This window comes from Chenopodium album, chromosome 16, assembly GCF_948465745.1.
Source record: "Chenopodium album chromosome 16, dcCheAlbu1.1, whole genome shotgun sequence".
NCBI lineage: Eukaryota > Viridiplantae > Streptophyta > Magnoliopsida > Caryophyllales > Amaranthaceae > Chenopodium > Chenopodium album.
The window spans coordinates 1,705,900-1,850,078 of record NC_137849.1 but is presented as its reverse complement, the minus strand read 5'-3'; the positions used below and the strand labels follow the sequence as shown (position 1 = coordinate 1,850,078).

At 35.7% G+C, this 144,179-nt stretch overlaps 8 protein-coding genes across 8 annotated transcripts; 4 read left to right on the top strand and 4 right to left on the bottom strand.

Annotated features, from left to right (window-relative positions):
* The first annotated feature begins 17,855 nt into the window (after positions 1-17,855).
* Positions 17,856-26,260, top strand: LOC145584620 (putative glycerol-3-phosphate dehydrogenase [NAD(+)] 1, cytosolic). The gene is made up of 5 exons (XM_081641434.1): positions 17,856-19,106; positions 19,375-19,596; positions 24,455-24,702; positions 25,415-25,554; positions 25,807-26,260. Exons 1-5 carry the CDS (start codon positions 18,455-18,457, stop codon positions 25,925-25,927), a joined length of 1,383 nt encoding a protein of 460 aa, XP_081497560.1. The 5' UTR covers positions 17,856-18,454; the 3' UTR covers positions 25,928-26,260.
* A 1,292-nt stretch (positions 26,261-27,552) lies between these two features.
* Positions 27,553-33,029, top strand: LOC145586037 (uncharacterized). The gene is made up of 3 exons (XM_081642750.1): positions 27,553-27,732; positions 29,192-29,485; positions 32,705-33,029. Exons 1-3 carry the CDS (start codon positions 27,608-27,610, stop codon positions 32,769-32,771), a joined length of 486 nt encoding a protein of 161 aa, XP_081498876.1. The 5' UTR covers positions 27,553-27,607; the 3' UTR covers positions 32,772-33,029.
* On the top strand, positions 32,830-49,133 carry LOC145586036 (uncharacterized). The gene is made up of 4 exons (XM_081642749.1): positions 32,830-32,861; positions 40,208-40,317; positions 40,517-41,200; positions 41,287-49,133. Exons 3-4 carry the CDS (start codon positions 41,159-41,161, stop codon positions 42,049-42,051), a joined length of 807 nt encoding a protein of 268 aa, XP_081498875.1. The 5' UTR covers positions 32,830-32,861; positions 40,208-40,317; positions 40,517-41,158; the 3' UTR covers positions 42,052-49,133.
* Positions 49,134-50,368: 1,235 nt separating this feature from the next.
* Positions 50,369-74,899, bottom strand: LOC145586034 (protein TIC236, chloroplastic-like). Its single transcript, XM_081642748.1, has 24 exons — positions 74,741-74,899; positions 72,342-74,645; positions 70,745-70,943; positions 70,568-70,627; positions 69,767-69,871; positions 68,036-68,176; positions 67,681-67,743; positions 66,236-66,466; positions 65,509-65,592; positions 64,014-64,171; positions 61,581-62,082; positions 60,930-61,094; positions 60,765-60,824; positions 59,457-59,579; positions 57,969-58,244; positions 57,257-57,322; positions 56,280-56,411; positions 54,488-55,312; positions 54,088-54,368; positions 53,623-53,888; positions 53,198-53,436; positions 52,929-53,120; positions 50,985-51,257; positions 50,369-50,881 (listed from the first exon to the last, which is right to left on the bottom strand). The coding sequence occupies exons 2-24, from the start codon at positions 74,339-74,341 to the stop codon at positions 50,735-50,737; spliced, it is 6,588 nt and encodes a 2,195-aa protein (XP_081498874.1). The 5' UTR covers positions 74,342-74,645; positions 74,741-74,899; the 3' UTR covers positions 50,369-50,734.
* A 4,102-nt stretch (positions 74,900-79,001) lies between these two features.
* Positions 79,002-83,423, bottom strand: LOC145586032 (uncharacterized). The gene is made up of 3 exons (XM_081642746.1): positions 82,500-83,423; positions 80,473-80,719; positions 79,002-79,659 (listed from the first exon to the last, which is right to left on the bottom strand). Exons 1-3 carry the CDS (start codon positions 82,815-82,817, stop codon positions 79,268-79,270), a joined length of 957 nt encoding a protein of 318 aa, XP_081498872.1. The 5' UTR covers positions 82,818-83,423; the 3' UTR covers positions 79,002-79,267.
* Positions 83,424-103,832: 20,409 nt separating this feature from the next.
* On the top strand, positions 103,833-113,214 carry LOC145586031 (uncharacterized). The gene is made up of 5 exons (XM_081642745.1): positions 103,833-104,041; positions 104,272-106,796; positions 109,113-110,819; positions 111,668-111,923; positions 112,048-113,214. Exons 2-5 carry the CDS (start codon positions 104,349-104,351, stop codon positions 112,629-112,631), a joined length of 4,995 nt encoding a protein of 1,664 aa, XP_081498871.1. The 5' UTR covers positions 103,833-104,041; positions 104,272-104,348; the 3' UTR covers positions 112,632-113,214.
* A 6,577-nt stretch (positions 113,215-119,791) lies between these two features.
* LOC145585982 (F-box protein SKIP23-like) lies at positions 119,792-124,503 on the bottom strand. The gene is made up of 3 exons (XM_081642674.1): positions 124,451-124,503; positions 121,931-122,976; positions 119,792-119,898 (listed from the first exon to the last, which is right to left on the bottom strand). The coding sequence occupies exons 1-3, from the start codon at positions 124,501-124,503 to the stop codon at positions 119,792-119,794; spliced, it is 1,206 nt and encodes a 401-aa protein (XP_081498800.1).
* Positions 124,504-126,728: 2,225 nt separating this feature from the next.
* LOC145585981 (uncharacterized) lies at positions 126,729-128,221 on the bottom strand. The gene is made up of 3 exons (XM_081642673.1): positions 128,206-128,221; positions 127,769-128,021; positions 126,729-127,494 (listed from the first exon to the last, which is right to left on the bottom strand). The coding sequence occupies exons 1-3, from the start codon at positions 128,219-128,221 to the stop codon at positions 126,729-126,731; spliced, it is 1,035 nt and encodes a 344-aa protein (XP_081498799.1).
* Positions 128,222-144,179: the final 15,958 nt, after the last annotated feature.

Genomic DNA, 144,179 nt, shown 5'->3' with positions numbered 1-144,179 from the left:
AAATTATGTAAAAAATGTAAGCAATAAATTAGACCATAAGTTGATATGTTTATGGGAAGACATAGTAATTGTCACTTCTGTGCATGACAATGGCATATTCTGTTTGGTAAACCTTATCCCAATATGCCAACAAGTTTTCCTTTCTCAAAAGAATATATAAAGGAGGAATGTACGATATTCTTCATTATCGGAAAGATACAAATATGGTAACTATTAAACATGATAAACACTTGTTGGAGGGAGCTAGAGGCATATTATTGGTTGTACAATAGAAATTACGCGGACCATTGAAATCAGATTCGATTCAACTCAATTTTGATTAGTGATGAATCATTCAGTTCCAATACTAATCTTTTCAGACAAATCTATACAGGTTAAATCATGAACCTATGAGAAACTCAAGTTTGTCTTCAAAATTATCAAAACAATTATCGATGGTACTTTAAAGGGTTCTAGAAAATTTATCGATCCCTAGGATCAACCCATCGATGATCATCAACATTTTGTCAATTAGCTTATCATGATAAGTTGATTAGCCACATTAGTTTAAGGTCAAGTCAGAACAACTCCAACTGAAGACATGAACTTTTGGATACAATTTTAAGTTTGGGTAATGCAAATATACAATCAAATATGATTCAGTAAAGCCGAGTCTAAAGGAGAACAAACAGAAAAGGGTTCAGAGAAATTAACATGTTTCTAATTCTATGTAATTGGACACTCTTTTAGGCCCAAGAAAAACGAGAGTAAAGCTGCATATGATTGTTACATGTACAGTGCTTTAGCTGCTTGTGCGCTTATCTCTAATTCCTGACATCAATCTGCTTATTCAAGAAGATAGTACAAATAGATCAAAGTAGACTGTTGATCCACTAGCACCTAAGAATAAAACAGTTCATAAAAAATGTGGCAAGTGACCCTACTTTTATTATTTTATGGGGTGTATCTTTCAAGTTTAAATCAAAGAACAAATTCTCTTCACTTGTTAATAAACCATCTATATACTACTACCTCCGTTACATATTATTTGCAACAATTTGACATAAAGTAGAGAGGGAAAATATCTAATCGTTGCAAATAATATGTAACGGAGGTAGTATATTCAATCAAAGTCATCATAATTTCTTCCTTAAACTTCCTGAAATTACATGATTTTGGATAAGAATTAGTGAATCTTAAATTCCATATAAAACTTCATTTAGCATCAAATCACCCTAAATTTTCTTGAACACCCAATTTATGTATCTTTGACATGCCAAGACTTCCAACAACTTAAAACCTACATTTTGTGATCTAAAATAAGTGGATCACATCGGCCTGATTTCTGAAACTTTTGCAGCCCTATGTATGATCAACTCTGGCATTGTATTACTTATACTCTTTCCCATAAACCCCCAATTTGGCCAAGAAATAATCCAAATATCCTCGTAATTGCGAAAATCGTCAATACCTATAGTCACAATCATTTAAGCTCTCATAAGCATCCATATTGTTTTGGGTGTTTTTGTCCCTCGGGAGAGTTACGTCACAAAGACTGGTCCGGCTCGAGTTGTACTGCAAAAACATGGAGACTTCGGGTGGTGGAGTTCCGCCTCCGAAGATCAAGTTAGTAACTTGAAGAGGAGTAAAAAGTGCGGAAATTTAGGTGGGGATCTGCTTGGATTCCAAGCTCAGGTATTCTCTGATGTAAGAGAATAAGGATGTAATAAATGATTGTAGATGTCCCAAAAATAGGGGAATATCTCTCTATTTATAGGGTCGTTGGGAAATGTGCCCCTCCCTAGGTCAGAATGACCTAGGACAAATGGGCTGCGCCGCAAAGGTGCGGATTTTGGGGAACTGGGCCTTTGAAGGCCGCCTTTCAGAGAGAATATCTGTGACCGCCACGTGTCAGCTAGGGATTGATCTAGGGTGACCTGTCAGCCCGTGACACGTGGCACTCCCTCATTGGTCCAGATGTTAAGGGTAAAAATACGCCAAACATTTGCCCCTCATAGGGGTGACGTGGCAGGCCACGTAGCGCCTGTGACACGCGTCCCCCCAGGAGGGGTGAACAGTAAAAACGGCTTGTAATTAATGAGGGGTGTGACGGGGATGCCCCCGTTTCACCCTTCTATAAATAGAGTTTTACCCCTCCTTTTTCTCTCACTATTTTTCTTTGTTTTGACTTTCTAGAGAGAGAAAGAGAGATTTTAGAGAGAGATTCTCTCATTCCGGTTGCGTTCATTTCTTCTCAAGACTTCCGTGTGCTAACCTTGCAACATCCGGTCACCGTCTGTAGCAGTTTTTAGAGTTTCCAGAGTTAAACGCAAGGTAACCGCCTGTACCATTTTTAGCTTTTCTTTTCCAACTTGTATACATTCTTTTTTCCATCTATATACATAGTCTTAAAAATAAAATGAGCTCTCAATCCACACACTCGGCACTGCTTAGGACACTCAGCCGGTCTCCCGGAACGGTTGAGTCTAGAACATGGGGTGCCTTTTCTGGACTGTCGGAACTGCTGTGCTCATCCCCGAATTCCTCCCTCTCCGTGTCTGTGCAGGACACAATGGCTAGAGTCAAACAGACGACCAGAAGGTCTAGGAGCCGGCGCACTATGGAAGTGCCTGCCGACGAGGTTGTTCTGGATGGGGAACATGAGGGTTTGGAGGAGAGCAGCAATTCTGATGAAGAGGCTCCCTCTTCTTCCGGGAGCTCAAGCGTACGAGAGGTAAACGGTGAAGAGGCCGCCTCCTCTAATGGATCCGGGGAAGGATCAGGTTGTACTGAGGCCGCTGAAAGATTGGGAGCCGAGGCTTCTGGCTCCAATCAAGATAATTTCGTGGCTGACTATCAGCAGCCGGCGAAAGTTGATGACAACCCTGACCTGAAGAAAATTAGGATGCTTCCTGGTGACATAGCCCTGCTTAAGAGTGGTTTGGGCTTTCAAAGAAAAGCACCCCTTTGGAAAGGGGTGGGATATTATCGTTCCGCTTGGGGACGCAGTGATGGCCTGGGACGACAAAATAGAAAACGCAAACAATTATTTTGTCTGCTACGAGGCGGTAATAGAAGCCGGCCTTCGGTTCCCCCTCCATACTAGGATTAGGAAAATCCTAAAGGGGTATTGTCTGGGAGTCTGGTAACTCATCCCAAACTCGTGGGTGAACATCTTAAGCTATATTGCCACCTGCGAACTCCAGAACCTTGCTCCCAGTTTCTCTGCCTTTGCTCATATGCACTACTTGAGCAAGGCCCCAGGCGGTCATGGGACATGGTATACTTTTACCACCTTGCCCCACTATTTGATGACCTTGGACAAGGTGTCCAAATGGTCTGGGTGGAAGGACAAATTTTATTTAATCTCCTCACCAACCCTGAGACACAACCGGACACTGCGCCGGTATAATCAGGAACCGGTTCTCCTTGGCAGGAAATGCCCTCTCCCGGCGCTCTCTACTAGGGCCCGGGAGCAAATAATGGAGTCGGGTTTCTTCGAAATCACTACTGAGCCCTTGGGGGATGGGACTCACATCATTGTTCCAAAGAACTGGATCCCCCACCCGGACTAATTCAAAGATGAATGTTTTCTGTCCACATGTGGATTAAGCCCCATGTTTCCCAAGGGTAGATCCACTTGCATCCGGCTTTTCTGTAATTTTTATTTTGTACTTCCAACTTTTTATGATTTTCTCTAACTTTTTATTTTCTTTTTGCAGCCGACGCCTTGAGAATGGTTGACCCAGTTAAGACTCCGGCTAAGTCAGCAGCGCAGCTGCGCAAGGAAAGTGCGCTCTCTGGCTGTTGAGGCTAAGGAGGCCAAGAAAGGCGGGGTAAGGCCACCTGACTTCAGTTTTTTCTTTTAAATTTCTTGCAAACGTTTTTGCCGGGTGATAATATTTGGCTCTTGATTTGCAGGATGCCTCTAAACGCGTTCCACGCTCCGTTTTCAAGCTTTTCAAAAGGCAAGGGGAGGAGCTGGACAAGTCTCTGGCTGCCAAGGCCGCCAAAAAGAATCTTTTCCAGACAACTCCTGCTGCCAATCCGGATCGTCCTACGGCCGGTGGCAAATCCCCTTCTGCCATGAAAATTCTAAGCGAAAGCTCAGAACGCTCGCAGAGGAAAGCGCCGGATGCCTCTACGGCATCGAAGGGTGGCCAGCCACCCAATGTTGCAACCGGTGCTGCAACAATTGGGGAGGAGGATACCTCTAAGCCAAGTACTTCTTTTGGTGCAGATCTGACATCCGACGAGCCGAATCTTCCTGGGTTTGCCAAGCGGATGGTGAGGACCCTCACCTGGTCGGAGAAGAATTCCATACCTGATCCCCAGGTAGTGGACTTTGACCGGATAATGGGCCAACTGGCTGAGGTAAAAAAATTCTTCAACTCAATTCTAATATTTTTTCTTCATTTTTTACCAAGTGTTTCATAATCCGGCTGCCCTTTTCTCAGGTAATGCTGAGGGTGGATGGGCTCCGGGGCCCCTTCAGGCGAAAACAAGAAGAGGTAAATGACGCCAAAAGGAGGGCCCTTGAAAACCTCAACTCTGCTGAATATGCTAATTATATGTGTGATTTAAAGATTAAAGCAGTAGAGTTGGAACAGGAGGAGCTGATCCGGAATTTGACGGCTGCGAATGATGAAGCTACCAGCCGGGCTAATGACCTTGATCAAAAACTGAAGGATGCTAAGGCTGAACTCAAGGCATTAGAATGCTGACAAGGAGAACACGAAGCTCCGGGCAGACGTCACCCGGTTGCGGCTGGAAATTATCAACATGCGGAGTCAGCATGCAGATGAAATTTCCAAGGAGCAGAAGCGGCTGATGGAAGAGAATGAGCGGGACAATGCAGCCCGCCTGAAGATCACTTGGGGTCTCCTCTATTCGGATATAGACTTTGAAGTCTATAAACTTAGGTATGATTACGCCACTGCGATGTATGATGCCCAAGTGTTGGGAGAGGCAGCTCCGCCTCGCTTCAAGGAATAGGCTGCAGAGCTGGGATATGATGTCTCAGATAATGAGGAGGAGCCGGCGGAGGATGAGTAGAATGAAGGCAGCCAGCCTGATAACCAATCAGAAACCCTCCCAACCGATCAGAACCAGCCGGATCAGCAGCCTCCACCTCAGCCTTAGGCCAGCCTCCCCAAATTCAACGGCAGTATGCCAAGTTTCTTTCTTTTCCGGCTTGTAAGCCGAGTATGTTGTATTTTTACCAACTGTGGAGTTGGGTTAACAATCATTTCCTTTATTCTTCACTGGATGTGATTCCAATTAACAGTTATTATGGCCTTAGTGCCATTTTTAATATTTATATGAAATATTCCGACTCAGTCGGTTGTTTATACATGTTTGTGTTTGAATTTTTTCTTTTTTGAATTTCGCATATATACTGCAATTCTTTGATATTTTGCCTAACTTAAAAAAGCATGCGGCAATTTGCATTCCGGCTGTTCTTGCCCCTGGACGACTGTGTGGTCGGTTTCATTTCAATATTGATTGATTGGCTTGAAAACACTTGATACTTGGAAAGTATTAGGTGTTTTAAGGCCAATCAATCACAATGGTGATTGCCCCAAACCAAGTGCACAGCCGGCCATTTAAACGGGTGCTTCGAGCCTCTTTCCCGGGTGGTAATATTCCGTTTGGGATTATTGCATAGCCATTACACAAAACTCTTTTGCCCCGACTGGGAGAGAGTGTGCAATTTTGGAATAAATAATCTAAGTAAGAACTTCAGCCGGTAACCGACTGATGCCTCAGGGCATCCGGTATTCGGAAACTTAATCGTTCTTGTAGACTATTCTGGTCAGACGGCTATGAGTTGACCAATTTGGTCGTTCAATCTTTGTCGTCTGCATAGGTACATAGAGCTGACAAAGAGTCTGCTCTCTACGACGATTGCACCCGGAGGGGTGTCGTCGGACGCCGTTGTCCATGTCGAGACAGGCGATTTTTGTAAATTAAGCAACCATCCGGCCATTGGCCTTTGGTCTTGTTTGAGACCGGTTGTATAGCTACTAAGAGTTTTTATGCTTAGTTTTTTCAATCTAGCCATTGGCCGCGTGTTATTTGATCATTGAATTTAACACTAAATATCGAACTTAGTTGGTTAAGTAAATAAGCTGTCTGGGTATTACCCAAATGGATAAATAATTATAAAAATAACAAAACAATTTTGAAAACAAAGCCTGATTTCTCATTAAGACTCTTTGTTTACAAAAATTTACAATTCTCAAAATAGTACTTTTTTAAGTTATCTACATTTCAAGTTCTAGGTAGGCGACTGCCGTCTGGGGTTTTCAGACGGTAGGTGCCATCCCTGACTTCTTCATAGATCCGGTAGGGGTCTTCCCTATTGGAGGTTAGCTTTCCAAGCTCATTGGCCCTACCGGTTGCCTCCATTTTCCGTAACACAAAGTCGCCAGCTTTCAAAGGGCGCTTGCGTACCTTCTTGTTGTAGGCTCTCGTCATTCTCAAATGGTATATCTCATGACATAGGGCAGCATTGCCCCTGCGTTTCGGGAGGGAGTCCAATGTCAGCCGCATGGCCTCCCAATTTGCCTCTTCATCATAAAGCATGACTCTAAGAGTCGGCTCGTAATGCTCAATGGACAAGACGGCTTCAACACCGTACACCATGAGAAATGGGGTTTCACCGGTTACCCCTTTGGCAGTTGTCCGGATGGCCCATAAGACATGAATCAGTTCTTCTGCCCATAAGTCACCGGCTCTTTCAATTTTCTTTTTTATGCCGTTTGAGATAAGCTTGTTGAAGGCTTTAACTTGGTCGTTTGCTTGGGGTCGGCCGACTGATGCAAAACAATGTGAGATTTCCTGATCTCCCAACCAAGTTTCAAACTGAGGGCCATTTGTCGAACACCATAGACATAGGTACCTCAAATCGGGTGATGATGTTCTTCCAAATGAAAGAGATGACATCCTTTGTCTTGATGTTCTTGACCGGCTCAGCCTCTACCCATTTGGTGAAGTAATCCACAGCCACCAAAATATAACGCTTTCCGCCTTGTGCAGGCGTATAAGGACCCAAGATATCCATGCCCCACTTAGCAAACGGGACTGGGCTGTGGATTGCCGTCAGATCAGTAGCCGGACAGTGTATAAGCTTGCCAAACCTCTGGTATTTGTCACACCTCTTCACCAATTCTTTAGCATCTGTTTCAAGAATAGGCCAAAAATAGTGCCGCCTGGCTCTGACAGCTAGGGACCTGCCGCCTATATGAGAGGCGCAGTATCCCGCATGCAATTCTTCGAGAACTTCTTTACCCTTTTCTGGGGTAACACAATTCAATAGAGGTTTAAGGAAACCCGCCTTGAAGAGCTCTCCATTTCTCATCTCGAAATTTGTTTCTCGTTTCTTCATGGCAGCTGCCTCCTGTGGTGAACCCGGATGCCATCCATCTAGGTAGAGTTTCAGTCCAGGATTCCAATGGGCTCTTCATATATACTTCTTTTTTCCAGAACTTTCCAAAAGACTAACCAAGGCGTATCACAGCAGGCGGAGGATGCCAGTTTGGACAATGCATCCGCTTAGTTGTTATCTGACCTGGGCACTTGACTCAGACGGAATTCTTTAAGTGCCCCAACCTCTTGTTTGACTGCCTGAAGATACTTTATCATAGCCGAATGAGTTGCCTCATATTTTCCCTCATACTGGATTACGACCAACTGTGAATCGGAGTAGGCGTCAATTTTTGTTGCCCCTGCTGCCTTACACATGCGAATTCCGGCTAGCAGGGCTTCGTATTCCGCCTCGTTATTCGAGACCTGGAACTTAAACCGCAGTGCATATTCTAATCTATCCCCCTTAGGGGACTCATATATAATTCCTACACCGCAGCCGTTCTTCGTCGAGCTCCCGTCTACATACACTTTTCAAACCTGATCAATGTTATCCAGTGGTACCGGTCGTGTCATTTCAACAATGAAGTCGGCAAACGCCTGACCCTTCACTGCCTTTCTGGGTTCAAAAGTGATTTCAAGACTTTGCATTTCAATAGCCCATTTCAACATTCTGGTGGATGACTCCGAGGTAGACATTGACCGCTTGAGGGGCTGATCGGTGTAAATTATAACCGGATGTCAGAAAGTACGGCTTCAATTTCTTGAATGCCATATATAGAGCAAGGCCAAATTTTTCAACCATGGGGTACCGGAGTTCAGCATTTTTTAGCACATGGCTAATGAAATAGACCGGGAGCTGGATGCCGTCTCTCTCAGCAAGGAAAACAGCACTGAGGGCATGGTCTGAGACGGCTAGGTACATGTATAACGTCTCTTTGGGCAGAGGGCTAACAAGCCTTGACAAAGAGTGCAAGTGTTCTTTCAGCTTTTGAAAGGCCGCCTCAGCATCATCCCCCCATTCAAATCTGGTCTTCTTCCTAATTGCTTGGAAGGAGTAAAGGCATTTGTCACCTGACCGGCTGAGAAACCTCCCCGGTGCCGCCAGGCAACCGGTTAGTCTCTGTACTTCCTTAACAGTGCGGGGTGACTTCATGTCAATTACCGCCTGTATCTTCTCATGGTTAGCCTCTATCCCCCTTTGATCAATCAAGAATCCGAGAAACTTCCCAAACTCAACACCAAAGATACATTTCTTAGGATTTAACATGACCTTATGCCGCTTGAGTGTGGTGAAGGTTTCTCGGAGATCAGCAAGGTGATCCGCCTGCTGCTTGGATTTGACTATCATGTCATCTATGTACGCCTCCACATTCCTCCCAGTCTGATTAATGAAGACCGTATTAATCATCCGTTGGAATGTAGCCGGAGCATTTTTCAAGCCAAACGGCATCACAGTGTAACAGAATAACCCCTGATCCGTGACGAAGGCTGTCTTCTCTTTTTTTTTTCACAGGGGTATCTGATGGAAGCCGGAATAGGCATCCATAAAAGTCATCAAGGCGTGTCCGGCTGTAGAATCGACCAGATTGTCGATCTTTGGAAGCGGATAACTGTCCTTTGGACATGCCTTGTTGAGGTCTGTGTAATCAACACACATACGCCAGGTACCATTCGGCTTCTTTACAAGCACAACATTCGCCACACAGTCGGGGAAATTACATGGCCGAATGAACCCAGCATCCAGCAGCTTTTTTACTTCGGCAGCTGTCGCCTGACTTCTTTCCTCACCGTGATTTCTTTTCTTTTGCCGGATGGGTTTCTTTTTTGGATTTACGGCGCGTTTTTGGACAGCAAGATCCGGGCTTACGCCTGGTATCTCTTTCACTTCAAAGGCAAAAATGTCTTTGAATTCTTTCAGCAATAGGTGCAGGTTTGCACCCAGCTTAGCATAAGCAGCCGTCCCAACCTTAAAAGTACGCTCTGGACGGCTGTCGTCCAGAGGTATATGAATATGTTCTCCAGCCGGTTAGGGACGGAGCTCATCTGACCGTTCCCCGGTCAGTGATTGCTATTTTTTCTCTTTCTTCACCTCCACCAGCTGAGGAGACGGTGCTTTTCTGTTCTTCCCGGCTGCTGATGGGGCTGGGCCGGTGTCCTTGACATTGTCAAGATCTATTGATTCCTTCCCTTAGCCGTCTAGGACCACTGTGTCTTTGACGACTGAGAGGTAGCACTCTCGGGCTGTCTTTTGGTCCCCATTCAAGGAACCAACAAAGCCATCATCCCTCTCATACTTAATGAGCATGAGAGAAGGGATGATTACAGTCTTGGCTTCGTTGAGGGTTGGACGGCCTACGATGGTGTTATAGGCGGTCAGTTCCTCAACGACCAAGAATTTGACGACCAGGTGTCGTCCTTTTCCTTTTTCACCCAGCCGGATAGGTAACTCGATCCTAACGAATGGGTAAACCATCTCACCCCCAAAACCAACCAAGGGGTGGGTAACCGGTTGCATGCTACTAAGGTTGTATTTCAGCTTTTACAGGCACCGGAGACTGATAATGTCCGACGAGCTGCCGGTGTCAATAAGGATTCGACCAACCAGCTGGTTGGCGACCTTACATTCAATGACGACCGGATCGTCACGCGGACGGCGTACGGTGCCCCTTCCTTCTCAGTGATCAGTACGTCTGGGAAGGAGGAACTACCTACCGCCTGATCATCATCATCATCATTGTCCATCTTTCGAAGATGGCTCTTGGTGCCCCGAATGGTAGGGCCACCGCATGAGAACCCTCCTGTTATGGTGTAGACCGGCTCCTTATCGGTGTCCAAACTACTAGCAGACTGGGGTGTCTTAGAAATGTAGAACTTTAACATCCCCTTGTCAGCCAAACAGTCCAACGCCCGTTGAAGGCTGAAGTAGTTGTTGGTGTCATGGCCAACTTCCTTATGGTATTGGCAGAATTTATTTTTGTTCCTTGATTGAATGTAACTTTTCATTGGATTCGGCTTCTCTAGAGACAACCGGTCCTTGATCTCCATGAGGATGGAGTTGCAGTTCTTGTTAAACTCGTACCTGGGGACGTACGGTTTAAATTCTTTCTTTTTCTTCTGAGATGGCTGGTCAGAATCACTCACCGCCTAGACTTCTTTTCTCTTTTTGCTCTCATCTTTTTTCTTGGCCGGCTGTCTTTTTGCCTGTCAGAATTCTTGGAGTCCGATTGGCTACCAGGCGAGCAGAGGTCGGTTGCTTGAATATAGCTTTCCGCCTCCCTCAGGGCCGCCTGCAAAGTAAAAGCCCCTTTTCTGACAAGGTCGAACTTAAAGGTCGACCCGTTTCTCAGACCCTTAAATAAGTCTGTAAAAGCTACCTCATCAGACAGTCCTTGAATCTGAATTCTGGTCAGATTGAACCGCCTGACTTAGAAGCGCAATCCTTCTCTCTCTCCCTGCTTAATGGTGCTCAAGTCAAGACTTGTTTTCTTCGCAGGTTTGTTCATTAAGAAGTTGGAAGCAAACAAGAAGGCAAGCTTCTTGAAACTATCGATGGAGCTAGCTGGAAGGTTGCCAAACCATTGTTGGGTAATGCCCTTCAATGTAGCCGGAAAGCATCAACACCAAGTGGCATCATCCAACCCCTGTAAATACATGAGGTTGGTGTAAGCAATGAGTTGATCTTCCGGGTTGGAGGTACCATCATAAGTACCCACCAACACATTTTTAACCTTGGCCGGTTGTGCCGCCTCGGTTATTTCCCGAGTGAACGCAGAAGGTTGTTCACCCAGGCGGAGCAGACGAAGCTGTCAGTCCAGGGGCTTGACATTGCTGAATGCCGCCTGACCTCCGAAGAGGGTCGGCTGCATGTAATGAGGAGAATACGGACCGTAGACCATAGTTGGCACATACGGTGCATTCCCAATCATCTGAGGGTTAGAATGGACGGTATTACCACCTGTATGGCTATCATGCAAGGATTGCACATTCCCTGCATATGTATTCTTAAAGCTGTCTGAAAAGCTTGATGTAGAAGTTGACTTAGACAACTGTTGATTCCTCTTGCGAGTGATGATCTCCCGGGCATCAAGAGGTGATTTTTTGTTTCCCACCGGCTGTTCACTCCGCGCGGGTATTGTTGGTGTTCCTCTTAGGCAGAAGAATCTTGGACCAATCAATGGTCCCGGCTGCCTTCTCCTTTGGATGCGGAGTTGGCTGCCTATTTCTGACCGACTTCTCCTTCTCCAGAGGAGTCTTCCTTGTCGACTGACCCCTGCTTGGGCCAGCCCGACTCTTGGTGATCAGATCCTTAATTTCACCCTTGAAACTAGTCATGAATTTCATGAGTTCGTCTCGAGTGACGGGAGCAGATCCACTGGCCGTATGGGTTTCCCCTTTCGGCTCTCCAGGGGGTCGGTTTGTACCCGCTTGACTGGCACCCCGCTACAGAGTGTCTCTGGGCCGGATGCGCTTGGTTATCAGAGAGCCATCAATGGCTATATAAGTTTCGACCTGAGGATCGTCGTCCTCTTGGTCAGTAAAGACTTTCGGTTGGTCTACCGGACGCTCAGGAGGTCACTACTAGAAAAAGGCCCATTTCCGACGGAATTTTTCCGTCGAAAACACCTTGAAATCCGTCGGAAAAGGTGTTTCCGACGGAATTCCGTCGGAAACGGTTGTCGGAAATGCCTTCGTAGGGAATACCACCATTTCCGACGAAAATTCCGTCGGAAACACTTTTCCGACGGAAATTCCGACGGAATTTTCCGTCGAAAGACAATTTCTGGTACCTGCGAATTCCGTCGGAAACTATTTTCGGGAAATTAAAAAAAATACGCCGTGCCACCAAAAAACCCACCTCCAACCACCAAAAAACCCAACATCAGACACCGCCACAACCACCAACCCCACCAACCCCTAACTCGTATCAGCAGTCCAGAACCACCCCACCACCCACAACCACCAGATCTACCACCAAACCCGAAAAAATTAAAAAAAACAAAAAAAAAATTAAAATGAGAACTTAAAACCCAAAAAATTCTTTGAAAACTGAACAAAAAAAAGAAAAATAATATACAAAAAATGAAAACAGACCTACCACCACCACCCACCTAAAACCACCGTCGAAACCCACCTAAACCACCGCCGAAACCCACCGAAATCTACCGCCGAAACCCGAAAAAATTAACAATAAAAGAAGAAAAAAAAATTAAAATCCCAACACCCTAAACCCGAACTTCAACAGCCAAACCCTAACCCAAACCCATACCTAGATCCAAGCACCTTAAACACCCAAACCCTAACCTAGATCTACACCACCGCCACCGACAAGTCCACCACCACCGCAATTCAACCACAATTCACTATAAAATTAAAAAAAAATCTCAAAAAACAAAAATAAGTATGAAAAAAGGTACATACCTTGAATTTCACCCAAAAAACCCCCAAAATTGGCTCGAATTTGGGTTTTAAAGGTCAAATTCGAACCTGAAAACTCTAGATCTAAAGTTTTCAGGGTCGAATTTGACATGAAAAACCATTTATTTCTAAAAATTGGAGAGAAAGGGCGAAATTGGAGGAATTTGTTGTTGATTTTCGTAGTCGATGTTGGTGTTATTGTTGGTGTTGGTGTTGTTGTTGTCGGTGCTGGTGGGTGGTACTGGTGGTGGGAGATAAAGAGGGGAAAGAAGCTAAGAGGATAAAGAAGGGGGAAGGAGAACGAAGAGGAGAAGGTGAACGGGGATGGAGAACGAAGAGGAGCAGAAGAGAAAGAGATGGAGGATGAGAGAGGAGCAGAAGAGAAAGAGAAACTGGAGAAGAGAAGGGGCGGAGGAAGAGAGAGAAAAGGCGGAGGAAGAGAGAGAAAGACGGGCGGAAGAGAGAGAAAATGGAAATGAAATGAGGAGGAGTTTAGGTCTTTAGGGTTTTAAAAAGGGCTGAAATTTTTTATATATATATAATTGTATTCCAACGGAAAATTCCGTCGGAAATTTCCGATGGATTTTAATTCCGTCGGAAATTTAACTTTCCAACGGAAAATTCCGTCGTAAATTTCCGACGGATTTTAATTCCGTCGGAAATTTAACTTTCCGACGGAATTTTCCGTCGGAAAGCATATTTTTTCCGACGGAATTAAAATCCGTTGTAAATTTACGACGGAATAAAAATCCGTCGGAAATTCTGATGTTTCCGACGGAATTTCATGTCCGTCGGAAGCATTCCGTCGGAAATGACCCTTTTTCTAGTAGTGGGTGGTACAAACTCTTGAACCATCCTTGAGGTACTCTCCCCACAGACGGCGCCAAATGTTTTGGGTGTTTTTGTCCCTCGGGAGAGTTATGTCACAAAGACTGGTCCAACTCGAGTTGTACCTGCAAAAACACGGAGATTTCGGGTGGTGGAGCTCCGCCTCCGAAGATCAAGTTAGTAACTTGAAGAGGAGTAAAAAGTGCGAAAATTTAGGTGGGGATCTGCTTGGATTCCAAGCTCAGGTATTCTCTGATGTAAGAGAATAAGGATGTAATAAATGATTGTAGATATCCCCAAAATGGAGGAATATCTCCCTATTTATAGGGTCGTTGGGAAATGTGCCCCTCCCTAGGTTAGAATGACCTAGGACAAATGGGTTGCGCCGCAAAGATGCGGATTTTGAGGAACTGGGCCTTTAAAGACCGCCTTTCAAAGAGAATATCTGGGACTGTCACGTGTCAGCTGGAGATTGATCTGGGGTGACCTGTCAGCCCTTGACACGTGGCACTCCCTCATTGGTCCAGATGTTAAGGGTAAAAATACCCCAAACACATATAATACCATCTCTTCATCTTTAAGCAATTTCATCTCACATTAGCTTAGACAACAACCTCTAGCTTAGACAATTTATATCATACATCGGATGTACCATACATTCAAAGTTAAGGAACATTAATTTATTTACACGCGTTGCACCACGTGCCTGGCTACCTGGCTATAAATGTACAACACTATCATGTACAAACTATCACATACTTTCTCTGTTTCTTTTTACTCTTTCCGTCCCTTTATTACATGCCTATTTCTCATTTTGCACGGAATTAAGAAAGTTAAAGATTCCTTAAAACTAATAATTGGGAGTATAAATATACATATGGAGTTAGAGAGAGATAGAGAGAAAGAAAAAGTGGTTGGGAATTAGGAGAGAGAAAGTATTGACAATTATTGTTAAAGTTCAAAAAAGAAAAAGAAAAAAGGTGACAAATCATCAAAAAGAGAATAATATTGTAAAAAAAGTACAACCTATAAATAGAAACATGCATTTAATTTTGGTCACTCCAAAAAGGAATACAGACATATAATAAAGGGACGGAGGGAGTAGTTGACACGTTTCCTTAGTCACGTTTGCCAATGCACAAATTCAACCATTAATATCTTTAATTACCGATAAACAAAAATTATAAAAAGGTGATATATTGAAAATATATATATTGTGACGAAATCTAATAAGATCTATACTTTTCATTATGTATAAAGCTCAAAACACAGTCAAAAGGGAGTTTATGAATAGTGCTAAAGTCCACCTGACATCATGAAATGTATAAGATTTTCGACAAAACATCACACACAAATACACAAGTCCAAAATCATAATCTAACATAGCATATTAGCATATCAACATGTACTCCAGTATAAAACTTGTACTGAAACATTTTAAACTAGAACGAAATACACTAGGTTTAACAATGATTACTAAATTATAAAATTGGTCATTAATTCTTTCAGCAAATAGTTTATATGCAACATTTACATTGTCAATCATACATTAAGACAAAATAAATAAATAAATAAATAAACATAGCAAATCGCTGTAGAAGAATACGACTGACCTGATAACCCTTTCTTTGAACAAATTGAATGCATTTTCATGAAATTGGCCGCAATTACAATAATTATTATTATTATTATTTTTTTTCTGAAAGAACAATTACAATAATTTTGATATTTTACTAATTTCTTTTCTTTGGGATATAACAGAGGGTCATAGATTAATTGGAAATTTAGAAAATGCGTAGTCCATTTCTTAATTGGAAATTTTCTTCAACGGGTCTTTAAAGTGACTACTCGGCCCATTAAAGGTGTCATGAAGAAAAAGCACCGGTTTGTTTCAATTCGGGCCCATTTTGTTACATATGTAAACTTGTAGTAACTCCACTGAATTTTTTTGAGCATTTCCATCAATTCCATGACTTCATATCATGGATTCATGATCATGAAATTAATACTAAAGATATAAAAATTTACAAAAAGAAAAAAAAAAAAAAAACATTTATTGCATTAATATATTCGGATTTTCATAAATTCTTAAAATAAAAAAAATTAAAGGTTTTACTAATGTGAAAACAACCTCACCTATCAATAATCCGTTTTTTATCATTATTTTTAACAAAGGTAAACTTGGAGAGAGTAAGGGTAACAAATCGTAATATTAATACTCGTAATATATAATTATATATATCAAAGGTCAAACTAATGCATTGACATGTGTGTCAAGTTTGACCATGTCAATTATTTTAGAATAGAGATAATATTTTAGTCAAAGTTCTATATTGGCACATGTGTCCACCATCGAGTCAAAATGGAGCACTTAAATAAAAATGGAGGGAATAATAAATGACAATTGAACATAAAGTATGATAAGCATATATTCCCTCTAATTTTATTTAAATACCCCATTTTAATCGGCACACTTGTCAATGCATTACTTTGACTAATGATATCTTTGACTATCCAGAAGTATAAATTGTAAAAAGTTGATGTTTTAAAACAATGCTTTGAGAAGATTCTAACTTTTACTTATTGATTATATGTAATCTAACATATAATGTACAAACATTGGATAAAGAGATGCATATAAATAGTGTCAAATTCAAATTGATACATTTAAATTGAAATGGAGGGAGGAGTATGTAATAACTTGGGCATTGCCTCTTCATGCTAAATTTTCCTCTTAAGCACAAGCACAATAGCTTCTTCATCATCCAAAGCACAAGCATAGCAGCTTTATTCTTCCTCCATGAACGCCACTAACAATCTTTTTTTTTTCCATGAACACTAGCACAACGGCGACTATGCCACCAAATTTAAAGAATTCCCTAAGAAAAACTATAAAAATTAAGGAAATGATGAACCCAAAATGGTAGGTCTATATTGACGGGCTTTGTGGGGTTTGATTTGATGAAAACCAAGCTTAAAGAAAGCTTCGTGGGGTTCGTTCTTTAACCAAATTGCTCTAAACATAGCTTGAGAAGGTAAGATTGCATCTTTTTCAATGGTTCGTGGTGAGCTCGTGATAAAGGTGGTGGTGGTAGAGGCGGATACATAGACGACCGCCTTTAATGGTTGAAGCTCCAAACTTGATAAATTTTCAATATTATCCCTAAATAACTCACGGAAATGGATTTTTTTTTTTCCTTTTTTTTATAGTAATTATACCTTGATATAAACAATTTTTGTTTATATAGAATACTAGGTTAAGTCCCATGTCATGCACGGTCATAATTAAATTTTACAACAGATAAATAATAAATAATAGTGTTAATTCAACGATAATTTATCCAAAAAAATTATTTGTAACAGAATAACTTGAATTTTAATTAATTTATACCAACACTAAATACGTAAAGGTTATTGAATTGGATTGTATAAATAAATAAATAAATATAGTAATAGAAACTTAGAAGCTAAAAGGTTTTATATGAGAAAATTAAAATATTAGCTTAGGTTAGTACCCATACGCGAACTCATATACATTTGTCCTTAAATTGTTGACACACTTTGATCGACATAATATGAAAATTTAGTTGACTTTATTTTACTTTAGGATAATTAGTAATCAATAATCAACTTTTTAAATATATCTTTATTGAGTAGTAGGGGTTTTTCTTTTTTAAATAATCACATAAATGTTTAGAATGACTAAATAATTTTCCAATATATATTGTGTACGAAGTATACTATAACAAACTTATTTTGTTCTTGTAAATGTTACATATAATTTTAAAATTAATACAAAGTATGCTACCAAAATGATTTTTCTCTTTTAATTAAAATAAATTTTATTATCAAATGATAAAAGTTGGAGAAAAAAAATTAATATTGATAATATTATAATAATTTTAGAAAAGAATATATTTTAATACATTATTTTTAATTAATGTTAGTATTTTTGTAACTAAAAGTTTCCTAGTATATTTAATTGAATATAATTGGATAAAATATGTTGTCAAAATACTAAAAATAAAAGGAAAATAAAGGCGGGAAAATTTTTAACCAGAAAATGACAAGTGTCATTCCTAGTTTCACTTTTAATATAAGTTTATTGATTAACATGTATTTTTCGCCCCAAAACTAATTTAGAATATTCAGAAGAGCATTACTCCATATCATATTACGAGTACATTTTAGTCATTTACAAGTAATAATTACATGTAGTCTGTAGTCATGTACCTTTTTCTTCCCTTTTTGCATTACATGAGAATGATGAGATCACACAATCATAAGCTCAACCACCTCAGCTGAAAACACAGTAATGCTGAGCTCAAATGTCCAACGCCCAAAATCCAGAAACTTCAATTTTTAATCAGTACAACTTCCCAATTTCCCGAGATAAATCTCACATTTCCCATTTTAGAATTTCCCTAATTTCCAATTCATTTCCACATTGATTGATCCCACATCATCACTGACTTCTTCTCAATTTTCGACTTTCGTGCACGCAATCCTCAAATTTTTAATTAGTTTTTTTTGATTTTCAGAAAACCCTCAATTTTACAGTAAATCTCGCAAAATAATCGCATTGTTGATTTTTTCGCCGCGTGGAGGAACCCTCTATTGGTGGGGTTAGATAACCTTTGTAAGTTTTTGGTTGAATTTTTATTAAAAGTAAGATATAGTAGCTCTGTTATTGTTGAAGAAATCTACCTAATTTTATCAAAATGCTGAATTATTAGTGTTTTTATTGATCTGGGTAGTTATAATTATATAAATCTTGAACTGGGTGATCGAAATTTTGTGTTGATTATGCATATTTGAAAAGAATTATATTCATAAAATTGATTGATCTTGTTGGACGATAATGGTGGGAACTACTGAAGTTGAGAATCATTATGGGTATCCGAATGGGTCGGTTAATGGAGTATTAGAGGAGAAATTGGATGAGCTTCGATGTTTTCTAGGTAAAGCAGAGGGTGATCCTTTGAGAATTGTTGGAGTTGGGGCTGGTGCTTGGGGGAGTGTGTTTGTGGCATTGCTGCAAGATAGTTATGGTCAGTTTCGAGACAAGGTTTCGATTAGGATATGGAGGAGACCGGGTAGGGTAGTCGATCGAGCGACTGCTGAACATCTGTTTGAAGTGATTAATTCAAGGGAGGATGTGCTGAGGAGGCTAATTAGGAGGTGTTCATACTTGAAGTATGTAGAAGCTAGGTTAGGGGATCGTACATTGTATGCTGACGAGATTTTGAAAGACGGGTTTTGCTTGAACATGGTTGACACCCCTATTTGTCCTTTGAAAGTTGTAACAAACTTGCAAGAGGCTGTTTGGGATGCTGATGTTGTGATTAATGGTTTGCCATCAACTGAGACTCGGGAGGTTTTTGAAGAGATTAGTCGGTTTTGGAAGGAAAGGATTACTCCACCAGTCATTATTTCTTTGGCAAAGGGTATTGAGGCTGAATTGGAGCCAGTGCCGCGGATTGTGACTCCTACTCAAATGATTCACCGAGCTTGTAAGATATTTTATTTCCCATCACACTCTTATTAGAATTTGGTTATTACTTCATCTTAGTTCATCAGCTGAACAGAACAAATGAACCTATCTAGTTGTAGAATTTCTAATTAGAATATAGAAAATACACTGCCAAGTTTCCTTCAAGCATAATTTTTCTGAGAGCCACCTGTTCAGGTGTCTTTTTGAACATCTGTTAATTGACATCTATCTCAGTTCAAGTTTTTGTTTACCATGATTTCTAAAGTCCCATTTATGATTTATGGCAGCCGGAGTTCCTTTGGAAAACATTCTCTATCTTGGAGGGCCAAATATTGCTGCAGAGATTTATAACAAAGAGTACGCTAATGCCAGAATTTGTGGAGCTGAGAAATGGAGAAAGCCTCTGGCTAAGTTTTTGAGACAGCCACATTTTATTGTGTGGGATAATGGTGACCTTGTCACACATGAAGTTATGGGAGGTTTGAAGAATGTCTATGCCATTGGAGCTGGTAAGTAACATTACTGCTCATCCTTGATGCTTATGATATTAAGTAATTTCGTGCACCATTGGTTTGAGTTACATTGTGATTCTCCGGTAACTGGAGTTAAATATATGTGCTGTCCCAATATGACATAACCCTAATAAGCATACAGTTGATCAAATAGAATTTAGACCGGTAGGGATTAATGCCGATTATGTTTTTGTGGAAGTGAGTATATCAACTTTGGACATATTATTTGTTTTCTTTTAGAAGGCTTCATTTAATTTATAAATTTGGTGTTTTATTTTATTGGTATTTCAATAACAATAACAAAACATTAATCCGGAAAGGTTTAGGGGTCGGCTAAACGCTAATATGAACTGTCATTTGCAACTATCTGTGAAAGCAGGAAAAATCAGTTAATAAAGTAAACAAAGTAGAGCTCAATAGTGAAAGTAGGGCAAGGTAGACTATATAAAACATAAGGAGTTAAAAGAAGGCGGTTGACAAATAAGACTAAAAAAGTTGGGTATGAATATTAAACCTGAAACATATTATAAGTGGAAGAGATCAAATGAAAAGGTTTGAAAAAAGAAATTGAGTACAGTAAATATGACTGAGGTTGAGAAGTTAGTATAATACAAGGATTTACATAAATTAAAAGAAAAAGAAACTAAAAATCAATGTTTATGAAATGTCATGTCATGTCATGTCCTCAGCATATATTCTCTCCTCTCACTCTACCTACCCAATGCCATATTTTCTTTAACCCAGTGAACTCATATTGCTCACAATAACCTACCTCCAAATTTTCGTTGGTCTTCACCCCACACAATCCCATCATTTTTCCACTCTTTAGGGCCTGTTCGATTGAGCTTAATTTCAGTTCAGCTTAGCTCCAAGCACTTCAGTTTAGTTCAGTTCATTTCAGTTCCTAATTTTCTTCTCTCATAAACAATTTATTTCAGCTATATTAAGTTTAGTTTAGTTCAACCCCAATCAGTTCAGTTCGGTTGTTTTCAGTAAACCAAACAAGTCCTTAGATTCCTAAGCGATGCATCACTCAATCTCTATCTTACATGACCAAATTACCTTAGGCAGTGTTTGGGAATCAACATTTCATTTCTTGAAATTGGAATACTAGTATTCAATTCCAAATATACTATTTGGAACACCATATAATTTTATATTCCTGAATTTTTATTTTTCTATGTTGTTTGGTAAGATTATAAAAGTTCAATTCTACAACTTGAATCATTTAACAAAATTTCTTAAAAAAGAGCAAAAATAGAACGCATCTCAAATTTTAATCTCAAACGTAATCATGTTTCCTCAATATAACAAAAACATATGAACATTCCGATCAATTTTTTGGGGAAAGTGATGAACCTAACTTTAGGATCACAAAAACAAAAAAAAAAAAAAAATTTAAAACAAAACCTTAATAACTTTAGAATTTCCTTTTGCATTCAATTGGTGATAGTATCAAATACAATTGAGATTTTATATTTACGTCTACTTTGAGGAATCAATCTGCACCCCTTAAATTCCTCCAATTAGAAGTGCGTCGGTGATGGTGGAAGTGTGGTGGCTTGAATGCGACGGCGGCGGATATTGATGTTGTGGTGGTGGTTGCTAAAACTAATGCCATTGTGGTGGTGGAGTGATGATGGTGGTTATGGAGGAAAGAGATTAATAGAGTAGAATGGGAGATTGAGGAGAGAGAAAGAACATAAATGCAAATACTGTTCTAGAAGAAGAAACCATCAATCCATGAGAGCAGGGGACCTCATGGAATTTCAAATGACTGGTTATTATTTGTCATTTCCAATTAATCTTTTATGAGCTTTTTTTGATTACTTTAAAATTTGAAAAAACTCTATCATTTCAAATTCTTAGCTCTCCAAACAATGGAATTGGCCCAATTCCAGAATTTGAAATGAAATCATATAACCAAATAGAGCATTAATGAATTCTCCCTCATTGTAACCTCTTCTTTTTTCCTAATTACCTTATTCCTTTGCCGATCTTTCCTATTATTACCACACATCTATCGCAGTATAGCATCTTCTCCACATCCTTCTTATGAATGTTACCATGCTTCACAACCCAAGATTCTATATCATATAATAATTTAGGGTTGAATTGTCATAATAATCTTAAGGAGTTCTCCCCTACCACCCTACTTCCAGTTCCGCGCAATAATACCGTCTATGAGATCTCCCCTGCCATCCTACTTCCAATCTTGCTAAACTTCCAGTGATGTCTGTCTCCACAATTTCAACTTGTTTTCCAAGTATTCTTTCATAGTATCAATAAACGCAATATCATCTACAAACATTGTGCATCATGGTATATCATCTTTAATTAAACTCGTCAACTCGTCCATAACTATTATAAAATGGAATCAGTGTAGATCCTTAATGCAATTTTAATTGGGAACAATAATACATATCCTTAATGATGTCTACATATTTCCGTGAAATGACTTTCCTTATTAATGCCCACCTAATTATACCTTATCATAGACCTTTTCTAAATCAATGAAAACCATGTGTAAATCTGTCTTCATATCCCAGTGGTTCTCCAATAGTTTTGTTTCATAAGTTTGGATTGCTTCCAAAGTTAATATTCCTAGCATCTAAGATCTTTACACTCCTCCTTAACCTTTGTTCAATTACTCACTCCCATAATTTCCATAGTATGACTTATTAGTTTGATCACAAATAGTTTGCACAAACTTGGACATTGTCTTTGTTCTTATACAAAGGGACAAAGGTACTTTTCCTCCTTTCTAAAGGTATCTCATTACTTCTCCAAAATCTTGATGAAGAATGTTGTCAGCAATTCGATTCCCCTTTCTCCCATACATCTATAAACCTTGATGGGTTTTCTTTCCTATCTTATTCAACGCCATTTTGACTTCTCCCTTTTAAATTCTCCGAATAAACTTTTGTTTAGCCATATTAATAGAGATACTTATCTCTCCAATTTCTAGTCCTTGATCACTATTGAAAAAGTTATCAAAGTAAGACTTCAATCTATCCTATGTCTCTTTATTATCCAATCAGAACTCTTTGGTCGACATCCTTCACACACATGATCTTCCATTATTCAGTGTCTTCCTATCGCTCATGTGAACAAGTATAAAACTATCTTTTCTTTCGTAACAAGCTTGCATAAAGGTCCCTAGACACCTTGACTCTTGCATCCTATACAACCTTTTGCTTCCATATCGTACACCCTTTTTCATTTTATTTATTTATTTATTTTTATAAAAGAAAGCTAGCTTACATTTTTAGCATTGATATTATGTTTTATTGATTAACTACTATGATTACGACACATGTCTAGCTTCTTTTAGCCAGTTTACATATCAAAAGCTTACATCAAGCTAAGTAAATAGTCATTTAGACACCATTGCACAAAAGAAGCACTTCCTTTGTGGGATTATTCTTCATATGTACAAGCTCTCCATAAAGCAAGCCTTGTAACAGAGCATGATATAGGAGGAACTCTTCTGAACATCTAATAGTTTTTTTTTAAATGGCACTACGATGTAGAATCTCTAGTTAGCTTGACAATTCCTACAGTTTTCAGGAATAGTCATTTGCATGATTGTGTACATGTTTTGGGCTCTTGGGAGTTGGGACACTTTCTTTGTTGTAAATAAATATGAATCCAATCTTAGATGTCAAGTGACACAGCTATCATTCTTTTTCCTTTCTCTTGCAAACATGGAAAAAAAACTCGGTCGCGGTCGCGTTTGCGGTAACGGTCGCGTTGTCGCGGAAACGGCTTGTAACGGTTAAATAGAACGGATCGCGGATTTCGCGGCGTGTATTTTTTCAAAAAAAACACATAAGTAGAATTTTAGCTTGTTTACTTGTTGCCTAATTAAATATACCATATTATGCTAAAGCTATGACAATTACACTTATTAATTTATTTTTTTGAAGCACTTATTAATTTGGTTTTGATTTCTTACTGATTTGGGTTTTTTTTTAAAAAAAGAAAAAGGGTAAAGATGACTACTTAATAAGTAAGTCAGTAACTTACCACAAAGGATAAGTAAAAGGGGTAAAAAAGTGATGGGACACAAATGTTACAATAAAAAGGATTTAAAAAAAGAACCAATAAAAGGGGGAAAAGGGAGACAGCTGTAAAGCATCATGTGACTTTTTTGACTTTCAGTTTCTTTTTGTACTTCCTTTCTTCTTCAACCTCCCGTCAAAAAAAAATTCTGACTTCTCCGTAGCCATGGCGCACTGGTTCACAGAGATGAAGGTTATTCCAAGCATCTCAGTATGCCCAAAACGATTACTCGCGAATGTAACGGTTACAAAACGGTGTTCTACCATTACGTAACGGCCAACTCGGCGATTTGGGTGTGAATTTCAATTCGGCGTTATATAATGGCCTTTTTCGGATCGACAACTCTAAAACCCATTACAAAGCGGCCGTTATACAACGGAACGGCCGAGTTTTTTTTCCATGCTTGCAAAGCACATTTCCACAACTTACACTATTCTTCCAATAGCAATAACTTATGTGATTCCAATTCCTTACTCTCTAGCAGGAGCATGTGGGAGTGATGTTAATATTGGGAAAGACTGCCATCATATTAGATAGACTTGGATGGGACAAATATCATTTTCAATATAGTGGTTTTTCCAGAACACTAAATACCCGACTTCTCTTTCTTTTTGTGATTTCTCCTTGTAGCTTGATGTACCTTTAAGGCTTTTATACATAGTTGAGAATGTTGAAACCAACATTTTCCTTTCAAATGTTGGCTAACTATACATTTTATTTGTAACTGACCTACATTGTCCTGACTTCAATCTGAGAACTTTAGTGATGTATTTTCATTTGATTTGTACAGGAATGGTAGCAGCTTTAACAAATGAAAGTGCCACCAGTAAATCTGTATATTTTGCACACTGCACATCAGAGATGATATTCATCACACACCTTTTGGCAGAAGAACCAGAGAAACTTGCAGGTCCTTTGCTGGCTGATACATATGTTACCCTGTTGAAAGGTCGTAATGCATGGTATGGCCAAATGCTGGCTAAGGGTGCTCTGAGCCTTGATATGGGTGACAGCATCAAGGGAAAGGGTATGATACAGGTAAAGGAGAGATCTGTACAAATAGTTTAGATATAGGTCACCTGAGACTTATTTCTTCTCATCTGGTGTTTTTGGGGCTGAATATCGTGCAGACTATATTCTCTCTTGCATGCTGGTCTAGTTCTGTGTAGCCTTTTTTTAAGTGGTTGAATTGGATCCTTTTGTTGTGACTTTGATGTCTCTTTTGGTGGTTGGCTGGGTTGCCATGAGATTGTCGACTTCTCTTGATGTTTGATTGGATCTGTGTATTTATGAATTGGGCATTAAAAGAAGAGACAATTAGGATTTAGTCTGGAATTTGTAGTGAAGAGGAAAAGTCAATTAGACAGTGCTCTACATATTTTGCAATTTGCTAGTTTAGGCAGACTTTGGGGTGGGTGGTTTCGGTTAGCTTCTGAAATCGAGTGACCTGCTTTATTATTCTTAAGAAGAGTCTGAGAAGGCTTCAGATGTTCTCTGTAGTGAAATTTTAGTCCACATAATGTCTTTAAGATAACTATTTTTTTTTAAAAAAAACTTAATTTTAATGTGGGCCATTGGTCTATGATCAAACTCCTTGTCTTAGGTTGGTCTATGCCTCTATGGTAAATACTTAGATGACTGTGGCATCAGGTCTTTACATAGATGAATTTGTGTTGCTTGGTGCTTTAGCCAGGTGTTCTATGCTTTAAGCCATACCCATCAATAATGATAATTTTCCTATTCCCTGCAGGGTGTCTCTGCCGTGAAAGCATTTTATGAATTACTTGGCCAACCCTCCATCAGTGTTTTACATCCTGAAGAAAAGAAGCCTGTTGCTCCAGTTGAACTTTGTCCCATCTTAAAGAAACTTTATAGCATACTTATAACTAGGTAAGTATCCAGCTCCTATTTGCTCCAAGATTTTAAATCTCAGATGCGGTCTCAGAACCAGTTTTGCAGGCAATGCATTGTGCGAAAACTCAAAATCCTTTATAATGTGGTCACAATGCGGTGATGCAGCCGTAGTTTAATACCATTATTTGCCCTTGTTGCTTGCACTTTCTCAGCAGTTGGTCAATATCTCTATGTTGTTCTACAACCAACATCTCACCAGAAATAATTTGCATTGTCTTCTATGTTCAGGGACTTCCCTTCTCAAGCTATACTTCAAGCGTTGAGAGACGAAACAATGCATGACCCCCGGGAACGCATCGAAATGGCACAGTCCCATGCGTTTTACATACCCTCACTTCTTGGGCAGTAAGAATAGCACCCAACTTCTGATGTAGCCATTATGACACGTTTTGCGAATGTGCAACGAATCATCTTATAGAGCTCTTGTGTGATATCATTCTAGGATATCTTGTTGAAGGAATCAGGGTTAATTAAGTGTTAGTATACATCACTTATTGGCCGTGTTTAACTGTGTTTAGATTGCAATGATGTAATAGACAATTGAGAAGTTTGTAGTCATATCTCATATGTAGTAACTGTGCAGGGGGTTCTCCCTTCAAACTGTCAATAACTAGTTAAGTTAGTAGCTCTTGTAGTAGATGATCATCTATATATTAGTTCATTTATTTATTTGTTGGTAAAATTTGTGCATTGTAGCTGAGCAAACTCCTCCATTCACTGTCTAAGGAATGTTGTTTTGTGTGGTTTAGACACTCCACTGAGTCCTGTAAGCCTTATGTGTAGGTTTTATAGTTTTGATGGAGTTATCCAACATTTTGTATGGGTGAACATTATTCTTCTATTGGTGTTTTTATTTTTAATGCGCAGTACACGCTCTTTGGTATTGTTTTCTTTTTTTTTAAAAAATGAAGTAGATAAACAGATTTGGAGAGTTATGTTTAAAAGTTGATAGGAAAAAAAAAAAAAAAACATTTAAATTATTATAAAGATTCAAAACAAAGAGAGAAAGCTAAAATGGTCCATAAAAAATACTCATAATATTTATAGATAATAAAAAAGAACATATCATTACAGACAGAGAACCAATATGTCATAAATGAAGTAGAATAGTTATTAAAATTGTTAACTAGAATGAAATACTAGCGCATTGCAACGCCTAACTATGATGGAAATGGCTGAACCATTATTTGGGCAGCACGGTCATTTTGCAAGTTTTGAAAATTTGAAAAAAAGTCTCAGTGGATGGCAATGTGTCAAACCCGTTATGACAGCTCACATCCCGTTGCTTATGTGGTAGGGTTAAACTTTCTTTGGAACATGTATCAATGGTAAAACTTTATTTGGAATATGTAACAATAGACTAATAAAGTAAAACAATGGAGTTGCTAGTCTTGTTTGCTTCTCTCTCTCTTCTCATATTGTAATGAATTTGGTAAAGTGAAGTTGCTAAGTCACCATTACATGGAATTTAAACGGGCAATTAGCCGTTACAAAATTTACTATTCCGTTATGTTTTTCTTCTCTTTTTACCAATTTTTTCCCTTTCCTCACCAAATGCACTCATTAGGCACATATCTCATGCATCACAATTATGCATTTATACTTCCTCGCTTACTACTATTGTATTTGTTTTTATTGTTGTTGATGCATTTTTATCTAAAGAGGTTCTCATTTTTATATACGCACTTTTACTTTATTCTATTTTTAACACACATTTAAAAATTTCACTCCTCTAATTCTCTTACTTTTTCATTCACCTTACTCCGTAACAAGGAGAAGGATCTTACGTAACCACCCTTATACTCCTTATTTACAATCTTACAAAGTTAAAAGTACATGTTCATAATTTTACAATTACGGTTTATGTTCATTCATTATCAAAATCATTATTCGCCACCGTGTTACAATCCCGTGCAATTGTTGCACGAGTGGTACCAAATTTTCCCCCTTTTTACAAGTCACGTACTAGTGTAGTACCAATACGGGGGTGGAAGTGGAGGAGACGTTGAAAGACGGAAAAGAAAGAAAGATGTCGTTAGTCGATTACGCATCTTCCGACGGCGAAGAAGAACAAGAAGACGCACCCATCAAACAACCCCAACCTCAACCTTCCACCTCCACCTTTGAAGACGCTCCTTCTCAACCTAAACCCCAGTAATTCTTCTCTCTCTCTCTCTCTATTCCCTTTTTGATTTCAGAAATTTTAAGTTTTTGTCACTAGGGTTTCCTTTTTCTGCTCAATTTTGTTTGATTTTTGTGTGGTATTGTTGTTCAATTGTTTGTTTGTACTATAGTGTGTGTGGATTGTGCTTTTGTTGGATAATTATTCTATTTGATGCAATTTATTGCACAAAGTTTTGTTTTTGGTGAAGAAATTCGTACTGGGTCTTGTTGTAGTTGATGATTTCTTTTGATTTTTTTGGATGCTCAATTTTGTTTGATTTTTGTGTGCTATTGTTGTTCAATTGTTTGTAAAACTATTGTTGTTGGAGTTGCCAATTTTGAGACTTAACTCTATAAGAATACGGAAATGTAATGTTTCATTTATCGGGTCTTCATAATTTATACACTAACAAATTGGGAGTTTTGGGAGGATTTTAGCTTTTAAGTTTCTCGGTTTTCGAAAAGTTCTTTAGTTTTTTGGATGCTTGGTTTTGTCAATGATTTCTTTTGATTTATATTATGTTTAAAGACAATTATTTCTGTTATTGGAGTTGCCAATGTTGAGGCTTAACTGACTAAGAATGTGGAAATGTAATGTTTTTTTTTTTTTTTTTTTTTTTTTTTTTTTTTTTTTGTTTTGAAAAAGGAAATGTAATGTTTTACTTATGGGGTTCTTTATCAATGATAACAAATTAGGATTTTCATGAATGTTTTAGCTTTGAAGTTTCTCACCTTTTGGAGACTTATTTAGTTTTTTTGATGATTGGTGTGTTTAACTTATGGTTAGTTTGTTTAATTGCTGTTGTTATAAGCCATATTATCTCTTAATGAGTATGATTGGAAGATGAGGTTTTGATTTCTTGCTGTGAAAATTCTAGATTTTTATTGCGCAACTAATTTACATTACTTTGAGGGAAGAGTTGTGATTTGGTTTCACATAATCCTTTTTTTGATCCTAGAAACTGGAATTACTAGATTACACTATGGAATCTTTCGTTGAAATGAAGTCATATTTGTGAATAGTTGAGATACTATAAACACAACTTCTGGTTTGCATAAACTTTCCTGGCCTAGTGTTGCTATTTGCTAGTGTAATATGCAACTATGTCACTTCTTTATGCTAAGTATAAAGCTGTGTAATGCCTGGCTTAGTAGTCCAAACATGTTCCTCTTGATAAAGAGAGTTGTTCTAAGTAGTAGGAGCTCATCTGTATCTGAAATAGATATGTTATTTTGTTTCCTTTTGTCATTTGGTGCAATCTTTTATTACAGTTCTTAGGGTTCTATTGGATAGTAGATACTTTGTAGCTAACTTTTCCAAGAGGTTTTTGTTGGTAATTGTATTCCCCAATCGAGTGAGCTTATGAAATTATTAGTGTTGTTAACTTATTACTCCATCAATTGATGTGATATCAGAGTTTCTTGACCATCCCAAAGCTATATTTTGCAGATCAATCAAACCATCGTCTAATCAACCATCAAAAGATGTCTCACCTTCACCTATTGGGAATCTTCCAGATGCTTCATTGCTCTTAAGTTCTCCTATCTCATCTCAGCAAACTGGTAGTGATCACTCTTCTCGAGTTGCGGCTGCTATGGCTGAAAATGCATCGCGCAAGAGAGAAGCAAACGGGTCAAGTTCTTCAAATATCCGTGGAAAAATTCCAAGAGGGAATCTGCCACACTCAAAGGATATTCCAGATACTAGCAGTGGATTGTTGATGCCTCCCCAGCTTCGTGGCAGGTGAGTTTTGTAGTGAAAATTTCTGGCTTATCATTACTTTTTCTTTCTGCTTTGTTGGCAAGTGTACCAAGTTAATATAAGAACACAGGGTAGAGGATTTTTTTTTTTTTTTTTTTTGGCTCCAGGCAAAGCACACTTCAGTCAATGTTTTTGGTTGTTTAAATTGTACACCTCACTTCAAAGAGGCGCACCAAAGTGCACCCAAGGTATGCCTAGGTGCAGCAGGACCTTTATCTCTCTAATGCACCTTGAGCTTTTTTTGTACATCGGTCTATATATAGAGAGAGGAGTTTAGGAGAAGAGAAAGGATGATGAGAATTTTATATTACTTGTTTTATTGTGTTAGCCCTGGTTAGTGTGCAGCTTCTCTAAAGTTGGGATTGTTGATTAGCATCTAAGCCTTAGGAAAGGGGTTTTCTAGGCAATGCATAATTAGTCGTCAAAATTAAGTCAGAGACAGCAACAACAAGAGGTGTGTAGGGAAAGAGTTAGCAGATGGAAATTTATACCAGATTTATCTTTCCTTTATTTAAACTCCGCTTCGCCTTGGTTAGTATCTAGCCACTCTTAAGGCTGGGTTTGAAAAAAAAAATTTCCGGTGATTTAATTACATTCTAATATTTCATATACTTCCTCTTTTTTTTTTTTTTTTTTTTTTTTTTTTTTTTTTTTTTTTTTTTAATATTGCACCATAAAGGTTGGGCACAAATTTTTTTGGTAGTGGGATAAAGGATGAGAGAGAAAGGTAAAAGTACAAATTTGCCCATGTGATTGTAAACATAACTAAAAAATCAAGTGTTAAAAGGTAAGGGTATATAGGGTATTTGTAGTATGAATACAAATATTTTCTTTCCTAAAATGGATATGGTGCAATATTTGTGAAACTTCCTTAAAAGGTAAGTGGTGCAATATTTAAAAAACGGAGGAAGTATTAAATTTCTCCAAATTCACTTCTACCTCAATACTCTATTTTTGCTTTTTATCATATAAGAAATTACACCAAGTTTGTAGGGTGATATAGATTAGTGACTTGTAGTTGTAGATTGCATGTAATCTATTTCCTATTAGTGATTTTAGGCAATTTCATTTCATTTAATTATGTGATTTTTGTATTCTATTGTTTGAACTTCAGCATCCATGTTCGGCTGGGTACATACCCATCTAATCAAGTGTTTGACTCAGCTATATTGCGAAAAATCTCCATGGTTTTGGCCCAAAATAAAAAGTCTAAGATATCCTTCCCATGTAGCTTGTAGTTGGGTAATTCTTTATATTATAGTTGATTTTGTAGGGTATTACTTGCAAGTTTAGGTAGTTGGTAGTGAGATTTATTTATTTTATTTAGTGATTTATGGTTTTTCTGAAGTTAGTTAAAGTTTATGTTGTTTTGACTTTCCATTAGTCCATTTACACTCAACACTTCGACAAGGCTATGGGTATGTAATCCATACTCAACAAAAGAAGAATTTAAAAAGTAGAAGTAAGTTAACTTGAGTGTCCGAAAAGAGGATTAATGAAACGTCAAACTGTCTAAGTAACATAGCCATTGTATGGAATCAAGTGTCCGACCAAGGGTATTAGTGTAAATGTTTGTTTTCTTCTAATTTATTTAAATGCAGTGTCCTTCACTATGGATCCTTGAGTTTGAATGCGTCATTAACTTAATATAGCAAGAAGCACCAACCATGTGAAGTCTATGTAGTGTTTTTTACTTTTAGGTTTTTGTTATAGAAGATGATCAGGGGAAGGAAGAATATTTGATAACGTGTAAATGTATATCTTAGTTGAACTACTAATATACAATTTAAATATTTATTAGTAATTATGAGAGAAGGGAAGAGGCTTAGTTTCTGAGTAACTCATTATTTATTCATTAACTATTTACATTGCAAACTAGACAGGGGAGTGACAATAATTGAGTGAGTTTCGTATCTCCGATTCCCACAATTTCATCCTCAAACTTGCATTTTGCCTAACATTTTGTTGGTCACTCAAGGTTTATAGGACAACTTAAGTCACCCTTACCGATTAGGTAATGATGGAGATAGTGGAGTTGCTTGGCGTTGTAAGTATGTCATTAAAAGGGATGATATGTCATTAAGTATATATTCTACTCATAATTGAAATACATTGCTGATATCTACAGTAGATGTATCATAGATCATTTTAGAATGGAGGGCAGTATTTCATAGAATGGAACTTTTGAGCTGTAAGAGACTGGTGCTCTAGGTGTCTTACACTATTACATTAGCATGAGTGTCAAATTGTCGATGATAGCTCATATGTCTTGTACTTTTAGGTCATCTTCCAGTTATAAGAAGCCAAATTATAGGGTTATTTTAACGCATATGTTGGCAAAATTAATAGAATAAAAAATGCCATGTTATAAATAAAGCTTGAATCTGGAAATATTTGCCCCAATTCCCAGATATTGCTGTAAATTATACTCATGAACAAATTTTTCTCGCAGTTATTTAGGCTGTTTAGGGGTGACGGGTGAGCTGCGAATGTGATCTACACACGAGCAAATAGTTTCCCAGGGATGATCCTTTAATAGGTTGATCATGGGATGAACAAGAAGACAAGATGAACTAGTCCTTAGATTGTAGAAACTGCTTGTAATTTCTGCTTGTTATAGTTATTATGTTCATCTGTCAAAAAACAAATACTAATGCTTCCTCCGTTTCTATTTAGTTGACACGTTCAATTTAGGCACACATATTAAGGAGAGGAGAGAAAGTGAGAGAGAATAATAAAGCAATTGGGGTAGCTAGTAAATGCAAAGTATAAAACATACCCAAAAGGAAACGTATCAACTAAAAAAAAACTTCCTAAAAAGGAATATGTGTCAACTAAAAAAAAGCGGAGGTAAGTATTATAGTAATCTATCCAATAGTATTGATTTGAATCCAGCATATAGGCTCCCTATTTCATCTTTATGTAGGAGGATTGAAAGAGTAAAACTTTATTGATTGTGTTTGAAAGCCTTTGAACCGTGAGACATTAGCTGCACATTGCCTTTTGAAGTAGTTAAGCGCTGTTAGTCATACTATATGGCAAATGCTATTGCAATTGTTATGTTATGGTGTATATAATTGTTATGTTTTCTTGCTCTGGGATTCTTTCGGTGGAATGCTTTTTCTTAATTTCTTCAGTATAGTAATTTCATCGAAAGTTTGCACATAAGTCGTTGCTTAATCTTTGATTGAATTTTTGCAGGAGCAATGTTGTCACAGAAGATATCAACAAGCTTTTTGTTAGAAGAAACTCTCAAGGAAAGACGTAAGCTTTATGGAGAGTTTATGTCGTCATGCCATAGAAAGTCCCAAGCTTTCAATGTTTAAGGGATTATCACACCATATATCGTCAAATCAAGGTCTGTCCCTTATTGTTGTCTGCAATAATCATAGATTCATAGGTCATCTCTTCTCCCTTTGTAAGCTGACTGTTATTTGCTTGATTGCTTCTGATGACGATACAGTTTGTACCATAGCCATGTATCTTCTAGGTTTGGTCAATGATACAACAGATTTTTGTAGATTTAGTACACTGTATTCTTCCCCTGCTCATTGTTAATTGTCGTCTGTTTAGGCTAATATTATGCATAATTGTTGCTTGATGAACGTCTGTATAAGTCATGACATGTCCTAACTTGTTAATGCTCCATTGCTTTGTAAATAATCCATCTTTGTGGGACGAAGGGGGCATTTGTTTGCTACCGAAAAAAGGGGCATTTCACTATAGGTCATTGAATGAATTGAGATAAAAATTTTAAAACAACGCATTTACCTATCAGTTTCCATTATTCAAAATTTTACGTTTCTGTCGTGCTACAAGGGAGTGTCCTATTTCTTAGTTATGGGTAATGTTAAGGTGACTTGAGAAAGTTGAAACAACAATATCAGGAATTCAGAGTCTTAATGCTAATCATTTCACTTCTCTACTTTTCTTGCAGTTGCATTTTCTGGTCTGTTTTACATTCTCTCCTCACAATGCCTTCATTCCTTATTTTTATCTTTAGATAAGATGTACTCGCAGATTCATCTCAAAATATGCACTTTGGCTATTCTCATCTTCCTAATTTGATCCTTTGGAGATGCCCAACATCTTCAACCCCTATGGCCTTGTTGATCTTAATGGCTATCACAATCGATAGATCATTTTTTATTTTTATTTATAACCTTGAAGGTATAATGCAATCACACATATCCCAATTAACACTCTCCATTTAGACCACTTGGTCTTAAGCGTGTGAATTTTATTATTTTTACTAATTAAAACTTGTTTTTAGTGATTCTCTATTACTCCCAGTTTTTAAATAATTCACATGGTTGACTCTTTTTTCAATATTCATACACTAACTTTGACCATTATTTTTTTACTAACGTATATATTTTTTTTTCTTTTTTTTTTTTCTAATTCATGAAATATATTGTTGAATAGTTACTAATTTAATGTTTTATAATACTAGCTTTTAAATTTTTTGTTTTATCTAATATTTAGTCATATAAGTTGCATTGACATATATGTCAAGTTTGATTGTGTGATTTTTTTTTTTGACACAATTGTGTGAATTATTTGGAAATGCAGGGATTGCATTTGTTCTTTGAACTTATTGGTTTTATCTAACATTTAATGTACTTTTATTGAACGAATATTATTTTTTCTAAACTTAAATTATTTTTAGGAAATCTTGTCATTTACTATCTTTAAAAAGCATAATTTTGATTTTAACTACTTTGTTTAAATTTTATTTATATTTTACTACCTTTAAAACGCCCAAAATATTGATTATGCTACCACTGAACATTTTCTGTTAGGGTTCCGTAAGTGATAACTTTTAAAATATTTTTTCTCTCGAATTGCGAGCCAAAAGTTGTTCCATTAAGGCCTTATTTTGGTTTTGTGTGTGAAGAAATGCCTCGATATATTTTAATTTCTAGACCTGCAAAACTAGGTATTGAATACCAGATGAATCCCATTGTGCGGTGCACAATTTGTATTTTTTTTTTTTTTTTGAGAAATTCTCTTTGGTAACACCATATTTTTTAATTTTCTCAGTGATAAACAATGAAAATTCTGATTATCTGTGGTAAACTCTAATTTGTTATACTAATCTAATGGGGACATTAATAATGATTATATGCAATTATGAGTTTGACTCTAGTTGAATTCTTTAACCATGATTAGTTTTTTATTTTTTAATAGTTAAATTAATTTAAAATTAATTTTTTTTAAAAAAAGTCACACCATCACCAGCCCAAATCCTGCGTTCGGCAGCTCCCTCCGTCTCCCCAGCTGATGCAGCCCTTCTCCAAACCGTGCGTCGGCAGCCAGAGGCGACCTCACTCCCTCCTTCCCTCCTTCCCTCACTTGACTGTCCTGAGCCCCTCCCTCACCCTCACCCTTACCCTGATTCATATCAAGCTCATGAAACCTATTAAAGTAATTGAATCGGCCGGAATTTAAACACGAAGAAATTGATAAGGTTTTGGCAATTCTGGTAGAAATCTTGTTAAGGAGTTGAATCGATCCAAAGTATTTCATTCCGAAAAACTCTAATTTCTAATTTCAGCATTTTGAAGTGTCGAAATAACGTCAATTGAAGCTTTGCAATTAGGTTATGGCAAACTCGAATTTCTGTTACAACGGCGGACAGTTAAATTCGGAAACTTCAAGGCTGACTTACGGGCGGCGGATTTGAGGAGAGAAATAGGTGGTGCGTTGGATGTTTTTCGATTTGGGGTGTTGGACGGGGTGTCGAGGTGATAAGGACAGGGGTTGTTGGCGGATTTTGGGTGTTTTTCGTTTTGGGAAATTGGGTGAGGCGTGGGGGTGAGAACAGGCGTTGCCTGCGAGGATGGTGGACGCTGGGCGCCGCCAAGGGGAGGGGTTGGGCTGGTGGCTGAGTGGGTGGGGAGGGGTTGGGGTTTTTTTTTTTTTTTTTTATAAATAATTTTTGTGATAATTTAATTATTAAACAACTAAATAATTTACCAAAAACCTCTAACTATAGTTAAAATTTTAATAAAAATTAATCATTAATGTTATAAGTAACTAAATACAATAATATAGTGTTACTAATGATAATTAGAATTTTCATTGTTTACCACTGAGAAAATTAAAAAAATATGGTGTTACCAAAGAGAATTTCCTTTTTTTTTTTTTTTTTTAAATAAATTATATTTTACATATTTGTATGATAAATTATGTAATTTTTTAATTTTTTTTACCTTAATTTTTATTATAATTAAAAATAAAGTATCTTTTTCTTGATATTTAGATAAACTTTTCGATAAAGCTTTGATAAAAGAAATTCTTTTTTGATTCAATTTTATGTATTTGATAATTTAGATTTCATTTGTAAATGTTGTATGACTTTTAATTAATGAATTGTTTTTTTTTTTTTTTTTTTAAAAAAAAATCAATAAAAAAGATAATGTTCTATTTTAATAATTAATTTAAACTATCAATTTTTTTTAGTTTTAATTGAACATGATATTCATAACTTTCAATTTAAAAGTTTAGAAAAAGGGACATTTGATATGGGTCAAAAAAAAGAGGAAAAAAAAAAATACTTATAGTTGATTATTTACTCTGTCTAACTGGAAATCGAAGTTTCAATGGCATTTGGTATGGGTCATACTCACAAGAAGGAAATGTTTATTAAGATCATCAGTATTTATCATTCAATACAAACCCCCCAAAAATACTGGCAAATTTATCTTCTTTACTTGAAGAATGCTCACACAATCAATACAAAGGAAACTGAAACAAAAAATAGAGAAAACATATTGTGTTGTCTGATGCTCCACTTTCTAGAACTTCTGGATCCAATATAACACAATCTGTAAGAATGGGAGTTCATGTTCAATTTCATGTTAATGCAAATCGTGCTCAATTGTACCTCTTGGAATATTATGCCTCTGCCTTGGATTGAGAAGGGTCTTTCTTGCTTGTTGTAGCTCGCTTATGACTGCACTTATTGTCATTCGATCCCTTGACAATTGATTTGAGCATGCCACTCCAATCTTTACAATAACCATTATGCATTCCTGTTGTTTTTGAAGCATTTCTTGGGTTCTTAATCCTCTACTACTATCGACTTCTTCTATTTCGCACTCTGTAATGGCCATGTCAACAATCTGCAACACTTGGTCAGGCAATGCTGCCTTTACAAGCATATGGAGGTTGAATTCTTCCTTGAACATATCGTCTGTGGGTCTCTTTCTTGTTATAAGCTCAAGCAACAAGTGTTTCGGGGTTTTTTGTGAACTCCTCGGATACTGGTCGCGTTCTTCTGACAATGAGACTTGGACACCTGCAAAACAACGAATATTCCGTTTATCGGAATATTCGCCTCCGACAATCAAGTTAGAGATCGGAAATCGGAAAAGCTAGAGAGAGAAAGTAGAGAGAAGTTGGAGCTTTTTAATGCTCTATATTTATGTTATGTCGTAATCCATCCCTTCCATCATAAATGATTGGGGTATTTATAGGGGTGGGAACATGTGCCCCTCTAGGGTTTATACCCTAGAATTTCGTGACGTGATTGGCTGCGCAATCAGGGGTCGCCACGTGTTATGGGGGGGCGCCGTTGTACGGCATTCAAGGTGTTTCTCGGGATTTGGGCCTGATGTAATCAAGGCCTTTTTCTCTTTCTGATGTTGTATTGCGTATTTAAAGGTAGCTGATATGTGTCACCCTCTCATAATGCCACGTGTCGCCTTCTTATTGGGCCACGTGTCACTATGAGATTGGGCCACGTACTTGTGGTATTTTTACCCTAAACATTTGCCCCTCAGAGGGGGGTGGCTCGTACACTTACTGGCCGCCTCCTCTGATCTTCCATTCTGGACGTCCATGTACTCTGGGTTGGGTTTACCTCCCATCTGCCCTGGACGTCCATATACTTTGGACTCAAAGCTCTTTTTGCTACCTGGACGTCCGTATATTTTGTTCTGGACGTCCTCGTAATCTGGAGTGAGCTTGTCTTCTTGCTCATTTGGGCGTCCATATTGTGTACTGGACGTTCTCGTACTCTGAGAGAGGCTTAACCCCTGGTTCATTTGGACGTCCACATACTTTGGACTGGACGTCTTCATGCTCTGGGAGGAGCTTATCTCCTAGCTCATCGGGACGTCCGCATATTTTGGACTGGACGTCCTCATACTCTGGGAGGAGCTTATCTCCTAACTACCCAGAGCGTCCACAACATTTAAAATGAACATCCTTGCTTTTTAGTCTGGACGCTCTCGTACTCTAGGAGGAGCTTATCTCCTAGCCACCCAGAGCGGCCTCAGCAGTGGGACTAGACGTCCTCCTATTTTGGTCTGGACGTTCTGATACTCTGGGAGGAGCTTATCTCCTAACTACCCAGAGCGTCCACATATTTTTGAAATGGATTGGGCTTCCTTGATTTCAGGCGTACTCTATGGTTCTTTCATCATGCTGCGTACGTCTGAACTTTCCCCTTTGGACTAAACGTCTGGGAACTGGGCGGACGTATTTTCCTCTTAGATATTTTTAAGTTCTGGAGACTAAGTGTTGAAGGTGTAAATCTCTTGAATTTGGGACTTAACTCACTTCAACTCACTTTGACGTGCCGTCAATTGTCCGTCTGATTTTTTCACAAGTTAACAGGACCCTAACGTCATTCTGTCCCTTTCTTCGAGTAATTTCTCAAAAAATTACCGTTTGAATGTTTAGGCGGGAAAGGTGGTTTTACCATTTTGCCCCCATGAGTTCATTCTATAAATATGGGAAGTGAATTCTCATTTTCACACTTTACCCAATTGTGAATTCTAGAGAGAAGTCAGAGCAGTCTAGTGAGAGAAAGTGATTTTCCTTTTAATCTTCAAGAGCGCCGCCGTGAGTTTGAGTTGTCCGGGCATTTTTGAGTTTTCCGGTCAATCTTCAACAACACCAAGAACACTTTCGAAGTTTTCAGAACGTACAAAGGTAGGCCGTCTATACTTCTTTCTTTTCTTTACTTGTATTTTTTCTTTTATTTCAATTCTGGATCCATACTCGGCTTCGTCCGACTCTCCTCATGAGGCCGGCCGTTCGCCTGGGAATGAGGAGTCTAGAGTGGACGGAGAAGAGTTGTCTCCTCCTTGGAGTGAGTCTATGTCTGGTGCGTACATACTCACCCCCACTTATTCTTCTCTGTCCCAACAGACAATGGCAAGAACAATGCGTACGCGCGAGCTTCATGCGGCCAGGAACCCAGACGGTAGTCTGGTTCACCCTAGGGTCCCTTATGACCCTAATAACCCAAGTACCATGGAGGTGGAGACTACCTCCACCACCCAAACAACGACCGCCTCCACTGGCTCTCATCACTTGGCCGTGGAGGTCACTTCTTCTTTCGAGGAACGCCAACATGCTCAAGGCGCCTCGTCCACCCCTGCTCCGGAACTTAGGTTCCCTCAATTTGCCAGCTCAGTCATGGATGAGGCCGAGCTGGTAGCCTGCAAAGACCATCCTACCAATTTTGGGGCGGACGCTGCTGGTTCGTCTGTCCTCTCTTCCTCTCAACCTCTGCTCCAACTGGGCGGGGCGGACAGACCTATGACGGGAATCTCAATCAGGGAACCGTCCGATCTGCCTATTCGCAACGCCCCTTCTTCGGGGAACAAGACGGACGCTGCCAAAGACAAAGGCAAGCGTCCATTAGTTGAGGAGGGCGTTCCTTCTTCCACGGGCGTACTCAGCTCAAGAGGCCGAAGCTCGGCCGAGGCAGCAGACCTGGATAGGGTGCTGTCTTCAGAATTCGGGAGTGCCCCCTCTCACCAAATGGAAGAAGAAGAAGTTGAGAAAGAGGCCGTGGATGAGACGGCCGAAGGTGAGGCGGCGGCCGAAGAGAACGTCGCCAACATTGATAACTTCAGGGACCCGTACGCCTGTACAGTTGGAGAGACGGCTCTGAAGTTCTTGAAGAAAGAATTTGAGGAGTACAAGGAGTCCCTCCATTTGGGGGAAGGATTTGAGATACAAGTCCCCAGGAAAGCCATTGCTGTGGCTACCTGGGATGATGAGAAGCCGCGCAAAAGGGCTTTTTGCGTTTATAGGGCCGCCTTGGATGTAGGCCTTCGCTTCCCTCTTCATCCATTCGTCCGGACAGTTCTGGACAAGTATGACATTGGCCTTTTCCAACTGACGCCAAACAGTTGGTTAAACATATTTGGGTACTTGGTGACGTGCATCTGCAAGGGTTTCACGCCAGACTTTGCGGTCTTCTGTGAGATGCACTCACTTACACGGCTGGAAAAAGATACGGATGGTTGGCTCGTCTTGAGTGCAACCAGGGATTACATGGTTGTGGTCGACCGTGTCAGCAAATGGAGGGACTGGAAGCACCGTTTCTACCGCATCAAAACCAAAGATGCGGAGTTCAACCTCCGCATGAATAAGTGCCGTCCAGATCCCATTCAGCTCAGACGTTGGGATCACAAACCTGACAAGCCGCCCATCCATCCAAGCCAAGAGCACCAACTTGAATATTTCAAGGTCAACCGGGTCAAGCGGGGTAACAAAACTGAACGTGTCCCTCGCCATTGAGTTCCTCTAGCCAATTGGCTTAGAGACACTACCTTTATGCCTGCGTACGGCCTGTACCAGAACATGCCCCAAGGTGGACGCTTAGATATATAAACCTTTTGTACGCACGTAGAGTTTTTTAGAAAAATATTCTAACACTTTACTTTTTTCTCTTTGCAGCGGAGGCGTACGCTATGCTTGACCCAGCACAAAAGGGAGAAGTGGCTACGTCCGAGGTGGACATTGCCCGCTACAAGGCTCGTTTCAAGATGTACGAGCAAATCAAGGAGGTAAACACTTAGTTTATTTTTGAGTCTTTCTTTTTTTATTGTCCGTTCTGCTGTATTGGGAGGAACATGCTTCCTAAGTTTGCACGGACGCATTTCGTCCGTTCATACATGTTGGAAGGGAGCTCCTTCCCCAATTCACACGGACACTGACATGCTTTCTGCCTTGTGTAATTTTTCTAACTTGCTTGTATGTTTACAGTCTTCCTCTACCCCAAAGGCAAGAAGAAAGCAGCCAGCTTCTTCCACTCTTGATGCGAACGCATCCAAAAGGATGAAGACGGTCGCCACGAAGACGCCCTCCAAATCCGCGGCCAAGACTAAGTCGCAGACTGCTCAAACGCAGTCTAAAGGAGATCAACCTCGGCTGGTACAAAGCGAGGCCTCCAAGTCCGTGGATCCTGTTGCTGATCAGGTACACGACGCGTCCGTCCCTATGGACGACGGGGGTAAGTCAACCCCGGAAAAAATGACCGGCCTCACCTCGACTCCGCATGTCGAGGTAGTTAAAAAATCTGATTGGCTAAATGCCAGTCAGTCGGCCAGTGACACTGCTGGCCGTTTAGACAACGAGGGGGACGCCTCTTTGCCGCCCCCTCCCATCAATCTCTCTCCTCCAAGCTTCTCCACTGGTTAGCCTTTCTTCCTTATTCTTGTACCATTTGATTAACTTGTACTTGTAAATTTTAGCTAACTCTTCTTGTCCGGTCGTCCGCAGACATCTCAGAGGAGTTGCAAATGAGGCTGCTCGGCCAGTCACTGACTGGCGCGGACAGGAAGGCCATGCGCGAGGCCATGGTTCGCGCGGTTCCCCAAGCGCAGCGTGATAAGCTGCGGGGAATCAATGAGGGCTTCCTCGGGCCCTATGTTCAACTGTAGTGCTGAGGTACGTCTCCTTTTCTCTATACCTTTTCTTTTCAACATCTAACAAATTTTTCTATATTTGACTAAGTTTCCTTCTTTTGTCCGCAGCTCTTCCTCCGCCTGAACGCCTTCCTTGAATGGAAGGATAAAGAGAACGAGCGGTTGAAGCAAGCTTGGCTTGAGATTAGAAAGGCCGGGGACGCTGTGACTGGGACGACTGCTGTCCAAAGGGTGCATTTTGAGACCCAGATAACCGCGCTGTCCGACAAGGCGGCGCGGCAAACAGAGGACCTGGTCAAATTGGGCAAGGCACTCGAACAAGAGTCCTTGGCCAGGGAGGCCTTGAGGGTTGAAAGGGACGAGGCCGTCCTAGAGAAGGAAAAGTGGAGGCTGGGCTTCGAGGCGTCTGAGGCCTTGAGGAGTGAGCTGAAGTTGGCCCAAGCCAACCTTAAGTCTGATTTGGACGAAGCGGACGCGCTGAAGGCCGAGGTTGAGGCCTTGAAGAAGTCCGTTTTGGACTATGCTGAGCAGCTAAAAGCTCCTCGGCCGCCCAGCGCGGAGGAAATCGTCCGCATTGAGCAGAATGCCGAAGACAGGCTTAGGGCATACTTCTTCGATGCCTTCGAGCTGATGGTGGATGACGGAGAGGCCGCGTACTATGAAGAACGCTTCAAGAAGCGGCTGAACTATGTCTGCCTCAGAGAAGTGGCAAAGAATGCCGGCCAGCCTCTTCCAGAGCTGGTAGTTACCTCTCTTGAGTCCGGAGAGAACGAGGAAGAGGGAGATGAGGAGGAGGAGGCGGACGGTGATGCCGCTCCAGCCGAAGACGCCAAGGTTGCGGAGGAGCCTGCCAAGGATGATACGGCTAAGTAGAGCTCAAGTCCTCCAGCACCCGTCTGCTCAGCTACCCAGCTTTTTCTTCTTTTTTCAGCTTTACTTTACTTAGCTTATTCTGTACTCTTTTTTGTTCTTATTTTGAGGCCGCCTGTTTGAGCGGTTTTATAAACATTTCGGCCGCCTTTTGCGCGGTCAGTTTAATGAAGATTTCGTCCGCCCGTTGAGCGGTTCTTTAATTCTGTTTCATACTTAGCAATTTTTGCAATGTTGTGCTTTTTGAATGTTTTTCGTACGCTCCTAGGGGTATGCCCCTTTATTCGGTGTTCGCCTAGTCCATACTCTAAGATGTTTGATTAATTTGGTAGTCTTTATGCCTTAAAGGGTATGAAGACTAGCAAGTTAATCAAATCATAGTAATGATTGCCCTTGGACTAGGTGAAGCACCGAATCAGTTTAATTGGCCGTTCAGCTATCTTTGTACGAGTAGTCCGTTGAAACTATCGCTCGGGCGTACTCTTGAAATCCCAACTATTATCTCAACTTAGAGATTCCTGGCTCGGCCGGGCTAAACGCCTAGGTATGCCCTTGCCCTATTTGTAAAGGACACTTGCTTTTTTAAACAAGTTCAGAATACCTTGCCTCAACCGTCCGCCTTGAATTGGTGCGGACGCATTGTTCTCTGAATTGAATCAGTTTTTTTTTTTTCTTCTTTCGTGGCCGAATTGCTCCATCGGAAGCAATCTTGCTTCCTTGTTGCTTCGGCCACTCAGTAAGACTGATAAGCCGTGTTGCTATATTGGAAGCAACTTAGTAAGTTATTTCACTCGGCTTTTAATTACAAATCATAATATGCAAATAAAGATAAGTTAAATAGCAAAATAGTTCAACAATGCTTGACTTTTCATTATTTTTGTCAAAAGTACATTGTTGTGGCCGTATGACTTTGATTACATGGCTCGGTCAATAGACCTAGCTGTATACACAGCTTTTTGGCTAAGTACTTAGAGAAACTTAAACATGATATTTCTTCAGATTGTCAGTGTTCCATGTTCGTGGGATCTGACAGCCATCAATTGCTTCAAGGCGATATGTGCCGTCTCGGACTTCTTCCCTGATTCGGTACGGCCCCTCCCAGTTTGGGGTCAACTTGCCGTCCTCATTGGCACGGCCAACAGCTTCCATTTTCCTCAACACTAGATCCCCCATTTTGAGTGGCCGCTTAGACACTCGGCGGTTATATGCCCTTGTCATCCTTAAGCGATAAATTTCATGTCTAAGCGCCGCATTGCCCCTAGTTTCTTGAAGAAAGTCTAGAGAGGTCTTCATGGCCTCCCAATTGGCCGATTCATCATAGAGCATTACCCGCAAAGTGGGCTCGTACATTTCAATTGGGAGTACAGCCTCAGCTCCATAGACCAAAAAGAATGGAGTCTCCCCTGTTGAGCTCTTTGCTGTTGTCCGTATGGACCATAGCACATTAACTAACTCATTTGCCCATAGGCCACCCGCCTTTTCAAGCTTGCGCTTGATCCCATTTGAAATCAGCTTGTTATAGGCCTCAACTTGGCCATTGGCTTGTGGTCGGCCGACTGAGGCAAAACAACGAGTTATGCCCTGATCCCCCAACCATTCCTTGAGTTGGCGCGCTCAAACTGAGGTCCATTGTCGAACACCATTGACTGAGGTACCCCATACCGAGTGATTAAGCTCTTCCAAATGAAGGCTGACACATCCGTCCATTTGATGCCCCGGACGGCCTCAGCTTCAACCCATTTAGTAAAGTAGTCTACTGCCACTAGTACATATCGTCTCTAGCCGGGTGCAGGAGTATACGGCCCCAAATTGTCCATGCCCCATTTAGCAAATGGAAGCGGACTACTGATGGCTGATAGACTATTTGCTGGACGATGAACAAGGGTTGAAAACCTCTGGCACTTGTCACATTTTTTCACCATTTGCATGGCGTCCGTATTCAAGCTCGGCCAGTAATATCCCAAATGTGTCGCTTTTTCAGCTAAGGCTCGTCCTCCAATATGTGAGCCACAATGCCCCTAATGGAGGTCATCCAACACATCATGCCCTCTTTCAGGAGTTATACATTTTAGATAAGGCTTCACATAAGCTTTTTTGAATAGCTCCCCATCCTTCATCTCGAACCAGGCCGCCCTCCTCTTCATTAGCCAACTCTCTTTTGGGTCGTCCGGAAGCATTCCATCCCTTAGATAGGAAATAATTCCGTCCATCCAGGTTGAACTTCTATCTATTATCTGAACGGGCTCGGCATCTATACTCCTTTTCTCCTTTACTTCCCAAAACACTGATCTTGGAGTATCACATGATGCCGAGGAAGCCAATTTGGAGAGCGCGTCCGCTTGATGATTTTCTGATCGAGGAACTTGTCTAAGAGAGAAATGTTCTAGGCACTCGGCCTCATCCTTCACTAGCTGCATGTACTTCATCATGGCCGGCTCCCTAGCTTCGAAGCCACCATTGACTTGGTGGACTATTAGCCGGGAATCCGAGCACACTTCAACTTTGGTTGCCCCGACCCCTTTACACATCTTTAGGTCGGCCAACAATGCTTCGTACTCAGTTTCATTGTTTGACGCTTGGAACTGAAATATCAATGCATACTCATATTTGTCTCCTTCAGGAGATTCACATATAACACCAGCACCACACCCGGTCGCCGTTGCACTACCATCCACAAACACTTTCCAGACTTGGTCCCCGGCCGGCTGAAGATCAGGCTGTGCCATTCCAGCCAAGAAATCCGTAAAAGCTTGCCCATTGATTGCCTTTCTTGGTTCAAACACAAGGTCAAAGCCCCTGAGTTCCAAAGCCCACTTAAGCATGCGGCCACTTGCTTCTAACGTTGAGAACGGCTTCTTCAAAGGTTGGTCTGTGTAGACCACAATTGAATGTGCCAAAAAGTACGGCCGCAGCTTCTTTGATGCCATGTACAAGGCCAGACCAAATTTTTCAATTGGGGGGTACTTAAGCTCATCATTGTGGAGTACATGGCTGATAAAATACACTGGGACCTGGTGGCCGTCCCTCTCAGCAAGGAGGACGACACTTAGAGAATGTTTAGAGATGGCAAGATAGATAAATAACTTCTCATTCTTGAGCGGACTGACGAGGCGAGGCAATGTATGCAAGTGACTTTTCAACTGTACGAATGCTTCCTCGGCCTCCTCTGTCCACTCGAACATGGCTTTCTTCTTAATGGTTTGAAAAAAGTAACGGCACTTATCCCCTGACCTTGACAAAAATCTTCCAAGGGCTGCTAAACAGCCGGTCAGTCTTTGCACCTCCTTAATTGTTCTTGGGGACTTCATGTCAAGGACGGCTTGAATTTTTTCAGGGTTGGCCTTAATTCCACGTTGATCAACCAAAAATCCGAGAAACTTGCCGGACTCAACACCAAATACACACTTCTTTGGATTTAACATCATCTTATGCCGCCTGAGTTCGGCGAACGTTTCTCGTAGATCCTTGAGATGGTCGGCCGGCTCTTTTGACTTGACAATCATGTCATCAATGTACGCCTCCATGTTCCGGCCGATCTAGTCTCTAAAGACTGTGTTAACAAGCCTCTGAAAGGTAGCAGGGGCGTTCTTGAGGCCGAATGACATAACTTTATAACAGTACAACCCCTGCTCGGTCACAAACACTGTCTTTTCTTGATCTTCTTCCCACAAGGGAATTTGATGGAATCCGGAGTATGCGTCCATGAAACTCATTAGGGCGTGTCCAGCCGTAGAATCAACCAAACGGTCAATCTTAGGCAAAGGGAAGCTATCCTTAGGACACGCCTTGTTCAAGTCCGTGTAGTCCACGCACATTCTCCAAGTCCCATTCGGCTTTTTTACAAGAACTACATTGGCCACCCAATCTGGGTAGAAGCATTGCCGAATAAAACCGGCGTCCAACAGCTTTTTCACCTCTGCTGCGGCCGCCTGATTTCTCTCTTCTCCGTGATTCCTCTTCTTCTGGCGGACAGGTTTTATCAAAGGATTCACGGCCAACTTGTGCACGGCCAGGTCAGGATTTATCCCTGGCATTTCACCAACTTCAAATGCAAACACATCTTTGAATTCTCTTAAAAGCTGAACTGACTCATCCCCAAGCAATCCCAAAGCTATAGTGCCGACACTAACTGTCCGTTCTGGGTGGTTGGAGTCAAGCACTATATCCTGGTGGCTGCCGGCCGGATGGGGCCTCAACTCTTCTGGCCCGGCCGACAGTCATTAATTGCTAGGCTTCTTCTGCCCTGGCTGCCTTACGCTTCTGGCCGACCTGGTATGCTGGGAGTGAGGTTCCTTCTTCCTTTGGCTCGAACAGTTTTGGGCCGCGCGCTGTTGGCTTCACGGCCAGCTGATTACATTCCTTAGCCATTTTCTGACTTCCTTGAATTGTTCCAATTTTTCCGTCCGACCTTTCAAACTTCAACAACATTTAAGTGAGGCACTATGACCGCCTTGGCTGTATTCAGAGTGGGGCGGCCAAGGATGACGTTGTACCCAGTCAGCTCTTTAACAACAAGGAAACGGACGACCATGTCTCTCCCTTCTCCCTTCTGCCCAAAACGAATTGGAAGATCAATCCGTCCGACAGGATGAATGACATTCCCCCCAAATCCTACCAAGGGGTGAGTGATGTCCTGGAGAGCATCTTCTGGGAAGCTTAAATTTCTTAGGGCGGACAGGCTGATAATGTCGGCCGAACTGCCCGTATCAATCAATATTCGTCCCACCTTTAAATTTGCTATCTTCATGACAAAGACCATGGGATCATTGTGCAAAGCCTTGATCTCTCCACGGTCAGCCTCACTTATGATCACTTCAGGAAATGGCTCAGCCTTAACAGCGTCCGTTTGCATCACATTTGACAAATTTCGAGCATCCTGCTTGATTCCTTTCATGGTAGGGCAGCCTGAAGCAAAGCCTCCTGATATCACGGCCACAAAACCTGAATCAGTGCTATTCCCATCATCTTCCTTGTCATTTTTCTTATCACTTTGCTGCTTTTTCTCGGACGCGTTGTCTGTCCGTTTGTAGGTGAATTTGGACTTGGTCACATAGGGTTTCAGCAGACCCTTATCGGCCAACTTATCCAACAGCCTCTTCAGATTGATACAATCGTTCGTGTCATGACCTACATCCTTGTGGTAATGACAATACTTGTTCTTGTTTCTTAACTGGGCCGAGCCTCTCAAAGGCTGAGGCTTCTCAAACTCAAACTTGTCTTTTATCTCCATCAAAATGGAGTAGCCATCCTTGTTGAACTCATACTGAGGCTCGTACGTCTTGCTTTTGTTTGACTTGGGTTGCTTGTCATCAGCTACCCAAATTTCTTTTCTTTTGCTTCCTTCTTTCTTTCGGCCGGCCGAGTCTTGCTGAGAAGATTGCTTCTTTTCAGCCCCCTTGGCCGGCTGTTCTGATTTGGTGAGCGAATAAAAGTCCGCGGCCTCAATATAGGCTTCGGCTTCCCGCAATACACCTGCGTATGACCGAATCTTTTTCCTTACCAAATCAAACTTAAAACCATTATACCTTAATCCCCGGAGAAATTCTGAGTATGCCATTTCGTCCGGAAGATTATGAATTTGGGCTTTTTCCTGGTTAAATCTTTGGACGTTTGAGCGTAGTCCTTCATTCTTCCCTTGAACAATTGTTGCCAAGTTGAGACTTGTCTTTCTTGGTGGGATGTTGTATGAGAAATTTTCCACAAACAACAAACTGAGGGTAGTAAAGCAATTTATGCATCCGGCCGGAAGGCTGTTAAACCAATCTTGGGCCACCCCCTTAAGCCGGGAAGCATCTGCACCATGTAGCATCATCTACACTTTGCAAGTACATCAAATTCCTGTACGAGGTAATGTGTTCCTCTGGGTTGCCCGTACCATCATAGACACCCATTAATACACTCTTCACTTTTGCTGGTTGAGGGGACGTTAGTATGTCTTGCGAAAACGGAGGCGGCTTATCTCCCAAATTCAACAAATGCATCTGCCAATCGATGGGCTGAGGCTGTGTTGATGTACCAGCCAGGTAGGGAGCCTGGCCGAACACCTGGCCATACGGCCCATATTGCCCAAAGACTTGGGGAGTTGGCTGTATCAACCCATTGAGTACTTGAGGGGGCTGATATTGTGATGGCTGAACTGGTCTGGGAGTAATGGTATGAGCGGCTTGACTTCCGCTGGAGACGGCCGTGTTGGTGTATTGAGAGAAAGATTGGTTGGAGGCTTCATCCGGCATGGTTGGGGTAGAGGCCGTGTCAGAATATGCGACCCTCTCCCTTTGCTTGTGCCGAATGTAATCCCTTGCGTCTTTGAAACGTTGTGACGGCTCAGTCTCAACTCTTTTCGGCTGTCTGCCCCTCCCCCCAGCCGACTGTGTTTTCGCCAACAGACTAGAGAGATTGGTCCGTAGGACTCGGGGAGACCTTCCATGCGGACGACGGAATGGGGTATTACTAGCATCAGTTGCATTGGTCTTGTTGTGTGTTTTCTTGGAAGCACCTCCTCCCCCTTTTTGTTGGTTGGAGGCCAACTCTTGGCGAAGCTTAGTCAGCTCGGCCATTAGGGTAGCTGGGGTAACAGGAGGTTGTTCGGCCTCTTGAAATGAGGCAGTCAAAGGATTGCTAGAATGTATGGTTGTATGTAGGTCTTCTACATATCCGTCCTCGCCTGGACGAGGATCAGTATTAGGTGTCTGACCATCTATTGCCATAACGGACGAGTATCCCCACAGACGGCGCCAAATGTTTCGGGGTTTTTTGTGAACTCCTCGAATACTGGTCGCGTTCTTCTGACAATGAGACTTGGACACCTGCAAAACAACGAATATTCCGTTTATCGGAATATTCGCCTCCGACGATCAAGTTAGAGATCGGAAATCGGAAAAGCTAGAGAGAGAAAGTATAGAGAAGTTGGAGCTTTTTAATGCTCTATATTTATGTTATGTCGTAATCCATCCCTTCCATCATAAATGATTGGGGTATTTATAGGGGTGGGAACATGTGCCCCTCTAGGGTTTATACCCTAGAATTTCGTGACGTGAGGATAAAAAAATAAAAAAATAAAAAAAAAATAAAAAAAAAAAAAAAAACCCTGAAACATAAGTTTTGCAAAGCAAAGAAAAAGTATAGAGAGAGGGAGGATATGACATGATTTTACTAAAAGAGACTTTTTTTTTAAAAAAAAATAATAAAAAAAAAATATTTGATTCTATCCCGATTACTTAATTTAAGTTCTGGTTGCATTAGCATTTCCCTTCATGAGTCGTGAGGAAGGTTTCCTAATGTCTTTCTTTTCCGTACCTTTAGAAAAAAATGAATATTTAAGTTCTGGCATATTAGGTATAAGATAGTATATTTGACTATTAAGTTTTAATCTAAACAAAGTATTTTTTCCAGAGACTCATCTAACTCGTGCAATATTTGCAGGTTTTTTATACACTCTGAACGCTTCAACTTTGAGCAAACAGTGGGAAACTGTAAGTTCTCTTATCTTGGCATTGCAGCATTTGACCCTTCTCACTTATATATTGAGGAGGCATTGTTAGTCATCCAACGATTGTCATGTGGTTTTTGTGGTTATATCTGATCTTTTGACTGCTGTTTTCTATTTGGTGCAGATGGGACCTATCTTGAAGAGAACGGCCAACTCCTTTCGGCTTCTCCCCCCAACCGATAATTATGTCCCTCCATACAAGGATCCATGGAGGTTTTGGTGATCTTTTTTCCATCAACCATCGGTTATTCTTGTCCCCTTCTTGGAGCAATGCAAATGTTTTATGCACAGCAGCCAGTAAATCTGCATGGCTTTTCTCTGAAAGGGAGTTGAAATATTACAATGTAGGGCCTTTATGTTTCTATATGTAGCTTGGAGAGAACTGATTTTGTTGTTATATTGAAAGAATTTTCAAATAAGCACTTGTACATTTTATTCATAGCACTTTCAGAGCAAGGTTCCTACTCGACAGAAAGACTTTAGATTTCAGGTTGATTGTCTTGAGGCATAATGTATGGATAATACTTCAAAGCTGAGTTTGGGTTTGGATCTCAACTCAACTCTCTCCGTAATCAATGAGCATGACCAACACGTATTCTATGAGTTGGTCTTGGTAGTATTGGCTAACTGATCAATGCATTTGCTCTTATCAATGCATTTGCTCTTGGTAGTATTGGCTAACTGACCAACTGATCAATGCATTTGCTCTTATCTAGTACGATTAGTTAATTTTACCAACTACTATTATTTTTCATGTCAATTTTCAGATTCTAGACATAAATGGCACGCTGATACGTAGACCCTAAAGATTTCTTGGCTTTAGGATTCTCATTTTCTTTGTAACAACCAATCAATTGAATGATATTCATATTTACAAAATCCAATTAGTAACATACAAATAATATGCTACGCACTTGTCCTAACCCATTTTGAACCATGCCTTCTCTAAACCTAATCTATATGATTCTTAAATTCCTCAACACCGCCCCCCCACCCCCCCAAAAAAAAAAAAAAAGCATCACTTGTGAGCAAAGATCTCATATTAGAGAACACAAATGATTGCTTTCTATGTACATATTTAAATCCTAACCAATGAGCTAGTCCGAATTCCTGCCTTCCATCTTGCATTTCTGACTGGATTCATTAGGTACTTCCCATTTGACAAGTAAGCTGACCGCAGTTGAAGAAGCAGGCAAGTCAGTCCTGTGATGTTGTAGAATATTCGAAAAGAAGACGTTTGGAGGGTGCAGATTGTAGCAGCACTCTTAAGCGGCTAGTAAGCTGGTATATTAATGTCCACTGCATTGCCATTTCTGAGTCCTTCATTTGTCTGACGATAGAAGCCTGAAAAGGAAAAGGATTTCATAACATGCAGGAGGAAAACAAGAAATAAATTCTGTTTGTCTATCCCAGCCCCAAAAGTAAGTAGAAAGAATGCCAGAATAACCTGTAGTCGTTTGCCAAGCTGAACTTCTACTTCAGTGCCAAATGATATATTGCTAGCCAGAGACTTGAGAGGATCGACAGTGGGGTCAACAGACAGCAGAGTAGGGATTTGTGGTGCATAAACAAGCCTCCATCTAGCATGCCCAATCTCACCCATCCCCTCTATTCTTGGCATCAAAGTCTCAAGTGTAGCAGTCGCAAGTTTCTTGAGTGCAAGCTGTCCATCACCTTCCAATATCGACTCGGCAAGTTGACTTTCAAAAACTCTAGCAGCCTGCAGGAAAAGAGATATAAGCATTAATTTCTGAGAAAAAAGAGCCTGCTTTTGTGCTATATACCTATTTGATTTTGAATATGACAAGTAATCCATATTCCATAATTTTCACATCATTAAGGAAAGAAAGAAAAATGTTAGGAGGAAAGGGTTTCCCTCACAACACAAGCCTCTACAAAGCAGGATATTCATCACCAAAAGAAATATTTGGTAATAAAGACTTGCATAAAAATTTCTCTTCCAGAACTACCATTTACAGGCAGCAAGAAAAGCTTACTGAGAATTCCAAATTGATAACTTCTTATAGTTCTCTGTATTACTGACAAAGCTATTGAAAAAACAAAAAAAAAAAACTTCCAAAGACTTGCATAGAAATTGTTCTTGGATCACAACCTGAACGGCTGAACCTGGACCACTAATGGATCAACAGAACAACATCAACATTAACTCCTTGCCTATAAACAGACTGCATTTTATATTTCAATTGCAGGTATAGGACACAATAAGGACCAAAAAAGACATCATTTTGAAGATCCATGCAGAATGTTATCCAATTTAGGGTATATTTGGCCAAGCTTTTGTAAAACAGTTTCTGTTTCCTAGAAGTAGTTTTTTAAAAACTGTTTCTAGAGAAACATACTTGTTTGGCCACAAAATTTTAGAAGTGCTTTTTAAGAAATAGAAACAATTTTACATTGTTTGGCCCATTGAATGAAAAAATACCCATTATCTTTCTCACATTTCTCCACCTTTCCCCTGCAAAGCTGCAACTTCAGGCCATTCAATCAATCAATCGAAGCCTTAGTCAAAAAAATATGGACTACTTGCCATTATTTCACTTTTTTTAATCAAACCACCCACCACCACGTCACTGCCACTAATGGATTAATGGATCTTTAATGTCGTTCCTAGTTTGTCACTTGTCCAAGTTCAACCTAGTGACCCATAAAAACCCACCCTAAAAATACCCAAAATTTCATCCGATCCGAAACATCAATCCTCCCATCGTCTCCTTATAAGTGACCAACTTTGCCACCAAAATCTCCACTAGGCTATCGAACAATAAATCTTTGGGGTTTTTAGCAGATGCAGAGCATATTTTTTTTTGGAATTGTGGTCAAATCTATGGAGATGAAGATAAAGGAAAGAGAGTTGCCTTATTTTATGAGGGAATACATGGCCATTTTAACTTTTTTAAGGGCATATTGGTCTGAAAAAAAATTCATTTAATAGCCTAAACTCCTCCCTGAGAAGCTAAATCAAGAAGCTAAAATTACTTTTGCAAATCACACCGTTTGGCCAAGTTTCTCCTTTTCCCACTTAATAACTCTTCAAGAAACAGGCACTTAAGTGTTCCTAGAATATGCACAGAACTAAGTATACAAAGAATAACATCTAGAGAATACATCTATAGAAGATCTACTACTTCGACAGTGGTCGGAGTTAAAGAAGCAAGAGCTAATCATGCTACAAGGATTTAAGCACATTCACAATTAAGTATACTACAGCCAGAATTTAACCTTCTTCAATTATAAATTTAAGTGGACAATTGAATAAGATTTTATGCATCGTCATCAACTCAATAGGTTTACAACTGGATAGAAACATGTAAATGTACAGATCATCACATCCATTGAAAAAAAAAAACAAATTAACTGTACAATACATTACCTCAGTAGGAGAAAGAACATCCTGCTCGACAGAGCGTGTAGAGGTTACAACCAATTTTTCGTGCCAATTACTAGCTAGACCCTGAATCCTGAATTGCCACTCTGAACCAACCAAAGCTAGGTCCAATGTCGGATCCAATCCATTATCAGGCTCAAATTTTGCAACATTTAAATGCTCTCTTTTGAGTCTGACCTGGAATTTGAAATGAGTACATGAGCATACACAGCAGCCTGTAGCCAGATAGACATCAAAAAAGGACTGAACTTTACCTGTGTTGCAACAAGATTAACATCACCATTTTCAAATGTAAGAACTCCTTTGGGTTTAATTAGCTTAGGATTTGCAACACCATTCAGTTCTACCTCCCCACTCACAGCAAAATTCAGTATCAGTGGATAGACTATTCTCAATTCGGGTCCAAGAACAAGCTTCAAGTTGATCAATTGTAGATCCACTTGTGGTTGTCTATTTACTTGTTCAGTTTGCTTCCCAACTTCAGTCTGTTTTCCTGCCATGAGGTAAATGAGAAAATGAGTATAACATGTTTAAAAAAAAAAAACAAAAAGTTATGCCAAGGACAAGTCACAAGGCCTAGGTTTGGCTAATCTTCAGGCTGTAGACTAGGTTGAAGAAAAGAAAAATAAAACAAGAACAAAAATGTGACAACAACAAATCTAATCAAGGTAATAGCTACCTGAGGGTTGCAATTCTTGTAAGAAACTGGAGGTTGAGGTAGCAGGTTCTGAGCCAAAAAACCGTGAAACATATCTTGCAGCAACCATCCGGTTATAAGTGTCCTTTGGGAGCCTTGTTTGATTAGATGGCAACCTATTGAATGGAGCAGCTCCACTACCCTTATCATGTGGTAAATATGCTTCACCATGACTCAATTTTATCTTCCCGGAAATACTAGGTTGCAATATCGATCCAGTTATTTGCAACTGAGTATCAACCTGACCACTATAAGTTGAACCAAAAAGTCAGCCATGAGAGTAGAATCCAAAAGTAGAGAGGTACTAATGTCTATGTAATTACGGAAGTCAATAAAGACTTTTTTCATTGTAGGAAATGTATTAAATAACTAAGTAGGCACACAGTGCTTATTAAACCAGCTGACCTTAGATAATTAAAGACAACTAAGGAGGTAACATGTACCTACCTTAATATATTTTTTGCCCTGACTTCCAGATCTTCACATTTCAAGTCAATTTTATCATCAGGGGAAGCTTCAGCTGCGGTAAGGGGAAGGTTCCCTTTGAGCAGTAGCTTTCCTCGTCTGCTTACTCTACTTTCCAAGGAGTTTATGCATAATCTATTAGATTTTACTAGAACTCTACCACCTAAGTTTGTAATAGGTTTGCGAAGTACTGGTGAAGATACGGAAGCCCTGTGGAAAGTTGCAGATCCATCAAGCTCTGGTTGTTCAACAGTACCTCTCACCTAGTTATTGAAACAGATCGCATACATTAGAGATGCAAATTACTAATTGGTCATTTGGTTGCACATTGATATATCTTTGATCACATCAAGTGCAGAAAGAGAAAAGATTCTAGAGAAACCTGAAGCATGATTTCTGCATTTCCATGAAGCCAATCAGCATAGGGAGACAAAGCAGTCAATAACATCATGCCCCCATCTTTTATATCAGCATCAACTCTAACTTCTCCAGCATCTAATAAGTTCCAGTTCAGTCCCCTCAAACTTTCAGCAAGCTGAATATCCCAAACATCTTCATTTCTGTCTCTTGACGCTTTTTTTTCTGCATCACCATCACCAGACTCTTTGCCTCTGTTCTTAACCCAACCGGGGCTCCAGATTGATTTGCCACCATTAGTAGTTGTATCTTCTTCTTTTGAAACACCATTGTTCACAAAAGTAACTGGAACGCTTCCTTGAACATGAACATGACCATTTTGAACAATAGGTTCAAATTTGGCATTGAACAAGAAACGACTTCCTGAGGTCAAGGAAGCAACTACTTCTGCTCGACCAAGATCTATACCCCCAATAGCACCATCCAGGAGCCTTATTTGTACATCACACTCTGGTTTCAAGAGGTTGCCTCGTAGATCCCCCTCCATATGAAGAATTCCTTTCACTGGTGCTAAAAATTGCCTTAATGACATAATTGCAGCAGTGGTTGAAGATTCAATGACCTGCACAAGCATAGGTACTAGACTAACGGGGAAATTCAGAACTGCAAAATGAAGATTTGTCTTGGGTCCCAACAATGTGCCATCAGCATGAATGGTGGCATTGTCCTTTTGGATAAAAATCTTCTCAAGGCGTAAGCCACCATCATTGCTGTATGCACCAATTGCTTGAACATGCTGTGTTTTGTAAGCTCCCCATTCCCATTCATCCCCACGGAAATCAAATTCTGCCTGAAAAGTAATTTAGGTCAGTCACTCATCAACTGAAAGTCTGAAATACCTCTGAATTCAATTATAACAATGCAGGTATATGTTGAGGATGATGAAGTGCCACAAAATTATACATCAAAATAAACTAAAAAACACCCAGAACCAAACTCCAATTAAGCCATAAACACAGAAGATAAGAGTCAAAGTGCACAGCCTCCAGGTAGAAGAACAATCATACTGCTCTCAACTTGAGAAGTCTAAAGAAAAGGAATTAAAACCTCCCCCCCCCCCCCCCCCCCCCCCCCTCAAAAAAAAAAAAAAAAAACTAAACTCCCCTTTTTAGTTATTCGAACTTCAGAAGTAGCATATGCGTAAGATAGGATGTACAGAGGTTACCAGTTTTGTTTAACCTTTTACCATCCACAATATGGGACTGTAGATGTTAATAGGCAGGAGGAATAATGTAGCCACTACCAACAAGCAATATGGATTATATCACCTATTGAGGACTTAGGCAGGAGCACCAGTATCCACTGTTTCCTCTTAATAGTCTAGAAGAGAGGGTGTTTCCAGACCCATAAGAAATATTCTTTTTCAAAAAAAGAAAAGTTATGGATCAAGAACATTTTGAGGACAAAATACGCAATGTATGGTTCTTCTATAACCCCCTCTTTAAATGACAAACTTTACACTCGTCATAAAAAAAAAAAGCATCATATCTTTCCAAATAATATAGCTTATACTATTCTAGCGGCAATGCAAGCCAGAAATAGTAAGTTTAATAATAGGTTTCAAATGATAATAGTTCAATATGACAGTCACAAATGGCGACAAAAAGAAAGACCTCTCATCTACACTAGAAAACCAGAAAATTCACCCTACGAAATCTATAACAACACTGATGATACCAAACTTCACTGTCAAGTAGCACAGAACAAAACTGTAAATGAAGTTCGGGTATTACAAAAATGAATCAGATATAACCTACCACTGTGTCACCATTGCCGCCGCCACTTGCATCAAGAGATCCATGCCAGTGGCCTTTAAGTTCAGATAAACCTGGTAAACTTATATCTTCAGGGACAACTTCATCAGATGAAGTATATTCCCTTCTTATGACCTGAAAATTAAAATTGGTACTTCGTTAGAGTCTGATAATGAAAGAAAATAAACACGGAAGGAAATTGTGAAACAGAATTTGAGCACAGTATCAAAGAAATTGATGAGAAACATAATTTCATCTACAAACAGTTGCACTATTTTACAGTTGTATAAAACTCAGATTCACCCCAAGCATGCTACAAAATTAGTACTCCCTCCGTTTTTTTTATATGCATCACTTTCCTTTAATGGATGTTTTTTTTTATATGCATCACTTCTATATTTGGTAAAGTTATACTATATTTTATTATTTCTCTCTCTTACTTTAAACCCCACTCAAATTATTTTATCATTTCTCTCTCTTCTATGTCCTCACTTAAATAATAAATTATCTATTCTCTTTCACATACTTTCTCTTTCATGGTCCCCATCATACTTGTATTATAATAATTTATTCACCCACTCACAATATTATATTTATCTCCTAAAATTATGTGCATTCCCAAGTGATGCATATAAAAAAAACGGAGGGAGTACTAAAAAAAAAAAAAAAACATGCAACAGTCTGATTTTTACTAATGACTAGTTTTTTTTCAGAAAATTACAAGTTTACCTAGTTGTATATCAAATGACAACCTTGTAATTAAATGGCGTAATTTTGCCCTGTTTATAGGCAAAACTGCTAACACCAGTATTGGTTTGACGGTAAAACTGCTTATGCTATTACCGGTTTCTCACCAAACTCACCAAAATATTACAATTTTGCTACATGCTAAATGAAATATATTTATTTCGGAAATAAACTGGGGTTGTCACGTTATTTGTTTATGAGAAACTGGTGCAAAATTTGAAGAGCCAACTTACCTCAAGCAGTTCTTGGAGACTTCCTGCACTTAAACCCACTGATTGCAAACTTTTCATGAAGAGATCCTGCAAATACATTTTGAAAGGGAAGATATTACTTTGGCTATATTAGTGCTTGTTATATAATTAAGCTTCTACTAGTGAAGCACAAATAATAAACAACATGTGATCATAAAACACACAAGATATACATAATAAAGGAAATAAATTACGAAACAGATTAAAGGGGAAAAAAACTAAATGTGATACTTATGGTTAGAAAGGTGAAACTTAATGAGATAATGTAACAGATAGAGAGGCAAACAGATACTATAGGGGAAAGCATTCAAAGTAACTAGAAAGATGGATCCTGTAATATCAGTATGGTTGCTGAAATCACACATTTAATATAAAAAGATCAGCAACAACTTACACAATGATAGCACAGCACATTAGTTTGATATAGGCATATAGCATTTAATTAAGTCAATCTTGAACAAAGCCAAAGAGCATTCAATCTTTAGGCTCTATAAAAATTAAATAAATAAAAATAAAAACATTGAATGGTTTACCAAAAAAGATTGAATGTAAAAAAAAAAAAAAAAAAAAAAAAAAAAGAGAGAGAGAGAGAAAAAAAAGAGAAAAAAATAAACCATGGAAATGTAGTACAGAGCACAATTATGGACAAAACCATATTCTGAATTTGCCTTGGGTTAGAGTTATAAGATATAACCTTAGATCTAGAGCGAACAGCAGGGTCAGTACTCCGGGAAAGAAGCCTTGCAAGTGGAAGCATTTCTGCAGCTTCAGCTTGAGGAACTTCAAGCCTCACTCTCCATCGACCCATTGATGACATAACACTACCCAAATGCCCAGACATGGCCCTGCTGAAAAAGCCGCCGCTTAGCTCAGGACTAGACTTTCGGTCTCGTGTGCCAGGCAACACATATTCACCTTGAAGCTCATATCGGCTGTAGCTTTGTTCCAAAACAGTTTTCTCAACAGTAATCTAGAAATGACCAGCAAGGGAACAAATCATATAATTAGATAGATTTTATGGTAGTATAAACAGAGAATTAAGACTGAGGCCCCATATGAACTATATTCATTTACATAGTAAAATTCCACATAATAATTACACTGTCCTTAAAACCTTCCGCTTCCCTTGTCCCGAAACAGTTTTCTCAACAGTAATCTAGAATTGACCAGCCAGGCAGTAATTAAGACTGAGGGCCCGTATGATCATTGTTCACTTCCTTGCACAGTAAAATTCCACATTATAAATATACCATCACCTTAGAAATTTCTGCTTCTCTTTGAGCATTTGAAGTTTACATATTTCATTCAGCCCCTTGTACTGACAACATCATGGAAAAGTAGTGGTACAGCCATTTTTAATTGGGAGTATATTTTTGAATAGTTATCGTAGCAAAATAGGCAACAGTATCTTGAATTCTTAATCTCCTTTTCAAAGAAGGTTTTTTTGGGGGAGGGGAGGGGTGGGGAGAGTGTTTGAGTCCTAAGAGTAGGACAGTAGGAGAAAAGGAATGACCAAGTGCTGGAAATCAAGTATATCCATATAGGTGCATAAGTGAATGATTACTTCATGATGTATATGCAGAAACAGCAATGGCTAGCACATGATAAGAGGGAGTAAAAAGGTGCAACACAGGAATCAACACATATAAGTGGTCTTTGAAGCCTTGACGAAGCATAGTCTTATGTCATTAAAATCCTATCTATCAATGAAATTATTGTTTCAAAAGCTCCATTTCGAATAGCCTGTTTATAATGAATTAATGATAATGGTGATGACAATATTACATAGTGCTATTAAAAGATAATAGTACTACGTATTTTAAATGGAATACTATTTCTCCAACTAGTAATTAATGGCAAATTATTTCTTCACAATTGGAAATGTCATTGGATAAAAAAAAATAAAAAATAAAATAAAAAATAAAAAAAAGGTAATCTTTAAAACCACAAGGATATTATTTTCCAAGTTCCTTTCTCCACGGAAAGTCATTTAATCGCTTGTACAAACATTGCTTGTGTTACCTTGATACTTTAGAACTAACCTTCGTTATTTATATAAGAATCACCAAAAAAAATCTAAAGGGGGAAAAAGAAATAAAACATCAACAAAACAATTATTTCATATTGCGAAGTTAGCAAGCTTGTTATTCTAGAGTAAAAAGACATCAGTTTAAGAACTCACAACATCTCCACTCCATCTGACAGCAATGTCCAAGGCTTCACCCAATACTCCACTGAATTTTGGACGTAACATTGACAGCACACCTAATCCCCTCCTCTTTTGAAAATTCAGTTGAACTTCCGCCTGAAGGAAACAAAGGTAAACAATGTACTTCAATAATTAGTATAAGAAGACAAACATAGTCATAACAAAATAAAAAATAAAAAAAAGACCAAAGCTTCTTCTCGTAAAAAGGATCAAGTTGTCTTCTTTTGAGAATAATGTATAGCAGCCAAGTATTTCATATGGTCATACTGACCATCAAATGCTTCTCTTGATTGTGTGTATAATTTAGAGCATGATAGGAATAAGGTAATGGTGACAGATTATACATTCACGTTCCTCATAAATCAAAATTCTTCAAATCAAACATCCCTTTGGCATCCGAAATTCTTTTATCACTCAGAAAACAAAGAGAAAACAGAGAGAACATCTGAAATATGTCATCAATGTCAAGGTAGCTCAGGGTCCAATAGCAACTTTGATTCTTCTTTTTTCTAATTGAAGTAATGTGAATAGCATTACTAGAGGAATATTCTCAAATTGACAGTAGAAGAGAAATATACAAAGTGACCAAATAAACCAGTAACCAGTACCAAAGTTCATAAAGCCAAATATGAAGACAAAATGAAGGGAATTTTTTCCTCAGAAATTAAAAACATGATACAGGGGTTCTTAATAATCTAATTTAAAGGAAGCGACAGTATCAAGCTCATCAGATTAGTGCATGCCAATGATAAATATCAATAAAACAAGCCACAACCATGCCACGTCCAAGTAACATTTTGACACCCAATTTTTTAATCATGTAGATTCATACTATCCTATGATTCAATTTTACCAATTTTATTCTACCCCACTCACAGATCCTAGGTAAATCCCCAATTCTAATAACCAGTCAGGGTTAATGAATAGAATATGTCAGAGTTAGTAAGACCATTCTTTCAATGATGGCTAATCAGTAAGACCATTCTTTCAAGATACAAAAATGAAATTATGCAAACAGAAACACGGAAGAACATAATTTAAATGGATATGAGTTAGGATAAAGGTTCAATCAATGCAAAAAAAATTGCAAACTCTTTTCCAATTAATTCTGAACATAGATTGTATATAAAAAAAAAATGAATCGGTGCAATGCAGGACACAAAGAATGGGAAAGAAAATAGAAAGCGAGCAAAAGACTTCTATGTTCCTATTCTATGGCTTGTTTAGTTATGAAATACACTATCGTAAAAGTCAGCTGTAAAAAGGGAGACAATAACTTACCCTCTGCATGGTTCCTCTGAGTGAAGCAAGCTCTAATTCATCAAGAGGCAAGTGACGAATCTACACAATCACAAATATACAATTGCTTCAATATGTTTAAAAAGTTTGAAAAGAAAGTGCCCAATAGGATACAAAGAACAGAAGCAAAAGAGATGAAGGATATGCCTCTAAATTAGCTGAAAGTTCTGGTTGATAAAAAATATTCGCTTTCAGTTGTCCTTTTTGAAGAGAAAATGAAAACAGTTTTCCTTGTGCTTCTTCAGCTGGGTGATTTAATAGACCTATGATCTCCAGAGAAAGACTTTCATCTGGTCTTCCAGTAGCATCCAGCTGAAATGAAAGAATTTTAAATTGTCAGAAGAGGTCTATTGGTCATCAATTATGAGCCCTGGAATATTACCTTAATGCAACATTAATTTGAATCCCCAAAAAAAAAGAAAAGTGCAACCATTATAATGATAAATCATTGTGGCCCATATGTCAAGAGAAAGAAAACATAAGTGCACCATTAATTTGAACATCCAAAAAAGGAAAGCGCAACCACTATAATGAAACAGAGGTAGTATATGGGAATCCCATGCTCAAAACAATTTTCATATTAGGTTCTCGCAAAACTTGAATACAATAAAGAGGCCCAAGAATAGGCAGATTCATCCTGTGTAAGGAAATATAAACGCAAACATCATCACATGAATCCCCCATTTATCCCACCAACCCCTCCCCCACTCCACCCCCATCCCCACCCCCCCCCCCCCCCCCAAAAAAAAAAAAAAAAAAAAAAAAAAAAAAGAATTATATCATACTTCCAAACCTTACCTTGATACGGTCACGTGAAAAACTCATATGTCCAGCCAATTGAGGAGCCAGTATCAACTGGTTGAGCTTCAAGCCAGACACTGAAACATCACCTACAAGACAATCCATTTCCTTATCGCTATCATTATCATCAGCAGCAGATTGTTCAGATGTATTTGAAGCACTTGTTACTTGGCCTTGGAACTTGATTCTTCCAGTTGCTTTGAGATTTACAGGCCTTGGAGCATCAAATGGATAGGACGAAATCATACTGAAAAACTCAAAGCCACGCATGCGTAAATCTAATTCCAGTCCTTCCATAATAAAAGCTTTTGCAGTCTTCAAAGCATAGTCTTCATTTAACCAGTTTTCTTCTGGATAATGCATCAGCACTTTTGTATATAAATCAAAAGCAATTGATGAAGAATTAACAGCAATGTAGTCATGGCATATTATGACATCTCCTCGTGCATCAACAAATGAACCCTCAGCTTTAGGTGCGTTCCATTTCACATCAAATCTCCTACAATTACACAGATTGGCACATAAGTACAAATGCAATATGACAGAATATAAACAACAATACCATAATCTTTTGCAGATCCACACCAATTATATCTATTGTCTATAATATAAGTGAACTACCGAAAACTTGGTGTCAAAATTTTGATTTTTTTATCACACCCTTGCTAGCCTTAGTGTCAATTTGTATAAAAGCACCAAAAATAAATAAATGTGGAGATATGCACACAAGCTATCTTCTTTATATATATATATATATATATATATATATAGGGGAGGGATCCGGTGAGAATTCATACTTATATGAGAACTGATCTATAATTTAGAACATGTGAGTAATAAATTAGAACATACGAGTTAGAATTTAGAACATGTGACTCAAATTAAAAATTTGAACATATGAGTAATAATTTAGAACATCTGTGTGAGTAATATGTTTAGAACATCTGTGTGAGTGATATGTTTAGAACATCTAATTTAAGAATTTGAACAAGTGATTAAAAATTTATAAAATCTGCTTTATGTAATTTTAAACATATGAGTAAAATTTAGAAAATCTGATTTAAGATTATGAACATGTGAATAAAAATTTAGAACAAACTGATATAGAATATAGAAAGTGTGAGTAAAAAATTTAGAACATATGAGTAAAAAAATAGAACATACGCTTTAAAATCTGGAACATATAATTAAAAATCTTAGAACACGCGTTTTTAAATTTAGAACATATAAGTTAAATTTTGGAACAAGTTATTTAAAATTTATGGTATCAAACTTAACTAATTTATGGTTTAGAACATGTGAGTACTAAATTAGAACATTTGATTTGATTTAGAACACCTAAGGAAAAGTTTAGAACATCATATTTAAAATTTAGAACATACGAGTAAAAATTTAAAACATAAAGAGTGTTCTCACATAAGAAAAATTCTCACGAGAGCCTCCATATATATATATATATATATATATATATATATATATATATATATATATATATATATATATATTAGCAAAGATTATATGGTTAGTAAGTTTTAGGAGTATTGGTTTTAATTAGTTCACTTTCATAGTTTCCAAGACATAACTTTGAACATGAAGTTATTATAAATTATGAAAAGTTGATACGGCCAACTCCGGCATGTCAGCTTAGTTATCCTCATCAAGCCACTTACTTGATGTCTAGCTTTCCAACTGGTAGACGCTTTATTTTCCCTCAATAAAAAAAAAATAGATAGAAACTACTCCAACAACATTTTTTATTTTAATGTTATGCGTTTAAAGAAAAACATTGCATATGAATATTGCAAAAATCTTGTATTTCACAGGAAACACAAAATATATTAGATAAAAAAAAAATAAAAAAAAAAATAAACTAAAGAAAAATATTTTCAAATTTAAATTAATAGTGCATATAATTATTTTTTTTTCAAACTATCAGAATTGACTCATCAATATGCAAAGAACATATCTACACACCTTACAATTATCATCTACATAGTAGAAGAAGTTGTCAATAAATTAAAATTTTTAATTTCTTTTTGTTTTTACATTTACAATTGCATACCCTACATTTTTAGACGAGTTGATTGTAATATTAACTTGAGTATTTTATTGAGATATACCAATAGTGATATAGATAAGCAATATTTTAAAGACAATCTGACTTTTCTAAAAAATCATGAATAGGCATACAAAATTTTGCATAATTGCATATATGCTAATAAAATAAATTCAAGAGATTAGAGTTTTACATTTATAGACAAGAGTTGATTGTAATATTAACTTAAGTATTTTATTGAGATGTACCAATAGTGATAGATAAGCAATATTTTAAAGACAATCTGACTTTTCTATAAAATTATGAATAGGCATACAAAATTTTGCATAATTGCATATATGCTAATAAAGTAAATTCAAGAGATTAGAGTTTACGGTTTTAGAAGGGATCCAGAAACTTTAGTCTCGCCCTTCAGTTCCCCTAATTTCATAGGCAGTAGATCCAGAAAACCAGGTAGATATCTGTGCAGAATCTTGTTGAAGGATAAACTTCCAGAAAAATTCACATCCAATGCTGTCTCATCTACCTCGGCCTGTTTTTATGTTTTAATAAAGAAAATTAAAAGATGAGGAAATTCGTAATAAAGCAAACAGCTCAAGTATCAAAGGAACAAAAGTTGGATAGTTCTTGATTCACAATAATAATACAACTAAAACAGGATAATACTGAATCACCCAATCATAAGTTACTTATAGGATGTCAATAAAGCTTGATCACATGAATGGAAAGTTCAACCAACCACCCAATCAACATAATCACTAACTAGCTCTAAAGATTCTAAACAAGTGAGTAAAATAAAGATGCAAGCCTCCAATTGAACTACAAACAAAATCATAATGCAAAATATTGCTATTTTCAGCAATGATAGAAAGTAAAAGTTTCCACAAGAGAATATTCGAATATTAATGAGATGAATTGTGTGAAGAACTAATGCAATTCCACAGACTATTACACATCGGAGCAAATTAAGGATCCTTCTGCCCTCGTTTTCAATATTTTCAATCAAAGACTATCTTTATCTCCGAATTCAATGTTACTTGTGTGTGTGTGGATTGTGGAAGACCAACAAGCTTGAATCTAGTACAACTCAACCAGTTCCTCTCCCTCCATGTACACACACATAGCCAGAGAAAACTTACAATCTCTTTATCCTTCAAACTCCCCTTTAAAACCTTAAGAACATCATTTACTTCACTGAGTTAAGCCCTTAAGCCAACTAATTCCAAACAAAGATACACTCACATGCCAAAGATATGGAAAGGAATATAAGACAAGCTCTTACTTCAGAAGGATGTACACAAAAAGACAGCTAAAGTTAAACCATAATTTTTGTTAAAAGTCACTTCATAGTTCACACCTAAAAGTTGTTGTAAATCACTCATCTCAAACAATCAATAGGTCATCCCAAAGAGTCACACAATATCACATAAAAAGTCACGTCATCTAATTATCTCATAGAAGCCTTTCGCTAAAAATAATTGATTAATAATGGATCACATAACCAAAGACTGATAAGAAGGTATCAAATATAGCACCTATCATACACAACCATCGCCCTAATGCTCTATTGAGTCTATTAAGACTCCCGCCTATAGCAAGAAAAAGAATGAGCTCATAAATGGGCGGATAACAGCAATACCCCAGCAAATGCAGATTTTACATTGGAGTCTTGATCAATAAGGCAATTGGCTTATCCACTACTTTAAAAAAAATCAAAAGGCAAAAGATGGATAAGTTTGATATTGGATTAGTCCATTGCATTATAAAGCTGATAAAGTGTCCAATGGTAAATTCAACTTTGTTGAAATTATCTGAAAACTGCAGCTAGTTTGTTTGGTAACTGTATATAATCACTAAACAATACATTACCTCAGGGCAAATCCAGGCATTCCCTGCCCCTCGAATTTCACCGCCATCCACAAGGCTAGCCCGAATTCCGTATAAATCTGCGATCTGTACATAGAAATTTGCAGTCATTTGACTCAATTTAAACTTATTGATGGATAAAGGAAATGACTACACAAGAAAAACACACTTACCTACACATTTGAAAATAGTCAATGAATCAATTATATTCAAGTGATTATCTACTTTGGTTAGTGGGAATTTTATTCCCGTAGAGGATGAATCTTATTATACTCATGTTTGCCTATGAACAAATAGTTATGACTTATAATAAAGCTAGACTTGATCATCTTAGCAAATCAAACAACGCCAAGATATTACACCCTTTTTAAAACCAAGTAATATATACAAGAATCTATTATATGTTAACAGCTTACACATGTTTAAAGCCTAAAAGATGGACAAATTTAACCTAAAAGAAAAATAATTCTGACACCACTATTTCTCATCTAATGCGCTAACATACACTACCTGATATTTCAACAAGAGCATACATGATTAAAAAAAGTACTGAAATTTCTGACTGACATGCCAGAGAGTCTAACATAGAAACATCAAACTACCATATCACACAGAGCACAATTAAAAATTTAAAATCTAGCAGTTCAAAATATGTCAGTGTTGAAGGTGATATTATCAGTGTTGAAGCAAACATAAACTAACAAATGTGCTGTTTTTAAGATTCACTTACACAATTATCAGTGTTGAAGGTGAAATTAGCTGATAAATAAGAGAAGGGAATATGATCAATTGCAGCTACAGCACCCACATCTTTACTTTTTGCTACTGCTTCAGACGCAGATGATGCATGTATATCAAACACTGAGGGGCCCATCTTTCTTGTGGCCATTCCACTGCCCACAAATATAGGAGCATCCAATGGTCCTTGACAATTGAAGATGGCAGTCACAAATCCAGCTAACTGTAACCAAACAAATTAATTACTTTATCTAAAAGCTAGAAGATCCATGCAAAACAAAAGATGGCAAGAAATATGAGCCAGCAGAAACTAGCAACTGATCACAGATATACTTAATAATGCAGCTAACTATGTGTCAATTCATATATTACTACCATTAAAAAATTAGACTTCTAGGATAAAACCTGATCCCTCACATTTCTTAAATCAATTGTACTATTATAAATATTCTTTTAAACAGGTTATAAGGGTATCAGAACATAACCAATGAACTTCCCTTGCTAGTAAAACCAGTTCTGACCATCCCAGAATACAAAACAGATTTAAAAGAGCAAAAACAATGAAAATATTGAGCCTATAGATTATAAACTGAATGTCTCATGAAAACAGGTGACTATCAAGGCATCAATTACTAAAATAAATCTCCTAGGATAAGTCTACAAAAAATCATAATCAGATACTAGGATTAAAAAACTGAGTTCCTTTTATTAAAAAAACAAAAAAAACAAAAAAACAAAAAAAAAATAAAACAAATAACAGGATGAGTACTTTCTTGGAAAAGCAGGTAATTGCTTCCAAGTTCAAACTGAAACCAAAACCTTTTTTTCTTGTTATTATAAAGTGGAATTTTCTGCTCCTAAATCATCTTCTCAAGAGATTTATGATTCAGTTTTCTGCAGCCCTAGTGCCCACTATACTCCAGAAACCGAAAACCCTAAATCTTAAAGCCAATAAAATTTCGACGCTAAAATAACTACTCCATCCATTTTAAAATTTCCACATCAACAACTATCAAGGATGCTATGTGTATAGGTGTCACAGTAAATAGAGAGAGAAGAAAAAAAATAAGAGAAAGAATTATGAAAAAGAGAGAAAATAGGATTGATAGGCAAGAAAAAAAAGGTTGTCTTGAATTCAAATCTTAATTAAAAAATATAGAAGCGTAAAAACTATTGAGGGTTGAAAAAAGTATAACGTTACACACTTGCACCTATGAAAATTTTCAGCAGAAGTAAGATTAAGCCACCTAAGCTCGGTCTGGTCTGGATTCTGTACACCATACATGCCAATTCTAATAGAAACCAGCCACCAAAAGCGTATGGACCTTGTCATAGAGCAAGGTCGGATTTAACACCATCACATCACTCACTTCATATGAGAAAGCAGCTGGTTAAAACAAACAGATTTTAACCTTCCATCAGAGACAATCTACTTACTGGAAATAATAAAGGCTTCATCTTGAAAGTTTTCATAAGAGCATTGACTTCAACACAGGGAACCTGCAAAACAAAAGACAACTATCAGAATGCTGGCTGGAAATTAATCGTAACTTACGGCAATAGAGACAGGACATGGTGTAAACAAAAGCTCAAGCATAACGGCAATTTCATGACATACCATCCCAACATAAAGCAAGTTACAATGTTACATACGCATTCTTAAAGGCTACACATAGGTAATACTATATCTTATCACTTAGTACCACTTATATTATAATAAATAATGCACATTCAAAATATCTGTGAGCTCTCTGAGCAAGTGAGCAGCATTCCAGGATTACTAGAACAATACCTGGCACATTAGATGAAACTCTCCTTCCTCGGGATTAATGCCAAAATCTCCAGAAGCTTCCAAAGGAACACCCCCAAACCAACCATTTGCATTGTGCAAAAATACACGTTGACCACGAAAGCATAAACTTGCTGACATATCCTGGAAATAACATTGGCAAAATGCAATAATAAATTACATTGCAACAGTGAAATGCATTGGTTTTTTATCATCATTCTAAATAAAAAATAAGGTATACAATTCAACTTAAGAATGAAGTTATTCTATCATAGAATAATGCATAAATTCAAGCAAGCACCCTCTAAAGCAATCATAAAATAAGCAACTTGTAAACCTGTTTAAATGGTATTTAAGTCAGCTTACCTTCTCTAGTTCTAAACTCCAACTCTCCTCAGTGGTGCATAACAAGTTTCCTAAATTATGAAAAGGATTAAGTATCGTGCTTAAATAAAATAACAGAGCCTTGATCCAACTACGCACGCTATAGGTAATTTCTTTAATTTTTTCCGCATTAAGCATTTAAATTTACAAGTACTTAAAAAACATGTAGAAAATTTTCTCGGAAAAAAGGTTTCTCATCAAATATATTGCAAAACTTGTGAGCCTGAGCCACATCGGATAGGGGTGCTGGGTGGTCTGTGTCTGTCTGCCTACCAATGTTCCTTCTTAACCCAGTCATTAACCCAAATTCTGTGATGAGCTTTGGGAACTATGGGGTAGTGTGTGCTCCTGTGAACTTTTGTGTCTTTCAATATACTTGTGAGAAGACTTCAAGATTTTTATGGTAGTGACCTTGTTGATTTTCCCTCAAAGGATGTTCACTTTACAATGCAAAATTGTGTATGGATGGTGGCCAAAGTTTCTCTAGGTCAATATATTAAAAAGCTTAAGGCGCGCTAAAGCGAGAGGGGTTCTGCTGCGCGTAAGTGTGCTTCTTTGAAGTGAGGTGCACTATATGAAAATTAAAGTTAAAAAAAATTGGCTAAAGTTTGCTTCAGATGCGCCTCGAGTGCGCCTTGGTTGCACCCCATGCGCCTAACCACATATGCCTCGCCCAGACCAAGTTAAGTGCTTACCCCCTAGCGCCTTACACCTCAGCGCCTAGGCGCACTTTTTCAAAAACTGCTCCAGGTTGCATCAGAATTTTTGCTCATAAATGGATTAAGTAGTTTCTAATTTGGTGCAAGCCTTGGTCAAATACTCTAAAATTGTGATTTCTGATCACTTCATTATTATTTTATTTAGGAGTCTTGTCCACTTTAATTTAAGCCCTATTCCTTACTTTATCAAGACTAAGTGAATCACTACTTCAGAGTTTTATAAAGCAAGTTTTGGAATTGTGTCAAAAAGCCAAGAATCTCACGATTGAGTCTCAAATTGATTTAGTGTCAGACAACGTGACTAATTATAAGGAACTGTCAGCAAATTATTAAACAAGAAAAGTGAAGAGATAAATTAAAAGAAACCAAACAAGGAAAAGTAAGAAAGTGGAAAACAAGAGAAAACAACAGCAGTGTAAAATAAAAACACAAAAAAAAGGAGGGTTTAAAAATAAAATATTAAGAAGTTTTTAAAGAAGGCCAAGAGGAGAGGTAAAAAAAAATTATAATTATAACATAAAGCACTGAGAATTCCGGAGCATAGGATAATATAATTGACAAAAAGACACCCCCTACTGAAGAATTCAAATTCTTAGAGAGAGAGAGAGAGAGAGAATTTAAAAGAACATACAGAAAACCATGAGGGAGCATCCAATATCTGGAAGGACAACCCAGTGACATCTAGCTGACCATGTAGGTTAGGAAAAGATTCCCCACTCGACATGCAAATGTGTACCTGCAAAAGAGGATTAATTTAAAATGACGGAATATAATGCTTTCAATGCCAAACTAACATGATAATCTGAAAAGGGATCATATACACTATTGTTGCAGTTGGATAGTCGCATGTTTCAATGAGACCTTTTTTTTAAAATGATAAACTTCATTTGACAAAAAATAAAGGGATGATACATTAAAAAGGAACCCCCAATCTTGCAAAACAACAGAAAAGGAACATGTTAGGAAATGCACCAAAACTCCATAAGCAAGAGCCTCAAGAGTAAGCATATCATTCACTCCCATAGAGTAACTAAAGAAGACTCCTGATTCCTGACCATTTGTTTCCTCCCTTTTTGTAGTTTCTATGGATTTCTTTAAATAATTAATGTCTCCCATATGTCACATCTGTTCTTCCTTTGTCTCTTTAATTCATCATGAATCTCTAGACAAGTAAATATTTACATGAACATAGGAGAATACCTTAATATTAAAGATTAGTAGGCCTCATAATAGAGTTACTAGGCAATTAGACAATAAACCTATCAAGTTTTCAATCCATAAGGCCCAGGGAAAAAAATCAAAGATACATATAGCATTTACTTAAATAAATGTTATCGTCAAATAAGCCCATGAAATATTTTTGTCATTACAATTCTATCATACAGGCAAATGCTGTTAAAACCACCAACGTAATAAAAAGGCAGATAAGCACCTCACCACTTGCTCTTCCTTTTGACCATGCAATTGGAATTTCTAGGATTCTTTCAAAAAGCTGTAAAGCAAAAAAAAAAAAAAACAAAGTACATAACATCATAAGCATTCATAGCTTTCAAGAATGTTATGTTGGAATAATTCCACAACTTCAAATAAAAATCAGCATATACCTTACCGGAACAAAAAGGTTGGTAACTTTCAGATTGGCATGCCACTTCTGTTCAATAATATCAACAAAAACATCTGTTGATAACCAGCCACCATCATCGATTTCCCTCTCTGATCTCCACATCATACAATTTCCACTAAGTTGCACATGTACTCGGCTATAGTGGTTTTGAAACTTTACATGTCCGTCAACATTCTCCATCACCCTACACAGAAGGAACATAAAGGGTAAGATAACAAATTAAGCAGAATTTTTTTACGAGTACCAAAGAGAAAGAAAAGGTCTCTCAGCAGATGGATGGCTAGGTACACCTGAAGTATAAACCTCACAAAAAATTGACACCAAGTGTTGCAAATCATGCTTTAAAGAAGATATTTAAAATAAGAGTAAAAGAACATGTACATTGGTCTTTAAGTATGATACACTACAAATCTACAACCCACCAAGATGAAGTGTTCAGACAATTAATGAAAAATTTGAAACAAAATCTGAAAGTATAAAAGCAATCAAACAGAAGTCATTGCAAACATCGTCCTTTTGTATGTCAAGAAACTGCAAGGAATTGTTATTAGGGAGCTAGACCCTTTAGGTAATGCATAATAGTTTTGTTATTAGTAGCTGAAAAGAAGTTACAGTATTTGTTGGAGGAAGTTTTCTATTCATATAGCACACTTGAGAGAAAGTTATGATGATTATAGATAAGAATTCTGTTTTGTTTTTGTTTTGTATAAAGGAATATTGCAAGCCATTCGCATGCTTGATGTTAGTATGTTACTAGCTGACACATATAGCAATGTAGCATCAAAAATAACAAAGCAAAGAAAACACTAGATCTAAGTCAAATATTTGGCTTACATCAGAGATGTAGACCATGCCAGATCAGTAGCGCCAACAGATGAAATAAGAATACATCGTAAAGCCCACATACTTAGTAAAAATGTTAGGCAGCTCTAAACAACACCCCTATGACAGGAGCCTTTAAGGCAACCAACAAAATTAAATAAGACGGCGAATGCATAACAGTAACAACGGATTGTATTAGGTACCAAACAATAATGTAAATCTGAAAACCAATGCCAAAAACATTCTGCATAGGCATTCTTGTTCTCCTCTATTGATCTTTGGTTTGTGTGTGTTGGTGCACATGTTCTCTATCTTACCTCTGAATTCTTTGCTACAGCAGACCTATCTCCATTTTGTAACAGGAAGGATTGTATTAGGTACCAAATAGCAATGTAAATCTTATTTGAAAATTCCTTTGACAGATAGTTACTTCATTATCTCACAGATAGAACCCAGAAACTGGATCAAGGACATGCTAGTTTCAAACAACAATTTCCCAAGAAAGCCAACTGTTTATCTTTGACACACTTCAGGGCAAGCATACATGTTCAAAGTAAATGTCAAGAGCATCATACAACAAAAACAATTTTAAACATATAGCCAACTGGAAGCTCGACATCAGAGATAACGAGCACAGAAATGGAAGTGCAACAAAAACATTCATAGTAATATCCTACCAGATAGGCAGATAGTAATTCAGAAATTAGCCATCAATAATTTTAACTGAGAATTGATCTTCTCAAAAGTAAATTAGTCGCACCTGGGTTCTGCGTCCCCGTATCCAAGCAGCATCAAAGTTCCTCCTTTGAAATAAACAGAATCGAGAGTAACTGGTAGTGTCTTATCAATCCTTTCAGTCTCAATATCATCCACTTCTTCAACTAATTCTGTGACAACATTCTCAAATTTATGACCCATGCCATTCTTCAACTCTTGGAATGGACCAGACACAAGATAAGAAAATTTCTCTCCACTGCTTCCTGGAGGTGAGGTGGAGGTTGATTTCAAATTTGGAGGCCAAGCAGGTTGGGAATCATTACCCACAGGTGAAGGTTCTTGACGCACAGTGGCTTGATCAAACGATCCAAGATATCCTTGATCAGAAGACGTGCCTCTGATGGTTTCAAAACTTTGGTGTTGCATTGTGTCTGATCCATCTGATAGGCTTACATCAACACTTTCTGGACCTCTGCTACTCAGATCAGTAGCATCTTTCTTTCCTGCAACATCAACATCAGCAATACATGGTAATTTATCACTGGTTATTTCAGCATCGCCCACTACAAAACTAGATGAATCAGATCCAGCTGTATTTTCAATCTCTTTGTCCAACAGAACTGATGAACGTGGACCCACAGCATGATCTCCTGAATATGAGCTTCTAGCACTGTGAGTTGACAGTTCAGGCGTCCCATAATCAGCATTTTCCTCTCTTTTGGCATCAAGATTATCACTGCAGTTGGTGGCTAGCCTTGTGAATTCATGTGTATTTAAAAGGGAAGTGAATGCCACACCTGAACTAGAAGACTGGGTATAGTCTTCAAGTCCAAGCCTTTGGAAGTACAAAAAAGCAGCAGCAGCACTTCGCTCAAGAATTCTTCTTTTAGCAGCATCACCAGACGCAGAGAGGTCTCTCCCGTTGGTTTTTCTTTTATATTTAGGCATTGTTGGACCAAGCATGATTTGGAAAAGGGACTTTAACCTTGATCTAGGAGCCTTTATGCCAAACGACTTCTCCAAATCATCATGCTTCACATCATATGGAACACCCATATCCATGGAATAATGATCCCTCCGATGCATCCCTTCATCCCCACAGAAGTGTGACTTTTCATTCATCGTTTCTGTTGTACCATTTTTATTTTCCTCAGCATAAACCTCAGCAGAACTAGAGCCATGGTTAGGCACAATGTATCCTGTATCTGCAGCTCGCCTAGCTTCATCATCTCTTTCTCTATCCCACTGAGCACCTGCCTCTTCTCTAGCGGCCCTCCTAGTCCTCGTACGAGAATCAATTCCTTCTTCCGTTGAAGTATGTTTCTGAAAGCTACCTTCAGTATAGGGAATCCCCAACCAAGTAAAATCCTTCTTTTGTGCAACCAACAATGTGGGGTGAGACAAAACAGCATCAATCACAACTTTTCCCCTCCTTAAACTAGAAAAAGGATGAATCCTGACCTTTATTGTGGGAACCTCACCACATGAGAATTCCTGAGAATGAGGCCCAAAAGAAGACGACTCCAATGTAATGCTCAAAGGTGAGATCCGTCGAACCTTACCAAAATCAATGTCACGTTGAATGTATTCACTCAATGCCGAAGAAACAGAAGGCAGCAGCTTCAATTCAACGTATTCCTTAGCCTTAGCTCGGCCATACCACAGCAACAAGCACACCCCAGATATCACCACGGCAAAAATTGAGCACCGGAAAAGAAGTAGCCCTTCTTGCCATAATGGAGAAAGAGACTTCACCAGCCCTTTCCCTTCCAAAATACGCTTTTTCACATAATTTACCCTCAATTCATTTCTCGATTCAAGGTCCTCATTCAAAAATTTAGTAATTTTTCCATATATATGGGGAAACCAAACACCATTTGGTGACCAATGATTTTTCTTCCAACATCTGCATTTTGAAGAGCTTGAGCTCCTTCTTTCCGGCAGCCATCGCCGCCTCAAATACACAAGATTACCACCCTTTCTTCCATCTATAGAGCTACAAATGGGTGTCCCAATAAAAGGGGAATGAAGCTTAATGCTCATTCTCTCTCCCTCTCAAAAACATACTCCAATTCATTGATTCACCACTAACAAACCTCACTTATTATCCCCTTTAAACCCAAATTATTGCATAAAACTCATAACAAACCCCAAAATTAGAAATTACCCAAGTTTGTTAACATCAAATTTTGCCCAAACAAATGTCAATTTCAACTTTCTACACTCCAAAGCAAAAACCCATCTCACGCAAAACAAGATTTTTTAAGTAAAACAAAACTTACCCAGAAAAACAATACAGAGATTCTGGAAAATTCTGAATTTGGCGGGTAGAGTTAAGCCCTTTAACCTGCAAAAAAAAAAAAAAAAAAAGTATTAATATAAATATAAAACGAAAAATTAGTATAGAAATTATGTAGTGATGAGAGAGAAAATCATAGTTACCTACGATTCTTTGCCCGCTGCTAATTTCTTGCTAGAAAAGAGAGAATTAAAGGGTTTTTGAGTTAAAAATTAAAGCATTTGCCTTGAATTTTAATTTTGGGAGATGAATTTGTTTGGTTGTTATTCTGAGATTTCTTTCTTCACGTAAGTAAGCGACGAATTATTGTTTTGTTTTGTTCACGAAAATACCATAAAACATTTTTTACCCAGCATAAAATATCATCGAAATATTTATTTGAGGGTCTGATAACGGTAAGCAGGGTAAATTGGTAATTTCATTTTTTCAGTAATATGTGCTATTATTCTAGCCTCTAAGGTTGTAAATCCTTGTAATTGTTAATTGGGCTTGTTTGGCATCATTTTTTATTTTTAGTTTTCTTTTTTTTGAAAACTAAAAACCAAAAACAGGAAACAAGAAAAAAGTATTTCCACTTTTCTGTCGTCATTTTTCAAAATTATCATGATTTTAATAAGCTTAAATAATTTTTGATTCATAATGTGATATATATATTATACTTTTAATAAGCAAAAAACCAAAAAACTAAAAACCACAACGATGTCAAACGAACGCTTAATTAATGAACTCGAACACGACTGTCCATAAATCGACTTGAGTTGGTCTAACTTGACTTTATAAGGGCAAGAATAAATGGATGGTTTTTAAATATTCTATTTTAAGAATTTTTTTTTTTAATTTTTTTTTTTTTTTGAAACCTCAATTTTGAGAATATAAAAAATAATACTTCGTACCTTTTAAAGACAAAGTTGACATTTAATAAGAGTAATTACTCTGTATAATAACAATAACTTATATGAAGATTTACGGCAATATTTGTTGTAAAAACTATATTTTAGCTGAATTCCGGTAGTTGACTAAAATTTCATAACATTGACTGGCACACACAAGTATAGCGTGACTATTAATGACCTTTTTTCCCATTATTTTTCACATTTATTATTCACTCACTTCATTTCTCTTCTCCGTGTTCTCTAATTGCTCCTCATTTGTGAAGCGCAAAGGAAAAATTAGTTCAAACCTCATCAATAAGCACCAAAAATCAAAATTGTTTACTTTGAACTTCAATTACAGTATCGCAAATCAAGGTAATTCTAAAACCCTCTCTTCATCTCTTCACAATATTCCTGTACGAAAATTAAGAAAAATAGGGTTTAATTATTGAAGCATGTTTAATTGGTGAAGTAGCCGTCAAATTGGTCAAATTTCTATCAACCAACATGTTCATGACAAGGTACAAATCTTAAGTTTAAGTGTGGATTTCTAATTGTGAATAGGAGAAATTTAATGTGCCTAATTTAATTAGCCTTCAAATTAATCATCAATGGTCAATTTGGGTGAGTATCGAGTAACATCGGCGCAAGGATATAGAAAAAAAAAAAAAAGGAGAAATGGGGTAAAGAAACAAAAAAGTCATGTAAAGGGGCAAAAGGAGGGTACGTAATTGAGTTACATCATACTCACGTGACAATCAACATCGTCGAGGAATTCGATCAACTATCAGAATCCGACTAAAGGTATGTTTTTACATCAAAATTTGCTTTATAAGGTATTTATATTCATTTGTTTATTAGATAATTTCTCACAAAAGTAATATATGAAGTATTAGGTAATTTTCACGTATTTTCCAAAGAACAAATTAATTATTTATATCAATTAGATTTGTTTTTGTATGACCATGGTGTCCTCTCAATTTCTCATGTACTCCGTAGCATATTACAAGAAAAATAAATTATTGATAATTGGAATGAGCTATTTACATGGCAATTAACTGAGAATGAGGGATAGCTCGAGTGGTTAGAGTTTCTCTCCCGGTTCCAGGGGATCTTAGGATCGATTCTCACCTCGCCCTTGTGGCTCTCTAAACACCAAAAACATAGCAATTAACTGGTAGACATAAGACATGAGAGAAAAGGTAGTAAAAAGAATAAAATAAATATGTGAAAAATAAATCACTCTTACCGCCATATTCTCTAAACAATTAAATTAAACGAATAACTACAAATCTACTTTAATCATTCTTTTCTTTACCAATTGTATATTTATTGTTTTTTATTTTGTTTTCTTAGTTCTTATATCATGTTATCTTAACCCAAATTTGAATTGTTTTTACTTAATAAATTTTTTTTTTACTGCTTCGCTAATAGAATTTAACTTTAATGTTTACTTATTTTTACTATTTATCATAAAAACTTAACTTATTCTCTATGAGTTAAATTTTATTTTATTAAACATAAATTGTATATGATGAATATGAGTAATTCCAACTATAAAATTCGAAGGAGTTTAAAGTTTGAATATGAGAATTGTTATCTAGAGCTTAGATCAATTATAGAACAATCAAATCATTAATGTCCTCTATAATTTTCTCTTTGTATATAACACCATTGATTACGGATTACTCATCAAACATGGAAGGTAGAATATGCACCTTCTATGAAGCTAGAAAAATCTATCACAACCCTGCCAAATTGCTCTTATATAAACTACTTTCTCTGTTTCTTTTTAATTACTTCACTTTCTTAAAACGAAAGTTTCAAATCAATTGCATACTTTATACTTACGAAATCTCTTTTCTCAAAAAACAAAATAATAACAATAATAATAAATAAACCTCTATATTTCTTTCTTACCACATGAGTCCATTTTTTTGTTCTCTCTATCTCTCTCATCTCCAACAATCAACAAAGATCTCACATTATCCAAAGTGATACAACTCAAAAATTAGAGAAAGTAGTAATGTTTGAATAAACAACAATTGTTCCTAGATATAAAGTGGTCCATACATATACAAAAAAATGGAAAAGAAAAATCCAACTTTTATACGTTTTTTCTCCTAAAAATCCAACCTTCATTTTATTCCTCAAAAATCTAACCTTTATACCCCCACCTTTTCCAATAGATCCATTTGACCTTTAACCTGTTAAACATGTTTAAAAAGGTTTTTTTTTTTTATTTTTTTATTCTCCTAATATCCTTTGTCACTCCACTTTCTCTCTCCCCTCTATCCTCAAAAACAAAAACAACTCAACAACCCACCAATTCCTCTACCACAACAACCAGTACACCACCAATACCACCAGTACACCACTAGAACATTGTACCACCAACCACCATGACACGAAATCCCGCCATAACCACCCCAAACAACTCGCACCAACACCACAACTCGTAACCCAGTCACCACCACCAAAATTTGAAACCCGAACCCAACCAATTCACAGCCACAACCAACCTTAACCACCTCGCAGCCACCACAAAACCACCCCTTACACACCCTATCACCACCACAAATGCTAATCAGTTTTTAGGTTTTCAATTTCGAGGAGGATTGTCGGCTGTAACTAGGGGAACAAGAGTCGGCAACGACTTTAACAAGGGAAGAGAATCAATCGGCGATGGGTTGTCAGAGAAGAGAGAAGAAAGAGAAGTAATGTTTGGGCCCAGCGTGGCTAGTCGGAGTTGTTTTAGTCAGACCCGACTTTCAACTTTCTAGGGAGATGGACGTCGCCATCAATTAGAGGACAACTAGGCGCGGACAGGGAAGTCGTGTTGTGCGTCGGCAGCAACGGGAAAAAGGTGGCTGACTAGTGAAGGTGGTGGTGTTTGGCTGGTTTTTGTTTTATTTTATTTTATTTTTTGTTTTTAATGATTAAAAAATTAATTGACCTATTAATAGCTAACACGTGGCATACAACTTGAAAAAGCTAATCATCATCCGACAATGGATCTATTGGAAACAGTGGGGTATAAAGTTTAATTTTTGAGGAATAAAATAAAAGTTGAATTTTTAAGAGAAAAAAAGGCAAAAGTTGGATTTTTCTTTTCATTTTTCCTATATATACAGTATTATCCTAAAATAACTATGGAAGTGACTGCAATTGTACAAAAATTCCCCTGTTATATATTTGTACCTAGGAAAACTGGGTTCAACAATTCTGCTACAAAACCAAGTTGAATTCATACATACATCAGGGAATCTCTTCAATGGAACAGACAGACAGATATAATTTTACAATCACATCACATAATGGAAAAGCTAGAACATTCCACTTGATATAGCGGATTGTTTCGAGCCACACAAAGAGCTTCAACTTTTCATTTTCTCAGAATCACTAATACTGGTTATGTACTAAAGGATGCAAACAAACAAAGAAAAATTACACATCAGAACAGGACTATAAAGATCAAACATCAAATCACAAGCATTCGCAAAAATGGCTTCCAATGTACATTACCCGCATCTGCTCCACCAAGTTTAAGTAACATTTAGCAAAAGGTTATCATAAAAAACTGGTGCCAAAATGGTATCGCATTATAACTAAGCAATTTAGTAAAGACCTCAGAAGCCAAAAATGGACAAATTTTCCTGACTACATAAACAAGGCTGTCCAGAGCAAAAGAAATTCTATCCAAAAGCAGAGCAGATCCCCCAAGAGTTTATTTGTGCACCAGCAATGAACGACCAAACGGGAATACCTTGACCTGTATACAAAAAGAACATCTAAGGTTTACCGCACAGGCTGCTGGTTGTAATGGTTCTTCTCCTTCTTCTTTGCAGCAGCAAGCCTTGCACTCCTTGCAGCAGCTTCCGATGCAGCAGCTTTCACCGGAGTCATCTCTTTACTTGATTTCTTCTTCTTTAAAGCAGCCACTCTCTTCAGGCGTTCTTTAACATCAAGCGAGGATGCGTCCTCCTCTGGCTGTTCTGTTCCAGCCGTATCATTTGGCTGAGCAGCGGCCTCCGAGCTGTTAGTTTGATCTTGAGCTTCTTTGGAAGCCTTGTCCTTCTTCTTCTTCTTCTTTGCACTCTTAGGCTCTGAAGCACCACTATCCTTCTTCTCCCCATTCTCTGAATCACCTTCTTTCTTAAGCTCCTCTGTTTTCTTCTCTTGTGCAGCATCTGCGGAAATCATATGAATCATATGAAGAAACAACTAGTGGTTTTAAAAGATCTGTGAAACCATCTGCTGCAAAAATCTTACAAAAGAAACAACTACTGGTTTTAAAGATCAGTGAAACCTTTTCCCAACAAGCCCACGCATCAAGAAAACAAGAAATACAAACATTGCCAAGTAGGAAATCAAACACTCAAACATACTTCGTCCGTTCCCCTAAGATTGCAACACGGGGGAAGACAGGGGATTTAAGATGAGGAGAGAGATAGAGAGAAATAAAGATAGGGGGACTCAAATGATGAGGAGAGAGATAGAGAGAAAACATGCATATATGGCAATGTTGCAATATTTGTGAAACTACCTCCTACCTACGGTAATTGATGCAATATTTGTAACACTTTCAAATGGTAATTGTTGCAATATTAAAGGAACGGAGGAAATAAATAATAAATTGAAAAGGTCAACAAATACATGCCAGCAAAAAAAAAAAAAAAAAAAAAAAAAAAAAAAAAAAAAAAGAACATCCAAAAAAATTGAGCATGTCACCATTTCTAATCCCCAATCCCAGTTCATGCCTACAGTCTTTAAATTCTAAATAGACAACCCATCCTCTTTGGTTATCAGAAACCAAAAACCAGTACAATATCAAAATGACACACATAGCTAGTAACTGCTCAAGAAGGATTAAGCAACCATATCTACTTGGTTTGCAACCAGCATTTTTTATTTCATCTCTCCTTCCTCTCTTAGGTTCAATAGAAGCCAGTTCATCTGTAAGGATACTAATTAGTAAAGATTGTAAACTGCTGTCCACATACCTTGACCATTGCTGCTTTGAACTCCAAAATCAGCAAGAAGGGCTTCTAGCTCCTCGAGTTCCTTCTTCTTCCTTTCCTTCTTAGATAGCTGTCTCTCAGTTTCTTTAGGCGCAGGAGTTTCAGGAGCTTTCTTGACCACTGGCTCTGAATGTAAAGGAGCCTCTGTCTCATGATCATGCTCATGTTCATGCTCTTCCTCAACCTCTTCATCACCTAGGTCAAGCATATCATCTTCACTTTCACTCTCCTGATTTTCAAAGAAGAAGGCATCAGTTATCAACATTGCGGTTAATAAACTTAATGAACAAAGCAAACAGCAACATTACAAACAAAGACCAGCCATTACCGACACTTAAGAAAGCAATAAATCAACCCAAGGATCACAAATTGAATTGTACATATCGCAAGTCTGAAACTTTAGATGAAGCAAAAAATGTAAAGGGGAACAAGTACTCTGTAAAATGGCCAAGTTACATCATCTTCAAATGTTTTTTTCCCTGAATAAATGTGGGACTTCCCTATTGATAAGCTTTTCATAACTTCATTTTTGTCATGCTATCTTTGCTTAAGAACTAAGGAGTCGTTTGGTTGGATAATTTGGAATGGTTTGGAATGTAGTTGGAATGCATTCCATCTATTTTTTTGTTTGGTTGAGTTTTTTTTAGTAATGGAATCTCATATCCAAAGGGTTGTAACTCCTCCCCATACCTATGAAATCCCATACCCACCTCTCCCCCTAAGATTCAAAATCCATTCTATTAATGAAGTAAATAATCCATTCCAACATCAAAACCAAACAACTTTAGACTACTATGGGTTTCAGAATCCATACCTTTCGAGTATGAGATTCCATACCAATCCATTCCAATATAATAAACTAAACACCCCCTAAAGAAGCCCCACGAGAGAGTGATGCAACTAATTCATGGAATCATCATATCATGTGTTGTCGTTATAGCATCATAGATGGAGTAATACTTCTTTTGTCCTTATTTTAGTTATTTATTTGCCCCATATGACTTATCACAATCTTCAAGACACATCTTAAATCATGAATATCTCCAATTTTAAGTAAAAATTGTTGAAACTTGATATTTTTTAAATACACATTAAAACAAATATAACAAGATCCCACATAACTATATTATACTAATAAATTAGCGAGAATTCATGGTCGAAGTTGCTAAAGATTGACCACCAAAAATACAATGGGAAACATAAAGGGAAGGACGAAGTATTAAATTCCCTCGATCTTATGATCCTTCCGAAGAAATCAATACATTTTCGTCAATGAGGCTATCAATGGCACAAATATTTCTAATCAACCTATATGGGATTATCAATAGCACAAATATACCTTAATAAGACTATAAATGAAAAATCGACACAAATACATAGTAATAAACTAGGGAGCAAAATTCCTTCATAGTTATTAGTTAATACTAACAAGTAACAACATAAAGGTATTTATCAACCACTTTCTCTCGAGTAGACAAAAGTACATGCCAAAACTCCTGGAATTTTTTATTGTGGCAATGGTACAGCGTAATGTAAATTATACAGCTCCCACAAAAAACAATTTAAGTCACTTTTTCCTCATAATAACAGTTTTCAGACCATCTGTTACGCCTTTATGCCTTAAAATCAACTAGCAATCCTTATACAAACAATGAACAAAATCGACATTTCAATATCATAACTAATGATTTCTGCTTAATATCATAAGAAAAATTTACACCAGATAATGACAATATATTCCCAAAAAAGTGTTGGCCACCAAATTGATTTGACTAATCACATTCCATACCAAACTAATTCAACCAACAAAATATAATAATACAAACAGAAACTAATGCCACAAATCATTGTCTGCCTAAATGTTATCCACATAATATTAAAACAAAATGCAACAAGTAAATTACCATACAATTCAATAAAAAACAAAATTTCATCAGGCAAGCAACATTTTAATGATTCCAAATATAAAGAATATATCAGTAATTCAACCACAAAGGACAAGACCAAACCTCTGCCGGGGCAGCGGCCTCGTTGCCAGGCTGAGAAGTGGGGGCGCCCCACACAGATGGCAGCGGAGCCGTGGTGGTGTAGTAATCATCATCATCTTCATCGTCGACATCGGCCCAAGACTTAGCATTCAAAGGGGCAGGTTGCCAGAAAACCTGAGGCTCCTCCTGCTCCTTTGAAGGAGTCTTAGAACTCTTACTGCTGCTACTCTTGCTCTTATCCTTGTTCTTCTTCTTCCTTAGCGTATCGAGCGCGGCGAAAACATTCGAGTTGTTGATGGTAATTGAAGCTTCGTTCTTCCTGTTTCCTCCACCCACCATTTTTCTCTCTCTTCTTCAACGTTTGAGGTCAAATTTTACAGCCAAATAACTTATTTTATAAGCAATTTCAACAAAAGGTTATATCTTTCAACAATTGAAAAATCTGGGGTTTCGAGTAAAGGATCTACAACAAGTTTATTTCTTCCCAAACTATCAAAATCACCGATAAAACAACAATCCCTAAAATTTACGACGACAAACGTCAAACCCAGACATCAAATTTCACAAAACAGATTAAAAATCAAAAGGGATTTTAATAGAAAAACACCTAATTTTCTTTACAAAATAAAAAAATTAAATAAAAAATCACAGGAAAATCGACGAATTCCCTCAAGCCCAAACACTGATTAAAAACATAGGGATAAGACAATAAAAAATTAGGGCTTTAATAATCGATTCTCTAATTAGATGCTCGATTATTAAGAAGACGGTTTGGATTGATGAGAGAAGAAAGTGATGCGATAGAATCGGGGGCTGAACGAGGTTATATGTTTTTTTAGGGTTTGTGAAAAAGGGGGAAATCGATGGTGAATAGGAGTTATGAGGAGGAGATGAGTGGTGAGAGATTATAAAAAGGGGACAACCCAATCAAGGAGAAGAGAAGAAGATGCAATGTTTTTAATGTGAACTAGGATAACGTATGAGGTAAATAAATAAGATCACTTATTTACTACGGTTGCGGTATAGGATGCGGTTTATGTCTTATTTCAATAGAAAGTAGGACTATAGGAATAGTTTTAGTTCGATTAGGTTTGTCCTAATTTGAATCGGTTTGAATTTGGTATATTTTGAATAAACGTTTTGCTCTCACAAAACTTTTACACTAACAAAATAGAATTAGCATTACTAAGTGAGATTTTTTCATCTTATTTTAAAGTGAAACAACTACTTTTAGACTGATTAGGTTTGTTCTGATTAACGTAATTGAATTATCATTATTAAGCAAGATTTTTTTCAGCTTATTTCAGAGTGAAGTACAGGTAGTTTTAGATTGATTAAGGGCATGTTCTCTTACTTTGAAATTCAGTTCAGCTCAGCTCAGTTCAGTTCAGTTCAGTTCAGCTCCTAATTTCCTTCTCTTATAAAATATTCATTTCAGTACAATTCAGTTCTGTTCAGTTTAGTTCGGCTGAGTTCAGTCAATGAGAACAGGCCCTAAGTTTGTTTTAAACTTTTTTTTTTTTGACATCAGTTTGTTTTAAACTAAATCATCTTGATTCAATATAGATTGAATTAATATCTCGCTTTGATAAAACTTCTACACTAATGTAATTGAATTAGCATTATTAAGCGGTATTCTTTCCATCTTATCTTTTAGGAAAGTACGAGTAGTTTTTGTTCACTTAAGTTCATTCAAATATGAGTCGGTCTTGGTTGAACTAATATTCAACTTAGATTAAACTTCTACACTACTGTATTCCGTATTAGATCCTAACATCTTTAAAGTGGGACACTCCCCGTATATTATGAAGTTAAGCAAGAGTAGTTTAATTCGATTAGGTTTGTTTTGATATGTAACACCCCGTATTTTTGAACCATTATTTTATGTGTGTTTCAACCTATGAAGCCAAATTTCTAATTTAAATCTCAATTTCTAAATCAAAATGTTAATTTAATTATTCATACCGTTCTTTGTTTTAAAGGTCATCCCAACCTTTTTAGACTCTAATTATAGTATTTTGACAAAACGTTTGAAAGGTATTATTTAAAAGGGTTCTATATTTGAGTTTAATCATTTCAAATTATATTTGACTTATCTGAATTGATATTAGCTTTAAAGGGTGATTCCTTAAGTTTAAGTGTCAATTTAGATATTTAACCTATTAAAATTGATACAGGTCATCATGGGTGATTCCTTGACTAAAGTGTCAATTCTATATGTATAAAATGGTTTTAGGGTTTTTAAGACGTTTTATGTTCAATTGTATCAATATCGATAAGTAAGGTGGTATTGGGTGATTCCGTCAACTCGTTTATCGAATTGATATTGTTTATAAACTATTCTTTATTTTATATTTATAAAACTCATTACAATGTCCTTTAATTATTTAGGTCATTATAAATGAATAATATTATTGGTTTCGCATTTCATCTTTTATGTCGCTTTCGTTACATATGAACTATATATATATTTTCTGTATTGTAATTTAAATTTTTATTTTCACTATTATTATTGATATTATTGAGATATCAATATTATAATCTATATTGTTGTTTTTTAACGCGTTTTAAAATGCCTTCCGCTACATTCCTTTTCTAGTCCAGTTTCGAGCCAACTAGCATTTATCTATGGGTCGAGTTTTTTTCCCCTTAAAACTTTCATGAATAAATAGATTAAGATAAGTAGCTTTCCTAATCTCATTCTTAAGCCTAAATTAATCATTTAATCAAGCCCATAAGTGTAGCTTAAGTTAGGGTTATATGAAGCTCATTAGAAGCCCAATTTCTCTCCCTTTTCACGGCAGCCTTAAGGCTGATTATTGATCAGTTTGTAAAGCCTAAACTCCCTAATTACTCATGTAATAAAACCCCCTTTACTCCTCTTTAAGTGGTTGTCCAAGACCCTTCTTCTTCCCCTCTTTTAAACGTACAAAGCAAGATGATTGAGCGTTCTTTTCGCTGCTTGCATCTCTTCTGTTTCTGTCCTTCTTTCCTTCAAAATTTTGGTGTGATCTCAAGGCTCAAACATGGGGATTTTCGTGGTTAACTTGCTGCTGCTTTTCCTCTCAAATTCGAGCACTCAATTGTACTCAAGAACATCAAGACAAGGGGGTGAATGGAGCTTCGTTTGGGGCGTTTTGATGAGCAACCCTTGCTGCACTTTAATCTGATTTTTATGGCCTTCATATAAGAGGTAACTAGCACTATTCCAAGCTTTAGAAATCATGGCTAGGATAGGTTAAGGCTAGGTGCAAATTAGAGTTGGTTAGATTAGGATTTGTTTTAATTCAAGGTGTTGAAATTTCATGATTGTTTTGCTGCTTTGTGCGTGAGAATTGAGGGCTGCTCAGTATGTTAGATAGTTGATCTTTCTGCCTATTTTTAATGTTTATGTTAAGGTATCATAAGGGTTTATTTTTAAGTTGTTAATGATGCATGTTGGTTGAGTTTAAGCCATAAATTTATGAATTATAGCTGCTGTAAAAACAGCCTCTGTACCGTGTGCTTTTGTTGAACTTTAGCCTTGCTTATGATGGATTTCATGCTTGATTTACAGTAGTAACATGTTAGGTTTATCCCTAAATTGAATTATCATATTTTGGGCAAGTTTTGATGTAATTATATGCCTATAACTAAGCAAAGTTGTTGCTGCCATTTAAGTTTGTGAATCGTGTGAATTGAGTGGATTTAAGAGATGTATTGCCTAATTTATATGCCTAATCTTGTGCCTATTATAATCTATTATGTTTTTAGAGTGTGTATGTTACTAGGCTAAGGTTAATTATGGGTTTTAAGGTTGGTTTTGGGTGAGTTTGTTGTGCATTGTACTGCTGTAATTCTAATTAGGGGCTGCTGCATTGTCATGTAGTTTTTAGTATGTTAAAAGAATGAATTTAATCCTATCTTGTGTGTGTATATTGCCTAATGTGTGGATTAATATGTCCTAGTTTTATTTTATCATTTAGGCATGCTTTGGGTGTGTTCATGAAACATTTAAGATGTCGTACAGTGGCTGCCATTTTTGGGTGTTAAAATTATATCATGAATAATTTAATTTTATTATATTTATATAATTCTATCTTTTATTTTGTTGGATAACTTACTATTTATTTAAATGAGTCGGTATAATGATGGAAATTGTGACCAAGGATCAATGTTGATTTATATTGTGAGTGTTTATGGAGTTTTAAAAATGGTTTTGAAGTGTCAAGTAAGTTGTCGACGTCGTTGTGCTTTAAAGTAGAATAACACTGTTTTTAGCACCGCTTCGCCAAGGATTGTGTACGGAGTGTATTGTGATATTTTGTTATAATTAGCTTCGTACCCAAATCCAGACAATAAGAGTGACACCTTGTTATGATTTATAAATGATTTTGTATATTTTGAAGTTAAACTCTTTTGAAGGATTTATATTGAATTTTGGTCTTAGAAGTAAAGATCTGCAGTATTTTAAATTAGGGTTGATGATCCCTAAAATGTGTTTGGATGATTTTGAAGAAGTATTTTTACTGTTTTATATGATTCGTGAGTGTAAGACAACCATTGGGCTGCGGAATTCAATGGTTGGAACATGCCAACATCTTGGGCTGCGGAATTCGAGATGTAATTTTCTAGGTTAATTGTTGTCGTCCGGAACTACTCGGGCTGCGGAATTCGAGTAGGAAAACTGGGAGTTTGGCCATTCTCAGATGCAGACGGCTGCGGAATCGTCTGTAGGTTCGCCCTGACAAACCTTTGATGGTGGGCTGCGGATTTCACCGGCGTTCATATTTTATATGCTTGCCTCACTATGGACCAGTTTTCGAAAAGTTAAAATCCTCTATTTCAAAATTATTACACTTTTGAGAAGGCCTTAGTCATGAATTTTTCTTAATCTTTTTAAAGAATCTTTAAAAAGTGTTAATTATTGTTTTTATGAGTTTATTGATGTGTTTTGGGTGTTATTTATTCTTACGATGTAATTATGTGGCAATATATTTTACTTTGTTCAAAATACATGTTCGTTATATTTTTTGTATTGTAATCACGTTGCATGTTTTGACTGGTATTACTATCTATGTGTCTTATCATGTTTATCTTGTCTATATTATGAAGTTGTTTGACATGTATATATGTTGTATTATTTATATGTATGCTTCTATGCTTTATACTATGCTTAGCTTTGTGTTTCTACAAGTTTTGGGAGAACTGCTAGTTACTCCCCACTAATTGTGGAACCTAAATGTTAATTGCAGGTGAATAGTAGCGTTTGTTGAGTCTGGGGCTGAGAGCAGAGTGTATAGTGTGTCCCCTAGTAGCTTTATCGACTATCTCTTGATGTCTTTACCTCTCTTTATGAGATAGTCGAATTTGAGGTTGTTCTGCCTTGTTGAAGGTTTTATTTGATCTTTTGGGATTTCTTTCTCTTTATTATTATTTTTATTTATTTACTTTTGTTATTTTTCTATTTCCTTTAGTTTTTCGTAACCTTTAGAGTGACATCACCGTCTCGACATTATTTCCGCTCACGTCTCGCCTTCTGTTTTAGACGGGGTGTTACATGATATGTGTCGTTCTAATTCGACCTAACTCGATTTAATACCCTAAACTAATTAAATTTTCACACGAATGTATTAGGATAAACGAATGGAAGTTTTTTTTTTCTTTCTTTTTTTCACATGTTAGGTTTTTTAGATGGAAGTTTTTATTAAAGGACGGTATTATGTTTTAGATGGTATTTTTTTTTTTTAAAAAAAAAAAAAGTAAAACAAATATGAGAGGGGTATTTTGGAAAAGTGAAATTTATCACCCAAAACCCCCTTTTACTTTATATATAGGATAGGATATATACTGTCTATTATTCTTGAATTTAAAATTATGTAATCTATCTATATCTATATCTATTTGTACTTTATTATTAGTATTTAAAAACAAAAACCATAATTTTTCATATGACACATGTCATTACAAGTCACTCACTACCACATATGACACATGTCACCCCTTTTGATCTTTTTGTTTAAGTCTTTATACATTCTATAACTTGCAAATTCAATTAAGAAAATGAAGTGTTTCATTTCCATCATAATAAAATAAAGTTGAACCAATTAATATACATCACATAAACATATGAATTGAATTATATAAAAGTTGTCTTTTCAACTAATAGACTTAAAATATAACTTAAACCAATATGTCATTTCATATCCTAAAATCTTCACGTATATATATGTATCTAATAAATTCCTTTATCTTTTTCCACAGTTCTATCCTCATTCTTTTTTTTCCTTTTAAGTTTTAGCAATGAAACAATTACTTCGTATTTCATATCAAAAGTTTCAACTATTGAAAAAATACCTACATATGAAATAACCTAGATAAGAACCCGTGCATTGAACGGGCCAAAAGGCTAGTTACATATATTGAATACTAAAACTAAGCTTAGGTGAATAATTTGATTTTTTAAAAACTTTGCTAAAACTCATAACTCAAATTGGTTTAAAATTGGTTTGAATTTTTTTTTTGAATTTTTTTTTTTTTTTTTTTTTTTGGTATGGTCTAATATGATTGAAAAATATAAGTGATACATTTTATTACCATGAAGGAGTATTGATATAAGCAATTTTTTTTTTTTAAAAAAAAAGAAAACTTTGCTAAAACTCATATCTAAAATTTATTAAATATATGTATTTCGTATCTTTCTTAAAATAATTTCAAAGCTTAAAAAAAATGATTCAAGCATATCTTCAAGAAAATAAAGAATATACATATAAATAAATCAATCAAGTATATATACTACTAAAAGCGAATCTAAAGGAACACTTGGGCAACATATTATTAAAAAATTCCCGCCAAAATTACTTTCTAAAAAAATCGTCATTATATAAAAATAAAGATTGCATTTAGATTATGACTTTTTTTTATATAAATTCTAAAATAAACTTCTTAGGGTATGTTCTCTTACGTTCAGCTCAGTTCAGTTCAGTTTAGCTCAGTTCAGTTCAGTTCAGCTCCTAATTTCCTTCTCTTATAAAATATTCATTTCAGTTCAGTTCAGTTTAATTCAGTTCAGCTGAGTTCAGTCAATGAGAACAAGCCCTTAAAATATCAACTTGCACATTATAACTATAAATATTTTCTCTCACATGTTTTAATTGTTATAATATATTTCGTGCACTATTAATTTTTATATAATTATATTATTATCATAATTATTCAACAACCGTGCATTTGCACGGGGTTTAACCTAGTATAAAATTAAAAAAAAAACATAGCATTACAAACACATTAGAGCAAGAACCAAAAAAAGAAAAAAGTTTGGAAAATGTTTGTCATCAATTATTTATTCTATGATAATGTGTAATCTATCATATGAGGAAATAATTATTTACTCTACTATCATGACATTGAGTTATCTTAAATATAAGGAAACAAGATATTTTTGATCTATTTTGATAATGAGTGATCTAAATACAAGGAAACAAATAACTTGTCTATCCTTTTTTATTTTTGAAGAAATAAATAATTTGTCTATCTTATTGATTGTTTATACCTTATTTGATTCTCAATTTCATTGATAATTATGGTAACAACTTGTTTAATTATTTTGGCAATAAAAATATTTTGGATGAATCATCGCATAGAACTATCTAGACTTATGCTCTATTCTTTGGACTTATTTTCATATTGATTCGGCTGAGTTCAAGTTCAGTTAATATCAATATATATAGTAACAATAATAATTAATATTATAATAATGACAATACCAATTAAGGCCCCGTTCACTTTGTCTTATTTTTGCTGAATTGAAATTATTTTTACTAAGCTAAAATTATTTTTGGTGAACTTAAATTATTTATACTGAACTGAAATTAATTTTATTGAATTGAAATTATTTTTGCTGATCTACAATTATTTTTTACTGATTTTCTATTATGTTTCTTCTTTAAGTTTACTGATTTTTACTGAATTGAAATTATTTTTACTGAACTATAATTATTTTTGTTGAACTAAACTTATTTCTACTGAACTGAAACTAATTTTACTGAACTGAAATTATTTTTACTGAATATTATTTTTTTAAGGTGAAATGAATAGGCCTAATGATAATCCAAATTATTTTATTGCCAAAATAATAAAACAAGTTTTTACCACAATTATAAAATAATATGAGAATCAAATAATGATAAACAAATAGGAAAGTATCAATAAAATAGATAGTCAAATTTTTGTTTTCTTTTTTTTTTAGATCACACATTATCAAGATATTATGGAAAATATTTTATTTCCCTTATGTTTAAGATCATTCAATGTCAAATTAGTATGGTAAATATTTTATTTCCTTATATTGTAGATTACACATTACCAATCGGATATACTACCTCCGTTTTTTTTTAGTTGACACGTTTTGACTTTAGCACTATTCACTCATTTTCCTTTGTCCATGATTTGTGCTTTATACGTAATGAAAAATATAGTCATGTGAGATCTTGTTAGATTCGTAAGAATATATATATTTCAAATATCAAATTTTCATAATTTTTTGTTTATCGGTAATTAAAGATATTAATGATTGAAATTATGGTGCGTTGGCAAACGTGACTAAAAAAAGGTGTAAATAAAAAAGAAATAGAGGAAATAAGATAGATGATAAAAATTTTGCTTTATTATTATTATTTATTGTTGTTATCATATTATTATTATTATTATTATTATTATTATTATTATTATTTATTATTATTATTATTATTATTATTATTATTCAATAACCGATAAAGTCATACATCCTACAAAAAAATTAGTAGAAATCTAAGATACAAATTAAAATAGGCCCCCACTCCTCTATCTATAGCAATCATATCCTAGTAACTAAGATATGAGCAGCAGCACGCGCGTACCCAAATGTCTTTGAGTTTTCGAGAAATTCTAGACCTACTTTTTTTTTTGAGGGAAAATTTTAGACCTACTTCAGCGGGTATTGTTGTTATTAATACGGAGTATTTTAATTCTTATTATTGTTGTTTTATTATCATTATTATTATTGTAATGGTTAATGTCAATATTATCATTAATACTAGGTTATTAGTTCCCGTGACTTGCACGGAAATTTTCAATAATCATTCTTGAACTATCATTATAATTAGTTTTTTATAAACAAAAAAATATATAATGTAGTTGACAAATTTTTTTATCAAAATAAAGGATTACGAAAGATTTGTTAGGTATAAAATGACGTAAAAAATTATCAAACTCATGTTAAGAATGTTTTATATATATATATATATATATATAAATTTGTGTTAACATATGTCAAATCTTTATTTATTTTAAGTAATTATATTATATAAGTTTAGCGAATTATTTGTTAGGTATAAAATGACGTAAAAAATTATCAAACTCATGTTAAGAATGTTATATATATATATATATATACACACACACACACATATATAAATTTGTGTTAACATATGTCAAATCTTTATTTATTTTAAGTAATTATATTATATAAGTTTAGCGAATTATTTTTGTATAGATCTGTCTCTGTAATATAATTTTTTATTAAAAAAAAACAACTAAGGACACGTCAGGAAATGACACATGTCATTGTTGGTGTGTCTTTTAGTATATAGTTATTGATTATTGATGATGGTTGATTGTTTGGTTATTATAATTATCATTATTATTTTTTTATTTATTGATACTTGAATTTTTACTTGTTTCAAAGGTAATACTCCGTATTCGATATGACTAAAATATATGATATATGCTTTGTATTAATTAAGTTTTTGTTCTTCAATTGCTGATTTGATTTAAGTTTATTTTCTCACTTAGCTTGTTTATAGTGCATGTTAGTTTTGTGTGTTTTATTAGTAAAAATGAGATATGTCTCATTTTTTTCTCAACCACTTAAAAAATTGAAGAGTAGATTTAGGAAGATTCGAACTTTTCGATTTTAGGGAAATCTCTCATAAAATAGAATGTGATTAAATGTCATTTACCACGCGAGTTTTTTTTTTAAAACCTAATTATATATATATATATATATATATATATATATATATATATATATATATATATATATATATATATATATATATATATTAAGACGACTGATAATATGAATTAGTTAAATAGCTTGCAAAATAAAAGTAGAAGATCAAGAAATTAAACCAATTTAATTGATTATAAATTAGAATTACAAACTAAAAAAGGGTTATAATATATTTTACATAATTTAAGGCCTTTTTCTTTTGGAGTTATTAATTTTGAATTTAGCTAAAATTGGTTTGGTTCAACTTCATTTTTAAAATTATTAAATTAACAAGTATCGTGTTGCTATATATATATATATATATATATATATATATATATAAATTAACAAGTATCGTGTTGCTATATAGGGTTTTGGGCGGAACAAGTACACTAATTCATTATTGTAACTTATGTTATTATCAAATTAAACCAAGATGTTTACTATATACGGGTGATTTAATTAATTTTTTAAAAAATTTACAATATAAATCTCATTTACTTAGTTTAAATATATATAGATGAAGGCCATATCTATCTATTAACTATTACTAAAACAGAAGATGATGACATCATCACTACTCACGTGTCATTCTGTTAATAAAATTTTTCCGCCTAAATGCAATGATGACGGTCTTTTTGTTGTAGAGTTATCCTATTTAACATTTTTGAAATTTAAATATTAGAAGCTTCTATCTTTTAACTAAAACCTATCAATTTATTGTAGGAAATTGAAATATTTTTTAATAACACACTATTAAACATTCTCCTATATTGAACTATGAATTAAACGACGTCGAACAGATACGATATCATAGTTTTGATGAAAATAAAAGATTTTAAATTACAAAATGTGCGTAATTCTTATTTATATTCATGTGTAATAGCGATTTATTATTAAAATGTGCAAATTAAAAATAGGTTTTATATAAACCGTGCATCGCACGGGTTCTAACCTAGTTTCTTTGTACTATTTGGGATTTACAAATATCATCAAATTTATCCCCACTTTAGTAGTGTACTATCAGAAAAACTTATATGAACCTAGTTCACAATAATATTATTGTGGACCCGAAGTTACACATGTGCGTAACTGGTTTTGTATTGAACATAGTGACCTTAATATTAAATATAGTAACCTTAATTTTAACATAGTATCCTTTAATAAAATATGTGTTATTTTTAGTATTGTTGCAAAACCTGAAGTATGATGTTATGATCCTAATTTTAACCTATTGACCTATATTATTCATATTGACCCGTATTTTAAAATTTTCATTTAAAATTTTTTATCGCTTATAACCTTTATAAAAACAATCATTTTTATTTTAACATAATGACCATTATTTTAACATAGTGACCCTTTTTTTTTAATTAATAAAGTGACCATAGTATCTTTATTATAAGTGGTCCATAATAAATTAGTGTGAACCAGGTCTATTAAAGAGTTTAGCCTAATGTACATGTAAATCAAAATTAAAGAAAGATAATCTTCCTGAATTTAATTACTTAATGATTAGAATAGAATATTCATGAACAATGAAATTCCACATTGATTAAAGTAAAGTCATATTTTGGGTATGATCGTTTACATATACTAGTAGTAAGTTGTCCGCCTCATTAATGACTATAGCATAAATAAAAGGAAATTTTGCAAAAAAAAAAAAAAAACACCTTTTATAAGCAATTTTTAGCAAGAAATCACCTTATAAATTTTTTTTTGCAATGACACACCTTAATCAATTTTTTTTTTGCAAATCAATACCTTAATGTCGGAAAATGAGGTTTGACCTCATTTTCCGGCGTTGACTACCCCAATCTACCCACGAAACCACCTCTCTCCTCAGCCCCACCCACGAAACCACCTCCCTCAGCTCCTAAGCCCCACCCAAATAACCACCCTTTCATGGCGTTGACCACCATAAACACACCCCCTTTAACGGCGTTGACCACCCTAAGCACACCCCTTTAACGACGTTGACCACCCTAAACCCTCCTCTATAGCCGTAGCCACCCTTCCCCCCTCCACTCTCAGTTTCGTGGGTGCAAATGGCGTAGTCAACGCCGGAAAATAGGGTTTGACTCTATTTTCCGGCATAAAGGTATGGTTTTGCAAAAAAAAAAATTGATTAAGGTGTGTCTTTGCAAAAAAAAAATTTATAAGGTGGTTTCTTGCAAAAAACTGCTTATAAAAGGTGGTTTTTTGTAAAATTTCCTAAATAAAATTAAGATGTTAATCCGTTGAGATATGTGTCAACAAAACTAAAAGATGAACAAATGAAGTTAATGTAAACAATTTCTACTCGATATCAAAGAGAATAACATGTATTTGGTTTCAAACAAATATCCAATTGTTTATCATGCACATATATTAAAACTACTCCATATTTGAAACTTCCCCCCCCCCCCCCTAATTTTTAATTATGGGAGTGCATTTTTAGATAATTGCGTGAATAAAAAAAATTATGATATAAAGAGCATCAAATGATCATTGTAATACATAAGCATATGTTTTTTTTAGGAAGTAAATATGTGATTTTTTTAATTATTATTTGTATATTCCAATGTACTCCCCCCCCCCCCCCCCCCCCTTAACTTTTTAGCTAAGGCTAAAAGTTTTATGCATTGTCATTAGAGAATGTATTTTGTTTTTTTTTTTGTTTTTTTTGACAAAGAGAATGTATCTTGTTGATATTAGAGAAAATATCATACCCTTTTAATTGATGATAATTCATATTCTTAAAATCATTAAGGCCCCGTTCTTTAGAGCTGCTCTGCTCTGCTGAAATCTGCTCTGCTCTGCTCTGCTTTGCTGAAATCTGCTCTGCTCTACTCTGCTCTGCTTCAATCTGCTCTGCTCTACTTAAAATTAATACTTAATATTAAATTATTATAATAATAATTAATAATTAATATTTAATAATAATAAATAAATAAATAATAATAGATAACAATAATAAATATTAAATATTAAATATTAATTATATTATTTAATATTTATTAATAATAATTGTTATTATTATTATTATTAAAAAATAATTATTAATATTTAATAATAATAATAATAATAATAAATTATTAATAATTATTAATAACAATAATAATAATAATTACAATAATAATTAATATTTAATAATAATAATAGTAATAATAATAGTAATTATACTAGTAGTAATAATAATACTTATAACTAATAATATTAATTATAATAACAATAATTGATTTTTATAATAGCAATTAATATTAAGATAATAACTAATATTTAAATATAATAATTAAATAATATTTAATAATAATTATAATTAATATAATAATAATTAATATTTAACTTTAAAAAGTTAATGATTATAATAATAATGTGATAATATTAGTAGTAGTAGTAGTAGTAGTAGTAGTAGTAGTAGTAATAATAATAATAATAATAATAAATATTTCTTTCAAAAAAATAATAATAATAATAATTAATATTTAATAATAATAATAATTAATATTAAATAATAATAATAATAATAATAATAGTAGTAGTAATAATAATATATAATAATGATGATGATGATGATGATGATGATAATAATAATAATAATAATAATAATATTAATAATAATAATAATAATAATAATAATAATAATAATAATAATAAAATCTGCTCTGCTCTGTTCGGCTGAAATCTGCTCTGCTCTGCTCTGCTTTGCTTTGTTCTGCTGAAATCTGCTCTGCTCTGCCCAGAAGCTCAAAAGAACAGGGCCTAAGTCATCTATGCTTGTATTAACCATACCATACTACGTATGTTTCATATAGCAAGTCATAAACTATACATCCATGGATGACCTAAATAACTTATTACAAAGTTGCAAGTGAATTGAAACTAAACTAGTATATAGCTTGAAGTTTCACTTTGAATCATGTCGTTAGGGTGAGTGCATTGATGCATGTATTTTAAATTTTATTGTAATGGTGTAGATGTCACTAACCTTATGTTGTAGCCTTTTGTGTTTTCCAACGTATTTGAGTCAACTTAAATTCTACGAAATATATTTGTCATAAATAATGCTATTACCCGTATTAATTTATATCTTAATTTTCTACTTTAATTATATTTAAAATCTTTGTAAGGTAGATGAATTAATTTTATAGTTTTTTTAATTAGCATATATTTTTTTTTGAGGAATTTAATTAGCATATATTTTTTATATTGTTAGTATGCGAAATAATAAAACTTATGAGAAAAAGTGTCAATTTATAATCATAAATTGTACTACAAATATTGTGGCATGTTGATTCTTATATAGCAATCCTTATTTTCAAAAATAAAAATAAAAAAAAAAAATTAAAATTGAATGTTAATGCTATTCTATTTGTTAATGTTTTGCTCAACTGGATTGTAGAGGTTATCATACCAAAAAAAAAAAAAAATGTCTTGTCAACATGCATGAAGGAAAAAAAATATCACGTGTTCTAATTGATAAATGAAAATATATATCGTTAAAACACTAAATTTTCTTGTATAAAGTGTTATTAAACACTGTGTTTGTCTCAAATAACATAGCATACATGATCTAAAATGTAGATTAGGTAGATAAATCACGCATTTTAGTGTGTGTGTTTTTTTTTTCTTTTCCTAAACAGTAAAAACATTGATGTAAAGTGAGAAAGAGATGCTTTTAATTTATTTATTTTTTTCCTGTTTTGCTTAACTGCATGTACATTTATAAAATTAGTAGATAATTGAGATTCTTACCTTAAGTTACGTGGCTAGGACCCGTAAAAGTATATTTATGTATTTGTTGTCATATTATATACGGAGTATATGAATATATCCTTCACCTTATCAAAGTATAATTGATTGTTTGATAACATATTTGCGTTGGAGTTAAGGACAAATTACAATTATTATTAAAGTAATATTTTGCATGATAATTGTTTACCAAACCTTATACAATCTTAAATAATGAGGAATTTTCACATGATATTTTGAAAACTCTAGGTCTCTTCCGTTCTAACTAATTGATGATCATTATTTCATTTTCACCGTATTACTATTTGTATATAACCATTAATTTAGTTTATAAAATACTTTAATGCATTTTATTCAACATCCAACCACCTTGAAAGGTTTTAATAAATTTTCATTATCATGTTGTATTTGTCTTTTCCCAAGTAAGTATCATTGGTTCTTTAACAGTATATTTTGTAAGAATAACGTCTCTAAATTGTATAAGATCTACAGTACATAACTTACCATGCACGTTCAGAATACACTTGCCATTTCTAACTAATTAAGTGATGATCACGTAAATTTTCATTTTTATTTTACCTAGTTCATCACATTTAAAAAATGCGTAGTACTCCATACACTTTCCATGAATTCAACCACCAATTCATTAGATACTTACCTATTATCCTCTGATCTCGGCCTTCCACTCAAACTTTGGCTACTGCACAGCTTATAGGGCAGAAATTATGGCTCTTACTCGAGGCCAGGAAATGGCACAAAATCTGCAAATTGAGAATTTGGAGGTTCAGCTTGACAATCTTGCTTGCGTTCAAGCTCTAAAATGCAGAAGATACCCAGAGGTGAAAATATCCATGATATTGTTTACTGTCGAAAGCTATTGAATGATGAAAGATGGAATGTGAAGGTTGCGCATGTGTATCGAGAAGGCAATCGAGCGGCGGATTGGGTGGCCAACCGCGGAGTTGTTCAAGACTCTCAGTTAGAATTTATTAATAATGTTCCAGTAGATTTAAGTCGTATTTTAGAGGAGGATTGTAAAGGCGTGGCTTTACCACGTCTTGTCCCTCTGTAGGTAGATTTTTAGTTTGTTTGGTGTTTTTTGTTCTTTTTGTTTTGCTCTTCCCTTGGAATTTCTTTCCTCCTTTGAATAAAAAAAAATAAAAATAAAAATCCTTAACAATGTCTATTTATATACCCTCATTTACATGTGTGCTACTTTTTTTTTTAACCTTTTTATTTTTTTATTAATAACGTAGAGTGTGTTTGACATCGTTTTTAGTTTTCATTTTCCTATTTTTTCGACAACTAAAAACTAAAAACCAAAAATAAGAAACAAGGAAAAAATGTTTCCACTTCTTTTGTTGTCAGTTTTCAATATTGTCATTATTTTAATAAGTCTAAATAATTTAAATTCATGATGTGGCATATATAATATACTTTTGAGTTTTGAAAACCAAAAAACAGAAAACCACAACAATGCCAAATGAACCCGTAGCTTTTTGGCTTGTTTGTTTTTCCCCCTTTTCTTCTCTAGTCTATATATAGCCTTTAAAAAGTTTGAGATAACTCTTATACACAGTGAATGGACAATTATACCTTTTAAAATATTTATCAGCTTATTTGCCCTTAACCCCTTATAAATGTTAGTTGACCCTACTATTGAAATTTTAAAAGTATTATATAGATATTTATACCCCTAAATTTTTTGTTTACATATTTTACCTAATGTTATAGATCAACAACTAAAGTTATAACATAAATCCATATAGATTTTCGGACATGACTAGCTATGTGTAGCATTGTGTGTGTTAGCTACCCTAGTTTTAGTAAAATAGCGTTATTTATTCGAGAACATAGTCGGTTAACTTATCTGTATATATAATAATAAAAAGGAAATTTTGCAAAAAACCACCTTTTAAATCTTGTTTTTTGCATTTGTAACACCCCAATAATTCTCTCTTTAAACCTCTGAGGACCCTGAACAATATTCAAGAGAATTACTGGCGTGCTACCGCCACGTGTTCAAACGTTAAGGCTTTATCAGAAAATAGCAGCGGAAAAACTAAATCAGTTATAAATAAGTTTCAAAACCAACGAATGAAACCAAATTAAGTCATACAACTTGGAACCATTAAGGCCCTTATTCAAACCCAATAAAAGTAGTAAGTGATTAAATTCAGTGTTCAAATAAATTCAAACCCAAAAGAAATAGTGTCGAATAAAATCGAATTAAAATAAATTCAAACTTGCAAAAGAAATAAAATGAAACAACCAACTCTCTACTCAAGATCCCACAACCCTGATGAATGCTGCATGTGTAAGAACCTGTGGTAATTCTGCTCCCCAATATTACAAGTGTAAAAATTGGATCGTCACAGGGTCATTGAAAGGCGAAGGCCATGACCAAAGAAAGACACACAAAGCACGCAATCAGCAAAGCTGAGTACATACAAGCTGCAAAATAAATTAAGAATTCCATAACATGCTACTAATAATCAATCATCATGCATCATTAAATTATAGACTCAACACACGACTCAACTATTTATATTACTAAGACTCCATTAATTAATAATAGGTAAATCATTATTTTTATTCATTGGATTACGCAATAGACAAGGTTGTCCAACCCATGCTCCATTTGGAACATCAATAAAAGAAAAACCCCATGCCTCCTTTCGGAAACATCAATAAACATCCAACGACCACGGGCGCGACTCCGTGACCGTAGTTAGTATGAGATCTCACCTAACTCCTAGTTTTGAAAAATATTTGAAATAAGAGACTCGTAGATCAGACGGCCTCGAGAAAAGTACACGGCTAATACCCCATGTACCCCAACCCCTGATTGTCATTACTCCAGAAGTGCACCAATCCAGAGTTTTATTGCTCATCCATCTTGCACTTTACGTGATTTACAGGTTTAGACTTGGTGATGACTCATATGCATAACAATACAATCAATCCAATATCAATTCAATCAAGTAAAGCAACTTTTCAATTTCAATTCTTGATTTATTAGTGGCAAGCAACATTTATTATTTATTCCTTTACTACCTCGGTGTATAAACACCTTGAGTGCATAAGGCACCCCAAACTCTTAACCTTGTTTTATAAGACATGAACCATTCCTTTACTCATCCTATTTCATTAAATCATGAATGAGTAATAATTAAGTCATTTCACCAATCACATACCTTTGCCTCTAAGCGCACCTTGCATAATTAGAACATAACCAATAATTACAATAAGGAATAGTGCACGTCAAAAGGAAATTCACAATGTATAACCAAACAATAATTTAACCCAGTCATCCCTAGACATGATACTAAGTTCTCGATCCGTCCTTAAACATGCACCTAAAAGCAAGGTTTTGTAACTTGTACGTACCTTGAGCAAACGAATTGGTATGCCACTTTACTAACTAGAAATCACCTTCAATAAACTCCTCTCCTAAGCCAAATAATAACATCTCAATCAATACCCAATCAATTAAATTTACAGCAATACTAACTTACTTTAAAACCTTCAAAATCCAAATCAAACAACACTTTAAAACCTTCCCTTTTGTTAAAATTAAAGGCTTATATATAGTTCTTTAAATTTTTCTTCATAAAAACCTTAAAATACACTCTTATACATGAAATTACAGCAAGTTCAAAGTCTAATAAAAATCTGAAAATTATATAAAAACCCCTAAAATCTCTCTTTTTAATGGGTGATTAAACCCTCTTTATAAAACATCAAAAGTAGTACTTAGATACTATTTCCAACACTTGAAACTTCAATAAAAACATATATTTATGCTTAATTAACTTTAAACATAATTAATTTTATTAATCAAACTCAAGGATAATATTTTAAGTATGTAAAAACTTCGTTAAAATCAAAAACTGCCCGAAAATCATATTTAGAGGCTGAATTTGGCCTCGAGAGGGTGGTTCTCACTACCAAAGGTAGTGAGTCTTTCTTAAAACGTGGTTTCCACATGGAAAACACTACTTTTTTGTCAAAATCGGATGAGTTTAGAACCTGGTCGGGATTAAAACGGGATTAATATTAACGAACGGAAATCTAAAAATTAAAACACGAATCTATGTGTTCAAAATAATCTGGAATTAAGTTAAACTAATCAGTAGTTATAATCACCAAAATTTCAAAACATCATTACTATAAAAGCCCTAAATCAATTGTTCATAAAAACCCTAAAATCATGATTTTCAATAAATTGAAACCCTAGGTTTATAATTCATAAAATATGAAATTTATAACATAAATATAATCTGAAATTTATAATCTTTATACCATTAAAATATAATTTGATACTAAAAATATAATCTTTATACTAAAATCAAAACCCAAAACAATTAAATTAACATTAAGCAAAATAATGAAACAAAGGAGGATGAAAATAAGACTAACCTTTTTGTGTGGGAAATTTTTGGAGATTCATGGGATATTTATAGGAGAGAATTATTGTAGGGTAAAAAGAAAGATTGAGCCTCATAAAAATAATGGGTCGATTAAGTAAACAAATGGGTTAGGCTTGTATGATTGGACATAAATTGTAGAATAAAGGTGCATAAAATAATTTGTTCAAATAATTTTCGACCCAGATTAATAATTTGAAACTTTTGAAATTAAATTATGAAAAATAACAAATAAATATTATAAATAAAATAAATTTTCATTTATAAAATATTTAAAAATACGGGGGATTACAACATTTAGCCACCTTTTAAAAAAAATGTTGCAAAAAACCACCAATTTTAAAAGTTTTGTTGCAACATACCACCAATTCAATGTAAAACAAGTGATAAATTTGGCTAAAAGTGGTAATTTGCAACAAAATTTTTAAAATTGGTGGTCTTTTGCAACAATTTTTTTTAAAGGTGGTTATTTGCAAAAAACAAGATTTAAAAGGTGTTTTTTTTTTTTTTTGCAAAATTTCCTATTTAAAAATATCATTTCTTTATAATGTCTCAAATCCCTGAGACCCCAACCCAATCCTAAAATATTATGCAATCCCTCCAAAACCATTCAAAAAAAAAAAATTGCTTTTTTTAAACCCTAGCCTACAAAACCTTTAATAACTACCTTAATTTAATATTTTAACTAGTTAGTAGCCCGGGGGTTGTTATTAGTTTTATAGTTGTGCAACTTCTAATTTTTAAAAGCATCTAATAATTTGTATGCAATATATCTCTTCAATACTTTGTAGTATAATATTATTTATTGTGCAAGTTTAAAGCATAATTGACAGTTAGCATATATGATTAAACAATAACATTTCTACTAAGAAATCAAGTGTTTGAATCTTCTCATCCATATAAGTGATGTGGCGAACTAAATGGATCTATGTGGCATATAGACGACTTGATTTCGTCAAATTACAGAACACAATAAAGACATATTATAACTATAGTGGTACTCGAATTTTTTACAAGGTAATTGTACTAAACCCTTCACGATGAATTCTGTTTACTTATCGTTATGGAAATTCTAACTAATTGATGAACACTATTTCATTTTCACTCCCTTATATGTAAAAAAATTTACGCAAAGCTCCATACACTTTCGTTATTTGAACCACAATTTAATCAAATACTTTCAAACCGTCTTATAGATAAAAATATATTTCATATTTATATTTAACTATTGTTATACGAGTAGCATTTAATGATAAATAAAGACATATTATAACTATTTTCAAAGCTAAGATAACTGTATCAAAAACTTCACGATCTAAAATTAAATTTTTTCCCTATTTTAAAAATTCTAACTAAATGATGAATTTCCTTCTTCCTTATACACACACCTCCCTTTATTTCAACAATTATTTAATTAAATACTTTCACACAGTCTATCTGATAAAAAAAACTTTTTAACATTAACTATCGTTTTACTCCGTATTCTTTAAATATTTTTTTACTTTTTTTTAATATATTTTTTTTTCTGAGATTGCTTCCCACCTATTATAGTTGGGTAAATTTTTATTCTTACTTGATCATATGCCTAATAAAGCTTAAGATTATGGATTTAATCAAATCAAATGGTGATGATTTGCTTTGTCAACATGGATATAGAAAACCAGAAAATGACAGTTGGCAAATAATTAGAAATCAACAAATAAATTACACATGAATTAATTACACTCACTCTCAAGTTAATCCACGTCATCACAATACAATCGAAAGTGTAATTAAATTATTCCAAAAATCCACGTGTCACTCAATTATTTACAGGGCGCTTTTTTTCTTCTTTCAAAAGCTCACCGAGTGGCAAAACCTGTAATTTCCACTACTTTAAAAGGACAATTAAGGAAATTCAAAAATAAAAAAAAAGATGAATAAATATTTTTTAGAAACAAAAATTATTTATTTTTCCTAAAAATATCAAATATTTTTCAGCTAACTACTCTAAAAACCGTGTCCCCACTTCTGTATCAAATCGTAGCCGTCCATTGTAATCCATTTTCAGCCGTCTGATATGATTTGATATCAAATCACACGGTTAGGATAATCATCAATTATAATTCTTACCAAAAAAAGCGCAATTATTTTTTTTAAACCATTTTTTTGCAATTTTAATTTTTATTATTCAAATCAAAAACCCCTTTACTTTCTCTCTCCTCTTTCTCTTTCTTAATGTGACGGAAAAACGAAACCCTAGCTCTACGTTCTATCTGGAAAAATCCCTAATTACTTGCGAATTTCGTTAAATTAATTTGGGGCTAACGCCGGAAAATTCTCAGATTTAAACCCTAACCTACCATAACGATGATCTTTGTTGATTCTTGGAGGGTGAAATGAATTTTAAGGTACGTTGTTGTGAATTTTTGGTTTAATTTTTTTCGCATGCGGTTGTTTTTGATTGTTTTTTCGTGAAATTAGGTTTGTTTTGGGGGTAGATCTTGTTGGTATGATTTTTTTGTTTTTTTGAATTGTTGAAATGTTGAGAGTTTGTGTTTTTGTTTAATGCTGATGATGATGATGATTATGGGGTTGCATTTTGATTTATTTATATTTTGGTGAAAATTTGTGGTTTCAGATCTGATTTTTTGGTACGGACATGAATGGTGGGCATGTAGGTTGGGGATTTTGGGTTATAATTAGTAGAATAATTGCATGTTAATGGAAGATAGAGCAGAAAAGGTTAATGGTACTGAAAATGCTGAGAAATCTATGTCATTGGATCTGCAAAGGGTATATAATCAGAAGCCCTGGGTTTCTGCTGTTAAAAAGCGGGGTTCCCGGAATGGGAGTGGTGGTAGTGGTAATGGTGTGAAGCGAAAACTCGATTCTAGTGATCAAAATGAGGCTAGGAAGAGGAGTAAAAAGGAGGTTTTACTGAGTAGTCTGTCGAATGAGAAGAAGGAGAAGAAGAGTGTTAGGGAAGTTTGTAAGAGTGGGTTGAATTCTGCTGACTTGGGAAATCAGGTGTCACGGGAGGAATCAGGAGTGGATGGTGGCGGTGCTGGTTATGGTGGCATTTCTCTTAACTTGAACAGTAATGTCACTATTCCCAAGCGGCCTCGAGATTTGGTCCGGAGAAAGAAGGTTGAGGTTGGTCGTGTGTCAAAGCAAGAGGGAACATCAAGCAGCAAAGCAAGTTCAACAGAAGGGGAAGGCAAGCTGAGTGGCAATGCAGGTGGTATTTTATCACAAAATGGAATTGCGAATGGCAATGTGGCACAGAATGGTGAATCCGAGGGTACTTCTAATGGCTGTGTGATCGCGAAGGTGAAAAGGAAAAAGAATCCTCATGATCATAAAGAAAATAGGTCTAGTAGTCCTGACTTGCTTCGGCATTTGAAGAGAGATGATTCTCATTCGTCTCTAGGCAATAGCGATACCGTTACCAAGAAAGCTAGAAGAAGCCGTAAGAAAAATATTGATTCTATAACCAGAAGTCCTGGGTTGACGGTGGAAGACAAGCCTTCCCTCGATGAGTCGAGTAAGATTTGTGATGATTCTTTGGATGATGAGGAAAATCTTGAGGCAAATGCAGCAAGGATGCTTTCATCTCGTTTTGATCCAAGCTGCACAGGATTTTCTTCGGGAGGCAAGAGCTCTAATTTGCCATCTGCAAATGGGTTGTCAGCATTGACCTCTTCCAGTAGAGATCTGACTACTGCACATGCTAACTCTAGTGACGAGTCAGATATTGAAGCTAGTGATGCTGAGGCTAGAGTTCTGCAACCGAGGGAGCAGCAGAAAGGCAAAGGGGTTTCTAGAAAACGGCGTCGTTTTTATGTAGTTTTTTATAGGGATTTGGATTCTTATTGGGTAATTAACCGAAGGATCAAGGTTTTCTGGCCATTGGACCAAAGGTGGTATATTGGTCATGTCACTGGTTATGACCCAGAGAGAAATCTGCATCACGTTAAATATGATGATCGTGATGAAGAATGGATTGACCTTCAGCATGAGAGGTTCAAGCTCTTTCTATTACCAAGTGAGGTGCCTGGAAAGGGTGAGAGCAAAAGGTCGACAGCACAATCAGGAAAGGGGGAGCCTGGTGATACTGCTGATGCAACGGAGTCTGAGCCTATTATTTCATGGTTGGCTCGATTTGGTCATCAAAAACCACCACCCACTGGAACGAAGAGGAAAAAGCGAAGTCCGCTTGAATCTGCAAAATCTCAATCATCTTCCATTTCTGAAGTGAAAATTGAGCCGCAGGGAAGCCTGGACATGGTTGTTTTTGGGCGTGATGCTGATGACTATACTTGTAGTTCTGGATTGGCAAATAATTCAGTTGATTCTTTAATGGAGAGGAGGCCAATTGCAGACAATTTCCTTTCTGATAATGATAGAGCTCCAATAGTTTATGTCAGGAGGCGGTTCCACAAAAAAGAACAGCCACCATCCGAGAAGCCTCGAGTATTTGGAAACGCATCCGATTTTGTTGATTCTATAGACTTTGGTGCTGAAATGTCACTTTCAGTTGGCGAATGTTATCACCATGCCTATAGATTGAGCAATGACGAGCTCATTTGGGACACTGATTGTTCTGGGATTCTGAAGCTGATTATTCCCATCACGAGTTTAAAGGTGTTTAAGTTTGATTTGAGCTTTCCTTTGCCAGTTTTGATCAGCAGTGTAGTTGAATGGCAGAGGTACTTGTTCATGCTTCAACATGGCACTTTGATCTCTACCTGGCCTATGGTCAACTTGGAGATACTTGTTGTTGATAATGCTGCTGGTCTGCGGTTTCTCTTGTTTGAAGGTTGCATGAACCAGGCAGTCTCCTTTGTTTTCTTGGTCTTGGGTGTGTTTTTTCATTCTGATCAGAAAGAAATGCATGATGATCAGCAGCTTCCTGCAACCTCAATAAGGTTCAGATTCTCTGGCTTGCAGGATCTTGGAAAGCAGCTAGCATTCACATTTTACAACTTCAGTGCGATGGCAAATTCCAAGTGGTTGTATATTGACAGAAAGCTGAAGAAGCACTGTATGCTTACCAAGGAACTGCCACCGTCTGAATGCACTTATGATAATATCAAAATGCTCCGGAATGGTTCTAATAATTGGAAATTGACCAATGTTTCCCAGAAGCTCTCTTCAGTGATGGTAATGACGCTTTTGATCTTTTATCCTGCTTTAATATGCTCTCTCCATACCAACTTCTGTACTCTATGTTCTGTTGTGGCCATGCGAAATTTTACGGTTTAAACTTGTTATTATTATCATCTTTCCTTGTTTGACCAAATTAGTTGCACACCACGTACAAGCACTTTACTAATAACAATTCATTCAGTTTTGAATTATAGTTTCAGTGCATTTTTGCCAATGTGGCACTGGATGTGAGTTTTATTTATTTTTACTTTTTTTCTATATAAAATCCGAACAACGTTTGAACAGATTCCGTAGAGTCTTATTAAGAACATGTATCCATTTTTCAACTCAAAGATGAGAAATTGGGGTATATGGGGTTGTATTATTGGCTTATTGCTATTATTATTTGTTTTCAATTTTTTTTTGTGAGGTTGGGATAGAATTTGAAGTTGAAATATGAAACAGAATGATTTAATCGAAGGGTTTAGCTATCACCAGCCTTTTCTGCCAATTTGCAGGCTTTATTTGCTCACTACTGAAATTTGAGCGATTGCAACCATTTAAAAACCTTTTGACTCCTAATACTTTATCTTTCAACCTTAATGTCATCAGATTTTTCTTCATAGCTTTTATTGTTGGTTCAGTTCTTATTTAGGTGAAATGTATGCTGATGCAGTGATGAGTCTCGTACTGATCGAGAATAACAAGAATCACTGCGATTTCCAATCTCCCACAGAAAGAATATAATTGTGTTTGGAATGCTTTAGTGGTTCCATTGTGTTCATTGGTTGTTAACTGTTATAGTATATTTGTTTTGAGGGAGTAAGTAGGTGTGATTGGCTGAAATGGAATCGGAATTAAATCTTAACGACATGTTTAGTAAGCAGACATGAATTTTATTTCTGGTAATTAATTTGCGCGTAAAATCGTGTTGAAAAATCTTATGTTATCATATAGGGTAATGCGAGATAATCCCCATTGTCTCATTTTAATGATAAATTTTCTTTTCCATTAAACCAAATGAGCTATAAATGTCATGTCTGTTTTTTGGAAGTGGGATTATGCAAGGGGGGTAGGGAATTGGACAGAGGAAACTTATTTGGGAGGTTATTGGTAGATCTTAGGAATAGGTTTTACTTTAGTAAAGGACCAAGTGTCTCCAAAAATCATAACTGTTCTTCTCTTCTTGAACCTTTGTGTTAACACTGGCTGCCATGCTATTCTCTCATTCCAACCCTTCTATTTTTAATCTTTTCTTCATTTGTTAATAATGGGAATCTGCTCATCTATTTGTAGACTTGTAGAGTTGTAGTACAAAACTGTGAAATTCCACTTTTCCATACTTGGCGAGAGAAACAAATAACATTGAAGCAGCATCATTTTTTTTCCTTGAAGTATATATATTCATATAGGGGAAGTCATATAAGGAATTGGAGACATGAGGTGTAAATTTGAATTTTGGAAAGTTTACATGGCGATTTGAAAGTAGGTGTTGCAATCCATATACACCGTAAATGGTTTTGAGGATGAGAGAGTGGGAGATAGGACTGAGTTAAGATTGGAGAAGCATCTATGCTAAAGATGGTACTTTTGTAATGTTGTTATTACAGTCTCAGCATATTTTCATTTTTATTACACACACGCACACACATACTAAGCAAGGGGATCGGATTTTTATCAAGTGAGTTTTAGTTACTTTCCACTTTTATTCAAAATTGTTAGATTAGATTTACCATATGATCACAGGGGTTTATATTTCTTTCTTCAATTTTTGATTGTTTGCAAGATTATGCAACTCCACTGCTTATGTGTATCCTTCTTTAGATCGATTGATAAAAGTTTATGCAAGACTTTACGTACAAATATCCAATGTGTATAGGAATTGTGGTGCTTCTTACCTAGAGTTTGCATATTGACAAATAGTTTAGTCTGATTAAATGTTTCTTGTTTCTTCTTCTAAGTCTCTATGTGATATATCACAGGATAAGAATTGAATTGACTGGTGTCTCTATGTTTCAAATAATCCTTCACCATTTTATATCAATAGTATATAATTATGTTTTGAATTGATAGTGAAGAATTATCAGGTGCTTGTTTCTGTATATCTACTGATTATGTTGGTCCTTCTTCTGTCGTAATATACTTTCTTTATACAATTCCCCAAGCTGTTTGATTATGCCTATCTTGTAATATATGACAGTTATTTCTACCCCCAATTTTACTGTCATTGTCTAAGATGAAGAACTGAAAGTCATGCTATTCTGATAAACTAGCCTATGTTGCTTAACTTTCTGGTGCCTGTCCTAATATTGGTATGTTTTATCTAATCAGAACCTAAACAAAAGATCTAGGCAGCGTGGAACAAGCTTTTCTTCTAGGCAGTCTGCTTGTGTCAAGTTGAGCCGACTAGCTTTTGATAGTGACGAAAAGAATGGAAGACTTCCTCCATTTGCTCTCTCTTTTTCTGCTGCACCTTCGTTCTTTCTTAGTCTACATTTGAGACTATTAATGGAGCGCAGCATTCCTTCCTCCAGCTTAAGGGTGCAAGATCCTGTTTATTTGATGGATCATCCAGATGATGAGGGTGGATCGGTCGGTGCCAACACATGTCCAGTTGGTGATAATTCTGTGTTATCTTCACTTTCATTAGGTGATGATTCTTTGGTCTTGCCACTTGGTAGATCTGAGTCTGGTTCTTGTTTAAATGTTGATCATGGGATCAATAATCTCTCTGCAGATCTTGCTGAAGGAATGCCTTTGAAGCCTCAAAGCTCTCAAGATTTTGTATACAATGAAACTCATAGCATGCTTCAGGCAGAAAATGGGAAAGCTCAGCTAATTGAGAGTGAACAAAGGCTTTCATCAGCAAAGCCATTAGATGCCAATGGCTTGACCATTGACATTCAATCATTTGTTCCTGTTGAAAGGAATACTGATGCTGTTGTGCAAAACGTTCAAAATTTTACTGGTTCAGCTTTAGATACCAATGGTGGGATATGTAGTCCAAATCTCACTGCTTCTCAAAGTATGTGGGATAAGAGTAGAATTGGTCATGCTTGTTCTTCGGCTTCTGCAAGTCATTCTCCTGGTTGGATTGACGGGAAACAAGACTTTCTCCGTAGTGGCTTTGGCAATGGACCTAAGAAGCCACGGACTCAGGTTTCATATTCTCTGCCATTTGGAGGACAGGATTTTAACTCTAAGAATAAATTTCATCAGTCAAAAGGCTTTTCTCATAAACGCATTAGAAGAGCTAGTGAGAAGAAGACATCCGAAGCTTTTGGGACTTCTCAAAAAAATATGGAATTGTGTTCTTGTGAGGCAAATCTTTTGGTGACTGTTGGGGACCGAGGGTGGAGAGAATGTGGGGCAAGAATTGTTCTTGAGCTGTTTGATCATAATGAGTGGAGGCTTGGTGTAAAAATTTCAGGGGATACCAAATATTCTTACAAAGCACACCAGTTTGTGCAACCTGGAACAACAAATCGCTACACACATGCTATGATGTGGAAGGGAGGAAAGGATTGGATCCTGGAATTTCCAGACCGTTCTCAGTGGACACTTTTTAAGGAGATGCATGAAGAATGCTACAATAGGAACTTTCGTGCCGCATCTGTGAAAAATATTCCCATTCCTGGAGTTCGTATGGTTGAAGAAAATGACGATAATGTGCCTGACGTACCGTTTGTCCGGCCTTCTCTCAAATACTATAGGCAGTTGGAAACAGATATTGAAATAGCTATGAATTCATCTCGTGTTTTGTATGACATGGACAGTGATGATGAGCGGTGGATTATGAAACACAGCCACTTAGATTGTAATGAAGGGGGCTGTGGGAATATATCTGATGAGATGTTTGAGAAGACTCTTGATGTGCTTGAGAAATTTGCGTATTCCAAACAGCGCGATGACTTCAGTTTGGATGAGCTGGAGGAATTTACAGCTGAGGTCGGGCCATTCGAAGCAATTAAAATCATTTATTCGTACTGGAAGGAGAAACGACAGAGTAAGGGGTTGCCTTTGGTCCGGCATCTACAGGTATCCTTCACTTGGCCATTTTTTAAATTGCTTGCCCTTTATTGTTCTTAAAATGATTTTGTATGATTTTTTTTTTTTTTTTTTTTACCTGTCTCTCTGAAAGTAGCATGATTTCGTAAGATTTTTCTTTTCTTTTTTTTTTTTCTTTTTTTTTTTCCTCTTTGAAATGTTGTGTCTTAGAGTATTTTGCATCTCTGAATTCTTGGTAATTACTCGTATAATATATGACAGTGTCGTGTTAGTTTTCACAGACAATCTTGCTTATGTGTGTCAGCTAATTATTTTTCCTGCAAAGAAGCAATTGGTTGTTCTAGGGTGACTAATGGAAATTGATCTTCTGTCATGCAACCTTTCTTTGTTTAAGATGTACTTGTCATTATAGTTTTTGTTGATTGACCCCTGAATTACTGTATTCTGTTCTGGAAAATCTGTTAGGTCCATTATATTTGTGTATGTGAACTGACTGGTATACTCCTATACCAGATTTTAGAGCTGTAGACATGAATCAATGAATGTACTGGCTTTGCTAATTGCCCATCATGATGAAGATTCTAGTTTTTTACCGGTAGAAATATTTGTAATCGACGATAAAACAATTGGGAAGTCTCTTTAGCAGCGGTACAAGGTGCATGTTGAGAACTTAGTTGATTATAAAGAATTAGGGAGGCAAAATGGAAAGAAGAAATCTGAAACCACAATCTTGGTCGTCTACTATATGCTCCATGTCTAATTAATTTGGTCTTTTATTATTTTATTTTTTTTCTGTATGATAGAGGCTAGTATACTGGTTGTTTTGTCTATTCTTCTCCTTGCTTTGAACTTGATAGAGCTGTATGTGTATCATGCAGCCTCCACTCTGGGAAAAGTATCAGCAGCAAGTAAAAGAATGGGAACAAATGATGGCAAAGAGTAACCTGGCCCTTTCCAGTGGGTGCCAGGAGAAACCCTTGACCATTGAGAAGCCTCCCATGTTTGCTTTCTGTTTGAAACCACGAGGATTGGAATTGCCAAATAGAGGGTCAAAACAGAGGTCACAAAAGAGACTTCCAGTTGGTGCACTGAGCAATGGTATTTCGGGAGATACAGATGCTTTTCACTCTCTAGGTACCATTTAATTGGTTTGTTTAATTGTTTTTTTTTAAATTAATTTTTTCAATTCTTGTGGTCTAGCTTGACCTTGCCATTTCGTCTCTGAAACTTATCCTTTTTTTTTTTGTGAATATTTCAGTTGGCCGAAGATTAAATGGTTTCACTTTTGGGGATGAAAGATTTGGCTACAATGCCTATAATCAAGGGACATCTGACTCTTCTCCTGTTCTTCAGGGATCATCAAGAATGTTCTCGCCTAGGGATTCTGGGGCTGGGGGATACTTTTCTTTGAGTAGTGATGGGTATGAGAGGAATCATTACCCGAAACTCTATAGAAACAAGTCCAAAAAACTATGCTTTATACCATCCACCAATGATCAGCAGCCATCATCCTACAGCCAGAGAACTCCAGGCAAGAGAGGTCCAGTAAATTTATGGGGTTCTTCTGAATGGCCCAGCCAAATGCTTTACCAGACAGATGGGTTCCAAAGGCACAACTTCGAGCATCTGGATCCTTCAGAGCTTGATGAGTTTAGACTGCGTGATGCAGCAAGTGCTGCTCGACATGCCGTTACTATAGCTAAGATGAAAAGGGAGAATGCTCAGAGAATGCTTTGTAGAGCAGATCTGGCAATGCACAAGGCAGTGGCTGCTATTATGACTGCTGAGGCTGTTAAAGCTTCATACGGGGAGCAAAATAGTGATGCTCAGAAGAGTGGGTGAAGTTTTTTCTGATTTAAAGAGCTCTCTTTCACATAAGATTTATACTCTCAAATGTTTCAGGAATGGAACCGATGGTTTGCTGAGATGATGTGGTTTATTCTCGGGTTGACTGGAATTTGTAGATACAGAAGTCCTCTAACTTGCTATGAGGTTGACTAAGAGGGGTTTATGCTACTTTGCTGATTGACGCCAGACTTTTCAGCTCACTAGATTTTATATTGAGACAATAACAGTGGGGGGTTTGCTGTTAGTTTACTGACCTGCTGGTTTTCTCATTTAACTGAAAAGTCTGAAACCCTTGTCCTGTTTGTGCAGGTAAATGGGTGCTTGAAATTTTTGTTGCCTTTGTACAGATTTTTTTTTTTTTTTTTTTTCTTATTTCACAGTTTCTTTTCATAGCCTTTAGGTTAGCATTAAAGGAGCGTGCTAAATAATAGAATACACTCCTTGAGATGTTGTTAGAACATCTGATTGGATTTTAGTGTCTTATTATCCAGAGCTTATATAGGAAAATTATATCCAGAGGGTAGAGAATTGTAAGTAAAATGCTTTGAAAGTTGAAAAATATATGAGAGTCCAATTATCCATTGCTTCTCTTTCCAAATTCTTCATTTTGCAGCATTTAGTGATGCCTTATTTTAGTTTTCATTTTTGCCCTTCCCGTGTGAATTTAACTCTCTTGAAGCATTATCATTGCTGCTCGCATTCTGTTTTCATTTTTTTTTTGGGTTGCATTGGTGCTAATTTTTCTTGGCAGAAAAAATTAGTTTACTCCATGCTAGTCTTTCACTGAGCATGTGAGGTGTTCAGGTAATCTTTTGCATAGTTCTTGAACTTTCCTTTTCTCTATTTTTCCTGTCTAACCTCTTCTCTCTTCCTATATTGCTTCCCCACATATATTTTTGAAATAATAATTTTGTGGAAGCTGATACTGTTCGAGCAAAATTTTTTTTTTCAGTTTGTTGGACTGCTGTTTAATTTTGGCAGACTGCTATGTGTTTTGGCATTTGCGGAGAGAATCAGGGGATGGGGTGTGAAGGGGTTTTTTGTGGGATTAAAAGAAAAATGATTCACCTGTTGCAGGACAAGCCTTCACTTTTCATGTATGGGATAATACATAATTGTTAATGGCTTCAGTAGCATATGTAATTTCAATTCATGTCTTTATACTGTGTTTCAATCATATTGTGTTTGGGTTAGTTACTTTTTTTTTTTTTTTTCCCTGTATGTGTTTGTGTGTTCGCTTTCTTCTGTGCTATAATATAGAACACTCATCTCTTAAGTTTTACCTTCCAATTCCACTCCTTTCTCAATGTGCACCTGTTGATACTGACATGATGTGAATAGGCCGCAGTCCATTTTCGGAGCACTGAACTGGTGAACTGTTACTATCTTGAAGGTCTGATTTGACTTTGTGTGAGGTAGCTGGAATATTTTCTAAGCTGGCTATGACTTTACTTAATGTTGCTTTTTTTTGGGGGGGTTAGTTTTGTAGATTTTCAACCTTTTAGATCTTTCGTGATGAAATTGCTCGTAGTAAATGTAATTTGTGTCTTTGTGATGATGCAATGAATTGTTTTTGATAATGCAGTTGTTAATTACAGCATAATTCAGTGGTTGATTACAGCATTCTGGGTTGGTTGATTTTTTGTTCTTCATGAATTTGGCAATTTCGATTTTGGTGTTGCCTTAGGGTTGTGTTTTGGTGTTTCGACTTCTCATAAATCTTTCCATTTTGTGCAGAGTTTAAGTATTTATTTTGATCTTTGATGTTTCATTATTTTGCATAGGTCCTCTTTGGCAATAATTTTGAGTTTTGGTTGAGTCGAAATTGACTTAATGTTCAGAACGATGTTATGCAGATATTTGTTGCTCTTACAGGAGGTAGAGGTTTCCAGGTTGGGTTTAGGATTTGGTATTGAAAAGAATTTTACATCTGAGTTTTTTGAAGGTAGAGAATACTTATTGTTCTTTTACTAGTGCGAGATTTTTGTAGTAATAGTTTAAATGCTATAAAGATGTATGACCAGTGAGTAAGGGACTCTCGGTGAGAAACTCATTATTGTTTGGATTTTATTTTTTTTTGTTAGATAATAAATCGTGCATAAACAACACGACAACACGAACTCGTGTATTTTGTGTTTTTACTAATAGCCCTTTAAATTATGATGTTAAAATACTGTGCACTCCCTTAAAAATATCCCTAAAACAAAACATTGTTAATAATCATCATCTCATTAAACTTGCCTAATAATTTTTGAATCTTGTGATTGCATCAGCATCGTACATTCTAGTGGTGAAACGATAAGGGAAAAAAAAATCCAGTGTTGTATTGTAGAGTACTTTAGCTTTAATAAATAAAGACATTGGGAAGACTTAATAGTTCCCTATTACAAAAGGAGTTCATTAAGTGTGCGGACCACTGTTGTTATATGAGTACTAGTTAATAGAATTTGTTATATACATCCGGGTGTATAATATACCTATAGGTATTTTGTTTTCATTTTGATGATTGTTTTTCATTTATTCATCAATTAAAGAGCAAAACTAACCTAGGGTTAGTTGGGTGTACGGTATACCCGGGAGTATATAACAATCTCTCACTAGTTAATGTTTAACACAGAGACAATTTGCGGAAATACATTGACATGATTAAGTACATGTATGAGAAAGCTAGCTCAAGTGTATGGGCCATTGCTAGAAAACTTAAGAAATCCCTATTACAATTGGAGCTCATCTTTTTCTACATTTAGCTCTTTTATCTTTTTGCTACAGTCATGAAGGAATAGACGAGATCAATTCAAGATGATATACCGCTGATGATATTGTATCGATTGATGAGATGGACGAAGGCATGAAAAATAGGATGGAAATAAGGAAATGGACTTTGGAATCTCGTGGTTGTGAAGGTGAGCAGAAGTAAGACTATTTAGAATGTAGTTTAGTGGCGTGAGAAACAAGGAGACTTGGGTGATCACCTAAAATGGACGGACTATATCGGATTTATTATCTTAAAAGTTATGGAGAATTAAATGGAGATGAAGCGTACATGAATATAGGATCAAAGAAGATTGGTTGAAGTGGAAGAGTGCGACCGAGTTTTTATGTGATCCTGACATGCCTCATAGATTGAAGGGTAAATTCTATTGAACGACATTAGACATTTTAGGCCTGCATCACTAGAAGGTAAAAAATATTGGGTTGTGAAGCACTATTGCATGCATATGATGAATGTGATTTAGATGCATATGTTGCGACTTACGATGGATATGTGATGGCCATACAAGAAAGGATCGGTTAAAGAATGTGATTAGTAGGAAGAAATTATGGGTATCATTTAGGAATAAAAGGTGAGGGAGAATCGCCTAAGGTATTTTGGCCATATGAAAAGGAGACCAAGTGAGGCGTCGGTTATAAAATATGAAGAGAGGCAAAATGTTGGGATTGCGAGGAGTAGGGAAAGACCTATGAAAGATTGGAAGATGGTGATTTTTAGTGATTATAGTGTTTTGGGAATTGAGAAAAGTATAATGATGGCTTTCTACTAAGTATATATTTAATTTTATATGGTAATACTCAACTCATGTTTTTGCAAATCTACTTATTTCCGTTACATGCTTTTCCTCTCCTTTTTACCCCTTTCATTCTTAAATTTTATTTAAATATTTTTTTTTCCCAAATACTTTTATCCAATGATCTACCTTACTATGCTCTTTTTCAAACAATTTCCATCTTGCTATGCTACTTTTCAAACAGTTTTTGTTAGCCGATCCCAAATCATTTTGGGACTAAGACCTAGTTGTTGTTGTTGTTAAGCTAAGCCATACAAGCACAAAACTCATGAATAAACATATTCACAAAGCAAGTAATAACTACTCAATGTTGTATAAATTTTGAATATAATCTTGCGCAAAAAAAAAAAAAAAAAGAAAAAAAAAAGAAAAAAAAGGAAAAATTAAGAAAAAGGAATGAAAACTTACCAGAACTTTGACCATTTTACCATTTTATAATTACGGGACGTTGTAGTGTACATGGATTGATGGGGAGGAGGGGTTGAATATTATTAACCACTTGCCCTGTACTCATTGCTGCTTCTTTGCTTTAATACTTTTTTGTGTTGTTGTACGTAGTTCCTTATAAATATCGTGCTGCCACATGTACGCATTGTAAAATAGAAAATAGATAAATTTTGCTGTTGGATCTGTTTATTTTTGCCTCAATTTGATAGTTCGTCACAACTCACAAGCCTTGTTGGACCCTAAACCCTGCTCTTGTTGTCAATATACAAGGGCACGCACCCATCAAATTTGCCTCTTGCTTGTGATGCTACATGCTTACAATCTCTTTTCGCACCCGATTAGCAATTTTGTCGTCAGTAGATGAGAACGCTTCACATGAATCCAAGTGTCAAAATACTTAGACCCAAACCATGATAGGGGTTGGGGGGGGGGGGAGAGAGAGGAGTTTTATGATGGTGAATGGTATTTGAGGAGACGAGTGGTCGGTGGATGGTACTTGGGGAGATGATAATTGTTTGTGGTGGGGTGAATCAGTGATTTGGTGATGATTATTACCAAGAATGATTAAGATATCATATTACATAATAAGCGCAATAATTGGTGCCAGCTAATATGATCATGATTACATATTATTTTCTCTATCCGATATTGAAATTTGCAATATGACAATATTCTAGACTAGGGGTTATTAATCTATTATTTAGAAATCTATACTTAGTATTTAAAAAAGCAAACCAAAAAAAACATGTGTCATCATGCTATTACACTTCCTTATCTTCTTCTTCAATACGACGTGCCACATGTCGTTTTACATTTTTTATTTTTTATTTTACAATTTTTCTTAACTCTTCCATTAAACACTTCATCTTCATCTCCCCTCTTTAATTCAACCTTTTTAATTTCTCTCTTTGATTTTAGTCCCTTCATCTTCTTTCTATTAAGTCTCATTTCAATTAAAGTCCCACAATTTTTATTTTTTTAATTATGTTTTAATTTACATATTACACTCATAATTATTTATTGGTATTTTCTCACTCATCTCTCAGTGCAATAATCTATGAGCAAGCCGTGCATTGCACGAGCCAAAAGACTAGTTTAATTGAGTAAAACATCGGTAAATGTAATATTATTGTATTCAATATTTAAATTTTCATTATTGAAATTACATGCTGATGATCCCGCCACGTGTCATCATGACTAGGCTGATGATATGGCGCCATGTCATTTCTTGAGTAATTCTTGTAACCTTCAATTGAAGAGGATGTTTAAGGTGATTAACCACCTCCATTGTTCTCTTGATAAGTAACTCTCATAACCACCCATTTAAAAGGATGTTTAAGGTGATTATTCACCCCACTTGATGCTTGGGATTCTTCTTCTATGTTCTTTCATGTTTTTCTATAAATAGAATAAGCCTCCCCCCCTTTTTTTTCCCCTAGTTTTCACACTTGAAAAATACATCAAGCACAATAGTCTAAACACATTTAGGGCCTGTTCTCATTGACTGAACTGAACTGAACTGAACTGAATTGAGCTTAACTGAACTGAACCGAACTGAACTGAACTGAGCTGAACTGAACTGAACTGAAATGAATATTTTACAAGAGAAGGAAATTAGGAGCGGAGCTGAACTGAACTGAACTGAACTAAACTAAACTGAGCTGAACTGAACTGAACTGAACCGAGCTGAACTGAACTGAACTGAACTGAATTTCAACGTAAGAGAACAAGCCCTAACTATTGGGCATAAGTTACTTGACTCAAAGCTGGAAGTGGTTTGTTAACCTCAGGGTTCATGCCGACGAATACAATTGAGCATCTTGATTGCGTCGAAAATTCGTTTTCAAGTCAGTGATATTTTGCATCACAACGCACCGATATTGTTCCATTGTTTGTGAGCTTATTTAAATACTTTTATACGGTTTGTACTAGACTACTTTTATATTTACAGCAAATGTAACTAATTTAATCTATATTTGTATTTTATCACATAATTTTTATTATAAAATCTCATTTATAATATAAATATAATGGTCCGGGGTTTACCCGGGGTTAAAATCTAATTTATATTTAAAGCTCATGTTAAGTCAAAATTAGAAGAGATTATTAATACTGTTGAATTGTGGTTGTCTATATTTTTCCATTCCAATTTCTTAGAAATCGAAATCTACAATATAATAATGAGTTTCAACTATTAGTTCTTGGGTCTCATAACCTTTAAATTTAATTGGGGGCGGACAAAGGTGTCAAAAGTCATTTAGTTATTTTTTAATTGTGAAAAAGGACCTTTTAAGTGGTTGACTTTTTGAAAAAGGATCTTTTAAGTGAAAACTTGTGAAAATGGACCTTTTAAGTTGCATTTTGTTTGTATGGGGTATTTGGGTGACCTTCCGTGGTGGTCAATGTTGGAGCTCCGGCGTTGACTATCATGTGATAGTCACGTGATTTTTTATTTAAAAAAAAAACAAAAAAATCCCCAAATTTTCCTCCTTTCCCGATCTAACTCTTTCATTGGTTAGGTCGGAAAAGGAGGGAAATTTTGGGTTTTTTTTTTTTTTTTTTTTTTTTTTTTTTTTTTTTTTTTTTTAAAAGTCAGGTGACTAACACGTGATAGTCAACGTTTGAGGTCCGGCATTGACCACCATGTAAGGTCGCAAGCTCACCCAAGTACCCCATATAAACAAAATGCAACTTAAAATATCTTTTTTTACAATTTTTCACTTAAAAGGTCCTTTTTTAAAAAGTCGACCTTTTAAAAGGTCCTTTTTCACAATTTTCTCTTTATTTTTTGACGGGAATGCTCACATTTTACTAATCAACAGCAAGATCTATCAGCAACAAGTGCAGCATTTATATCAGTTTATTGCGAGTTATGCAAGCGTTTATATCAGTTTGTTGAGAGTAATGCGAAGTAGAGGTAGTACTTGGTATGAACAACACTATTTCCTTTTCTACCAATATGAGCTAAAGCAACAAGCCTTAACAAGGTGAAGGATGTCGTTTACAATTTGACCAAAGCAGGAGTTGTATTGTTTTATGCTCTTTAGGTGCTGAATCAGTTTCAAATTATCAGATTCAAGAGCGAGCATGTTGAGACCAGCTTCAAGAGCAACCCCAATGCTATGTCTTGCAACCATAGCTTCAGCCGCATCCATTCACCTTGTGACAAGTAGAGACCAAGGCATCCCCAACACTGTCACGAACAACTCCACCCAATCCAACATAGTAATGACTGACACTGTTAGTAACTAGCAATCACACCAGTTTAAGTTTACTGATTTAGGAAAGATTAAACTACCTCTTTTTTAACACCCATTGTCTCAATCTGTGTGTCAAAATTTGTCCAATTAAGGTTTTGACTTTGACAGTCATTTTAGTCATCAGGGTCTAAATTGAGCTTGAAATTGAAAAAAATATTGTAAAATATCTCGTTTTGTGTGTCGCTCGTCATTCTTTTTTAATTAAAAAAAAAGTCCAGTTAAGATTCTAGGTCATTTCGGCCCTTATGAGTCCAATTGAGCACAAAATTGGCAAAAAAAAATAAAAATAAATAAAAATAAAAAATCGTATATGTCATGTTGCCTGTTAAGAAATGCTTCGATTTGCCTCGGTGAAAAATAAATAGAGAATTATTATTTTCACCTTAAAAAAAAAAAAAGGAACTAAAGCTATTCCACGTGCCCTTACATTAAATTTTTATTTTATTTTTGCGTTATAAAATAGCATTAATTTTCCTTCACGATGATACCTTCTCAATAAAAATATATTATTAATTTCTAGAAGCTAAGGGTTTGTTTGATATCATTGTAGTTTTTTATTTTTGGGTTTTTTGTTTTTTAAAACCTCATGATACATGTCATATATATTATGAATATAAAATTGGTCAAACTTATTAAAATTATGATAAATTTATATTTAGTTTCCTATAATGAGTCTTATGACAAACCAGAAAGCATGATTTAATATGTTCCTTTTCAAAATTTATCATCGAACAAATTTTAATCTAGTTAAATTAGTAATATTAAAGAACAAAGTCCATTTCAGAATTTTTAGTCACAAGTACAGCTCAGAAATGCTATGTTTGTTCATGAAGTATTGCATTCGCATCACCTAATTAAGTACCTAATACGTAGTAGCATAACTTTAGTTAATAGCATACAAGATATATACAATCTAGATTTCACAAGAGTATTACTAATCTATAAAGATATATCAATTACCAGATTTCAAAAAAAAAAATAAAAAAAATAAAAAATAAAATGTATATATATATATATATATAAAATAAAATTATAAATATATATAGAAAATTTATATTTATATGAAGTAGTTTAAAGTCTAGGACTAAACCATAACGGAGAACAATAGGAAGAGCGTAAAGGACCATTAATTTGGACATCGAAAGGTTGAATAGTTTTATCTCTGATTCGAAAGACACCCATATCATATCCTTCAATTCTATCTTCGGTTCCTAAATAGTTTTGTCTTTTCAAGTACCAGTGGAGGGGTATATGCGTCTTTTTGTGTGCTAATTGAGAGGTACATGTGTAATTTCCTCACCAAACCGTAAAAGCAAAAAGCAAATAGTAATTGGACAGCTCACCAAAAGTACTGAATAACTGACCCTGTTTTTTCAATATATTTACAAAAATGCCATCAAATTAACAAAAATTCGTTTATCTGGCAAATTAACTTGTATTTTCGCTTAAAGTTATAATAAATTTATATTTATTTTCCTATTATGACAAACCAGAAAGCATGGTCTAATATGTTCCTTTTCAAAATTTATCATCGAACAAATTTTAATCTAATTAAATTAGTTAAATTAGCAATATTAAAAAAATTATAAAGATATATAGAAAATTTCTATTTATATGAAGTTGTTTAAAGTGCAGGACTAAGGGCCTGTTCACATTTACTTAATTTCCTTCAGTTCAGTTCAGCTCTTAATTTCCCTCTCACATAAAATATTCATTTCAGCTCAATTCAGTTCAGTTCAGTTCAGTTCAGTTCAGTTCAGTTCAGCTCCAATCAGTTCAGTTCAGTTCAGTTCAGCTCAATTCAGTAAATATGAACAGGCCCTAAACCATAACGGAGAACAATAGGAAGAGCATAAAGGACCATTAATTTGGACATCGAAAGGTTGAATAGTTTTATCTCTAATTCGAAAGACACCCATATCATATCCTTCAATTCTATCTTCGGTCCCTAAATAAAATCCTCTGCAATCATAATATCCTCTGTAATCGTCGCTAAAATATATGCAATTGGGTTCACAACCTGTATGAGTTGCACAAACTGACATAGTTTCATTGTTACCTACAAAAAGCGCAACATCTTGCAAATCTTCTAGCTCCTCCCATCGTTTGGCATCAAAGAGAAACTTGTAGACCCTAAAATACACCGTTCTATAACTACCAACAATATTGTCTTGGTCGTATTTGCGTTGATCCAACTCAAGCATCCTCAAAACCATTAGAAGATCTTCACCAGAATTAACAAGATATGCATTGTAGTTATATTGATCAGAATATTGAAGCCAAAATTGTTTGTGTAGGAGCTCGAGCTTAGAGTCATACATCTTAAGAGAAGGTTGAGATTGTTGACCAGCAAGGCTGAAGTGACAATGTGCAAGGTTACCATCTTTATTCAAAAATAAAAGTGTGGCATTTCCATCAACAACGCGATATAAAGCATCTATTATAAGGCCTCTTCTATTGAAAAATTTGGTCCATTGAGTGTCCCCTGGCTTGGCAAAGGCGACAGCACATGAAATGGGATTACCATAAATTATAAGCACTAGTAAATTAGAAGCAACCGCATTATCATCATCAACACCATCCTTGAATAAGGCTGCTCTATTTACGATATAGTTGCCAAAGTATCTCGGTTTAGGCAATGAAGGGAGATTGAGTCGTGTGTTGGTAAGAGGGTTGAACAAGTACATGTTACGCGTAGCAACATGATGAGTTAATATCCAACCATGACTTAAACCCCAACAACTCATTCCATCTCCTTGAGGGAAATTGACGTTGTATTTCTTCCGATTCCTTAGTAAATTCAACAAACTTTTGCTTCTTCTTTGGCCATCCACGTTCAAGATTTCTTCGTCGGTATCTGTTAGAAGAAGCCATGGCATTTGACGATGATCCCAATTGTGTTTCAATCTCTTAATATTACAACCAACTACAGCGGCTTTACGCCAACTACGACACACACCAGACACTGCCACATAGTCGTCAACTGATACCAAGTAGTTTTCAATGATTTCTACCAACAATTCTGTAGGTAGGTTTGCCCAATCAACACTCGTTTCATCATTTTTCCTGAAATCAACAAAATCAATCATAAAACTCAGTATCACTAAGGGTCTGTTCACATTTACTTAATTTCAGTTCAGTTCAGTTCAGCTCCAATCAGTTCAGTTTAGCTCAATTAAGCTACAATCAGTTCAATTCAGTTCCTAATTTCTTTCTCTCATAATATATTCATTTCAGCTCAATTCAGTTCAGCTCCGCTCCAATCAGTTCAGTTCAGTTGAGCTCCAATCATTTCAGTTCCTTTAATGTGAACAGACCCTAAATGCAGTAATTAATAGAAATGGAGATAGTATATGGTATATGAAGTTTTGAGATTTTAAAAACTAGGGTCTCTTAATGATTTTGGGGGTTTCTCTTCCAAAAAAAAAAAAAAAAAAAGATTTTGGGAGTTTGTTCTAAAATACTTCCGCGCATCCCAAATCACATTTTGTATGGTAACCCGGTTTACACTAATGTTAGAACCTGTTCACATTTACTGAGTTGAAATGGATATTTTATGAGAGAAGGACTTTATGAGCTGAACTAAACAGACCCTTAGTGTATATCGAGCCGTATAAGAGTAACTTTTAGCTAATTTTAGGGTAATTTTTTGCTTTTTTTATTTTTAATTTTTTTTTATAACTTTAAACATAATACAATTTTTATATAAATAGATAACAAGGAAAATTTTATAAAGGTAATTTGATTACATTCAATCACTAATAATTGAATTTTAGTTATTTAAAATGTGATTCTTTTACTAATAAAGCGTAGATAATTTTAATTGGTATTGGATTACTTTTATGCATATTGGGTTAACTTTAATTTATTTCAGGGGTAACTTTTAATCACTCTAGGTTATCTTAATTTATAATCAATGTACAATAAAAATTATAAAAAGTTGATATTAAGTTGTTGCAATATTACGAGAACGGAGGAAATATATATTTGGACCTTCATATTTTAAATGTTATACAAATAATTATCTTATTACATTTTGCATACATGTCGTATTATATTAAATTTTTTTTGACAGCGATAAATTTAAGTACAAATATTTAGTTTTTTTTTTGATAGTCTATGATAATAGGCTCTTCATTAAAGAGAATTGTACGTACGTTAATCTAGAAAAAAGGGGAAAAAAAAACGACCTTGAACTTATACAATTACAAAACGATACAATTGAGTTCACCAGATTTTATCTTATACGACTGAGAGCCTTCTAATATAATTCACCAAATTAAATTATTTTGTACTAGTATTTTTTAGCCTTCTAATATAATTTACCAAATTAAATAATTACCTTAGGAATTCAATCGTATCTTAGGCAATTGCTTGTTCACTCCGTAAATACGAAGTAAGTTTTATTTTTCATGCTATTCTCTTTACACTTTGGTTTTATTTTAATTTAGATTGTTGTTAATTAAGTTATGATCAGAAAATTCACAGCCCAATGAAACCAAATTAGAATTGACAAAAGAATTATTTAATAAAAAAATACCTGAGGTTGAAATCACCTTGTTCTTGTCGATTAAATAAAATATCACCAGCCATAAGCTTTTTTTGTTTGAGTTTAATTGATGATATTGACCCATATATATAGACTACTAAACATAACCCAAACCTAATAGAATTCTACCACTTTCACTTTCCTAAACCTACTATACCCAAAATCAAATTACCATAAATAATAAATCTATCTAATATACTCCTTCCGTGTTTTTTTAAGTGTTAAAGTTTGACCGACACAGAGTTTTAGGTAATTTAATTGACTTAAATAAAATAAGAGGTAAGTAGGGTGGTTGGAGTATTAAAAATTATTAAAGAAAGATAGTGGGGTTTAATAGTTTATTGAAAAGTAATAAATGTGAAAGGAAAAATATAATAAAAAAAATAGTAGTGGAGACCATGAAAGGAGAGAGATATAACATTTTTAATGTAGCATTTTGTCAAAAAAATGAAGTGTAATACTTATAAAAACACGGTCGGGTTTGGTAAGTGTAACACTTATTAAAACACGGAAGAAGTAATAACTTTCCTAAACCAACCTAAAATCAAAATAATAAGTGTTGTGTAAGGCGGGTGTACGTTGTATTTATTGTAGACGGTTAGTTTGAGGGTAACTTAAACTATTTTTTTAATGTAACCTCCGTTCTTTTTTATTGCAACGTTGGGCATTTCATCATGCTTTTCTGACTATTATTTCAAAAATTATCGAGATAATTCTAACAAGGTCTTATCTGACTATTACATTTTTCCCAAATATACAAATCACAAAATACTGTTAAAGGAGTGTAAAATTTATACGCTGTGATCATAAAAAAAAAAAAAACGTGAAGGTGTATTGAATTGTATGATATACTCAATAATTTCAAATAAACCATTTATTAAAGATTTTACTAATTATTAATTTTTTATTATAGATATCATAATGTAAATTTTGTAAATTTCATTCAAAATGTTTATATTTGGCTTAAGTGCCAAAGTATAAACAAAAAAAGTTACACAAAGTCTTATATGTGGCTGGCCACACCGTGTGGCAGGGATTACTTTGTTAGTGTCATAGGGGTTACCTGATCAGTATTAAAGAGGTTACTTCATCAGTGCTATAGGGTTACTCAGTAAGTGTTATAGGGGTTACTCAATTAGTATTATAGGGGTTACTTGGTCAGTTTTATATGGATTACTTTGTTCTTTTATAAGTGGCTACGACACGGTGTGGTTAGCCGCACACAAGACGAGCTAATTTAAATGAAAACTTAAACATCAATTTTATTATCTTTCAAAAAGAATTTCAAAGCAAGTGCGATAAGTAGCATTTAGATGTAATTTTGGTCACTTGACCCTGAAGTTAATTAAGAAACAAACCACCTTTTAGTTAGAGGTGTCAATTTGGAGGATTGAATCGGATCTGATGAAGTCGGATCAATTTTTAAAGTTGAGGTGTGTTAAATTATTATGTGTACACAAGTTGAAATTTGAATCGGGATTTCGGATCAGGTGTGGTTTTGACACATGGCCTCTACTTTCAGTTATAATATTAATACTATATGTAATGCAAATATCACTAATATGAGCTATACAATCTAATATCACTAATGAAGTAGCTATTAAAATGCTACGTTTGCTCATAGAGTATTGTCATACGCATCACCTAATGCGTAGTAAAAAATTTGAAGACTTGCAAATTAATAGCATACAATCAAGACTTCACATGAGATCAGTACATGAAAGATTTTTAAAACAGTAGTCCAACAAATATGAAACCTTGGCTTTTGAAAATTCTTTGCTAAATCAGTTATCAGATTTTACAAAAATTATAGAGATAAATACTACCTCTGTTTCATAGAGATAAATTCGGTTTGGTTTCGGATCGGATGTGGTTTTGACACATGACCTCTACTTTCTTTTTTTGATAAAATGACCTCTACTTTCAGTTATAATATTAACACTATATGTAATGCAAAATTATTGCAAATATCACTAATATAAGCTATACAATCATGAATTAGCATCACTAACAGTAGCTATTAAAAAGATACGTTCGCTCATAGAGTATCGTCATACGCATCACCTAATATGCAGTAAATAAAGCTTTCACAATAAAAAAAGTTGAAAACTTGCAACTTTATTAGATTTCACATGAATTGAGTACATGAAAGATTTTATAAAAACAGTAGTCCAACAAGAACTGAAACCTTGGCCCTTGAAAATTCTTTGCTAAATCAGTTATTAGATTTTACAAAAATTATAGAGATAAATACTACCTCTGTTTCATATTAAAGTGCAGGACTAAACCATAACGGACAACAATAGGAAGAGCGTGTAAGACCATTATTAATTTGGACGTCAAAAGGTTTAAAGACTTTGTCCTTGATTTGAAAGATACCCATATCATGTCCTCCAAGTTTATCTGGCGTCCATGTATAAAAACTTATGTTATCATCGGTGAAGTATATGCAATTGGGTTGACAATCTGAATGAGCTTTAGAAACCGACATAGTTGTGTTGTTTCCTACAAAAAGTGAAACATCTTCCAAATCTTCCAACTCCTCCCATCGGTTGGCACCAAACTGAAATTTGAAGACCCTAAATAACACCGTATTATAATTACCAATACTATTGTCTTGATCAGAGTCATAATCAAATTCGGGTGCTAGTACTTCCAACTCAAGAAACCTCAAAACCATGAGAAGATCCTGACCAGAATTAACAAGATATATATTGGATATATATTGATCACCAACATTATTAGTCCAAAATTGTTGTAGGAACTCGATTTTAGAGTGATACCAAGTTACCTTGGGTTGTTGTTGTTGATCAAGGTGATATTCTGCAAGATCACCATAGGCATTTACAAACAAGAGTCTACCTTGTCCATCAACAACACGATATAAAACATCTACTATTTTAGGGAATTTATAAATCTTAACCTCGGTCCATTCAGTATCCCCTGGCTTGGCAAAGGCGATAGTTGTGGAACGCTTATAAATGAGAACCACAAGTAAAGCCCCCTCCACGGTGTTATCATTGAAAATGGCTGCTCTGTTTATGAAATAATTGTCAAAGTATCTTCGCATAGGCAATGTGGTTTCACAAGGAAGATTAACTCGGGTTTTGGTAAGAGGGTTGAACAAATACATGTTGCGAGTATCATCGTGACTTAATATCCAACCATGACTTGAACCCCAACAACTCCTTCCGTATCCTTGAGGGAATTTAACATTGTACTTCTTGTCAAACCTTGATAAATTCAACACGCTTCTTCTTCTTCTTCTTCTTTTACTCTTTTCTTTTTCGTTTTTTAAGGCTAGTTAACCTTGCGTAGGGGCCATCCTTGTTCAAGATCTCTTCATTGCCATCCGTTAGAAGAAGCCATGGCATTTGACGACAACGCCAATTGTGTCTCAATCTCTCCCTATCACAACCAACTACGGCGGCTTTACGCCAACTACGACACACACTACACACTGCCTCATAGTCGTCTACTGATACCAAGTAGTTTTCAATGATTTCTACCAGCAATTCTGAAGGTAGGTTTGCCCAATCAACACTTGTTTTTATCTTTTTTCCTGAAAACCATCGGTATCATTTATTAATCCAAATTCCTACATCCAAATTCTTGAGTTCTTCTCTTTTCACTTTAGTTTTATTTTAATTTAGATTTGTTGTTAACTAAGTTATGATCACAAGATTCACAACCCAATGAAACCAAATTAGAATAGACAAAATAATAATTTAATAAAAAAAAAATACCTGAGGTTGAAATCATCTTGCTCTTGTCGATTCAATAAAATATCACCAGCCATAAGCTTTCGTTGTTTGAGTTTTATCGATGATATTGACCCATATTTGTAGACTACTAAACATAACCCAAACCTAATAGAATTCTACCACTTATCACTTTCCTAAACCTACCCAAAATCAAATTACCATAAATAATAAATCTATCTAATATAATAACTTTCCTAAACCTACCCAAAATCAAATTACCATAAATAATAAATCTATCTAATTGTTAGACTTAGTTTGAGGGTAATTTTAACTATTTTTATAGTAACTTTAACGAATGATTTTTAATTTGTACTATAATTTTTTTTTTTTTTACAACGTTTTGTACTATAAAATTAATTTATCATACTTAATTTTTTTTATTGTTTTGTGTGCTCACTGTCTTCTGTGCTATAATATAGATCACAGTTGTATTGTTTCCTACAAAAAGTGGAACATCTTGCAAATCTTCCAACTCCTCCTATCGGTTGGCACCAAAGTGAAATTTGTAGACCCTAAAATACACCGTCTTATAATTACCAATACTATTGTCTTGGTCAGAGTCACAATTAAAGTCGGGTACTAGTACTTCCAACTAGAGTTGTTAAAAACTGATCCGACCCGAGAACTCGACCTAAACCGACAATGATCTGAACCCAACCTGTACCCGGACAATAGGGTAAAACTAGTGACCTGTAACCCGACCTGAACCTGACCATATGTTAACCGATTATCGATTTGATCCAATACTTTTTGACCTGAACCCGAACCTGCTCCCGACCTGAGAGTAACCGTCAACCGATTTAATCCGACCCAACAACAATCTGTACCCGACCCAATAAAAACCTGTACTCGAGTCATGGAAGGTTTAATAAAATTTATATGCCTTTTGTTCAACTTATATACCGATACAAATCTGTAAACCCACAATCCGATTCAGCTTGTATACCTTTTGTTCTCTATTACTCGTATATAGGTTTAATAAAATCTTGATAAAGCTGATCAAACTATGGAAGGTGTAATTATATAGTTTCAACTTGAGCACATCGATATTTATTGGAATTGAACTTGAACCAAAACCCAACCCAACACTAACTCGAACCCGAATGTACCATCTATTAACCCACTCAAACCTGACTCACACACAACCCGAACCTGAAATTGAATCAGAGCTAAATTTGGCTCGAATTGAACCAGACATATATCCGAAAAGGTGAACGACCCAGAATAAACTCAACTGAAATTGATCTGACCCGAACTTGAACCTGATATGAGGCTAGATTGACCCGACCGAGACATGATTTGACCCAACCCAAATCCGACTTGAATACCCAAATCGACAACTCTACTACAATACACGAAATCAGAGCGATTTAGGAGGTGGCGGGAGTTGGTGTTAGAATTTCACGGAACACTACGGGATGAATCCCGGGATCATAAAATATTGTGTGGACCCATATATGACTACTGTTCGGCAACGTAAAGGCCCCGTGAGAGCTTATAACCAATACAAGAGGCATGTACGAAAACGAGTAAAATGACCATTTAAAATCAAATTGGATGGTTCCACCCACCTAATTAAACTCTAGGAGGGTATTAGGGACCATGGTAAACATCTCGGAAATTTTTATTTCCGGGCAAAAAAAGGGTAAAAAAATTAGAAAAATTTGAAGGCTATATAAATCCAGAAATTTTGAGGTTTCGGGGCCCGGTGGCGAAAAGTATTGAGACCTTAAAGCTGTCAAAAACTGACCCGACCCGAAGACCCGACCTTAATCGACAATGATTTGAACCCAGCCTATATTCGAACAATGGGGTGGATTATAATTGTAGCCGTCAATTTTGCCACCGGCCTCAAAACTTCAAAATTTCCTTAAAAATCGTGGATTATAACCTTCAATTTTGTAATTTTTTGACCTCTTTTCCCCAGGAAAAAAAATTGCCGAGATTTTACCATGGTCCTTAATACCCTCCAAGAGTCAAATTGGGTCGGTGGAACCATCCAATATGCCCTTAAACTGTCATTTTACCCGTTCACAACTTGAAGTGATTTCGTAAAATCAAGCCTACCATGGACCTTTATGACAACATATAATAATCATATGTGGTTTCAAATGGAATTATATGACCCCGAGATGTATCCCTAAGGGTCTCAAGGCTTTTCGCCACCGGGCCCCGAACCTCAAAATTTCCTCAAAAAGCGTGTGGCCTTCAATATTGTAATTTTTTGACTTTTTTTTCGCCCGTAAATAAAAATTGTCGAGATGTTATCCATGGTCCCTAATACCCTCCAAGAGTCCAATTGGGTCGGTGGAAGCAACCAATATGCCCTTAGACGGTCATTTTATGTGTTCGCAACTTGCACTGATTTTGTAAACTCAACCCTACCACGGACGTTTATGACAACATATAAAGATCATATATGGTTTCAAACGGCATTATATGACCCCGAGATATATCCCTTAAGGTTTTAAGGCTGTTCGCCATAGGCTCCTAAACCTCAAAATTTCCTAAAAAAGCGTAGATTATAACCTACAATTTTGTAAATTTTTGACCTTTTTTCACCCGAAAATAAAAATTACCAAGATGTTTACCATTATCCCTAATACTCTCTGGGAGTCCAATTGGGTTGATGGAACCATACAATATGCCCTTAAACGGTCATTTTAGCCGTTCACAACTTGCAGTCATTACGTAAACTTAACCCTACCACGGACATTTATGACAATATATAATGATCATATGTGTTATCAAACAGCATTATATGACCCCAAGAAGTATCCCTTAGGGTTTCAAGGCTTTTCGCCACCGGGCCCCGAAACTTCAAAATTCATCAAAAAGCGTGGATTATTGATTATAGCCTTCAATTTTGTATTTTTTTGACCTTTTTTTTCGCTCGGAAATAAAAATTGCCGAGATGTTTATCATGGTCCCTAACATCCTCCGGGAGTCAAATTGGGTCGGTGGAACCATCGAATATGCCCTTAAACGGTCATTTTACCCGTTCACAACTTGTAGTGATTCCGTAAACTCAAGCCTACCACAGACGTTTATGACAACATATAATGATCATATATAGTTTCAAATGGCATATATGACCCCGAGATGTATCCTTTAGGGTTTCAAGGTTTTTTTGCCACCGTGCCCCGAAGGCTCAAAATTTCCTCAAAAAGCATGGATTATATAACCTTCAATTTTGTAATTTTTTGACCTCTTTTCCCCAGGAAAAAAAATTACCAAGATGTTTACCATTATCCCTAATACTCTCTGGGAGTCCAATTGGGTTGATGGAACCATACAATATGCCCTTAAACGGTCATTTTAGCCGTTCACAACTTGCAGTCATTACGTAAACTTAACCCTACCACGGACATTTATGACAATATATAATGATCATATGTGTTATCAAACAGCATTATATGACCCCAAGAAGTATCCCTTAGGGTTTCAAGGCTTTTCGCCACCGGGCCCCGAAACTTCAAAATTCATCAAAAAGCGTGGATTATTGATTATAGCCTTCAATTTTGTATTTTTTTGACCTTTTTTTTCGCTCGGAAATAAAAATTGCCGAGATGTTTATCATGGTCCCTAACATCCTCCGGGAGTCAAATTGGGTCGGTGGAACCATCGAATATGCCCTTAAACGGTCATTTTACCCGTTCACAACTTGTAGTGATTCCGTAAACTCAAGCCTACCACAGACGTTTATGACAACATATAATGATCATATATAGTTTCAAATGGCATATATGACCCCGAGATGTATCCTTTAGGGTTTCAAGGTTTTTTTGCCACCGTGCCCCGAAGGCTCAAAATTTCCTCAAAAAGCATGGATTATATAACCTTCAATTTTGTAATTTTTTGACCTCTTTTCCCCAGGAAAAAAAATTGCCGAGATTTTACCATGGTCCTTAATACCCTCCAAGAGTCAAATTGGGTCGGTGGAACCATCCAATATGCCCTTAAACTGTCATTTTACCCGTTCACAACTTGAAGTGATTTCGTAAAATCAAGTCTACCATGGACCTTTATGACAACATATAATAATCATATGTGGTTTCAAATGGAATTATATGACCTCGAGATGTATCCCTAAGGGTCTCAAGGCTTTTCGCCACCGGGCCCCGAACCTCAAAATTTCCTCAAAAAGCGTGTGGCCTTCAATATTGTAATTTTTTGACTTTTTTTGCCCGTAAATAAAAATTGTCGAGATGTTATCCATGGTCCCTAATACCCTCCAAGAGTCCAATTGGGTCGGTGGAAGCAACCAATATGCCCTTAGACGGTCATTTTATGTGTTCGCAACTTGCACTGATTTTGTAAACTCAACCCTACCACGGACGTTTATGACAACATATAAAGATCATATATGGTTTCAAACGGCATTATATGACCCCGAGATATATCCCTTAAGGTTTTAAGGCTGTTCGCCATAGGCTCCTAAACCTCAAAATTTCCTAAAAAAGCGTAGATTATAACCTACAATTTTGTAAATTTTTGACCTTTTTTCACCCGAAAATAAAAATTACCAAGATGTTTACCATTATCCCTAATACTCTCTGGGAGTCCAATTGGGTTGATGGAACCATACAATATGCCCTTAAACGGTCATTTTAGCCGTTCACAACTTGCAGTCATTACGTAAACTTAACCCTACCACGGACATTTATGACAATATATAATGATCATATGTGTTATCAAACAGCATTATATGACCCCAAGAAGTATCCCTTAGGGTTTCAAGGCTTTTCGCCACCGGGCCCCGAAACTTCAAAATTCATCAAAAAGCGTGGATTATTGATTATAGCCTTCAATTTTGTATTTTTTTGACCTTTTTTTTCGCTCGGAAATAAAAATTGCCGAGATGTTTATCATGGTCCCTAACATCCTCCGGGAGTCAAATTGGGTCGGTGGAACCATCGAATATGCCCTTAAACGGTCATTTTACCCGTTCACAACTTGTAGTGATTCCGTAAACTCAAGCCTACCACAGACGTTTATGACAACATATAATGATCATATATAGTTTCAAATGGCATATATGACCCCGAGATGTATCCTTTAGGGTTTCAAGGTTTTTTTGCCACCGTGCCCCGAAGGCTCAAAATTTCCTCAAAAAGCATGGATTATATAACCTTCAATTTTGTAATTTTTTGACCTCTTTTCCCCAGGAAAAAAAATTACCAAGATGTTTACCATTATCCCTAATACTCTCTGGGAGTCCAATTGGGTTGATGGAACCATACAATATGCCCTTAAACGGTCATTTTAGCCGTTCACAACTTGCAGTCATTACGTAAACTTAACCCTACCACGGACATTTATGACAATATATAATGATCATATGTGGTTTCAAATGGAATTATATGACCTCGAGATGTATCCCTAAGGGTCTCAAGGCTTTTCGCCACCGGGCCCCGAACCTCAAAATTTCCTCAAAAAGCGTGTGGCCTTCAATATTGTAATTTTTTGACTTTTTTTGCCCGTAAATAAAAATTGTCGAGATGTTATCCATGGTCCCTAATACCCTCCAAGAGTCCAATTGGGTCGGTGGAAGCAACCAATATGCCCTTAGACGGTCATTTTATGTGTTCGCAACTTGCACTGATTTTGTAAACTCAACCCTACCACGGACGTTTATGACAACATATAAAGATCATATATGGTTTCAAACGGCATTATATGACCCCGAGATATATCCCTTAAGGTTTTAAGGCTGTTCGCCATAGGCTCCTAAACCTCAAAATTTCCTAAAAAAGCGTAGATTATAACCTACAATTTTGTAAATTTTTGACCTTTTTTCACCCGAAAATAAAAATTACCAAGATGTTTACCATTATCCCTAATACTCTCTGGGAGTCCAATTGGGTTGATGGAACCATACAATATGCCCTTAAACGGTCATTTTAGCCGTTCACAACTTGCAGTCATTACGTAAACTTAACCCTACCACGGACATTTATGACAATATATAATGATCATATGTGTTATCAAACAGCATTATATGACCCCAAGAAGTATCCCTTAGGGTTTCAAGGCTTTTCGCCACCGGGCCCCGAAACTTCAAAATTCATCAAAAAGCGTGGATTATTGATTATAGCCTTCAATTTTGTATTTTTTTGACCTTTTTTTTCGCTCGGAAATAAAAATTGCCGAGATGTTTATCATGGTCCCTAACATCCTCCGGGAGTCAAATTGGGTCGGTGGAACCATCGAATATGCCCTTAAACGGTCATTTTACCCGTTCACAACTTGTAGTGATTCCGTAAACTCAAGCCTACCACAGACGTTTATGACAACATATAATGATCATATATAGTTTCAAATGGCATATATGACCCCGAGATGTATCCTTTAGGGTTTCAAGGTTTTTTTGCCACCGTGCCCCGAAAGCTTAAAATTTCCTCAAAAAGCATGGATTATAGCCTTCAATTTTGTGGAGTAATTTTTTAAACTTTTTTCGCCCGTAAATAAAAATTGTCGAGATGTTATCCATGGTCCCTAATACCCTCCAAGAGTCCAATAGGGTCGGTGGATCCATCCAATATGCCCTTAAACGGTCATTTTACCCATTCACAACTTGCAATGATTTCGTAAACTCAAGCCTAGCACGGACGTTTATGACAACATATAATGTTCATATGTTGTTTCAAACGACATTATATAATTAAACCCGAGATGTATCCTTTAGGGTTTAAGGTTATTCGCCACCAGATCCCGAAACCTCAAATTTTTCTCAAAAGTGTGGATTATAGCTAGGGATGACAATAAATCCGTATCCGACCCGGATCTGTGGATCCATATTCGTTTTCACGGGTATAGATCTTGTAAAATTGGACCCGACGAATCTGGGTCAGATACGGATGTCTTGAAAAACGGATCTGGATACGGGTCTGACTCAAATACTCGTATCCGTATCTGTTTACCCGTTTGTTTTTAAGAAAAAATATTTTTAATATACAAGCCCATCCACATGAGGATATGAGACATGATTTTTTTGCCTCTAACTATACCAAATCCTAAATCTCACACACTCTCTAACTCTCTCTCCTCTCCCCTAAACGGCACCTTCATTCTACCACTCAACGACCTTCACTCCCATATCTTTCCGGTGACCGCAAGTACACTCTAGCAGTCCACCTTATCCTCTCCGACAACCGCAAGTACACTCCAGCCAACAGTTTAATTATTCTTCAAATTCGTTTCTTTATGTTTGGTTTTATTAAAGCAATTTTTTTTTCATGTAAATGCTTAATAAATTGTTAGTATAATGAGTGGATCTAATGAGTGATGTTTCGTTACTTTCTGTTGCATGTTTTAGTTTTTAGAATTTTACTTTATGTTAAGTTAAATTAATTTTCATGTTGTAGTATAACGAGTGAATATTAATGGATTGTTGAGATTTTTATAAGTTGTCTTGTATTATTGGAGTAGTTGTAGAACTTGGATTCAAATATTGAATGAAATAATTAAGGGAGGTTTGAAAATTGAAAGTTAAACCATTGTTTTAATTGAAAACTACTTTTTTTGCTAAAAAAAAAAGGTACAATGTGCATAATCCGTTTTGGACCCGGATCCATAGGATCCAACGGATATGGATATGGATCCTCCTTCTCCATACCCGACGAATCCAGATCGGATTTGGATCCAGGGTACAAAAACGGATCTGGATCTTGATCCAGTCGGATTCGGTCCAGATCCGACCCGTTGCCATCTCTAATTATAGCCTTCAATTTTGTAATTTTTGACCTTTTTTTCGCTCGGAAATGAAAATTGCCGAGATGTTTATCATAGTCCCTAATATCCTCTGGAAGTCAAATTGGGTCGGTGGAACCATCCAATATGCCCCTAAACGATTATTTTACCTGTTCACAACTTGAAGTGATTTCATATATAAACTCAAGCGTATCACGTACGTTTATGACAACATATAATGATCATATATGGTTTCAAACGACATTATATGACACCGAGATATATTCCCAAGGGTGTCAACACTTTTCGCCACCGGATCCCAAAACTCAAAATTTCCTAAAAAAGCGTGGATTATAGCCTTCAATATTGTAATTTTTTGACCTTTTATTGCCTGGAAATAAAAATTGCTGAGATGTTTACCATGGTCCCTAATACCCTCCAAGAGTCCAATTGGGTCGGTGGAACCAATCAATATGCCCTTAATCGGTCATTTTACGCATTCGCAACTTGCATTGATTTTTGTAAACTCAAGCCTACCACGGTTGTTTATGACAACATATAATGATCATATATGGTTTCAACTTTCAAGCGACATTATATGACCCTAAGATGTATCCCTTTGGGTCTCAGGGCTTTTCGCCACAGGCCTCTAAACCTCAAAATTTCCTAAAAAAATGTGGATTATATAGCTTTCAATTTTGTAATTTTTAAACCTTTTTTAGGCCGGAAATAAAAATTACCAAGATGTTTACCATTGTCCCTAATACCTTCTGGGAGTCCAATTGGGTCGATGGAAGCATACAATATGCCTTTAAACGGTCATTTTACCCGTTCACAACTTACAGTCACTACGTAAACTCAAGCCTACCACGGACGTTTATGACAACATATAATGATCATATGTGGTTTCAAACGGCATTATATGACCCCGAGATGTCTCCCTTAGGGTTTCAAGGTTTTTCGCCACCGGGCCCTAAAACCTCAAATTCCTCAAAAGGCATGGATTATAGCCTTCAATTTTGTATTTTTTGACCTTTTTTCGCCCGGAAATAAAAATTGCCCAGATGTTCAACATGGTCCCTAATATCCTCTGGGAGTCAAATTGGATAGGTGGAATCGTCCAATATGCCCTTAAACGATCATTTTACCCGTCCACAACTTGCAGTAATTTCGTAAACTCAAGCCTACCACGTACGTTTATAACAACATATAATGATCATATATGGTTTCAAACGACATTATATGACCCCGAGATATATCCCCTAGGGTTTCAACACTTTTTTCCACCGGGCTCCGAAACCTCAAAATTTCCTCAAAAAGTGTGAATTATAGCTAGAGCTGTCAAAAACTGACCCGACCCAAGAACCTGACCTTAATTAACGGACAAAGATCTAAACACACCCTGTACTCGAACAATGGGGTGAAACTAGTAACTTGTAATCTGACTCGATCTTAACCGAAAACCCATTTGATCTAATACTTTATGACCTGAACCCAAACCCGCCCCTGATGTGATAGTAACCGTCAACTGATTTAATTCGACCCGAAAACAATCCGAATCTGAACTAGTACCTAACCCAATTAAAACATGAACTCGAGTCATGGAAGGTTTATTTTATATACCTTTTATTCAGCTTATATACTGGTATAATTCCGCAAACCCTCAATCCGATTTAATAAAATATTTTGTTCAGCTTATACAACTTTTGTTCTCTATTACTCGTATATAGGTTTAATAAAATCTTGATGATGCTTGATCAAATTATGGAAGGCGTAATTATATAGTTCAACTTGGCCACATCAATATTCATTAGAATTGAACTTGAACCAGAACCCGACTCAACACTAACCCTAACCCGAATGTACCATCTTGTTAACCCATCCAAACCTGACTCAACACAACCCAAACCTGAAATTTAACCCGATCTGATTTTAACTCGAATTGAACCCGACCTATATCCGAAAAGGTGAACGACCTGTTATAACTTGAACTGAAATTGACCCAACCTGAACCTGAAATAGATATGAAGCTAGATTGACCCGACATAACTTGATCCTGATTTAACCCGAGACTTAATTTGACCCGACCCAAACCCGACTTGAATACCCGAATTGACAGCTCTACTTCCAACTCAAGAAACCTCAAAACCATGAGAAGAACCCGACCAGAATTAACAAGATATGCATTGTATTTATATGGAAAATTTGTTGAAAACCATCTTATAAAAACCAACTTTTGTTGAAAACCATCTTATAAATTTATTTTTGTCAAAGCACACATGTTTTAAATTTTTTTTGTTTAGGGTAACTTTAACTATTTTAAAGATAACTTTAACCACTTAATTAAAAAGTAATTTTTAATTTATTTGTTAGTTTAAAATTAATCTTGATGTGCGATTTGTTATAGGTTCATAATAACATACTATAAGATTAATCTAATACTTGATAAGTTTTTTTATTATTAGAAAAATACTTGATAGGTTTTTTTTTTTTATTATTGTGTGTGTTCGCTGTCTTTAGTGCTAATATAGAACACTCATCTCTTTAAGTTTTACACCCTCGTTCCCTTTAACATCATCCAAAAAATTGAAGCTTATATATATATTCTTATCATCAATCATCCAAATAATTAGTATCTCTTCCACTCATAATCCGCCAAATAAAAATTAAACAATTAGTAATTCACTGTTGTCTTTCTATAAAACAGGTACAAGATAGTTACTGTTGATAGTTAATTTCTTGTTATTATGTGCAATAATGAAAACGATTACATTAACTAAAAGAGTTGGTAAATTTCATACAAGTAGTTGTTGGTTGATAGTCCAATAAGGTTTACATTAGCTAAAACCATAAAAATCTTGTTGATTCTATGCCCTGTTTATCTCATGATTTTATTTTTGGCTTTGACGTCGCTAAAGGGCCGGGTAACAACACTCACTTAGCAACACTCCGATTTGCATTACAAGTATTACAACTCCAACATTTTTTTTCTGCTTATTAATATATGGGTTGGTTGCTTGACAGAACCTTCTTTCATTTAGTATATGGAAATAATGCAAGTGAAGGGGAACAACACACCAACTATACAACCAATACCCGTTTGGAAGAAACCAACCAAAGATGCCTCAATTCTCCCTACATATCATAATAGAAGGTTACTCATATTTCTCTTTCACAAAATCAAACAAATGTGACACTTGAAACTCTTGAAATTCCTCCCACATTGAATATATATAGAACACCCATCTCTTAAGTTTTACCTTCCAATTCCACTCCTTTCTCAATGTGCACCTGTTGATGCTAACATGATGTAAATAGGCCAACGTCCATTTTCGGAGCACTGAACTGGTGAACTGTTACTATCTTGAAGCTCTGATTTGACCTTGTGCAGTGTGAGGTACCTGTAATATTTTCTAAGTTGGCTATTACTTTACTTAATGTTGCTTTTTTTGGGGGGGTTGGTTTTGTAGATTTGCAACCTTAGATCTTTCGTGATGAAACTGCTCGTAGTAAATGTAATTTGTGTCTTTGTGATGATCAGTGGCGGATCCAGGATTCCAGACTAGGGGTAGCACTAAACACTAGAAGAAAAAACAAGAAAAAAAAACAATATACACCTACTAACTTGAAACTTAAACTAAATTTAAATTGATAGTAAATGTAATTTGTGTCTTTGTGATGATGCAATGAATTGTTTATGATAATGCAGTTGTTGATTGCAGCATAATGCAGTGGTTGATTACAGCATTCTGGGTTGGTTGATTTTTTGTTCTTCATGAATTAGGCAATTTTGATTTTGGTGTTGCCTCAGGGTTGTGTTTGGTGTTTCTGACTTCTCGTAAATCTTTCCATTTTGTACAGAGTTTAAGTATTTATTTTGATCTTTCCATTTTGGTGTTTCTGACTTCATGAATTAGGCAATTTTGATTTTGGTGTTGCCTACACCTTGTTGGACTTAACGACACATGCCCCTGCCTTGTTGGATTTCACGGCTTCCATCAAGCATATTCTTCCGTTAGTCAAACATCCTCTTCATTAATTCATGCAAGTTTGTTGACATGTAATTACCCCACAAATGGCAGAATATGATTTTGCAAGAAGGAGGCATATTCCCTTTGTATATTTACTTTCTTCATTTGTATAAATCAACATGCAAATTTTGATTGACTTTCAGTAAAATTTATTTTTGTGTTATAGAAAATTTAATATGGTAATTCGGTTTATTTGGGAAGAATGAGGCATCTTTCCAAAGTATAGTTACTTTCTTTATTTGTATAAATTAACATCTAAATTAATATTGTAGTTAATTTTGTAAGGTGTTATATTTATCTGATTTTTTTTAAAAAAATTGTAATATATTAATCACCGTCTAAATTAATATTGTAGTTATATTTGTAAGGTGTTATATTTATCTGATATTTTTATTTAATTAAATTTTGGTATTTTTATTATTTTCTTATGTTACGATTCAATGTAATTGTAGATATGACGAAATTAATACTCCCTCCAGTGTTACAGTTTGACCGGCACATAGTTTTAGGCAAATTAATTGACTTAAATAAAATAATAGGTAAGTGAGGTAGTTGGAGTATTAAAAAATTGTAAAAGAAAAATGGTGGGGTTAATAGTTTGTTGAAAAGTAATGAATGTGAGAGGAAAGATATAATAAAAAAAAGTAGTAGTGGGTTTGGGTGGGGACCATGAGAGGAGAGACATATAATATTTTAATGTAATTTTTTGCCAAAAAAGGAAGTGTAACACTTATGAAAACATGGAGGAAGTAATGAAAATTTTATGGTTTTTGTTTTGAATTGGTGGACATTTGGTAAGAGATAATTTAGCAAAGGAAACTGTGTGTCGAATCAAATGGAAATCAATTGCACTCAACTAAGGTAAATGAATCACATTAAAGTCAATTTAGATAATGTATGGTTGGTGCACCCGGGTGCACCATGCGCAGAAAGAACATTAGGTATATTTAAAAGAACATGGGCGAAAAAAAGAACATCATAGATATTTATAAAGAACGTGAGCATAATATGTTCTTTAAATTTGATTAATATGTTCTTTGAGTTTGAACTATATGTTCTTTAATGTATGTACATTTTAAAAAAATAAAATAAAAATCATTCACCCGAGTAACTAGAAAAAAGAACATGTTCTTTACTGTATTATCATGTTCTTTTTGTAAAAACTTTATGTTATTTGGTTAGAGGTGATCAAATTTAGACCAACCCGACTTGATTTTGGACGGGTTTTGGGCAAAAAAAATTCACCCCCAAATTCGGTAGGACCCGGCCCGTAAATTTAAATTTTTGGGCGGGTTTGCGATTGCGTTATTATGCATTTTAGTTGATTTTTTATACTCAACACGAAAAGCCCGCACGGCCGGACCATTTTGGGCAGGTTTGGGCACAAAAACTTCAGCCCAAAACTTGGCCCGACTCGAGAAGTGAGCTGATTTTTTAACCTTGGCCCGGTCCGCCCAATGATCACCTATATCTTTGTCAAACACGAACATGTTCTTTTTTGTCAAATATAATGTTCTTTTTCAAACACGTTTAACCACCCAAATAACCATGAAAAATAACATGTTCTTTTTGTAAAGACTTTATGTTCTTTGTAATGTCATGTTCTTGTCAAACACAAACATGTTCTTTTGTCAAACACAAACATGTTCTTTTGTCAAACACAGGTATGTTCTTTTTCAAAGACTAGCATGTTCTTTTTTTTTGCCCATGTTCTTTAAAATATGTCTAATGTTCTTTCCGGGTGCACCCGGGTGCACTATACTATTTTCACAATTTAGATGTTGATTTATATATTACTATTTTAAAAAAAAATATCAGATAATATAACACCTTACAACACATTCAAACTTTGAATAAAGTGAAAGTCAAATGCATTTAACAATATCTAATTAAGTGAAAATAAAGTCAAACACATTCCAAACAAAACAAACCTATTTGAATCAAATGAAAGTCAAATGCACTTAACAAAAGCTAATTGAGTCAAATGGAAATCATTTGCACTCAACAGAGCTAATTGAATCAAATAAAAGTCAAACTCATTCAAACATACTTTTTGAATAAAATGAAAGTCAAATGCATTCGACAAAGGTAATTGAGTTAAATAAAAGTCAAACACATTCAACAAAGCTTTTTGAATCAAATGAAAGTCAATGGCACTCAAAAAAGCTAATCTTTACCCCTTTCTATAAATAAGAGCAAAAAAATTACTACTTGTATTTCTTATGAACAGTATTGTAGCTTAGGAACAGAGAATTTCCATTTTTGGCCCTGCAATTAAGTTCTCTGGTGTTTTGCATTTCCCGGTTTTCCTCTCATCTTCTTATTTTGCTTTTCCCTTTTTCATTCATGTTGTTTTGATTCAATCATCAAATATCTCCTCTCCTTTTGATTCACTCTCTCTCATCTGAAATTGAATTGTACCCAAAATTAAGCTTCACTACGTCTTCTTCAATTCAATGTTTACATGTATGTTAAACCTTCTCCAATTTAGGAGTTCCCAACTCGGTAAAAAAAGTTAGGCTTGCTCTAAGTTATTTAAGTACTTCATGTACCTCTCCATTCAAGTATACTCTCAATTCTTCATTAAAGTAGCTTCTGATGGTGGACCTGGTCCCTCTTGTTGTTAGTTTTCTTCTCTCTGATTTTGTTAATTTTCTTTATTTGTTTGTATTTATTGCGGTTTTCATGTTTTATTGTTGTGATTTGTTGAATTTATGACGGATTTAAAAAATCCTAAAGAACCAACTGGTTTCACATAACTTTCATTGGATTTTGGATCTTTTACCAAAATGGCCATTTTAATAAAAGTATTTACCAAAATGGCCATTTGTGAAGTTAAAAAATAAAATTACTGAAGTAAATCGATTTCACCTAAAATGTATATAATCCTCTAATTTCAACTAAAATGTATATAATCGTACATGGTATTGTACTATTGCCTGACTGTGACTTTGTAATAATATATAAAATTGAATTAGTGAGTTAAATTATATTTTATATCTCATTGAAATACGAATGTAATTGTAAAATATTGAATGCTATTTTATTTGAGAAAGTATCCAATTAACAAAATTTATATCAATTATTATATCTAAAGTAAATTTCAATACAGATATCAATACATGATTTTGTAAATTATTCATAAGTGAAGTATATGTTTGTAAATTTAGCAAAAATCATTTTTAATACATTGTTTAAGTTGCTAAAAAATTATAGGTAGTAAACTAGTGATGCATAGAAGCTAGTATGTAGTATAGAGTAGGTCATTTAAGGGTATAATCTACACTCTACACCTCAAACATGCAAAACTTTATATTGGACATGCAAGACTTCAATTCAACATGCAAGAGTAGTTTGTGTTCCACATGCAAAGCTTGTTTGAATTCAACATGCAAGACTATGACCTCAATGATGACTTTGGCTATTATTGACTTCAACAAGAAGACTTGAGTAACTAATGAAGACTTGCATAGTGTACTGTCATGGACTCATGGTATCATGCACCCTTTGATTTTTTTATCCATTAACCAATAGATGATCTTGGCTCCTATATATGACAAGTTATTAGAAAATAATTAAATAATTATAAAACGTGGTTCTATATAAATATATATATCATCAGTTTATATTTGATACATGCAAAACCACTTCGGAAATGTGTACAACAAGATTATTAATCCATTTAATAAAAAGTATTTTTGCTTATTTGTTCATGGCATGATAGTAAGTGTACGTATATTTGTAATTAAATTAAATAATTAATATTCAAAAAAGATATTAAATTTTCAAATAAAATAATTACTGAAACTTGATTAAATTTTTTTTGGTTTGATTATTGTTTTATCTTAATTAAATCATGTTAGCAAATTTAACCTTTTATTGTACGGGAGTAAGTGAGAGGTAACATCTCTCATTTTTTAACATAATTTACGTTAGCTTATTTTCAGGTAATGATGGATCATTTTATCACATACTGAAACACCTTAAGAAGGCACAAATTTACGTGCATAATTACTGCTTCATGAACGACTTTCTTGGTTCATTATCATTTTATTGTTTTTACATACCTTATGTCTAGCGTTTTTATCTTCTTTAGTGAGTAATACCTCCTCAGTAAGTTTAGTTTTTTTTCACAGATAATAATATTAGAGATTCTTCTATGTAATGTGCTCATTCGGGTACGGTGTTCTCATAAATTTGTTCCTTGTAGTATTTCATTCGTATTAGATACAT

What these genes read in the sequence shown, in the direction of transcription:
- LOC145586031 (XM_081642745.1), top strand. Translation starts at nt 104,349, where the DNA reads ATGTTAATGGAAGATAGAGCAGAAAAGGTTAATGGTACTGAAAATGCT. An exon ending in AGAAGCTCTCTTCAGTGATG is followed by an intron (nt 106,797 to 109,112) that starts GTAATGACGCTT and finishes TTATCTAATCAG; the next exon opens with AACCTAAACAAAAGATCTAG. An exon ending in AGATGCTTTTCACTCTCTAG is followed by an intron (nt 111,924 to 112,047) that starts GTACCATTTAAT and finishes TGAATATTTCAG; the next exon opens with TTGGCCGAAGATTAAATGGT.
- LOC145585981 (XM_081642673.1), bottom strand. An exon ending in AAGGATGGCCCCTACGCAAG is followed by an intron (nt 127,495 to 127,768) that starts GTTAACTAGCCT and finishes TTTCATAAACAG; the next exon opens with AGCAGCCATTTTCAATGATA.
- LOC145586032 (XM_081642746.1), bottom strand. Translation starts at nt 82,817, where the DNA reads ATGGTGGGTGGAGGAAACAGGAAGAACGAAGCTTCAATTACCATCAAC. An exon ending in AGGCCGCTGCCCCGGCAGAG is followed by an intron (nt 80,720 to 82,499) that starts GTTTGGTCTTGT and finishes TTTGAAAATCAG; the next exon opens with GAGAGTGAAAGTGAAGATGA. An exon ending in TCAAAGCAGCAATGGTCAAG is followed by an intron (nt 79,660 to 80,472) that starts GTATGTGGACAG and finishes TGATTTCCGCAG; the next exon opens with ATGCTGCACAAGAGAAGAAA.
- LOC145586037 (XM_081642750.1), top strand. Translation starts at nt 27,608, where the DNA reads ATGTCGTTAGTCGATTACGCATCTTCCGACGGCGAAGAAGAACAAGAA. An exon ending in CCTTCTCAACCTAAACCCCA is followed by an intron (nt 27,733 to 29,191) that starts GTAATTCTTCTC and finishes TATATTTTGCAG; the next exon opens with ATCAATCAAACCATCGTCTA. An exon ending in CCTCCCCAGCTTCGTGGCAG is followed by an intron (nt 29,486 to 32,704) that starts GTGAGTTTTGTA and finishes GAATTTTTGCAG; the next exon opens with GAGCAATGTTGTCACAGAAG.
- LOC145586036 (XM_081642749.1), top strand. Translation starts at nt 41,159, where the DNA reads ATGAGGGCTTCCTCGGGCCCTATGTTCAACTGTAGTGCTGAG. An exon ending in TGTTCAACTGTAGTGCTGAG is followed by an intron (nt 41,201 to 41,286) that starts GTACGTCTCCTT and finishes TTTTGTCCGCAG; the next exon opens with CTCTTCCTCCGCCTGAACGC.
- LOC145584620 (XM_081641434.1), top strand. Translation starts at nt 18,455, where the DNA reads ATGGTGGGAACTACTGAAGTTGAGAATCATTATGGGTATCCGAATGGG. An exon ending in TGTCTATGCCATTGGAGCTG is followed by an intron (nt 19,597 to 24,454) that starts GTAAGTAACATT and finishes TGATTTGTACAG; the next exon opens with GAATGGTAGCAGCTTTAACA. An exon ending in TATAGCATACTTATAACTAG is followed by an intron (nt 25,555 to 25,806) that starts GTAAGTATCCAG and finishes TTCTATGTTCAG; the next exon opens with GGACTTCCCTTCTCAAGCTA.
- LOC145586034 (XM_081642748.1), bottom strand. Translation starts at nt 74,341, where the DNA reads ATGAGCATTAAGCTTCATTCCCCTTTTATTGGGACACCCATTTGTAGC. An exon ending in AGTTTCATCTAATGTGCCAG is followed by an intron (nt 67,744 to 68,035) that starts GTATTGTTCTAG and finishes TTTGTTTTGCAG; the next exon opens with GTTCCCTGTGTTGAAGTCAA. An exon ending in TCTGGATCCCTTCTAAAACC is followed by an intron (nt 62,083 to 64,013) that starts GTAAACTCTAAT and finishes GTGTAATTGTAG; the next exon opens with GAGATTTGATGTGAAATGGA.
- LOC145585982 (XM_081642674.1), bottom strand. Translation starts at nt 124,503, where the DNA reads ATGGCTGGTGATATTTTATTTAATCGACAAGAACAAGGTGATTTCAAC. An exon ending in CAAGGTGATTTCAACCTCAG is followed by an intron (nt 122,977 to 124,450) that starts GTATTTTTTTAT and finishes TGTTGATTTCAG; the next exon opens with GAAAAATGATGAAACGAGTG. An exon ending in AGTTTGTGCAACTCATACAG is followed by an intron (nt 119,899 to 121,930) that starts GTTGTGAACCCA and finishes TGTGATTGCTAG; the next exon opens with TTACTAACAGTGTCAGTCAT.